This window comes from Lissotriton helveticus, chromosome 5_1 (genome assembly GCF_964261635.1).
Source record: "Lissotriton helveticus chromosome 5_1, aLisHel1.1, whole genome shotgun sequence".
Classification (NCBI taxonomy): Eukaryota; Metazoa; Chordata; class Amphibia; order Caudata; family Salamandridae; genus Lissotriton; species Lissotriton helveticus.
Genome location: NC_136065.1, coordinates 1,654,392,484 through 1,654,536,662, shown reverse-complemented (window position 1 = coordinate 1,654,536,662; position 144,179 = coordinate 1,654,392,484). Strand labels below are relative to the sequence as shown.

Below are 144,179 nucleotides of genomic sequence, written 5' to 3'. Positions count from 1 at the left end.
AAACATCAAAGAACCTTAGGGGTAAAGTAGTCCCTTGTGGGCGTTGGGCGTGTCAGGGGCAGGGTCGTGGGCATGTCAAACTACACACATTTTACTTTGTGGCCATAACCGTTGTCAGAGGGGCGTGGGCGTGTCAAACTACACACTCAGAGGGCCGTGGGCGGGTCGGGGGCGTGGTCGTAGCCATGTCAAAGTACACACATTATACTTTGTGGGCGTAAAAGTTATCAGAGGGGCGTGGGCGAGTCAAAGTACACACTCAGAGGGGCGTACCACAACAGCGTTCTCAGAGGGGCGTGCCACAAATATTATAACAAAAAATGGCCGCGTTATTCAGTAACGCGCCTTTCCATTCACAAGTTGTAATCACTTATCACACGTCCTTATAGAAACCACAAGGTGCGCCGCATTCACGCACATTGCCATTCAGGCAGCGTTAATAATATATGTTGCGAAGCAACCTTGGTGGGCATAAGCGTTACCGATCTCAACCGGGGATAAAACGCATTTACAATAAAAAGGAGCGCGGCTGACGCAAGCAATGTGCGCGCACATTCACGCTCCACCTTGCACTTCTCATGACAACACATTACTCATATATAGTGCGCCGATAACTTTGTGCGCTGATAACTTTGTGGGCGTCAGCTTACTCACAGGGGGATGCGCTACAACTACGATAAAAAAGGGCCGCGGATTTCGCCGAAGCGGTTCAGATCACTTCTCAAACGTACCTCTACAAAGAAGCTGCGCCGCATTGACTGATCCTTCACATACAAACGCCAATTCTTGAGTAAATAAATTCACATTCACTCATTTATTTACGTTACATTTGGGACAAGTGGCTGCATGAAGAAAAAGAATAAAGAGGCACAGAAGCGCAACATTCACTGACCGCGACATTCACGCTCCAACGGCTCCAGCGGGAAATAAAGTCAGCCTGACAAAAAGACGATCAAACACACTTCACTATTTAGTTTGACTCCGGGGCTCACATGGGGCCTCAAAACAGCCCTCGCAACCACGGGATCATGCTGTGCACTCTCAAACTACACACCTTAACAAAAAAGACAACGCGCGCGCTGGGACTCAAACCAACCCTCACAAGCACAGAATCACACCTGAGGACGCACACACAAACAAAGAGATGTAAATACGGCCCAGCTAACAAGCCACATATGTCAAACACAACGCGTGCGCTGGGAGTCAAAGCACCCCTCGCAAGCACACAATCACGCCGGGCAATAATTAAACCTGAGGACGCACACACAAAAAGCTGAAAATACGCCCCAGATACGGAGCCACATGTGAAAAACCATGATAACAACACTGCATGCAGAACATGGAAAAAATTAACGGTAAAAAAAAAAGACAAATTGAGGGGCACTGTCACATTAACGTCTAACTCAACGCACTTGCAAATTAGATAAGCAACACACTACACAACACAGAAAATAACACAATTTTAAAGCTGAGGACGCACACAGAACAAAGGACATGCAAATATGGGACAGCTAAACAGGCACATATAAAAAAACGGTTTCAAACAGTGCATGCACAAGCAGACAAAACCCTTAAAGAAACATTAGTACATCATCCTTAGCCTATAGGAAGATGTCAAACAGCACGTGCAACATAAAAATTTAAATACACACAGTACCCCAACAATAACAATTACAGAACACTTAACATCAGACGCAGTATCTTTCCAAATTTTTACTTAAAGTGTACTGCAAAGGAAAATTAAAAAATGGTGAAGAGGAAGACACAACTTTCAAGGACAACATATATAACACGGGCACAGAGGAATAAGCGCATATGCAAAACACAGGAAACACATGGACAAATGTTAACAAACATCTCTGGTCCCTCAACCTCGGCTGTTTTAAATCAATGAAATATGCGGCTTTCAGAACAGGTTGCTCACAGGAGTGCAGACGCCACAACATCCACTACTACAGACACTAACAACATTACAAACCACATACCTCATACTTTAAGTCATACTCACCAGCACAACAAACTCAACATACCTCAAACAAAAACTTTACAACACACAACACTGCAACCACAAACACAACTTACACAAGTACTTTTACTACAAAGACCGCAGACTGTACACACTCTCAGATCTGCATTCCACTACAACCCACTTACTGACTACATCAACACTCCACGTGTAAACATTGGGAATATGGACAATGTCTGTAACAAGCGCTACGCACTTAAATGGAAAGCTGAACCTTAAGGCCTTTGCTGTTCCTCAAGAAAGGTAGTTCTCAACAACATTAAAGATCCACCTATACTGATTAGACAACTACTTGATGGCACTCACTCACTTTCAATACATTTCTTCACAAACACACACCGTTACAATACTCTATTCCAAATTACATCCTTTGGGGCTAATGAAGTAAGTCATGCCTACTTTTAAAATACATGGCCAGTTATACCACTTAATTGTCAGTCTGCTTCCACAAGAAGGCAAGTCTCCACAGTTTCTACAAATATATTTCCTATCGCAACAGCAACAAATAGAGGCACGGTCACAGATGCTGCCAAATTTAAACAGACAGCTTATTCAACACTACAAGACACATTGCACAATAATAACACCTACATTCAGTCACTAAAATACAATTATGAGATGAATTTACATGAAGAAGACTTTAAAATTATTATACACGCAGATCAACGTCCTGCAAATACACATCCTGGAAGATATAATGCACCAACAACGGATGAGGTTGCAGTTCTTTTAGTCAACGAAAACAAAGGCACACAAGACAGAGGGGCACATGCATCATTGAGACATTTTGCACTTCTTAATTTGCGAAAAATAACGAATCGCAAATTAAGAATTGCAAAATGCTATGCATAATTTTTTTCGGTATTCATTTGTGATTCGGTAAAAATCGCAATTTTTACCGAATCCCAAATAAATACCGAATTCTTAAGTTGGGAAGGCATTAGCAAATTGCGAGTGGCACTTTGAAAATTTCATGGGTGCAGGGGTGGGTCCAAAGGACCCCCCCATGCACCCCTGAAATGTATTTTTCGCATCATGTTTCACACACACATGTCCTAAGGACATGTGTGTCCGTAACATGAATGTTGAAAAAAAAGCATTTTCAGCATTTTAAACACTTTTTCCAAATTTACCGAGTGGTTCAAATACTCGGTAAATTTGACACCCTAATTGCGATTTTGCACTTTTAAAAGTAATGATGCATTGCTTTAAAGAAATCGCACATTTGCGACTTCTTAAAAGCAATCGCTATTTTAGAACTCGCAAAAATGTTACGAATTCTAAAATTGCTTCATGCATCCCAAAAAGCACTTTTGGAATTGCAAACGGCCGATTTTAAGGAATCGCACCGTTTGCGACTCCAAAAATGCTTGTTGCATGTGGGCCAGAGTCTTAGATACCCGAGACGGACAATTACGTAATGTGTCTGAATTACATATATCATATGATCTTTTACAATACTCCATTCTATTCAGTAGAGGGGAAGATGGTTATTGTCTCAATATACCACAAGTGCACTCTCTTACTAACAAAACGGTAACATGCATGCAGTACTATGCCTATACCCTTATGGTTAGATCCACAAGTTTCAATACCTTGCATTGGTTCCGCAATCTCTTTAATCAATACATTGTTGATACGATGGCAAAGATGATCACGGAAAGACTCAACTTTATCCGGTGCAATCAAACCCACCTGCGCGCAGACAACTACATCAATTTAAAAGATGCCCTTAATCAAGATCAAAACGTTCATGCATTAGATATTGGACAACACGTTATTTTACCCGCTACCTTCACAGGATCACCAAGGTACATGCACGAAAAAACACAAGATACTATGACATACGTCAGGCAGTATGGAAGGACAGATTTGTTCATCACTTTCACATGCAATCCTGAATGGCCAGAAATTAAAGCGCAATTATTTCCAAAACAAAGATCATGCGATAGACATGACATTGTCGCACGTGTTTTCAATTTAAAGGTGAAAGCACTAATGAAAATTATAACTCAAAAAGCTATCTTTGGATCTGCTAAAGCTTACATATTTACTATAGAATGGCAAAAAGAGGACTGCCTCACGTACACATCTTATTGTCTCTTGAACCTAAAATACAGCCAGACGAGGTTGATCTCATTATATCCGCTGAGCTGCCCGATCCTATCAATGATCAACAACTACCTTTAAGTGTTTCACTTGAAAAGGATTCTACATGCTCTGTACGCAAAAACATCCCTTTAGGCATGCTGCTTCAAAGGGTGTCTCTTATCATGTGGGACGAATGTACTATGACACACCGCGCACATATGGACGCCGTGAACACAACTCTAAAAGATATTAGAAGTTCAACTCTAATAATGGATGGTGTTACTTTTGTGTTTGCTGGTGACTACAGACAAACTCTTCCTGTGGTTCCAAGAGGAACACGTGCTGATATACTAAAAGCATGTTTAAAGGTATCACACCTCTGGGACTCAGTACAAACTCTCACCATACGCACTAACATGAGGACACATTTGGGAGGTGGAGATACTCACTGCAGATCTTCTACTACAAGTTGGTAATGGAGAACTACCTAACAGTAATGGCAATATTAAGATTGAAAACGTAGGTACGCCTGTCTCGAACTTAGATAAACTCATACATCAAGTATACCCCGACATTGAACATATTCTTACTAAACACTACAAATGGATTTGCGAAAGAGCTATAGTTACACCCAGAAACACCACTGTAAACCATATTAATGAGCACATACTACTACAAATCCCAAGTGAGGCTAAAGTCTATAAATCCATTGATACAGTATTAGATACTCAAGGCGCTGTACATTATCCTCAAGAATTCCTGAACTCACTTAACCCTTCCGGACTTCCGCCTCATTTACTACAAATAAAAGTTGGCATTCCTATTATGTTATTACGGAACTTACATCCGCCCAATCTATGCAACGGGACATGCCTACAAGTTACAAATCTTTTGCAATATGTTATTAAAGCGGCTATTCTCTCTGGCCCTGCAGCAGGGCAGTTAGCTCACATTCCTCGCATCCCCATGATCCCTACTGATCTACCATTTCAATTTAAACGCTTGCAGTTCCCTATTAACATTGCTTTTGCTTCTACCATTAACAAATCTCAAGGTCAAACATACAAAGTCATAGGCGTAGACTTAAGAGAAGACTGCTTCACTCATGGAGAGTTATATGTAGCACTCTCTAGGTCCGGCAATGTGCAAAATCAATTTATTCTACGCCCACATTCAATTGAGACAAAAAATGTTGTAGACCATGTAATTTTACAATAATGTACAATTTACCATTACAAACATTACACACATAACATTTCATCCCAGGACAACGTCGGGACGGGCTGCTAGCTCCTTATATTACCATAAGACACTTGGGCCTCAAGGTTATAACTTCTGCGATGTCCAACACTGTGAACAAGCAGATTGAGCAAGCATCTGCCTGCCCTGAAGCCAATGCATCCAAGATCAATGAGTAAAAGCATATGCTCCATAATATGGCCAGTGCCATCTGTGAAAGGATTGCCTCTTCTGAATTTGCACTTGATGAAATTAGAAACTAATACAGATGCTAATCAATGTAAAATCAAGTAGTGCTTTGATACCAGGTGTGCATTTTTTACCATTTTAAGATTTGGAATACAGCTAGATAAATTGCAGGCTATGTTTGCTGTTTATCTTTATTTTTATCTTTCACATCTGCCTGCTGCAGACTGTTCCATTCCTTCCTTTCCTTCTATCGCTCCCTCAATTTGCATTACTGGGATTGGTTCTTAAACCCTAGCAACTTCACAGGCATCCCGGCTAAAGCCTTCCTTGTACATAACTCCTTCTTACTGAATGTCTTCCTGTAGCATTTTCCCTTTTTGTGTCTGTTATTGGCAACTATGGCTTAGGATCGCAAGCCATGCTGCTCAACCCAGAACTCACACAATCATACCATTGCTTCTCTACCCACCTTCAGTTATCCTTTGTCTAACCAAAACGTGGAGCGCATACCAGTAGCTGGATTCCACCATGAAATGAAGCAATTATCCTACCTTGGTATCAATGTGCTAGATGCACTTGGGCCTTCTACTGTTCTTGAGTGGACTTCATAAAGTGGTCTACAAGTGGTGTCAAAGCATTTTCATTGTTCAGGCATTTATAGTTCCTGAGTAGACTTGATAAAATGGGTAACTGGTGAAGTAACCCCTCTCCTACTGTTAGGCTGTGCCGCTCACCTGCAACCCACAGGTCTTATGAAGGAGCGAGGACAAGCCACCCTATCCCTACAAAAACAGGTCCTAACGTAACATGTGTTCATGGCAACAAGCATTGGCAGTTGCTCCCAAGGGGAAAGTGGAATGAAGAGATTACTGAATTCTTCTTTATTGTACTCCATCCTCAGGATCATTGGAGCGAGCACGGAATGAGCCTTAGCTTCGTGACTCTCGCTTTGACCTTCCTAGATTGAGGGTTCTTATACAAAGGTATTTCAAGACAATTAGCTTGGCACAATAACTGGGATTTTCACCCAATAATTGTAGCATTGATACCGCTTACCAATCCGAGCAGGTTACTCGCCTAGTCAGATGCTTCTACCAATTGTTTCACCATTCGACTATTCAGTCTCACTCTCGAGTTCAATTTGGTTCAAATAGGATTGTCGAGTCTCGCAACCTCAGCACTTGGAAGGTATCTCTCAGTTTCTTGATAATCGCGGTTTTCTGTACTCCTTTTGCTAGGATTAGCAGTCCCTTTCTCGTGACTCAACTTAAAGTCTTAATGCAGTTCAGGATTGTGTCTGGGAAAACATCTCTTTTTACACCAAAGGAAGGAAGATTAAAGTACTGGCCTGTTTTTGTACTTTATTTGTTTTAAGAGGTAGCGATCATAGGCATTGGATAGTGTCATATTATGTGTTGCTTTCTTTACAATTTACCCAGCAGAATGCATAGCTCTATTTACATTCCAAAATACAACCTTTAATGCAACATTTTGTTGTGTATATAGAGATAGGCACCAAAACAGAAAGTAACTTCCATTGGTTTGAGCAGCCTGGATGAATCATCTCATTTACAAATCGAGCATTAAAGGCTCAATTTACATTCAAGTCTTGCCATTAAGATGTCCACAGATATGCATGTCCGGTCAAAATAGCGCATTTTAATAAGTTAGCATTACAAGTGGCTGATGAGCATTGTATGGTTAACTACATCAAATAAAACGGGCAACACCCTAATGCTAGATGCGTGTTGTGCTCGTTATAAGCTGTCATGAATCTTCTATTGTGGTTTTTTGAGTCTCTGTTTCTATATTTTTTGGTGTCTCTGAGAGCCTGAAAGTGTCCAAAATGTGCTACATTGAGATACAAAATATCAAAATACATACATAACTATTCTGTTTCAATGACAGGTTGACATATTACTGCCCTGGAGCCAGAGTACACTTTTATAAACACTAACCTTGCATCCTCTTGCACACTCTCTCTTGGACGAATAATAAACCAGGGAGAGAGAGTTGGCTTTAAGAATAAGTTTGTTGGCTCAAGACCCTATAGAGCAATTAGCAACAGACAAGATTACGTTTCTCAATGAAAGCATAAATACAGCAGGACTACAGAAGGTAATAAGGGAGGGTAAGAAAGGTAAGGCTCCTGGACCTGATGGTCTTCCTCATCAAGTCTACAAGGCCCTGGCCGATACATTATCACCGATCCGGATACATATGTTTAATGAAATATTTCTGACCAGAGTTGGCTTTCCGGATTCATGGATAGAGGCCACCATCGCTCTAATTCTGAAACCCGGTAAATCCCCAAAGAACTGCGACTCATATAGGCCAATATCACTTTTAAACAGTGATTATAAGTTATTTGTGAAAATCATAGCAGAAATGCTTAATGGGGTTATTCCTTTGGTTGTGCACGAGGATCAAAAGGGTTTTATTTGCGGTAGAGCATTGAACGAACTGACATTCAATCTCATAGGAACAATAGACTTGGTCACCACCTATGAGCTCTCCTTAGCAGTTATGGCACTTGATGCCGCCAAAGCCTTTGATCGTGGCAACCGAGTCTTTTTCAAAAGCAGTAGTTAAATCTCTCAATCGTGGCCCTAATGTGTGTAGAATTTTGGAGGGTAGCTATGCTGCCCCAACAACTAGGGGTCTAATTATTGGAGCCCTGACAGAACTGGTTCAGATCACAAGGGGAAAGAGACAGGGCTGTCCACTGTCCCCTCTCTTGTTTGATCTATATATTGAGCCACTGGCTAGAAGACTTAGAGGCTCTGCAGAGATTCTACCATTTCAATATAATGGCTGGAGTAAAAAGATTGGACTGTATGCAGATGATATTTTGGTTTTTACCAGCGATATTCAGAGTGCATTCGAGTTGGATTTAACAATCACCACTGATTTTGGTAAATTCTCATGGTATAAGATCAATAAACAAAAAACTGTGGTTATGGACTGGAACTTAGAAGCGGACGGAATAAGATGCACTAAGGATATGAGGTGATTAGGGGTGAAGATCAAACAGGATATTACCAGCCTCACAAAAGAACATTTTGACGTGGTTAAGAAGGAAGTGGTTACCCTGTTGAAGAACTGGGGCATCTCCCCTTGGCTTTGTTTGGTGGGGTCAATCTTATAAAGATGGTAATCCTCCCGAAGTTTACTTTTCTATTCAAAGCTATTTCCCCTCCCCTTTTGTAAAGTTTGGTTTTTAAAACTTCAGAGTCAGATTAGCTCTTTTATCTGGTCCTCTAAGGGGCCAAGAATCTCTTGGAAGAAGTTGAGGAGGAGACTGGAAAAAGGAGGCTTAGCGCTACCTGATTTGCTCTTTTACTCCTGGTCTTTTTTATTAAAAAATGGAAGATTGCTCTTGGTTACACCCTCTAAATCAGAGATGGGCAGACTTTTTGAGGTGCAGTTGAGGAGCCAGAATTTGGCAGAAGGAGGTTTTATGTTTAAGTACGCAGACTCAAAATACTTTTAAAAAGTTAGATTGAAGATCTTAAGAGGCCTGCCTGAGACATGGTATAGAGTGAGAAAAGCTGTGAAGCTGCCATATTTCAGTCACTTTGCTCCCATCTGGGATTCTCTGGGCTCCCCCGAATGGACCAAGGACGCGCTGGCTGCACCTCTGAGGGAAGCGGGCATAGTAATGTTGTATAGCATTTTAGGACCCTAGTGTAATTTTACCGATTCATGCCCTTATATAGGTACAATTCACCTTGCCCTTATATAGGCATAGAAATCATACCCATATTTAGACATAATCCATCCAGTCCAAATACATGCATGGCTACTTCCACTAGTTCCAAAAAGCCACAACGATTTCTGGTGAAGAATTTGCTTGGTAGTTTGGTCTGCCCTGTTCCCATGATGCACTGGGCCAGGGACAGACTAATTTGCATATAGCCAGGTTCTGAGCTAGGATGGGGCAGTGAGCTAAATAACGGTGATGGATCAAGCCCTGATCTTTGGACTGGGTAAGAGTGGTCTGCTTAATTCAGACACTCTGTTCATTACCACCCCTTTTCTGAATCGTTTTTGGCCACTATAGGTGTGGCAGGGTATACTCAGACATGAGTCCCTTGCTCACTGCTCCATCAGGATTCAAGCAAGCCGGGCCGACGACACCTGAAATGGCAGAAACCGGTCCCCGGAAGCTTGTCTCCTTTCTGGTGAAGAATTGGCTTGGTAGTTTGGTCTGCCCTGTTCCCATGATGCACTGGGCCAGGAACAAACTAATTTGCATATAGCCAGGTTCTGAGTTGGGATGGGGCAGTGAGCTAAATAACGGTGATGGATCAAGCCCTGATCTTTGGACTGGGTAAGAGTGGTCTGCTTAATTCAGACACTCTGTTCATCACCACCCCTTTTCTGAATCGTTTTTGGCCACTATAGGTGTGGCAGGGTATACTCAGACATGAGTCCCTTGCTCACTGCTCCATCAGTATTCAAGCAAGCCGGGCCGACGACGCCTGAAATGGCAGAAACAGGTCCCCGGAAGCTTGTCTCCTTTCTGGTGAAGAATTGGCTTGGTAGTTTGGTCTGCCCTGTTCCCATGATGCACTGGGCCAGGGACAGACTAATTTGCATATAGCCAGGTTCTGAGCTGGGATGGGGCAGTGAGCTAAATAACGGTGATGGATCAAGCCCTGATCTTTGGACTGGGTAAGAGTGGTCTGCTTAATTCAGACACTCTGTTCATCACCACCCCTTTTCTGAATCGTTTTTGGCCACTATAGGTGTGGCAGGGTATACTCAGACATGAGTCCCTTGCTCACTGCTCCATCAGGATTCAAGCAAGCCGGGCCGACGACGCCTGAAATGGCAGAAACCGGTCCCCGGAAGCTTGTCTCCTTTCTGGTGAAGAATTGGCTTGGTAGTTTGGTCTGCCCTGTTCCCATGATGCACTGGGCCAGGTACAGACTAATTTGCATATAGCCAGGTTCTGAGCTGGGATGGGGCAGTGAGCTAAATAACGGTGATGGATCAAGCCCTGATCTTTGGACTGGGTAAGAGTGGTCTGCTTAATTCAGACACTCTGTTCATCACCACCCCTTTTCTGAATCGTTCTTGGAAAACTCGGCTTCAGCTGTTAAGGACCTCCCCTTTCTTGAATATTGATTTGTCCGAGAAATCATGGAGTTTTCGAAGAACTACCATTCCCTTGGGGTTCTTTGGTGACGTTATTATGTCCAACTTTATGTCAAACCAGGCCTCTTCAAGGTATAAATATGCCTACACTTGCCCTAGCAAACACACGGTGGTTCAGGAGCAGCTCGACTATCTACTTGCCCGACATCGCTCTGTACAGCAAGTGCCGAAGGAAGCCGACCCTCCAGCAGACGCACTGACAGAAAGGCTGCCTTTCTCTTGCTGAGAATCCAGCTCCAGTGTTTCCAAGCTCCCCTTGCGGGGTGTTGGGAAATTGAGTCTGTGAGAGACAGAGATACCAGACCTCCTTCATTCTAAAACCAATGTATGGAGCTGATTAGACCCTAAGAGAATTCTTGGATAGATTCTTGGCTTAAACAAACTAAACTTATGCTACACCATACTAACTTCTTCCCTCGTACTAGACCTAGGTTAGGTACACCGAGGTAGGCGTATTTCAGAAGCATTAGTTGAGTACTTGTAGCCATTGTTATTTATGTATATATTTATCTATGGTTTAGAAACCATACAATGCTTTTACAGTATTATTTTATAATACTCTTCTTGTTGTACGCATTATACTTTTCAACCTTCATACCGATTGTAGCAGTTCACTTTACTTGCAAGAGAAAGAAGACTGTTCAATAAATCCTTTTATTGAAAACGTCCGCATCTCTATTTCTTGACAGCTCTGTTGAAAGGAAGCATGCAGGATTGACTGAGTGAAATATCTATCTATTGTTTCCATGACTCTAGAGATACTTCTTATTCTTGGGAAATAAATTGGTAATGTTTATGCGGTTGTCAGAAACGAATCCCTTCTTGTTTATTCGAGAAAGTTTCTAGCGACCTCTGAGCTAGCTGGCACTCACAATAAAGTCTAGTATATTTGATAGAGACCTAGTAGACATAAGTCCTACGTCAAATCTATAGCATATATTATTCCAATGCACAGAGCCGATTGGGAATATAGGAACTACACTACATGGCGCCCAACATTTGTTAAGGCACGAATTTAACACTAGATACTAGAGTAACTCAGTCATGCTTTTCAGAGAGACCCCTTTTCCCAGTAAAATACTCCAATAGATGTCTGGAGTAAAAGGATTAAATATCCGCCATAACTGAGTAGGACGAAAATCCTATGTATTCGTTTTTGGTTTGTTCAACATTGAAGGATATAGTGTTCCAAAATATTGTGCACCTTATCTTTGTTTCTTTGAAACTTGCTCTGCAACCTTCATTAAGCAATGTTGGTTAACGGCAACAACAACGCAACCGGGGGAGCTGCAGCAGCTGCAGCCCAACCAGGCTTAGATGTTACAGGCTTGAATGAAGATGATCCAGATGCTATAATCATCCCGGAAAATATAAACAAAACCATCACTATAAAGATTATAACAAATGGCCTATCATCAAGAGGTGGTAGGGTAATTTTTGGCATCGAGGCACACGAATATCGGCAGACAGAGGTATTCTATTCATGGATTGTCTTCCCTGAAGCAAATCCAGTATCACATGTGTTTCACTTATACAAAGAAGAAGAAACTCCAGCGGAATACACTCCTTTTGAGGAAGTTGAAATTCCATTCACATACCAAGAGCACCAGCTCTGGTTTAAAGGCGCCCTACAACATCAAAGTCACATTACCGGGCTCGGTCCACTAGGTAGACCAGGAGCAACATGGCCGGTACTAGCCAGCTATACACCACATCCTGCCACTGAAGAAATGTCAGGTGCAGAACTATTAGTTCAACTAAAACAATTAATCAAAATCCATGGACAATTGGTTCAATATGTCATGCGGACTCTAACAGTCCAACCTCCTATAAGGATTCCACAACACATCCCTCACCAGGGCAACACAAATAAAATAACACCACAGACTATACAATCAGTCATTGGTAAATTGCCCGCAAAACGGGAACAAATTCCATTCTGGATAGCTCAAAAAATGTACTCAAATCGAGGCAGTATTTTCAGATAGTACACCTCATGAGAAACACAGGATTCTAACAATCTGTTTACCAATGTGGATCGCACCACACCTGGAGGACTGTGTCACTTGGAGAACAGTCTTTGCTGCAATCTGCACAAAAACACATGGTGTTCCATCCATTGCGGTAATACCAGATGTCCTGAAACAGATTCAAAATGAATATGGGGCAGAGTCTGCTTTTAATCTGGGTATGAAATTACTGAAAGATTTCAAACAGGTTTTAGCTATAATATTAGCTAATATTAAAGGTGAAGCTGCATCCGTGGCGATCCGCCAAAAACTAAGAGAAGTTGATGTAACTGAGCAACCATATGAACTAGCCCGAATAATCAAAAAATCCTATGAAGAACTAGGTAGAAATAGTTTAGGTGGGAAACCAGTTAAAACCCCAACTAACAGAGAGTACTGAAAAGGTCTTTATTAAAAACACTCTCACTACTCCTAAAAAGAAGTGGGAGAATACTAAAGAAACTTCTAAAGAGAAGTATTCTCAGTCCCGAGGTAGGTCTTCTCAAAAGGAGGCCTCTGAAAAGAGGTAGAATCTCAGGAACAGGGATAATTTGAGAAAACCTGATAGATATCAAAATACTGATACACGTTCCTCTCGTACATTTCAGACTTCCTCACAGAAATCGGAAAGAAGAGGACCATCACAACAGAAAGAAGAACGGGTGAAGTCCAAAGACGATCAGCACGTTCCAAAAAATAAGAAAACCCAATTCACCAAAAAGAAGGTAGCAGGTCTAAAAATCAGACATGCCAAGAATCTTGAAGACACAACTCAAGAACAGGGAGTGGGCTCAGACAATGCTGGACAGCGCAGCAGACGTCACCATAGCTCGCAAGATCCTAGGGATCATCTGGAGACAGTAGACTTCAATGAGTACATTCAAGTTGAAACTGCTGACACCAGGGTTAGCGTACCCCATAAGTTATATGAAATAACACTCCGGATTGAGGGGGACATAACTAGGAAAATAGGAGCACTCTTTTGGGAGAAGCTCTCAAAAGGTTATGACATTCTTCTACCTGAAAAAGACTGGCCACCAGAATTTGTCAGGGAATGCCCATATGGCGAAAACATCATTATGCCAGCCTTCTCCAATCATATTCCAATTCACTTAAAATACACCTATGCCAGAAATTGGGCTGTAGCCCAGGCTCCAACATTAAATAAAAATCATGTGGGATGGGATGAGGATTCTCCTCACCATAAAATCCAGTTAACAAATCAACCAAATGTTCAGGGGCAGTATCCAGTTAAGCAAGAAGCTAAAAAACAGGTCAGGGAGATCTTAGATCAACTTCAATACCAAGGGGTAATTGAAACATGCACCTCATCAATGAACAATCCTTTGTTTTCTGTCTCCAAACCAGACAATACATATCATCTAGTTTTGGACTACAGACATTTAAACTCTTGTTGCAAAACATTTGCACTACAAAATGTACACAGTGCAGCACTAATGAATAACATTGTGTGTAAAAAATATAAAACCACATTAGATATTTCTAATGGTTTCTTCTGTCAAACCATTGCACCTGAAAGCAGGTATTTGACCGCTTTCTCAATTATGGGGACACACCTTCACTTCTGTCGTCTCCCCCAGGGATTCAAGAATAGTCCAGGGTTATTTTCAGCCAGAGTAACAGAGTTACTACAAATGTATGATGATGAGGCATTATCTTATGTCGATGACATCTATCTAACAGACTATGACTTGGACAGGCACTTGAACAGAGTGAACACCATAATACTTGGCTTTGCATCTGAAGGGTACAAATTCAACTTTAAAAAATCAATAATTGCCCACCTCAATGTCCTGTTTCTAGGATATGAGTTATCAAGTGAAGGCAACAGCCTGGCAGCAAACTTTCTAGAGAAATGTGCGCTGCTCCAGACTCCAAAAACGCTGAAAAACTTACAGTCAATTCTAGGTTACCTGAATTACGGAAGAACTTACATTCTAAATTACGCAGAAAGGGTAAAACCTCTACGAATTAATCAAACCTGATTTTAAACAAACTAATTGGACTCAAAAACACACAGAAATTTTGCGTTCAGTGCAAATAGACATGTTAGCAACAAAACATTTACATACACGCGTAAACTTACGCAACCTTGTGATCCGAATCATCCCAGGAAGATGGGCATTCATGTACTTAACCTTTAATGAAGGAGAAAAAGTACCCATAGCTTACAAATCACACTTGTGCACACAAAATGAAATGAAATTCACTTCAACAGAAAAAATTCTGACAGCGGTTCTGACTGCAGTAGCAAAAGAGAGAGCCCTCGCACAGGGTAGACGCATAATGGTCATTACTCCTGTACCTGCCTTAGAGGCAGTGACAATGCGAGCATTCCAAATGCAAAGGCTTTACATCCGAGATAGATACAATGGGTTAATTCTCTTGCTGCAACAGACGTTGAATACGTTTTTGACCCCTGCTTGAAAACACAAGAATTTCTCCAATACGAACAAGAATGTCCTCTGCCCACTGAGATTCTGCCTCTAGAACAATACGAATATATAATCTATACAGACGGATTAGCACAGCCCGCAATTGGGGGTAAACAAGCTTATAGTGCTGTGTGCGCGATTGTTAAAGGTCGCTGGCGCGATGGTAAAGTCTGACCTATGGTCACTAAAACTCAATCTCTAGGAGATTGTACAGCTCAGTGAGCTGAACTTCAAGCTTTCAAGATGTCGCTTGAAAATACAGATAGCGAATTCCCCACACTCATTGTGTGTGAATTGTATTACTGCGTTCAATCTTACAAGGAATACTTGCAGAACTGGGTTCAAAACGGTTTCAAAGATGAAAAAGGTGGTACAATCAAGCATAAGTTGCTTTGGGAACAAGTAGTTCGATTACAGAAAGAACTACAAAAGACTCATGTGATCCATACAATGAGTCATTAACGTGATGGCGTTCCCGTTGCAGGGAACTCATTGGTTGATGAAGCCACGAAGGCAGCTGTGCAAACGTCTTCCGTGGCTGCAATCAATCGTTCAAAAACAAAAAAAGACAGGGAAATAATGCAGGCTGTCACCGCTTCCATCAAAGAAAGTGGTAAAACATTACCAAAAGGCTTTCCACTCAAATACTCATATATAACTGATGCAAATAATGTTCCTTTTGCTCAAATCCCTGGAGTGGGGGATAGGGTAATTCCAAACATGAAACATAGATTAGGACTAATCTTAGCAGCACATGAAGGGCTCGCCTCTGCACACGCAGGTGTTTCTGCCACAGTGTCTTTATTAAAACAGAGATACTGGTGGCCCCGCATGAGGAAACCGACCAGAAACTATGTTTTGGAATGTGAAATCTGCCAAAACATGAAAGTCTAAACAATGAAACGTCCTGCGCAGACGCCCCTGCTAATTTCAGATAAACCATTAGCTTGTGTTTACCTGGACCACTGTGGTCCCTTACAGAGGGATGGCAACTAAAAATATATTATGGTCGCAGTGGATTCCTGCTCAAGATTCATTTGGATGTGGCCTTAGCGCTCGGCTGACGCTCAAACTGTTATAAAACATTTGTGAGTCTTTATCGGCACAGACTTAATCGGCACGCTACATTCTGACCAGGGTCCTGCGTTTAGCTCTCGAGCTTACAAGGAGGCCATGGCGAATTTGGGCGTTGCATTGAGGTTTTCGAGTCCATTCCAACCTGTGGGAAATTCTGTTATGAAGAGAAAAAAACGGGACATAAAGCAAGCTATAACAGCTAGGGTATGAGGCTCGGGTGACGGGTGGGTCAAACATCTAATAAGTGTCCAACGTAGTTTAAACAATCTGCCAGGAAATTCTCCGGCTGGAATCACTCCATATGAAATCCTTTTTGGTACTAGAATACTTATCGAGGACCTCGATCGTCACACTTCAGTGGTAGAACAAAAACCCTTTGATATCAAAGGCCGTTTGGCTGTTTTGCAGGACTTAAATGAAACAAGAAGAAGTCTAAGCAACACATTACAGAAGCCAATGACCAATGAAGGAGAACCCGTCCCAGCAAGGATTCCAAAGATTGGGGATCTAGTCAGAGAAAAGATTACAGATAAGAAGAAATTTGGGCCTTCTTACAGAAAACCAGTACCTGTGCTAGCAATCCACGGATCAAGAACAGTGATACTGCTGCCCCTTTCTGGAAGAAAGGAGAACAGGTTTGTCTCCGTCGACCTGGTAAAACCACATCATGTGGCCGATAATAAGTAGTATGTCTAGTGGAGTCCAAAGATGTAGTAGAAGACCAAATCTTGCTACAATCCAAGAGGTTCAAACTGAGAGACTCATCACCTTTTAAGAATCTGCAGTAAGAAAAGAAGGACTATGCAACAAAGCCATGGAACTTGTGCCTCTTGTTACCCAAATAACAGTTCATCAAGAAACTCTTGTCTACAATGATATAGCCTCTGACTATACTAAAATGACATGGGATCCAGTTGCTCCAGCGATTTCAAGTAATCCGGATGCAATACCAACAATTGACAGAACTGCCTTTGGCTATTTCATCAACTTTGATACGTTTTCTGAGGATCCCAGTCAGCCCAAAACAACGCCAGTAAATAAATCTTTTAAGGAAAAAACAACAGAACTTTTCCATCAACTAGAAAAGACTTATATAGTTTCACCGTGGGTTGAACTTTGGATTGTGCTAGGTGTGTTTTTTCTCCTGCTTTGTCTAATCCTTGTATTAAGTTTGGGAATGCTGATAGATGGAAAATATAGTAAAATGGACACAGCAACTAAGAACATCAACTTACTCCTTAAGCCTCACAAATCATCTCATCGTGAACGAAGAGACTTAACATCAGTGAACATCACAGCCGTTCCTCTACCTGGTGGTACAGCATGGGACAGAACTGATTACGACATTTTTGGCCCTGCAGAGCTGTTGAAGATTCCACATCAATTCAAGGTTTCTTTGAGTAACTTTGTTTCACCCAGCACATTTTCTGATGATTGGGACTTTGAGACTGTCAATAATATGATGTCAGACTTAGAAATGTATGCAAAGTTTACAAACCATGAATACTTAGAAGGTTCATCGAATTATGAACAAATGTACTGTTATAATCATTATGGTCAGCATTATTTGCACAAATCTGCAAATCCTAGAAATGTTTATACATCTAATCAATGGGAACATTGCCCAATGCCACCAAAGTCTAGCTCAAAAACTTTTTTTTTTAATTTCCATACTTCTCAGGTTTCAATACAACAAATCTAGAAACATTTTTCTTTATGAATGTTAATAAGACAGGAATGAAAAGTATGTTGACCAATACAAAGCAAATTTATTCAGCAGCCTTTTATGCCTGGCTGTCCTCGTTAGGTTTCGACTTCTGGAGTGACAACATAGAAACAAAAACTGTCTGGGGCTCAAAAGACTGGCAAGTACAGGGAAGAGAAGCTTTATTTCGAGCCTGTGTCATTCCTAATAATGTTTTTTAATGACACTGTTCAACAGACATCCTGTCTTGGCCTAGTCAAGATAAAAGATCTGAACAAACTGTCCATACCCACACCTACACCTGATAATAGAAACATTTCTGAGTGAGGGGTCGACGTAAAATCAATTTTACTTGAAAACACAACTAATCCTGATTGGAAAAAATGGTTAATCTGGCCCACAGACACGTATAACTGTCAAGATAGATTCCTGAATAAGACACAAGGTTTTACATTCACTAGGCCAGATCCAAGATATATCCAGAGACAACATCCAGGGATAGTAAGAACATACAGTGTAGGAAAACTGTACCTTGAATGGCTGCAAAAATCTACACTTGCAGAAGTTAAACAACACTTATCTTTAATGAAGCATGGAAAATCACGCAAATGGAAACTGCAAAAAGAATACGAGAAATTGATAGTATTCATTTAGAGAAATCTCTCTCTGTAGTTGACAATGGGTTAACAACTCTGTCATCCACAATTTATTCTTTGGACAGCATAGTATCCTCTGCCATAGACATAATGGCACAGGACTTGCTCATGTTACAATATGGCCAGTCTTAATTGCGTGCTATAATGCTGCTAGGCTGGACGTTACAAAATCTTCGTTCCCGCTATGTGCCTTGGCGTCTAATCAACACCACGGCATTGTTTACTGGGTTTAACCTTACAGATAAACAAATCTGTTTGGCACAAAGGGGAGGAGACTATACAGTGCTGAGCTTTGAAAAACTGGAAAGATTACCATTAACCATTTCTGAGAAACTAGCAATAGAATGGATAACACATGGCACCATTACGTTCCCTGTGACGATTTTCCGGTTTCAATATTGCTTGAAACACATACCAGTAGGCCTGTATGAAAGGTTGGGTAAGGAATACATAAAGTCAACCTGGAATTTACCATACACACACAGATGTTGGAGTGGGGGAAAAGAAGTTTTTCTTAGTGATACACAATGTAACAGCGCACTAAGCGGTACACTTTTATGTCAGGGTATTAATTTACACAGAGCCTGTGATGGTTCTTCGACCAACTTATCCTGCCACCTGCAAGGTTCTCCGGCAGCAGTGATAGACCCAATTTTTAGGCAGCTTTCCAATGGGAGCTACATTGTGTTGAATGATCACAGCTGTTGTGGAATGGTGCCAGGTATAGCCTATCTCGTAACTGTGCCAGGCAGGGTCACTTGTTGTATGCAAGTATTGTTTCCAAAAGCTAAGACAGACGGGGAGTCGCCGTTATGGCCTTCACTGAACATCTATTCTATTCGAATTGATACTTTAAGCAGAATGAAAGTCATTCTTTTTCAAAAAAATGCGCCACTGACTTTGTACAAAGAGACGTATGAATTGCAAGTTGCAGGGTCCTCTGCGGAGATACATACCCTTTTATCCACAAACATTCTAATACATTTCGCAGAAATGTTAGGTCGTATCTTAAACATGTCTGATACCAGTGGAATTGTACATGTATTTAAGACGATTTTTTCGGGACTGTTAGCACCTTTTGAAGCGGTTGTAGGCATTTTTCCAAACTTTGTGCACTCTGTGTTCGGCAGCCTGCCTCTCATTTTGGGACTCGAAGCAGGAATACTATTCTTGTTTCTCCTGCTCCAATATGGCAAGTCAGGTCAACAGCATCGACACCCAGATTACAATAGAGAACATTCTCCTGGCAATGAAGTGTAGTGAGCGCATGATACAGATCTTGGGCTTGGCTGATTTGAGAGATCTGAATACCATGTTGTTCCTGTCATTCAGACCAATCTGGCAAGATTGCATCTTACCTGTTCTACGATGCCTGCTATGTGGAGACAAATGTGTGCTAGACGTCTGTCTAACACTTCCATCAGCACTGCAAATGGATGTTGATACTTTGCTTGGTTCGGTAACGGCTCATGCATTGTGTTGTCGCAGCAGCTACCAACAATCCTGATGACGGCATTCATTAAGGTCTCACGAACGCAATCTGCTGACGGTGAGATATGTGGATCAACAGGCACACAGGTACCATCACCATCTACTGCGAACATTGCTAACGCGGCTGACGGCGATGCTTCACATTTTTGTGTAAATGATTTACTTAATGAAGTAGTCCAACTTTCGCCTACTGTGGTAGACGATTTCTTTGCCAGCTTAGAAGATTTGATGTTTTCTCCTGACAACGAAAATTACTTTTGAAGTAATCACACAGCATTCTACGGGACTCTGTATTTGACCTTCATTTTTCAAAACAAAACTTCCAACTTCAGAACTCTATTTTTATGCAAGGATACTTTTTTTCCAAAGTTTAAATTTATTTTTGGGCACAAAGTAATCAGCTTAAAGTAGAACTATTGTTAGAGAACAATAATTCATTGACACACTTCCATAAGGACAATATTTGATCTTGTCCACAACCTAAACACTTTATATATTCTGTCATGGAATGGTCTCAACCTTTCTTCTGTATTTCAGAGCCATTTCATAAATGTTATTTCATGACTCATTCTGATAGCATTTCCGATGTCATACTATATGCTTTGAATGAAAAAATTGCTTTTAAAATGCGTGCAGCACAAATGCTGATTTTCGTGTACAACTATTTCAAATGCATGTTATGTATTTTGGGAGGGATTTTTACACATCATGCTTTAGATATGTTTACAAATGCTTAGAATTTAGTAATGTCGAACATAGTAAATTGAAGTGGGTGTTGTATAGAGTTTTAGGACCCTAGTGTAATTTTCCCAATTGATGCCCTTAAATAGGAACAATTCACCTTGCCCTTATATAGGCTTAGAAATAATACCCATATTTAGACATGATCCATCCAGTCCAAAAACAGGCATGGCTACTTCCACTAGTTTCAAAAAGCCACAATGATTTCTTGGAAAACTCGGCTTCAGCAGTTAGGGACTTCCCCTTTTTTGAATATTGATTTGTCATAAAAATCATGGAGTTTTCAAAGAACTACCATTCCCTTGGGGTTCTTTGGTGACGTTATTATGTCCAACTTTATGTCAAACCAGGCACCTTCAAGGTATAAATATGCCTACACTTGCCCTAGCAAACACACGGTGGTTCAGGAGCAGCTCGACTATCTACTTGCCCGACACAGCTCGCTACAGCAAGTGCCAAAGGAAGTCGACCCTCCAGCAGACACACTGACAGAGAGGCTGATTTTATCTCGCTAAGAATCCAGCTCCAGTGTTTCCAAGCTCCCCTTGCGTGGTGTTGGGAAATCGAGTCAGAGAGAGACAGAGTTACCAGGCCTTCTTCATTCTAAAACCAAGGTACGGAGCTGATTAGACCCTAAGAGAAATCTTGGATAGATTCTTGGCTTAAACAAACTAAACCTATGCTACACCATACTTACTTCTTCCATCGTACTAGACCTAGGTTAGGTACATTGGGGTAGGCATATTTTAGAAGCACCAGTTGAGTACTTTTAGCCATTGTTATTTATGTATGTAATTATCTATGGTTTAGAAACCATACAATGCTTTTACAGTATTATTTTATAATACTCTTCTTGTTGTACGCATTATACTTTGCAACCTGCATAACGATTGTGGCAGGTCACTTTACTTTCAAGAGAAAGAAAACTGTTCAATAAATCCTTTTATTGAAAACGCCCTTCTCTCTATTTCTCTGCAACTCTGTTGAAACGAAGCATGCACGATTGACTGAGTGATATATCTACCTATTGTTTCCACGACTCTAGAGATACTTCTTATTTTTGGGAAACAAAGTTGTCATGTTTATGCGGTTGTCAGAAACTATTCCCTTCTTGTTTATTCAAGAACTTTTCTAGTGACCTCTGAGCTAACTGGCACTCACTATTAAGTCTAGTATATTCGATAGAGACCGATAGAGACCTATTAGAAGTCATAAGTCAAATCTATAGGATATATTATTCCAATGTGCAGAGCCTATTGGGAATATAGAACTACACTACAGTAAGATGGGAACATCTCTTACTTGAAGATCAGTTGAGCTCCTGGGATTATTGTAAACAGAAGTCTGATCAAAGAATATGAAGATTTAAATATCTTCAGATTCAGAGTTGGTTTCAAGCTTCAAATATAAAAATTAGGGAGTATAATGAATTTGAGGAAAAATGTATTTCTGGAGGGGCTCTAAATAAGGAGATTGCACTATGGTACTGGTGGATGGTGGAAATGACAGATGGGAATTTCGTTCTCCCAATCGATCTCTGGGGAAGATGCTTGCCGACGCTTATGCTTGAAAATCAATAGCAAGTATCTATGCTTATTTTGTACAAAATAGTAATATCTGCATACCTGAGAAGGAACCATCTTTTCAACATCCACAGGGCCTATTGGTCGCACCAAAGGTTATCCAAGTTTGGGAGAGGAGGAGATGTTGCATGTCCAAAGTGTGGTAATATGAAGTAAGATGATCTTCACATGTTCTTACTCTGCCCAAAGATCCAGCCCTTTTGGGAAGCCCTGAGTAAAGCGCTATCTGATTCTTTGAAGATTCAAATTAAGGAAAGCGCTTCACTAGTTATTTTTGGGCTGTTGGATTCTCAAATTGTAGCTAATAGGAACAATGCAAACTTGTTTTTTTATGCGATTCTGATGGCCCGTAGAGAGATCTGTAAACTGTGGGTGTCTCAGATTCGACGAAGGTATGAGGACTGGATATTATCTGTTAGGAGAGTAGCTAATTTAGCTATGTCAGTCAAGGGATGTCGAAGGCATGAATTTTGGGCACCCCTTATGAGTTGGTGGGAGCATCCATTTAATCTATTAGATCAGGGGTCCTATGATTAAGCCCTTCTCCGCCTCGGCTGATAGCACCTTTTTTTCCGGGTGGTAGGTCTCCTCCACCTGGTGATAGTGTTTATTGTGTGTCGGTTGGTGTGAATCACGATCCCAGGGCATCTCTAAGTGAATCCACCTCTAGCAACTTATTCCAGCACATGAGGCTTTGGACATTTGGGCTGGTAAGAAAAGCAAAATGGTGTGACAGAGGCAAATGAGGACATTAAAAAAAAGGATAAATCAGTATCCTATTGGTCCAGTTTCGTAGTCTTTGGAATTTAATGTTGCTTAAATGAAGTATAATGCCAAAAATTACGCTCGTACGCCAGGTGGCATAAACAAAATTGCCATTCAGATAAAACTTTGTAGATGGCATAGAATTTATGCCAAAGTTAGGTTATTTTGGTATGCTCGTGCTTGGGGTGGCTAGGCTTGGGTTTGACTCGAGGAGCCCAGACTCATGTAGCCAGTCGTGTTGCATTTAGCCACCTTCTTTCACATTTGTTTTCCCACCATTTTATGATTGAAACATTTTTTGAGTTTATTTTCAATTGATATTTTTCCATCATTGTAACTGCTTTACTGATGGTGTGCAATAAAAGGCCGATCCATTTGCTCTCTCGCCTTTTGGGTGTATTTATTTGTTAAATCCTTTCCCAACAATACTGGACATTTTTGTTGACGCTGGAAGGGGATTCAGCCAGGCTACGGCAGACACAATCTATTTGACACCGGTAGGTGATAGCGAAATTCACATTATCTAATATATTGAAAACCTGCTAAATTTCAAGAAAATTATGAGAAATTGTAACTGGCCATAGCTCTGTGTTGTTAGTCCAAATGTGTCCTCATGTAACTTTTTGATACACGGATTCATTTTGCGGTAAAAAAGCACAAAAAATACAGTTGGTGTTGACAGCATCCAATTGTGTTCTGGTCATTCACATTGTTCACAGCTATAATTTTGCTGTGAAAGTTTGTGTATGTGTGCCATGTGGTGTAATTGCATAAATGGAATTTTGCATTACAAGCCATGAAAAATTCCCATACTTATGCTGGTGTAATATAACTTTTACCTGTATATAGTCACATGTGGCTATTTTATCATTATTCTCCAAGCCTCCTTTGCATGTCATGTGGGCAACCATCATTCTCTAGAGCTATTGTGTGTGTGTTTGTGTGTAGGAGGGGGACACAGGCACAATGTTTGTCTTAGCTTCCCATGCCTCAATCTGTACTTTCCAAGCGGCTGCCCCCCATTTTTAACACCAGAGTGTGTACCTTATTGCTGTAGGAGATTAGGTTACTACCTGAGGGGGGTGAAGCCCTATCCAAGTAGCAAGATCAATATCTGTCAGGGTGAGACACACACAAACCTCAAATTAAACTGTGCTTAACCCTCCTGTAGCTTGGAACAAAACAGTCAGACTTAACTTGTAGCAATGTGTAAAGTATTTAAGCAGCACTTCAAACAGTAATAAAGTGAAAACCCTAATCAAGAAAACTAGAGCAAAATGTAATACATTATTTGACATCAAAACAACAAACATTCAATCAGGAGAAAGGGAGATATGTAATTGAAAAGATTTAAGAGAAAATAGTGAGTAAAAGCATAAAGTCCCAACTGTGGTAATCGGATTGAACCAGTTCGAACAAAGTCACAAGTTCAGGCCACCAGCGATGTAGAGAGGGTCTATGTAAGGGTCAAGCTAGACATACTGAACAAAGTACTTTAAGTGCTGGTGGCAGCGTGATGCGAAATCCCATGTCGAGGATGAGTTGCGCAGCAGCAGTGATGTGAGGTCTTGGGTCAGAGATGCATCATGCAGTGGCGGTGCCGATGGGTTGTAGAAGACAATGCAAAGTCCAGCGAGGAGGTGCGTGGAGCAGCAGTGGTGATTAAATATCTGGTGTGGTGATGCAAAGCACAGCAGTGGTTTTGAGGGGTTGCGGGCTGCATTGCAAAGCGCTGCATCATGGAGCAGCGCTTCTAATGAGCTGCTGGATTGTGATGCAAAGTCCTGCATAAGGGATTAGTTGCACAGCAGTTGCAATGTAAAGTCTTGCGACGCGATGTGTTGCACTGTGTCAGCTCTGCCACAGCTGGCAGAGCCCCTTCAGGCCCTCTTCCTAGGGTCCAGGACTGGGTTGACACAACTTGGGGGGGTAGGACTCACCTCAGAGTCCAGGTGGTGGGTTGAAGGTGGTACACAAAATAATCCAGCACTCCAAAAAGTGGTAACAATTCTTATAACAAATAAATGTTGAAAAAGAAATCAGCAGGTGATGATGTAACTTCTTTATTCGGTATTCTTTTCTTTAAAATTTAAGACATGGAGTAGCCAACGCGTTTCGTCCTTACGGACTTCTTCGGGGCTACAAACAGATACATATAAACACAATCTTTTAGATAATATATACACAATATGCCCTATATACAATATATACAGAAGGGAACATTTACAATAAAAAAAAACAGATACATAATATATACAATAAGACATTTTTTTAAACAAAACATCTAAAAAAATTATTTGATATACAATATTCCATTGGTTAGACTCTATGTACAGGAGAATACTTTGTAACAAGAATCACAAAGAAAATGAACCACGGATCATAATATGTTAAATAAATATCTAAGAAAAACATGACCTGCTGATTTAAGACAAGAAGAATAGAAGAATATTTTTATATACCCAAATATGTAGAAAAAATGGGGGAGGGTCTACAAACCAAATTGAATTCATTCCGTACAAAAAAATATTCTAATAACAATGTATAGTGGAAAAATCTATATTTATTATATGTGGTTATGTTAAAAACCATTTAATAGAAACATTTTGAGAGATGACTTACAATTCGGCATTTCATTAGGAATCTGAGGAAGATTATTTATTCGCATATATACACAAGAATGTAAGCTTACCCAGATAATTCTTGTAATATCCTTTTTAGCAGTTCTACTTCTAATTTTCTTTTTAATATGTAGGAAAAGAACAAAATTCATAAGGGATTCCATATGTCACCTAAGTTAAAAAACAGTAAAGGACACCAATGTATTCATAACCCTTATAATCTTAAACCCCAGTGCAAAAATTAACCTTTTGTATAGATTGACATACCTTAGTATAAATAGTAAGGCAACTTTATTCCAATCTGCTCCTGTAAAGGCCTTCAAAATATAATGTTCATTTGTCTATACTTGTCCGAATCTAAAAGGGAAAATGTAACTCATCAGTCTACACTTTCTATGGTATCCCCTAAAAAGTGACAAATGCAAGGATACTTATACTCACGTCATCAGTAAGACTAGAACTAAACATAGAGCCAGCCACGAGATATTAAAGTTATCATTTGGGCATAGCAAGGCCACACTAAGTAAAAACAGCTCAACGTAAGTAATATTGCTTGTTGTCCCATTTAAAAAAATATTGAGTGCCATATTTAGAGAGGGTAATATAACCTAAATTTGGCATTGGCAAACGCTATCCTGCCACCTCTCTACTGGGTTCAAGGTGGTAGGAGCCTTTTCTGTCCCTCAGGCTCTGATCAGGAGGCCAGGCAACAAGCCCTTGCAGTCACTCTGGTGGACCTGGGTTTAAGATGCATGCCCAGTCCTTCACTCAGGTAGAAAAGTACTAGGCAGCAGGGAAACAGAGTTGCAGTTAGTCTTGCAAAGCAGCACAGCGGTCCTTCTGAGACTTCCACAGGTCTAGAAGGGGTCTGAAAAGCTGAGTCTGAGCGTCCAGTATTTATATCTGGTGCCCTCCTTGAAGTAGAAGTGTCTAGATAATTCACTTCGAAGTCCTTGAAGTTCCCTGCCTCCCCTGACCTGGCTCCAAGCTCGCTACATGAACAATGTATTGGTGACAAGCCCTTTGTGTGAAGGCTTGTCTCTCTCTGGCAGTTGAACGCTCAGCCAAGAACGTACTTCCAGTTCCAGCATAGCCAAGAGCAAGACCTCCTCCATGGCGAGGGCAGTGCTCGCCTGTCACCTTCAGCGTTGTCAAACACCACTGCTCCTAGATGATGCATGGCACTGCAGAGGGAGGCATATGAGGGTACAGATGTTGTTTCTCAGCATCGGAGACATGGGGGTACCTGTGAAGGAAAAGAGACTTTCTGCTGAGTGGGGCTGTTGGCACTGTTTGCTAACAGCCTTGACAATCGGGCCCACGCAGTCCGTTGGGACTGTTGCGATTTAGCTTCTTGTTGCCGGGGCTGGGCCATTGAGAGAGAATGAAGATTAAAGGAAGTGCCTTCCCCAGGACTGGTGGTGTTGGAGGGAGAGTGGGAGCCCCATAAGCAGCAAGGGCAGCCTGCTTGAGACTGTAATGTTGTTGCAGTGATGGACACACAGTCAGTGCGGGGGTCCCCTCCTTATGTACCAGTGGCAATGGTGTCCTATGAGGAACTCCAGCAGGATCATGGCGTGGTCACCCTGTACACTTTGTCACAGCAGCACACCAAGGTTAAAGGCGCGGCGCTTGACCCCAACATGGCAGACTAGCCAACTCATGAGGGGCCTACTCCATACGACAACATATCGAGTCCTAGGTCACGAGACACCGATCAGAGTGGAGCCTGCAGAGGACTTGAAGTGGAAGATGGAGGAGGGCAGCTCCGACTGGTGGAGGCTGCATCCTCCAGTGCAGTGCACATCGTCATTGGTAAGTGTTTTGTCGCAGCCGGAGCTTAGAAGAGTGACATGACATCCAGCTACACAGGGTGGAGGGGTTTATTATGTCTGCGACCTTACCCGGCCTACTCGCGGAACCCCACATAGCACAGAGCAGTGTTTTGGTAATTTCATGGCTCTTAGCAGAGCGTGGCTTTGCAAACTTCATCCAGCCCTAAGAAAAACTTGATCTCATGATCGGAAACTTAAATGAAACTTGAAAATACAGGAAAATACGAGAAACTACCGTAGTATGTGCTCCGACAATCCAGGTATCACATGAGGCAGAGGATCCGCTCAAGACATCAGTACCTAGTGTGAAGCAATAGAAGAAGGATTATTGTAGTATGCATAGCAAAATGGTGGGTTCCATGTTATATTGGGCCAGTCAACACAAATAACGTCCAAAACATTCCAAGACAAGTGATCTCATATAATGTAAGAGCGACGACAATTAAAAGCTTACATAATTATGATTACATCTCCGTGGGAAAACCTCAGATGCATGCGACTGTCAAGAATGCTGGGAAATAGTATCAGACAATATGTAGACTGCCAAGGGACTGAAAAGATGCTTAAATAAACAATCACCTTATCTCACATAAGTGTAAAGAAAACAAGTATTGTGTTCATTAAACAGAATATGCTATTAAAGTAACAATACCTAAACTTCCGAATAAATTAACCAGTCCATATCAGCATATCTATTGTATAGGGTTCAAAAATGAAAATGAATAGAAATAACAAGCATTGTAAATCATATCTTTTAGAATTGTGGCAACATGATAATAGAAATTCTGAGTGTGCAAACTTATGCATACATGTGGAAAACAAACATGAAAATGATAACATAATCCAGACAAAAACATGTCGAATGGGCAGTTAGACAACCCTTTAGATAGTTGGCTCCCATCCCCATGTGCGTTTAGACCAAGGTCCATGGATTTCAGATGTTTGATCCATTTACATTCATGGAGTAAAAGATTGGTTTTGTGAATGCCTGTTCTCGGGTCCTTTGTAAGTACTTCAATCACTTGCCATCTTATTTAATTAAATTAAATTTGGATTTGTATGTGCACTACTACCCAGGGGTGTCTAGGCTCTGTAGCTCAAAGGGAGGAAAAAAGCTGAGCTGAAGCAATGGAGAAAGAAAAGACTAAAACTAAACCTATTTGTTAAAAAGCCAGGTTTTGAGGGCCTTACAGAATGGGAGGAGATCAGATTTATTCTTAAGGTCTGGTGGCAAGGAGTTCCACAACCTGGTTGTACCGGCTACAAAGCTTCTACAACCCCAATTAGCTCTTCTGACTGTGGAGGACCACAATATTGAATGCAGATGAGGATCATAGTGATCTAGAAGGGACATACCGTTGAATGAGATGTTTCAGATACGCGGCTCCAAGCGGTGTAATGTCATACACTTCCCAGGAGTCCAGGCACATTCCTCTGACCCCTCAGCCCTTTCTTCAGGAGTCCTGGGCAGCAGGAAACCAAACTTTCCTGTGCGGTCTGCAACGGGTAGGCATTTCGTCTGCTTGCTGTTACACCAACTGACCGTCTATCTTCTCGCAGCTTCCTGGCACAAAGTGTTTGACATTCTCACATGTTGCTTGTTATGTGAGTTCTGGAAGGGCACCGCTGGTTGCCCACGACACAGTATACTCTAGAATGTTAAATATCTGCTGGTGCCTTGAGCATTCTTGACTCAGTCAAAGAGAAAAAGGATTAAACCTAGAGTATGAATGAATTAATTTTTTATTTATTTTGCACAGTTACTTAAAACCATTTGAAATACTACTTGTATGCCAGTTATAAAAGGTTTTAAAAAAACAGCGGTTTATAAAAGAAAACATTTATATACAACAGTCTCGAGGCAATTAAAATACGATAAATATGTGAATATTTATGTCTGTCCATTGATGACATCACAAGGGTCTGCCAATGCGTCCTTTTTACTAAGTTTCTTGTAGTATTTGGCAAAAGTGTAATACCTTCTCTATCTGATTTAGTGGGGGCACATATTACTTATTCGGTGGAGTTAACTTTGCATATTGCATGATCCGTCTTCTTCGGCAAGCCCTTTTCGCAGCTCTGCCGTATATTTCCCAAACCTAGCCAAATCTGCAGGACGAGAGCAAGAGAAAAGTGCCGCCACCGCTTCTTTTACTGTCCGAACCCCGAGCCGTAGCCAAATTTGTTTTAAATGCGTCTGATGGGGGAGAAGCATCACAGGGCAGCAACAAATCATGTGTAACAGAGATTCGTGTTTATAGTTGCAGAGTCTGCATCTTGTTTTGTGTTCAAGGGACTTCCATCCGGGGTTTAGTTCTTTAATTTGAAGGGGCACTAGTCTGGCCCATATAATGTTTTTAAGTGCTTTCCTTTCACAGCGCTTGGCTAAGGTAGGGCTGGATCTAATGTCCAATGTATGATGTTAAGGCTAAAAAAAGAAGTGGGCGGTGAACAACGAAATAGTTCAGAACTCGAGGTATGAATTTAAAGCGCGGATGGGTGCACTCCAGGGAGACGGTCCCGCTAGGCGTCTAGGAATATGCAACAGATGAGTGTATGCAAAAACTTGCAAATACATCCCCTGTATGAGGCACTCCTGAGATGTTCATCGAAATGATTGCAAAGGTAAATGTAGCAAAGTTGATTTATTCATCCATATTGTTTCACAGAGTACAGTGTTCCAATGATATTTAAATCATATCATTAATTGATTCACAATGCGGCCTGTTCACATACTCCAATGCATTTCGGGCTGCGTGCCCTTTATCAAGGAGAACTGGAATGGAAGAGATAAGCCCATGTTACAGAGCGGAATGGGAAAAAAAGAAACATAAGTAGATAAGTGCATGAAGGTTGAGGTGGTAACGGGTGGTGCCGGGGGTGTGTAGTACGTGGAGGGTGGATAGGTGGAGTGCTGTAATCTATACCCGGTGATAGATATGGTAGGGAGTGGTGGAAACGCTCATAATCGTGTGTAGGGAAGAGTGATATGACATGCGGAAAATGAGTGCTATCGGAATACTCATGCAGGATGAACATGGTGAGACAGTTTAATTAAAGCCGGGTGCCGGGAGGTTTAATGGAAGCTTTCATAAATGTGGTACATGCGCGGGGGTTGATATAAGTAAGCGGTACTTACTTCGTGACGGGAAGCCGTTTCATGATCTGGTACAATCGTGCCAAGAAAGTGAAGAGTTGTAATGAGCCCCGTGAGGGGATGTGAAGAACGCTGCCGTAAGGGTCAGGGAAATAGAAAGCGGACTGGGTACGAAGTGAATGCCGGGGCCATCTTGGAAAGGGTTAGAGTAATGGAAAGTGGCGGACATGATGGAGAGGGGTCATGATGTGGCGTAATAGAGAGTGGGTACAAGGAGTGGGTAAAAGGATGAGTAGATAAGAACAAACATAAAAGGTAAAACAGGAAAAAGGTAACACTGGTAGGAAATAAAAACGGGTGGAGAATAAAAGCTGGTGGGAAATATGAAAGTAAAAAATGGGTGAGCAGATGGAAGATAATAATGAGCAAGGCACTGTATAAAAACATATTAGAGATAACAACTATATTCAACGCGATCGTTCAAACCATGTGGTTTAAGTGTCTGTAAACGGTATATCCATTGTAGTTCTTTTTTGAGCAAGATTTTGCGGTTGTCTGTACCTTCGGTGCAGACAATGGTTTCGAGTACAATGAATTGCAGTTGGGCAATGGTGTGGCGGAATTCAAGAAAGTGCATTGCGACGTTAGATTTCTCTTATTTTGTGCGGATGTTCGATTTATGTTCGGTAATGCGAACTTTTATTTTTCTTTCCGTTATCCCCACATACATTTTCCCACATGGGCATTTCAAAGCATAGATGAGATTCATTGAATCGCATGTGGCGTTCACGTGTAGTTTGATAGTATGACCCTTCATAGGATGTTTGACCTGATTTCCTCTGATGTTACAATTACAGTTGTTGCAGTTGAGGCATGGTTGAGTTCCTTTGTAGTTCTGGGTAATGGCTGTGGGAGTAGAGAGAATTTCCTTGATATTCTTTCCTCTTGTGTGGGCAAACAGGGGTGGACTGTCAAAAATGCCCCGAAAGTCAGGTTCTAATTGTAGAATCGGCCAGTGGCGGAGAATGATTGTCTTAAATTTGTTGCTGGCTGTTGAAAATTTGGATACAAGAACGGTGCGTTCCTGTGGTGGTTTGTTGTACTTGGTGAGACTTTGTTGTCGAGTAATCTTGGCTACACGTGACTGAGCTTCATTCAGAATGTGTATAGGGTAGCCTCTGTCTGGGAACCGTGGATGCATTTCCTCAATGCGAACATGATAAGTTTGTTCATCAGATACTATTCTTTTCACGCGAAGCATTTTCGAATAGGGCAAGTGTTTTTTGAGAGATCCCTGGTGAAAGCTGTTGAAATGTAAGGTGTTGTTGCGGTCGGTGCTTTTGCGATATAAGTCTGTGGAGATGCCTTCTTGGGTGATTTTAATCAGGACGTCGAGGAAAGCAATTTCTTTATCGCTTATTAGCCATGTGAGACTAATACGTTCATCTTTAGAATTGAGTTCAACTAGGGCGTTGTTGAGTGATTCTTGTGAGTCGTTCCACATGATAAAAAGATCGTCTATGTATCTCACATACATTTTGGTTTTGTCCTGGAAGAGGTGATTGGAGTATATGTGAGTTTTTTCAAAATTCTCCATGTAGATGTTGGCGTAAGTTGGAGCCGCACAATTTCCCATCGCCATTCCGGATAGTTGTAGGTATCATTTGTCCTTTTCTTGGAAGTAACTGTGGTATAACGCATATACCATAAGTTCCATGATGAAGGTTTGCATCAGTGGGTCGATGTCGCTGTCGAGGAGGGCACGTTCGACAGCTTCAATGCCCCCCTGGTGAGGTATGGACGTGTATAGTGAGTTGACGTCAGCTGTGCAAAGTATCAATGGTTCATTGGGGTTAATTTGGATCTGAGCAAGTTTATTGAGAAAATCTGTAGTGTCTTTGATATAGCTCATGGATTGAGTTACAATGGGTTGAAGGTATTTGTCTACATATTTGCCAGTGGGTTCGTGTATTGATCCTTTGGTTGACACGATCGGACGGAAAGGTGGATCGAGAAGGTTTTTGTGCATCTTTGGGCTCATTTGGATTCTTGGACTCCTGGGGTTTTCTTTAAGTAGGTAATTTTTAGTGCGTTCCTCTATAATACCTGCTAGGTATGCCTTAGAAACTAAGGTTTGTAGAGTACTTTGAAACTCCCTCGTCGGATTATGATCAAGTTGCATATAGATGTTGGAATCTTGTATATGTTCATTAAGTCGTTGGGTGTACATGGTACTGTTGAGAATCACGAGGGCGCCGCCTTTGTCTGCTTTTACAACTTTGATGTTGGGATTATTAGCCAAGGTATTGAGCGTGTCTCGATCTTTTTGTGTCATGTTTCGGTGTTTGCTAGGATGTTGTATGTTGAGTTTCTGTAAATCGTTTCGTACAAGATTTTCAAAGAGATCGATACTTTTGTGGCTGGTGGGAGCCTGGTAGGTGCTGGATGGCCGTAGGCCTTTGAGTTGGTCACTTTTGATATTGGTGTTTGGAGGTAATACGTTATCGAAGAAGTGTCGAAGTCTCAGTTTTCGTGTGAGTTTAAAAGTGCTCACTTCAAGTTCCAGGAGGTTTCAAAGTACTCTACAAACCTTAGTTTCTAAGGCATACCTAGCAGGTATTATAGAGGAACGCACAAAAAATTACCTACTTAAAGAAAACCCCAGGAGTCCAAGAATCCAAATGAGCCCAAAGATACACAAAAACCTTCTCGATCCACCTTTCCGTCCGATCGTGTCAACGAAAGGATCAATACACGAACCCACTGGCAAATATGTAGACAAATACCTTCAACCCATTGTAACTCAATCCATGAGCTATATCAAAGACACTACAGATTTTCTCAATAAACTTGCTCAGATCCAAATTAACCCCAATGAACCATTGATACTTTGCACAGCTGACGTCATCTCACTATACACGTCCATACCTCACCAGGGGGGCATTGAAGCTGTCGAACGTGCCCTCCTCGACAGCGACATCGACCCACTGATGCAAACCTTCATCATGGAACTTATGGTATACACGTTATACCACAGTTACTTCCAAGAAAATGACAAATGGTACCTACAACTATCCGGAATGGCGATGGGAAATTGTGCGGCTCCAACTTACGCCAACATCTACATGGAGAATTTTGAAAAAACTCACATATACTCCAATCACCTCTTCCAGGACAAAACCAAAATGTATGTGAGATACATAGACGATCTTTTTATCATGTGGAACGACTCACAAGAATCACTCAACAACGCCCTAGTTGAACTCAATTCTAAAGATGAACGTATTAGTCTCACATGGCTAATAAGCGATAAAGAAATTGCTTTCCTCGACTTCCTGATTAAAATCACCCAAGAAGGCATCTCCACAGACTTATATCGCAAAAGCACCGACCGCAACAACACCTTACATTTCAACAGCTTTCACCAGGGATCTCTCAAAAAACACTTGCCCTATTCGCAAATGCTTCGCGTGAAAAGAATAGTATCTGATGAACAAACTTATCATGTTCGCATTGAGGAAATGCATCAACGGTTCCTAGACAGAGGCTACCCTATACACATTCTGAATGAAGCTCAGTCACGTGTAGCCAAGATTACTCGACAGCAAAGTCTCACCAAGTACAACAAACCACCACAGGAACGCACCGTTCTTGTATCCAAATTTTCAACAGCCAGCAACAAATTTAAGACAATCATTCTCCGCCACTGGCCGATTCTACAATTAGAACCTGACTTTCGGGGCATTTTTGACAGTCCACCCCTGTTTGCCCACACAAGAGGAAAGAATATCAAGGAAATTCTCTCTACTCCCACAGCCATTACCCAGAACTACAAAGGAACTCAACCATGCCTCAACTGCAACAACTGTAATTGTATCATCAGAGGAAATCAGGTCAAACATCCTATGAAGGGTCATACTATCAAACTACACGTGAACGCCACATGCGATTCAATGAATCTCATCCATGCTTTGAAATGCCCATGTGGGAAAATGTATGTGGGGATAACGGAAAGAAAAATAAAAGTTCGCATTAACGAACATAAATCGAACATCCGCACAAAACAAGAGAAATCTAACGTCGCAATGCACTTTCTTGAATTCCGCCACACCATTGCCCAACTGCAATTCATTGTACTCGAAACCATTGTCCGCACCGAAGGTACAGACAACCGCAAAATCTTGCTCAAAAAAGAACTACAATGGATATACCGTTTACAGACACTTAAACCACATGGTTTGAACGATCGCGTTGAATATAGTTGTTATCTCTAATATGTTTTTATACAGTGCCTTGCTCTTTATTATCTTCCATCTGCTCACCCATTTTTTACTTTCATATTTCCCACCAGCTTTTATTCTCCACTGTTTTTATTTCCTACCAGTGTTACCTTTTTCCTGTTTTACCTTTTATGTTTGTTCTAATCTACTCATCCTTTTACCCACTCCTTGTACCCACTCTCTATTACGCCACATCACGACCCCTCTCCATCATGTCCGCCACTTTCCACTAGTCTAACCCTTTCCAAGATGGCCCCGGCATTCACTTCGTACCCAGTCCGCTTTCTATTTCCCTGACCCTTACGGCAGCGTTCTTCACATCCCCTCACGGGGCTCATCACAACTCTTCACTTTCTTGGCACGATTGTACCAGATCATGAAACGGCTTCCCGTCACGAAGTAAGTACCGCTTACTTATATCAACCCCCGCGCATGTACCACATTTATGAAAGCTTCCATTAAACTTCCCGGCACCCGGCTTTAATTAAACTGTCTCACCATGTTCATCCTGCATGAGTATTCCGATAGCACTCATTTTCCGCATGTCATATCACTCTTCCCTACACACGATTATGAGCGTTTCCACCACTCCCTACCGTATCTATCACCGGGTATAGATTACAGCACTCCACCTATCCACCCTCCACGTACTACACACCCCCGGCACCACCCGTTACCACCTCAACCTTCATGCACTTATCTACTTATGTTTCTTTTTTTCCCATTCCGCTCTGTAACATGGGCTTATCACTTCCTTTCCAGTTCTCATTGATAAAGGGCACGCAGCCCGAAATGCATTGGAGTATGTGAACAAGCCGCATTGTGAATCAATTAATGATATGATTTAAATATCATTGGAACACTGTACTCTATGAAACAATATGGATGAATAAATCAACTTTGCTACATTTACCTTTGCAATCATTTTGATGAACATCTCAGGAGTGCCTCATACAGGGGATGTATTTGCAAGTTTTTGCATACAGTCATCTGTTGCAATGTATGATGTTGCCAACCTGGGTGGCCCTCTTCTTGACACATATTCTGCTAGAACATTTGTATGTGACAGGAAAAAGCATTGTTTGTTTATTGCATTTTTGATCGGCAGGTAATTTACTGATTCATCCTGACAATTTTTGAATGCTAACCCCAAGGTTTTCACTGCTGTTTCCTTGTAACCTTAACACGGGTTAGTGGTCTCTCTGTACATTGGATTGAGCATACTTTTTAAACTTCCAGCTGGAGCTGTTAACACCTGATAAAAGTATTTTATATGTGTTCCCAGGCATTCCTTACTCTGTTGCTTTAGGCCAAACTCCAATCGAATTAGACTGTTACGAGTGTGTTTCGGAAGTTTAAAAAAATACGTTTATAGGCCAGGCATTGCACTTTGTCCAACATTGCCTCCATTTCGCCTGGGAATGCTTGTTGTGCATAGCCTGCAGATGCCCTAATTTTTGCTTGTAATACTTTCCTAATGGGTGCTGATGTTGGACTCTGCATGAGCTCATTGAGTTTACAAATCGAAAATAATATTGCCTGTGCTCTAGCCTTCATTTTGTGCCTATGTACTGTTGCTTTGCCAGTTTCAGTTACCCAACATGCAAGATAATTATACAAACGCGTGGTATTGATGATCTCTGTACCCATGAGCCCTTTCAGTGAGACTTTTTTGGGAAAGTGACTGAAGACAACTACTTTAGTTTTTTGAGCATTGATTATAAGCTCATTGGTTTCATTGTACTTGTTTAGGGCGTCCAGACCTCTTTGCAGCCCGATTTTTGTGTGGTCCATTACCACTAAATCATCTGCATATTGTAGAATTTGCAATTTGTTTTTCCCGATTTTCGGTGTTACAAGGCTAGCATTCAGAAGCTTCTTCCCCAAGTCTGCAGTGTATAAATTAAACAGCGTTGGGGCAAGTACACATCCCTGTTTTAGTCCGCGATTTGTCTGGCACTTCTTTGATATAGTGTTGTCCGTTAATTTAACTTGGAGTGAAATAATGGAATTGAGGAGCCCTGCTGGAATATGCCAATTGCTCAATTTTTCCCGGAGCTTATGTTGGGGCACCCCGTCGAAGGCGGCTGAATAGTCAAAAAAGCAAGCAAAAAGTGGTTTGCTGTTTTTACAGTTTGCCTGGTGGATAAGATATGACATAGAGACGATGTTGTCAATTGTAGAGCCACCCTTACGGAAATCTGTTTGATAGTAGGAGAGGATTTCATTCTCTTTGATCCAGTCGTTTAATTCCTTCAGCAGGGTGCTGGCATAGGCTTTCCCTTCGATATCCAAAAGAGCGATGAGTCTATAATTTTTTGGGTCTGTGTTGTCCCCTTTCTTAAAGATTGGATGCAGGTAAGACCCTCGCCATTATTCCGGTACTTTTGCTTTTACCTAGAGTAAACCGGACTGGAAAGGGTATTTCGTTTTCCTTTCCAGGAAACTGAGTTCTTTCGATGAGGTGATTATCAGGATGCGGTCAGGGAGCAAGCTGCCATGCTCTGCCAGTGCTGTGGGGCTGAGAAAGTGCTGTGGTGCTGAAGCAGTGCTACGGGTCTGAGACGATACAGGCGACTGGATACTGAAATGGTATTGCATGCTTGCTATGTTGGTATGCTGTCACTGCATGTGTATAAACACGTACTTATCAAGAGACAATAGAATCTGAAAGTTCTGTCAGTCTGCAATGCCAGGAGGGCTGGGACGTGGTCAGTCCCATATCATGCAACACCCTACCGATGTATCAGAGACACAAACCAGGCTGTCTGTAATGTTTTTGGTTTACATATGAATCCAGCCGATGTGTGCCAGATTCTCTTAGGTAGGAGTCTCTCACACTCTTTCCCAGAATCAGAGGCTGCATTGGGCCTTTCCGAGGAGGTTAGGAAAGAGAAAACCTGGAAGGGTGACCTTGAATTTCCTGCCCTTGGGTACACACTTCAGCTAGATATGCACTCTTTATGAGGAGTGAGGACAGTAAGGCATTGGTGATGGAAGAAGGGGTGCGTTAGGGGGCAACAGCATCCCCAGATTAGCAGGAATGAGTTCATTTGTAGGATGCAAAATAGCGAGAGGTTTATGAGTGTTGACAGATACATCAATACAGCCCCATTAAACATACAGGAGAGAAGTAATGGTGCTTCTCGACACAAGGGTTGCAGAGAAGCACTAGTACAGCACAAGTGTTACAGTCATGGTGGGCGAGACAGAACTCTGTGGAATCACACAGAGTTTTTATGTGACCACGTAATTCTGTGAAGTACAAGTCTACAAGCTCTGCCCACCCCAACTATATATCTACAATTCTTTCACTATTGAATTACAATAACACAACAAAAAACTTTAATTTAAAGTACAGGAACACTTGAAAGTCTGAGTTTAATAAATTCAACTTTAATCTACATGTATTACTTTCCTTATACATTTATACCTTCCATGTACTTATGATATATCTTCCATTTACTTATATATCTTTATATTTAATGTTTTGCTTGTAATTCACCATATCCAATGCACTACCCTATATCTCACGCTATATCTCTCGCAATATATCCTCTACCTTCACTCTGACTCATCTCAAACCTCATTCCACTACTCTCTCCAATTCTCTACCCCAGTCCTTATTTCTTTACCGCTCTCAATATATCCTCTACCTCAAATCACTGACTCATCTCAAATCTCAATGTACTACTTTTTCCAATGCACTACCCTATTTTTTACCCTATACCTCTCTCAGTATATTCTCTACCTCCACTCTCCCATTCATCCCAAACCCCATACCATTTGTATGATCCCCAAAATAACCCTTTCTAGACTCTTCCCTCCTCTTCCCCTCTTTGCATCATCTCATGCCTCTTTTACTATATGAATGCAATTACAACACAATACAGTACATACCTCAAACCAGCTGGAATAGTGCGTTGGGGTGCACGTTGAAAATATGAAGAACGCTGCTGCCCTCTAAAGGACACTGCAGTTAAGTTTTGAAGTTTTAGCAGTTTCCCACTAGCGGTCTGTGTCAGAATAGAAAGGATGTTTTTGCATGGCCTCGGTGATAAAAGTTCTCACTGTGTCTCGAGCACAATAATAAACTGCAGTGTCCTCAGCTCTGAGGTTGTTGATTTGAAGATTCAGCATTTCATCTGCAAGATCTGCGGTTAAAGAGACTCTTCCTGTAAATGCTTGAGCGTATTTAGTTTCCCCATTCTCAGGATCAATTCGACCGATCCATTCCAGTCCTTTCCCTCGAGGTTGCCGGATCCACTGCATATAGTAGCTTTTAAGTTGAAAACCGGAGGTTTTACAGGACAGTGCGACAGACTCTCCAGGCTTCTTCAAGCCCCCTCCTGACTGGACCAGCTGTACATTTGCCAGGACACCTGGTTAATAAGGCAATATAAACAACTGTTCAAATGTATTGAAAAGAATTGCGAGTTACTAATTCAGTTGAATTAAAAAATGTGTAAAAGGAGGTGCTGCCTACCTGAGCAAAGAATGAGAACATACAATAAATGTACGAAACACTTCATTTTCACAGCAACGTGAGAGCTCTTTTCTTTAATGCAATAAGCGGTGTCATTCGCCGGGTCTGAGAGCTGTGTTCAACCGAGCAAACCTCAGACTTTTAAGGCAAGCACTATTTGCATATTGTTGGTCAGAGCTACACCTAGTGGGAAATGAGTCTATAAATAACTTGCAACCACTGCAGTACATTTATGAACTACTTACTCTCAGTGTTGGAGTACAGGCAAATCAACATAAATTGGACTTTATCTGAATTGAGTTTAAATAAATGCACGTTTACTAAATTATTGCTTTTCAATGCGTCAAACTTAAGAAAACATTGACAAAACTCTACTTCTCAGTCGCAAAATTACGCTTTCTAATTCTATCCAAGAATCCCATTAAAAAAGAAAAAAGTCCCCATTTCTCAAAATATGCATTGTTTAATTTGAGTCATGTTTGAAGGGGGAGGCGGGGGGGGTTCCCTACTCACTTTTGGAGAGCACCACTTATTTTTCCTCAACAGACTTTGATCCAGCACAACAGAAAGAAAAAGAAACAAGCACCGGCAAAGGCAATGCCGCTGTCACTTGCCATCAGCCTTTTGGCAATTCTTGTTTTGTCGTGGTTTTTGCAAAATTTTATTGCCCGGAAAGCTGTCAGGCCCTCACCAAATCATATTAAACAAGCATTGGCATAGCCAATAGGTCTCGCTTTTGGGACCTTATAAGTATTTAGTTATGCAGCATAATATCCTTGGTGCAACAACATCAACTGTTGCATGTCTAAACACTTATACAGTCCTAAAAGCGAGACCTTTTGGCTATGCCAATGCTTGCTGTTACCTTATATATAACCAAGAAGACATTATGTACAACTGAATAATCCTATTAAAAAAGTATTAACATAAAAAAGCTTTCTAGTTTTTTTGTCCTTGCAATGCTGGCTACTTTTTCCTGCCTGTACTAATGCTTGTTTGGTACAGATTTATTTTGTTAATTGTGGGAAATAAACAAGAGGAGGTTGGAAGTTGGGAAATAGTACCTGATTACAACATGAGCTGCGGACGGACACAAGGGGAGAATCAACAGTTTCAGAGGGCAGACTGAGTTGTTGCTGAGGTAGTATTGTGCGGTGCAGGGGTGATGCTCAGGAGATGCTGAGGTGGTGCTGAGACGGTGGTGTGCTGGTGCGGAGGTGATCATCTGGTGATGCTGAGGTGGTGCTGAGCGATGCTGAACTGGTGGTGCAAGCTGGTGCTCAAGTGATTCTGAGTTGGTGCTGTGTTGATGCTGTACAGGTACGGAAGTGGTGCTGTGCTGATGTTGAGGTGGAGCAGTGCTGATGTTGAGATGACACTGTGCTGATGTTTAGGAGGCGCTGTGCTGATGTTGAGGTGACACTGTGCTGATGTTGAGAAGGCGATGCCTTCAGGAAGTCACTGTCTCCCCCTGGGTACTGAGTGATTGACTGCGTGCTCACTGTCTGCTTCCTGTACAGTCGTGGAGGGTTCACTTGATTACTCGTGATCGGGCACTCGCTGGAGCGGCACTTCACTATCCTCAGGAAAAAATGAAGCGTTTGATGCACCATCCTGCCTTCAGGTCGCTATCTGAGGGAGGGACACTGAGCAGCACCGCGGCCTGCTGCGAGATGAGACCTTAAATATAAAACACCTTCAGTGCAGGAGCTATCAGAATGAGAAGAAGGTGGTAGCAAAGCTGTTTGACTTCAGTCTGGGTGCGAAATTTGAAAGGTTTGCAGCGCCTCTAATTCAGGGCCTGCCTGAGGATTGTCTGGCTATCAGTTACTGCTACTTTTTGCAAAGAAAAATAACAGTTATTTGAAACAGTATAAAGCCTCAATAATATACTGAGTCATTCTGTATTATTTGGGTTTTTTAAACGCAGTGCTTCTGTCAAGATGGTTTGCTTTAAAACTAATTTATGAACATTTTAGACAACTCAAAAACACTGTTGATCTATTTGGAGCTGAGGGTTTATATTACAAGGAAAAAATATGGGTTCAGAAGGGTTTTCCACATTTTGGTTTAAAAATACCTGGTGAAACACGGGTGAAATATTGGTCTCATCTTAACCCTAACGATGACTAAGGGATGTACATCTTTCTGAGTAACCACTGAGAGGTTTGTCTAGCATACCATACTCACTGCAGAATAAGGGTCTGATCGGTTCTACCAAAAAGTGATCCGGCAGCACTCAATGAAATCACTAGAGTAACATCACTTCAGAAAGGCAAAATCAGTTAGGGACCCTCCATTTCAGTGGTTTTCACAGCAGTTTCTAGGTCTTCTGTATGGTTTCCCACTGCTGAAAAAGCAGTAATGTCTGCTATTTATCTCTTTAAATGCACCTTTTTCTTTGGTCCATCAAAGTGTCACATGTGGCACTACAATGTCACTCATAAACGCACTAATTCTTGGAAATGTCACACATAAGTAATCTGGAAACTTAGCAACTATGCAAGAGGTCATTTAGTATGTTCTTGTTTTTGGAAGATGCATCTAGGTAGATAATAATGCATGGGCTAATACAGATGTTTCGAGTTGACTATAAGATCTCCTTGGTATGTAGATAAAACAGTGATCTAGAATGTGCAGTACTGCAAATGCTGAGTGTGCTTATTGCGTGTGATATTTTGGCTACTATTTCCCAAAGCCTCTGTATTTCCCAGACAGTTGCCCAAAATGTGAGTATGGGATAAGAGGGTCCTCAAATTTTGTATGGTATGTGCAATATTGTTACAGGTTTGAATTATTACAACTCGCAAGACAATTATTTTGCAATATCGGAGAGATGTTTAAAATGAAGAATAACAGAGCTTAACACCTTCATGAGCACGACTCATAGGACCACATAAAATATGAAAATGTCACACATATGCAAACACGAAGAATGGAAATGTCTCCTAAAAGCAAACTGAGAAGTTGGCAGCTAATAAAAGCCACTCACCATGAAGTCTTGTCAATAAGAGCCTCTTCTGCCTCTTTTTCGGCTTGGGCTTGGGCATCAACATCAACAAGGCAAAAGCAGCTTTCCCTGCTATGAGTCAATGCACTCCATTTAAACTGAAGCCAAGCCAGAATACAGTGGTACTCCAGGCAAAAATATGTTTCATTTGTGGGTGGAGTAAGTATACCCTGCAGTCCACACTTAACATTTACCTTGCATGCCACAGGTGCACCTCAGGTGGCATTTACAAAGAACGTATATGGAAGTTACAGCCATAAAGAGAGGTCCAATGTACAGGACATGTTTTAGAGGGGAAGCACAGGACCTTCACTACTATTTAACAGTGTTAAAGTGTATAGGGTGCCAAACCCGCAAAAACAGGGTCCAGAATAAGGTGAAAGATCAGGGGTCACTATGCAAAGAAGGTAGATTTAATACAGACATGATAGTGTCTGGGTTATTTCACAAAGTGTAAGAATAAATTTGCCGCAGAATCATATTTTCAGGAAAAATGACATTTTCCTCTTGTCACTTTTTATTATTGATTCTCTGTATTCTTATATGCTTGATCAGCAACAGAATGTGTGCATTTAAGCAGTGTGGCTGTGTACATTACTGCCATTCATAAACAATTTACAGGTACCTTACCATCCTAAACATGCACACAGAAATCATTTTGCGAACGGCAAAAAAAATGCATTTTCAGATTGGAAAAGGGCAGCAAACCATCCCAAATCTATTAGGAGTCCAGGGCAATGGGCTTCACCTCAGAGAAAATTAGTTTCTGTGTGTAGAGACAAAAAAGGCATGTAACGTTTCTGCATTATTTACACTTCTGGATATTCCACGCCTGTAAATATTGTGACTATCACAGTACTTCTGAACGTCTGTTCAGAATCCTATAAAAGTAAATCGATTCAGAGTGTGGAAGTCACAATGTGGAAGTACGTTTCAGACATTAACTTCTTGAGCTTAGGGAATCCTCTCGGTCCCGCATAGTATAACACCGATCAACAGACCTGTGGACCATGAGTCTTCTTCGCCAACACCAAAGGGGAGATCACGTCTAGCACCGCTTCTGATCTGCCAGGCACACACCAGGGACTATTGTGCAAAATATTGACTGATTTACTTTAAAGCAAAGGATAGGTAACCAATAGAGAAAAGCAATTTGAATAACGACCTGCACTGCCACTCCAGAACGAGAACAGCTCGGAGCTTTTCCGATACTCAGAAATGTTTGGAAAACTTAACAGTTCCCCTGTCTCGTTTCTGTGAGAACAGTACTTTAAACACAATTAACTGTTTCATGCAGTATTGGTCTACTTTACCACTAAATGGACCTTAGAATAATTTATTAGGGAAAAGGTAACGGTGTCACTTTACATTTCAAGCATCAAACGCTGTTACTGTTGAATATATTCTCGTTATTGGCTTGCACAAATAAATTCTAATTCGTCTGATAACACCACATCACCTGAATAATCATTCATAGAATACAGAATGCCTTAGAAGTAGAGTTTTTAAAAGAATGGCAATAGAGTTTGAGAATCGTAGAAGACAAAAAAGCAAAAGGCCTCTTGTAAAATGTCTGACGAGCAGAATCACGAAAAGACCGAAGGGCTGCTACAGAGCTCAATGGCAGATAAACCTGACTCGAGACATCCAGGCCGGCGTGCCCCCAGGGCGAGAGAGACTTTTGTCTACGGAGCTGTAGCGGCTTTTCAAGCAAAGTAAAATGCCATTTTTGTCGAACTATCCTGTCCTCTGCACGAGAACATAAATTAAATTATTCAACAGCACTTGCCGCCTTGATACCCTCTCGGGTGACGAGCGGCGCTCTACAACTCCACCTTACATCACATTACACACTCCTGGTGTTCAAATATTTACAATTTGAGGTACAGAGCTATAAAGTGATTTCCCTAGAACAATTTTCTGTTCAAGGGATGAAATCTGATTAAAGAGGCAGGGATTTGTGCCCTGTCACTTGAATGGACTTGCAGTTACAACAGTTAAACAAGAACTCGTGATGAGTGCCTTGCTCACCCTCAGCTAGCTGTATAGCACCGTGAAGTGGAAGGCACTCCTAAAGCGACGTGCGGAATTCACTTTTGAAATCGAACCTGCGACAATAAATGTGTTGTGATGCAAAGAGATGCCCGTGTAGTTAAGCTGTTGCCCTGGAGTCAGGAGTTCTGGGCTAGAAGCTCTTAAGTACCGCCTTCTGGTGTTGACCAGGCCGCGTTAGCCCATTTCAGTGCAGGGAAACCATCTGTAATGAGTTAAGGCTTGACTATCCCTGATCGAGTGATGCAACACGTAGATACCTCAGCAGATGACTTTTTTGCTGTGTGCTTTACCTGAGTCACCGCTACTCTCTTCCCTTCAGTTAAAAATCAATTGCAAAATGGTTAATGTTTAAACGCTGACTGTTTGCACACAAAGCATCACAAGAGGAGAAGGGTGGCTTAGGGCTTTGTAAGGAACTACTGTTTGCACACGAAGCGTCACAAGAGAAGAAGGGTGCCTTAGGGCTTTTTAAGTAACTACAAGGACAAGCATTGGCCGCGCGGCCGCCAAAGTGAAGGTGATCGCGATCTTGATCAAGCGCGGCGAGCGATGCGCTTAATGAGCATGACGAGGAAAGCCATGGCGCCTCTGCTCATAAGCGGGCGCCCGCGCACATGCATACAAGCTGAAGGCCGGCCATGGTAGCATTTTTTAAAGATCCTATTAAAAGTCTTGCCAGAACAGCGCATGCGCTGGGTCAGGCGAGACCTAAAAAATTGCCTAAAGGTAAAAGTGTTATTTTGTCTCCAAAATGTACACATTACAACGGTACTCCCTGGCACAGAAGGCAACTACTTTGTGTGTGGATGTGCTCCTTGTGAAAAGGAAGCATGCCATGGCATAACTCATAGAGAATGGCCGAAGTCAATGGCTGAAGTGGGCTGACACATTAGCCCTTTATGCATGCTAGAGTGAATGGAAGAAAAATGTGAAAGATACATTCACATCTAGTAGACAAAGTCTGTCTGAAAAACGCTATAAGTAACTATGCTATACTTACTTTTAGTAAAATCTAAAGGTCCAGGCTAACATAGACCTAAAATAGCCAATCGGCGTGGAATTGTCTGCCCGGCTCTTTCCTTCGAGAAAGAAGGTAAGAAAGAAAAAAGTAAGAAAGAAGGAAAGAAAAGAAGTAAGGTAAGAAGGCAAAAAGGAAGGAAGGTTTGAGCTTAGGGCTCCATAACATTTTTCCACATAAGGTATCAACACTACATTTTCGCCCCTTTTCCCAACATCCTAGGTATTCTAAAGGTACTCATGGTTTCTGGAGCCCATTAGAGGGGACTGAGAAAAATGGCATAATATAGCAAAGTTTTGACTTTTTTAGGAAATATAGGAAAAAGTGACTCGGATAAAAGTGTGTGTTTTTCTTTCCTAAAATTGGCATCAATAAAAGGTTTGTTGTGCTAAAGTTACTATCTTCCCAGCCTCCAGGAACAGGCAGAGCTGGAAAAAAACCTATTTTTTTTACTAAAGTTTTGGCATTTTCACACATATAGCCCATTTTTTTTTTTTGTACTCTCAACCTACTTTTAGTGTGTGGTAGAAACAAGTGTGAAACCCATGGTTGACCCTGCTATAGATTAGATATAGAGAAGATACACAATTCTGAATTCCCCAAGGGGTTATATAGGTAGAAAACTCAAGGTTTTTCCAAAGAAACGAATTGTTGAAATACCAAATATAGAAAATGAGTTGAAAAAAAGGCCTTCTGTGACAACGTATTCATCTGTAACTTTGTCATGATTGCTGATTTACAAAAGCAATATGCCTTTACATCTGCTAGACACTTCTGGTTGTGGAGATATATTAGGTTTGCAGTGCTCCAAGAATCCAAGGTACCTAGAGCCAATAATTGAACTGTACAATGTTTTTCATTGTGTACCAAGTATAAACCAAGTCATATGGTGAAATATGTAGAGTGAAAAATGTGTATCAAGAATAACGATCTATTTCTGAAATAGGTTCAGGAAATAAAGCTTAGGAGCAAAGGTTATTTTTACATCTGTGAATTTGTGGATACCCATACTAGCAAATGATTTGGAGGGTATTTTTCTAAATGTCCTCTATCTTACACTCTGGCTTACATGTGGAAGGTAAAAAATGAAACAAAGTCCATTTGCTGATAATAAATGTTCTACTATTCTATGCTCCTTCATGTCTTCTGATAAAAGGTTTTCCCCTTGTGATTGCAATAGGAAATGAGGCAAAACACAACATGAATGTATCACATTTTTCCACTGACAACGGACCCTGTGTTTGCAAAGTGCACAGCTATGTATATGTATATTGGGCCCTAGCTCATCCAGAACCTAGGAAAACATAACAAACACACATATTTTTAAAAACTAGACACCTGATGGAATTCAGTGGGGGATGACTTGCATGGCTCTCGTCATGCTTTTTTTTGCCTAGAATCCATTGCATACCTAAAACTTTGACAATAAAATGAATTTTCCTTACATTTCTGTGATGGAAAGTTATGGAATCTGTGTGGAGCCACAAACCTACTTCCACCCAGCATTCCTCCAAGTCCCCCTATAAAAATGATTCTTCACTTGTGTGGGTAGGCCTAGTGCCTGTGAAAGGAAATTTCCCAAAACGCAACATGGCTACATCACTTTTTTCCACTCAAACCTGATCCTTTTTTGCAAAGTGACTAGCTGTGGGATTTGGGCCTTAGCTCAGTCAGCAGCAAGGGAAACCTAGCAAAGCAGCACATTAAAAAAAAACTAGACAAGAAGGGAAGTACAGGGTTTCAGGACTTGCACGGCTCTCACTGGGTAATCTTACCCAGAAACACTTGCAAACTGTGCTAAAAAATGAAGTTTTCCTCATATTTCTGTGACAAATGTTCTGGAATCTGCAGGGAGTGACATTTTCCCTATGAAATTTCCATTTGTCCCCCAATAAGAACAGTACCTCACTTGTGTGGGTGGGCCATGAGACCACAACACAAAAAGCTCTAAAGCACTACACTGAGATACAAGCAATCGGGTAGCTGCAGTATTTAGACCATCCAAACCTACAAACCACAGACATTTTTAAAAACAAAAGAATAAAGGGGTGAAAAGAGGGTTGCACAGCGCTCACTTGAGAATTACCACAAAGTATGTTGACACCACCCAAGTAATACCAGTGCACAAGAGGGAAGAATGTTAACCCATCATTAACAAATTGAGCCCCACCTGAGGTTCAATGTAAATATATATGCAACACGCAAAATCTTATATGTAACAGTATTTAGTAATAATGTAGTTTACAACAGATGTTGTTCCTTCAATCTAACATGTGTTTTGTCATAATCACGACTTCATTAGGGCTACAGATACCAAAAATATAACATAAAAGTATTGTATAATCTCAAAAAAGGTTAATAAGCACTGATGAATAACCACCAGTGATTTCAAGATGCAACATATCTAGCAAGCGCACTCAGTGAGCAAAGTGTGGGCAAGTATGTCACCATATTATGTTCACATACATATAATGCATTAGATCTAATACTCCAGTGGGAGAGGCAGGTAAAGGGTAGTAATCACAAGACCATATTCCCCAAAAATATTAGTAAAATAAAACTAGTAAATAGTCATGTGAGTTATACAGAAAAAAGAATCTATATATAATTAAATATGCTCTTGTTCTTAATCTGTATTTTCTAAATATCACGAGGTCAGGGCAGTTGAAAGGCCATGAAGAACCCACATTCAGGTGAAAAGCAAGAAGGCCATATAGCTGTTCCCTCTGTATCACAATTCCCAATATAATATAAGCACAACATTGCTCTCAAATGGCATTAGCCACAACTCCACCTAAAGAAATAATACGTGACAATATAAAAATGTCCTGCGCCTATCAACGCTCAGATTGGGCCCACCTGTCAATGCCCCCAATTCCACATGCCATAAGGGCACAGAAGCTTGGAGGGATTGAGTGAGGGAAAGGGTAGTGGGGAAAGGGACTGCAAGGAAGGAGACCTGTAAAGAAAAGCTAAAGACAATTAAGGTCCCCGTTCTCACTGCTATTAGAAGATAAATTATACATATAGTTTTGCCATAAAAATACCTTCATATGAGGTGCTGCCTTACAAAATCAATGACTTTCCTTATGCACAACGTTTAGTCTCATATATCCTTCCTTGCTGGTATGCACAAAGGTGCTGTAATACAAACGAATCCCAAGTCAACTCAAAAATCCTCACTCAAACCTTTGTGGTACCAGTGTAAGGCAGGCCACGTGCTATATAGAAATTCATACATACCAAACTGTAAATCCCATGTATGTTTGTCAATGATTAATATTCTCATCAATGAACCAAATAATGCCACCAAACATAAGATTCAAAAAATACTTTCTTTTCTGGAATGGCAATATGCAGTCAATGAACCCAAATCAGCAAAAAGCTAAAATCCTTCAGGTAAAGGATAGTTACTCACAAAAGAAAAAAAGTGTTCATTTGTCTCCCAATGTTTAAATGTCACAAGGAAAAAACTCCCCTTACAAAAATAGTAGAACCAGTCTTGTATTTTAGGATTAAGGAAACACTGTGATTCAGAAGTGCAACATCCTTACAATAAAAAATCAAATTGTCACTTATATGTATAATGTCAGAAGTCCAGCACACTTTGCCAACAGGATAAGAATTACAGCTAAACAGCTGTTTCTAGCAGCAGGCTTGTGGAGTGCAAAAGGTCACGAGACTTCCAGAAAAAGAAATGAACTTAAATAAATCAAGTGCTCCTTGTGCTGCAGAAAATGAAAACCCACCAGCTGGTGTGTATGGAAGGTCAACCAGGGAAATCCTCCCCTGGTACTTTAACAGGAAACTTGAGAACGTCGGAAAAGGCAGACCTCCTTCCGCCACCAAAAACCACAGTTCCTTTTACTGGGGAACATCGAAGTGCTGCCAAAACCAGCAACCCATAATCCTCACTTCTTCAGCTCAACTGGAGAACATAACTTACTTCAGAGGTGAATGGAATTATGCACGCTAGACTAACTGCAAGTACTCTATTTACAGTCAACCCCCCTTCCTCATGACTGATTGAGCTGTTTGTAATGGACTATGGGAGTTGTTGTGATCTTTTTAGATGCCTATAGAGGAAATAACATTGTATTACTTTTATCTGCCATTGTGGATTTTTTGAGCCTGCATATGAAACTTGAAGGCACCTATGCCTTGCTTCGCCTGACAGTAGGCCCTCCTCCCAGGTGGCTCTTATACCCAGGCTTGGTTGGATTGGCCACATGAAACGCCTTTACCAATTGAGGAGAGTGGATGTTATTGTCAGGTTCCAAAGAATCATTCTCAGCTTTATATCATTTCCACAACACCAGGTACCACAATCAATCCCTTCTGAACTTTGAATATAAGTTACGGTATTCCTCATACTCGTTTTGACCATCGCATGTCACCAATGTCACTGTTTTCCTCTTTGCAGTCTTTGCTGGTTTAAGAATACTGCTTTGAAACACTGGATGTATTTGTAGGGTTTGTGGCAATTTGAGTTTGTACGCCGCAGGATTGACCAATCTAAGTTTTTCATACGGGCCTATGTATCTTGAATGGAATATACTCCTCAACTTAAAACATATATTTGTTGTGGACAACCATACCCTATCACCTAGCTGATATTGTGGCCCTGGACAATGATGACTATCTGTCTATCGCTTATATTGTTGTTCTGCTTGGTTGAGATGTCTTTGTATCTTCACTGTACCATGTTGTATTTCTTTTAGATGTGACTTGCGGCCACATGCATCAACGGTTCCGTTTGCGATTCCTAAATTGCGAAAATTAAGGAATCGCAATTTAGAAATCGCAAACGGCAATGCATGAAAAAATCGCAACATTTTTTGCGATTCGGTATTTTTCCTTAATTGCGATTCACAATTTGCGAATCGCAATTAAGGAAAACCCTTCCCATTGATTCCTATGGGCCAAGAGGCCCATAGGAATCAATGGGAAGGCATTTACAATGTGCAATTTTCAATTTGCGAATCGCAAATTGAAAATGCAATTTCAAGGGTGCAGGGGGGGGGTCCAAAGAACTCCTCCCTGCACCCCTGAAATTAAACTTAAGTGCAATTTACACACACACATGTCCTAAGGACATGTGTGTGTGTAAAATGCAACTTTCAAAAATGCATTTTTGTGCAGGTTTGAAGGTTTTTGGTAAATTAGCATGAGGTTCAACCTCATGCAAATTTACCCCTTCCAAATGGCTAATTCGTAATTTAAAAATGATCATGCATTGCATTTAAGAAATCTGAAATTGCGATTTCTTAAATGTAATCGCAATTTTAGAAAATCGCAACATGATTGCGATTCCTAAAATTGCGAAATACATGATGCATTTTAATTTTGATAATTGCATTCGCAAACGGCCGCAAATTGCGATTCGCACCGTTTGCAAATGCAATTATCGTTGATGCATGTGCCCGAGTATGTTGCGCTGATTTGAGGTCCCCGAGGGTATGGAGTCTGGCATAGTTTTTGGATGAAACTCATAATTGGTGTAAAGAGGTGAGATACCAAGGAAGCAGTGCCACGCATTGCTATATGAAAGTTCCGCTAACCACAACAAAGATTCCCAGGATTCAGTAACCTCTGTTGAATAAAGCCTTAATTATTTTTTCAATGTTTGATTTATTGATTCTGTCTGTCCATCTGCCTGTGGGTGAAAACTAGTGGAAACAGCTGCTGATATGATTAAAGCCTTATTCCACACCTGTCAGAAATGGGCAGAGAAATGAGGACCCCTATCCAAAACTATTATCTCTGTATTCCATGTAAAATTTCTATGTGCCCCATTTTCAACTGAGCTGTTTCCCCAGCTGTTGGTAATGTTTTACAGGGAATTAAATGAACCATTTTGGATAAACTGTCAATTATCACTAGTATGGCGGTATACCCATGATCTTCTGAAAGTCCTGTAACCAAATCCATACTAATGGTGTTCCATGGCTGATTAGGAGTGGACATAGATTGTAGTAACCCTCGATGTTTGGAAGGACCAGTCTTTGCCTGTGAACACACATCACCACATCGCATCTCGGTACCTAAAGCATAATGTCTGAGGCCATCTTTTCCCACAAAAGGTTTGTTGAAATAACTCCAGAGCCTGTACAACCACGGGGTGCCCGGCCAAAGGCAAAACATGACACCAGCCAAAGGCTGTCAACTGGACACTTTTCATGTATAGGAAGAGTTATTGTTATAAAACAGTAAATCTTGCTTGATGTTTCTCTGGGGATTCTGAGTTGCCCAATCCACCCAATAAGTGGAAGACCTGATCTTTCTAACAGAATTCACTAAATATTTCACCATTACCATACACAAAACATTTGATGGAGCCCCAATAGATTCACTGTGTCTCTCTTTTTCTGTACATTTTGAGTCCTGCCTTGACAAGGCATCTGTCTTATGATTATCATTCTGTTACAAAGTCATCCTGTGCCTGTGGCACCCCCCAACATTTGCTGACTAGTGCTGGTAGTAACTGACTCTGACTGACCCTGGGATCTGCCTACCAAGGCCCTGTTATGCTGAAAGAGACACTTAGAATACCGTGAAAACACGTACATACACTAGGGTACACTGTGGATTGTGGTACCCCTGTGATTGATATGACCTAACCCACAAGGCCCCAGCACAGAATAGGGAAGGGGGACTAAAGCTATTTCTCAGTCCCTAGTATGTAATAGGGTATGTCAGTTTAGAGGCCAGCAGCCCTTTCTGCATTTGCATGTGTACACTGCTGAGCCGGAGGTCAATTTAAAAGTAGCTCTGTGTTGCAGGACTGCTTTTAAGAAGTAGATTGTGCCATAACTCGACTTTAGTGTTTGGGGCACTTACAAATGATGGATAACCTACAATGTTTGGTTATATAGGTACCCCCATAGTCTTCCCTATGTGTCCCAGGGGTGAGGGGTTAGGTATTTATAAGGAGGCCCCTTATAAAACGAGTTTTTATGCCCTGGGGTAAGTGAAACTACACTTTTCACTCCTCACATTGTGATAAAGTACGGCACAAAATTGACTTTGGTCCTAGGAGCACTGTGGAGGGAGGATCTACAATATTTTTTACATATTCAGAACCCCTAAAGTCTCCCCTAGTTGTTCCAGGGGTGGGGGTCCTGAAGATATGGGCAGAGTACTAATAAAATGTGTTTTTATAGGCCCTGGTGCTGGCAAAAAGGCCCAAATAACTTTTCCGATTGCAAATCCCCTGCCACATAAGTTAACATGGCAAGACATTATTAACCTCTAACTCTTGTTAGGAGAAAGCTGAAAATGCCATTAAAAAACATCCGAGGATAGTAATAATAAACTTAACAATACGATATTGTGAATTTCTCCTAAAATGTACAGACAAGTAGTTATAAGACTTTCTTGTCTGTAACCCCAGATTCAGCCTTCTAGTAGTCTGCCCTGATTGGTCAGAGTTTAGTGGATCAGCCAGGCTTCTTTGAAGAGGTGAGCAAGAGACCCTGGGTTCACCAGCTCTGCTGGGAGGGCAGTGTTCTGTTACACAGGAATGCCAGGAAGAGGGAGGACAAATGCAAAAAGAACAATTGACGGACAGAATGCAGAACAATGTCATACATTCACCCCAGTACAGAGATCTGGGCCTAAATCCATCGTTCTTTTGCTCACCATGCCATTCCAGTTTGGACCCGGCCATATGCAAATCAGTCTTGACCCTGCACCCAATGGGAACAGTCTAGCCCAAACTGCCAAGCCAGGTCCTCCCTGGACTGGAAACAAACATCCTAGCACCGGTTTCGGGCTTTCAGCCCTCATCAGCCAGGATAGCTTGACTCCAGTGGCATAGAGAGCACTGGACCCAGAGGCATACCTGTCCCACTCAGGGTGACAAATGCAAAAAGAACAATTGAAGGGCAGAATGCAGAACAATGTCATGCATTCACCCCAGTACAGAGATCTGGGCCTAAATCCATCATTTTTTTGCTCACCATGCCATTCCAGTTTGGACCCAGCGATATGAAAATCAGTCTTGACCCTGCGTTCAATGGGGGAGGAGTCATAAACACTGGACTCCAGGGGAAGGGGACGACACCAGTGTCATTTACAACCCTACTCTTTTGAACCCAGTCAGATGCTAGGCATGAGGAAGGAATGAGCAGATACAAGAGGGAGAGACTATGGAGATTAGCCATCCTAGGGGTGTGTTTAGCCAGCTCTTCTCTCCTTGCTGGAAAATCAACCATTATGAATTTGGAAGAATTGGTGCACTCTGGCACAAAATAGTGCCACACTCTGCAGAAAGTGGTCATACCTTGTTGCGATACCCTACACACCAGTAGAAAGGAGTGACCTCTGGCTTGATCCAGAGAACTTGGAATACGTATCTGAGAGGTGCAGAGCCTCTCAGGTCTGTTGCTTGGAACCGGATAAAGCAAAAGGGCCATGCTGAATGGTTTCATGTGCATTTCCTAAGGCCTGCACTCTGAAGATTGCACCTTCTGCACTATCTGGAACTATAGCCCTGTGGACTACCTTGCTGTAAAAGGACTAAAGAGTTGCTACTGATCTAGCAATACTCCTGAGGCGGAAAGCCGGGAGCCGTGTCATTCTCTGCACTTTAAAAAAAATTATTCTCTTACGTTTTAAAACACTTTTTTTTAGCAACTCGCTACCTGCAGCCACAACCACTGTCTGCATTCAGCCGACTAGGCGCTGAGTGTTCCTTTCCCACCGAGGTTGCCGGTGAGAGCGAGCGGCCATCTTTGGGAGGCACACAGGGGGCGGACTAGTCTCTGGAAGGCGCTCGGAGGGCTATAAAATCAGACGGGCATGTCTCCGCGCAGCGGACGTGAGCAGCGGACGCGCACTCAACGTGCCGAAGGAGCGCCTAAGGAAAGCCCGTTCTGCGCCCGTCAGCGTCCCGGAGGCGTCGGGTGTCGGACGGGTGGGAGAATCCTCTAATTACTCCGCCGGTAAGGTACTTACATACTCGTCAGCTCATTTAACAGCATTAAGGGACAATATTAGCTGCTGCTGTCCAGTATTCCCCAATAGTTCCAAGGGTAATGTTTGCTGCCGCTGCTGCGGTTGGACACTGGTTAATGGTTCATCTAGTAATGCTTCTCCCGGCTCCGGTAACCCCTCTAACCCGGAACTGGATGGGGTAAATTTGCAAAAGACTTTTACTTGCATGCTTCTTAATACACGGTCTGTAGGTAAGCATGACTTTGACATTTTTAATTTACTATCTAAGTCTAACCCTGCGTGTCTTTTTCTGACCTAGAGTTGGCTCGGAGATTTCTCTAGTCCTGACTTAGCCAATGCCCTCCCCCAGAACTATTATATTTTAAGGAAGGATCGGGTGATGGGTAAGGGAGGAGGAGTTGCAATGGTGGTTGACAATCGTTACGCTTGTTCAATTGTTCCTACGGAAGACATTCATGGGGTGGAGTTCTTGGGCTTCTGCCTGTCGTTCTCGCCTCACCACTCCTGTGCCGGGTTGTTAGTGTATAGGCCACCTGGTCAGGCTGGATCCTTCCATGAGGCACTTCACATTGCTATCTCCCCACTAATTATGAAGTTTAAACATTGTTTGCTTCTGGGCAACTTCAACATCCATATGGATGTGGCAGAAGCAGTAGATACCATCAAGCTTCTGGATGTTACTAATCCATTGGGTTTGATTCCCTATCTCGCCACATCCACACACAACAAAGGCCACAGTTTGGACCAAATTTTTTCTACTATCCCCATTACTGTTGCACCGCCTTTACCTGTGCTGTGGTCAGATCCTTATTTAGTAAATTTCGATATCCTACGTGTGACTAAAATGATAAATAGTGGCTCCAGCCTGCAGTCCCCAGCTCCCCGCACTTTCTACCGTGTTTCGCCTGACATGCTAGCCCAGTCTCTGATCCTACATCCTTGCCAGCTCACAGGCGCTTTAGAGGCTGATATAGATCTTTTTCAGACCTGGCTTACGTAGCGCTATGACGAGCTGGCACCTCCTTCGTTTGGCCGCAAAAACAACTCGCGTGCCTCGGCTCCTTGGCTTACTCCAGCACTCCATGAAAGTAGAAGGCTTTGTAAGAAAGCTGAGAGAGCGCGGCGCAGAAATTATGATGTGTTACTAAAGGAGACTTATAAGGAGTGTATTAAAATCTACCATAAAAATATTATCCTTGAGAAAAAATCTGATTTTGCTAAGAGAATTAAAGCTGCGGCTAACACTAGTAAGGAAATCTTTACTATAGTCAAGGAATTTACTACCCCCTCAACCTCAATATCCAAATTCTCCCCTTCTGAACTCTGGATTAAACAAATGGCACATTTTTTTGCTAGTAAAATTAAAAACATCCAGGCTTTATTTATGCTGTCAGTTCCTGTTAGGGATCCTAATTTCATCCTCCATGTCCCCTCCTCTACTCCTGAGCGGTCTCTGCTCACGAATTTCCTTCCCCTCTCCCCGCAAAAATCACTGGAATTTTAATCCAAATTAAAATCTGGTTCACCGATGGATCCTTGTTTTGCAAGGTTCCTTGCCAAAATAGCTTATGTCATCAACCCTATAATTAATCCGGTTCTTAATCACTCCCTCAATACTGGTATTGTTCCTAGCACCTGGAAAAAGGCTCCAATCCTCCCGTTATTAAAAAAACCTAATCTGGACCCCCTCACCCATGCAAATTACAGACCAATTTCGCTACTCCCGGCCTTTGCCAAGGTGGTGGAAAAACATGTCCCTTCCTCCCTCTCTAATTTTCTGGAGACTCATGATATCCTCCATCATACTCAGTCGGGGTTCCGTTCCAATATGAGCACGGAAAGAGCGTTGTTGGAGGTTACGGAATCTATTAAGGAGGTCTTGGACATTGGAGGGAAGGCGATATTGGTTCTTCTGGATTTGTCGGCGGCTTTTGATACCGTCGCTCACAACCGTCTTCTCTCAAGACTCCAGGAGATCGGTTTGAGAGGAACGGCTTTTAGTTGGTTCGAGTCTTTTCTATCTGACTGCCAACAAACAAACTGGGCCCCTCCATTCTCAGCCTCAGTGCCTCCGTTGGAGGTGGGAGTTCCTCAGGGGTGAAGCCTGAGTCCCACTCTTTTTAATATATATATGTCCCCCATGGCAGCATTGGCTGAGTCTTACGGAGCCCAGATTGTATCCTATTCCGACGGCACGCAGCTTCTTTTTACTTGTAAAAAAAACACCGACTGTAATGGCGACAACATCAAGGTCTGCCTAGGGGCCGTCTCCTCTTGGTTCCAATTGAATCAATTAAAGTGTAACTCGGATAAATCTGAGGTTCTCTTTTTCGGCTGCCCCCCTGACCCCTATTGGAAATCATGGTGGCCGGCTGATATGTTCCCTCCTTCAGCTGCCACTTCCATGGCAAAAAAACCTGGGAGTGAAAGTGGACAATGGGCTGACTCTTAAACCTCAGATTCTGGGTCTAGTGGGGTAGTGTTTCGGCCTCTTAAAAATTCTGAGGAAATTTCTCCCCTTTTTATCTCCCTTCCACAGGAGGATCACGGTTCAGGCCTTGATTGGCTCACGGCTTGATTATGCCAATGTACTATACTTGGGCCTCCCCGAGTATCTCCTTACCCGCCTACAAACTGTGCAAAACTCAGCCGCAAGGGCAATCTTCGGCCTTAGTCGTAGGTCCAAGACTTCTGCTCTACTAAAATCACTTCACTGGCTGCCAGTGCGCAAACGCATTTTTTTCAAGACTCTCACTATGGCGTTTAAAGCCCTTCATGGCACTGGCGCGCTCTATCGAAGGAAAATAATATGTTTCTACTATCCTTCCAGATCCCTACGATCTGCCTCGCTAGCATTGGCTACTGTTCCGGCAATTAAACGAGCTCGCATTGGGGGACGCTCATATAAACTTCTGGCACCCCAATTATGGAACAAATTGCCTCTGTCCCTGCGGAAGCTAGACAACCTTCTCTCTTTCAGGAAGGAACTTAAAACATGGTTGTTTGGACAATAGCCTTGTGGTCTCTGCTTTCTAGGTCTGATAGCGCCGGGACACTCTGCCGGAGTAGCTGAGCGCTCTAGAAGACTCCGCCTGACATAACATAACATAACTCCTTGCAAGCCACAGGTAACAGAGCTCACCTGGAACATCTCCACCAAGAATCCTCAAACTAGAGCTCGACCACTGGATTTGAAGGGGTTTTGTCCAAGTGGATTGTGGGAAATAAGTCCTCAGATTTCAAGGACCATCTTGAAGCTTCCAGACCCCTGGAGTGGGTTTGAGAGACTTTGGGACCCTTTTCAGGAACTTCAAGAAGAAGTTTGGAGACCTTTAGAGCAACTTTGGAAAAAAACTCTAAAGGGGACCGACTAAACCTGGCCAGCCAAGACGCCTGCCTTCAACCATGAGCCGGCCTGTTGTACAAGTTTTTCCCGCTAAAATGCTCCATAGCTCCTACTCCCAGAGTTTGTCAGGAGTACTCAAAATCAGAGGCTGGTGAACCCTCACCGAGTCTAGCCTGATGAAGAGCATTGAGGTACCCCGTGAGAAAAAGCTCTGTAAAAGTTTCTAAGTCTGAACAAAGAAAAGGTGACCAGGAGCAATCGCAAAAAGCCAAGCTGCCTGCCTTCAATCGCGTGTCAGCCTGGATCCTTGACTCATCCCGCTGGAATGCTCCAGAGAACGGACTACTATGAGTTTGACCGGGAGCTCGTCGCAAGGCAGTCCGGCAAAACCTCATCGAATCCGGACTTGCAGAAAGCTTATAGAGACCCCGGGAAGAAAAGCTCCAGAAAAGTTTCTAAGTCAGAAGGTAAAAACTTTGACCGAGACCTACCGCGAGGGTTAGCCACGCAGGGCTCCACCGCGGTCCGCCTGAAATTTTGACTTTGACCCGGTCTATCTCGACCAGATGTCCCGATAAGGCACTTTAGGTCTCTATGTGCTAGATAATGCTAAATATTTGAAAATTCATCTCTCCGGTGCCTTACATTGGATTTTAGTTGCTTGGGTGTCATTTTAAGAATAAAAATATGTACTATTTTCATAAATTGGTATTGGATTTTTATTGTGCGTTGTGTTTTAATTATTTACTGAATTGGTGTTTTTAGATGCTTTACATACCTGTCTTTGAAGTAAAGCCTGCCTACTCGCAGCCAAGCTACCAAAGATTGAGCAGGGGAATAATTTTCTAAGACCTATTCTGAGCCCTATAGGGTGTCAGCGGCCTAATTGCCAGCAGCAGACATATATTTGCCACTACTAATGACTCACTTTCCAACACACTCACAGGATAAAAAGTGACCACCAAATCATACTCTACATAAAGAAATATCCAACGCATTTCACGTTGATATAGTTGTCTGGCATCTTTCATATATTGCAGATTTCATTGATCTGTATATAGAGTCACCGAATGACTAGCCCCCGAGAGGCACTGTGCCAATTCAAAAAAAGCTTGTTTGATAGTCAAAAGTTCTATTTCAGCCACCGTGCAATTCTGTTCTGCCTAATTTAGCTTTTTTGACATATATGTCACAGGATGCAGCTGTCCTATCTTTATGTTTCTTTGCGAAAAGACTACCTCAATTGCCACATCAGAGTCATCTACCTCCACAATGTATGGTTCGTCTGGATGAGGGTGAGACAAAATGGGTGCAGTGGTAAAGGCCTTCTTTAGATATTAAAATGATTTGCTAGCATCAGGGGTCCAAACAAAGGGGACTCTCTTTCTCAGCAGTCTTGTTATGGGGTTCACAACATGGGAGAAATGTTGTATAAATCTCCTATATTAGTAAGCAAACCACAAAAAACACTGCACATCTCTCACACACTGAGGTGTCTGCCATTCCTTGGACTGCTTTGATCTTTCTTTCAGCTATTAGTTACCCTGATGGACTCAGAATGACTCCCACAAATCCCACGTCTCTCCTGTGAAACTCACATTTACTTAGTTTGTAGTAGAAGCTATGGCATCTCAAACACTGCAAAACCTGTGGCACATGTTCTGTATATACATCGTCATCTGGTGAGTACACTAGAAAGTCATTGTTGTAAACGACTACAAACTGATCCAAAAACTCTTTCAAGGCAATATTTAGAAAATACTGAAATGTTGCCAGGCTTACAAAGCCCAAATGTGTGGAAAAAGAACATATAGGTAGGAGCTAAGCTCCAGATCTCTGTGTTTAGGTGTTTAAAAAAGGGAAAGAGTTATAGTTATTGTCATTGTAAATGTCTCTTACCTATGTCTTAAGGATAGGAGTGGATGTATGCGGTGTGTATTGGAATTATGTGGGTGTGATTGGAATTGTTAGTTGTGCTATTGTGTGAAACGGCTTTTTGTAGTGGAATTATGTGGTATGGTGTGCAGCTGCATTATGTGGATAGTTCATTATGTGTATTTGAGTTTAGTGTAATTATGTGGAGTGGGGCTGTGTGTAATGAGTGTGTGGGATTATGTGGAACTATATTTTGTGCTGTGGAATGTTAAGTAGTGGAGTTTAAAGAAAAAAATATGTACAACTGAACAACCCTATTTAAAAAAAGAACATAAACATTTCTTCTAGTTTTTTTGTCCTAGTAATGCTGTCAACTTCTTCATTCTGTTCAAATCTTGTTTGTTATATCTTTTTATTGTTATGAAGGGGGATATAAAGAACGGGAGAGTGGAGGTTATGGAATTGTACCTAAAATACAACACATACAGACACTATGGGAGAATTAACAGATGCCAGATTCTGAGGGCAGACTGGGATTGTGCTAAGTAATTCTGAAGTCGTTTTTTTCAAACCAAGCGCTAGGTGCACACGTTGTTGAATTGAATGAATTGATGATTTGTAAAGCGCGTTGGCTACCCAGGGGCGTCCCAGCGCTATAGAAAAGAGTGAGTTGGGCTGGAGAGGCTGGAGTAAGAGAAGCTGAGTGAAAAGTTAGATTGGAATTTTGCTGAAGAGCCAAGTTTTTAATAGTTTACGGAAGGTGAGAAGGTTAGGTTCTGATCTGATAGGGAGGGGAAGGGAGTTCCAGATCCTAGCCAGGTTGTAAGAAAGCGAGCGGCCTCCACATCTGGCCTTCCTAATGCGTGGTACTGAGGCGAGGTGGGAGGTTGTAGACCTGAGTGGGCGGGAGGGTAGATAGGCTTTCATCAGGGGGGAGTTAATAGAGGGGCCTGTACCCCAGTAGGATCGGTGTGCGATGCACATGCTCTTAAATTCAATTCTGGATCTCACCGGGAGCCAGTGAAGATCCTTCAGTCTGGCTCTGACTGAAGTTCGGCGGGGGATATCCAGGAGGATTCTTGCCGCACAGTTTTGAATGACCTGGAGTCTGTTAAGTGTAGATTGTGGGGCCCCCAGATATAGGGCGTTTCCACAATCGAGACGGGAGAGGATCAGGCCTTGAACCATAATCCGTCTTGAATGGAACGGAAGGAGGGGGAGGATTTTGCGGAGAAGTCTCATCAGCCCGAAGCAGGTGGCAGCAAGCTTGGTGGCTTGGTAGTTGAAGGTTAGAGTGTGGTCGAGCCAGATGCCTAAGCTCTTGATTTGCTCCTTGGGTTGCGGGGGGCTTCCTAAGCAGAGAGGCCAGATGGGATTGATGGATTTCGAGATGTTATTTCCAAGGAGCATTATCTCTGTTTTGTCCCCGTTAAGTTTGAGACAAGAGCTAGACATCCAAGCAGCGACGGCTTCAAGGCAGATATGTAATCTGTGATGAGAGTTCAGGGGGGGGTCCAGTGCTACCACTAGCTGCGTGTCGTCCGCGTAGGTGACAATTTTCACCCCGAATGGGCGGACGACATCAGCTAGGGGGCGTAGGTAGACATTAAAAAGGGTAGGGCTCAGGGAGGAGCCCTGAGGCACTCCACAAGTGAGGGGTTTACTGGCTGAGGTGAAGTCCCTTTCAAAGACCTGGAAGGATCTATCCGTAAGGAAAGACCTCAGCCAAATGAGTGCTGTGCCTGACACTCCTATTTTGTTAAGCTGGTGAAGTAGGATGTTATGATTGACAGTGTCGAAGGCGGCACTTAGGTCGAGTAGGACGATGGCTGTGGACCCGCCATCGTCCAAGATCCTCCGTGCCTCCTCCGTCACTGCAATAAGTGCAGTCTCCGTACCATGACGGGGCCTGAAGCCGGTCTGAGAGAGGTCTAGTATGTTGTTGGCTTCCAGGAAGTCAGTGAGAATGATGTTTACATGCTTCTCGAGAAGTTTGCTAAGCCATGGCAGAAGGGATATAGGTCTATAGTTAGCGGGGTTGGATTGATCCAGATTGGGCTTTTTTAATAGAGCTCTAACCATTGCCCTTTTCCATGGAGGTGGAACAGTACCAGTCTGGAGGGATGAGTTGAGCAGGTCTTGTATGGTGGGCGAGATGAGATGGGTTATCTGGGTGAGAGCGCTGGGAGGAGCTGGGTCGATGGGTGATCCAGATTTAATCTGGCTCATGAGTTTTTCCAGTTTGGTAAGTTCTAGTGGGGGAAAGCTATTGAGAACGCAGGAGGGAGCCGTCATGTGGTCTATGTTGACGGAGTCTGAGATCAGGGTAACGGTGGGGGGAAAAGAGGAGTTGATGGTTTCTATCTTTTGGTGGAAATACTCAGCTATTTCCTCGCAGTGGGTCTGAGTGTTATTGTGATGTTTTGGGGCCTCAGGAAGTTGCAAAAGGGATTTTGCTATCTGATAAATCTCCCTAGGTTTGGAGGCTGCCTTCTCGATCTTGAGTTCAAAGTATTTAGCCTGAGCTAGATGGATATTTGCTTTGTAGTTTTTGATTGCCGTTCGATAGCTTGCTTTGTCTGCTGGAAGGTAACTGAGGCGCCACTTCCTCTCGAGTCGTTTACAGACACGTTTGGCCTCACGTAGATCACTCGTATACCACGGGGCTGTAGGATTGCCCCTTTTAGGATGGGAGTTTTTTAGTGGTAGTACTGTGTCTAGGGCACTGCTGATCCAGTTGTTGTAGTTCTCATTGTCTAGAGTGGGAGCGGAGGTGTTAATGGGTTTAGTGCCTTGAAGGAGATCCTGCCACTCAGTTAAAGGGAGTTTGGACCAGTTGCGGGAGCGTTGAGTTGTCGGGGGTTTGGGGAGGAGGTGAAGGGGCAGGGTCCAGGTGAGTGGGATGAGGAAGTGGTCAGACCAAGGAAGGGGGGAGGGAATTCCAACATGGAGGTTTTTGCAGTTGCTAAAGACCGGGTCTAAAAGGTGTCCTTTTTGGTGGGTGGGCCCAGTAACGCGTTGGTGTAATTCGAGGGCGATTAGGCTAGAGGAAAGTTCTCTGGCTATAGAGTCATTTGGGTCGTCTAGGTGGATGTTGAGATCGCCTAAGATAGTAAAGTTGGCAGAGCTGACTGCAAGATTTGCCGCTATTGAGGCGAGATCCGAAAGAAACTGTCCTTGTGGTCCTGGCGGACGATATATAAGTATACCCGAGAAGGTATGTGTGGCGCTGAATTTTATAAAAAACGGAAGGCATTCACAGTCCGGAAAGTTTATAGGGGTGCTAGTAACAACGTAATCTGATTTATGGATTACTGCCAGGCCACCGCCAATACCCTTTTTACGGTCTAGGCGAAGTAGTTGATAACCGGGTGGGAGCGCTTGAACCAGATCAGGTTCAGAGTGTTCCTGAAGCCACGTTTCTGTGGCGAAAAGAACATCTGGGCTCTTCTCCTCCAACAATAAAGCGATTTCCGTGGAGTGTTTGGGGAGTGAGCGGCAGTTGAGCAGTAACATCAGAATTGATGTGGGTTTCTTTGTACTGTGGGTAAAATGAAATCCACACTGATTACGAGCGGGGTGCTGGATAGCCGGGTCCCACGTGTGTAGGCAGGGTGAACTAACTGTCTGGTTTAATTGGTGTAGGAGCTGTGGGTGGTAGGTGATGGGCTGGCATGTTGGATGAGCAGGGGGGGTGGCCCCTGGCCCCGGTCGGTCGCGGACGGGCGCAGACGGGCTTGCCTTAGGCGCGCCTTCGGCGCGCAAACGTCGCCCCCGCTGCGCTCGTCCGCTGCGCGATCGAAATATGCACATGATTTATACTGCTCCGGGGTTGTGGGTCGAAGGAGCGTGGCCTAGAAAGGGGCGTGGCCTAGAAAGGGGCGTGGCCTCTGCTCGTGGTGAGAGGGCGCGAAGGGGTATTGGCGACCAGCGTGCTGCGTCAACGCTGGCTCCGCTGCGTCTGACAACTAGTTTCCCCAAGTAAGTGAATTTAAAAACACAAGTATTCTGTGACAGTCAAATTCTTAAAAACACAAGAAATCTGTGATAACAATTTTAAAAAATAGTGCCTCGCTCCCGGCTTCCGCCTCAGGAGCACAACTCTCAGCTTTTGCCGGTAGGGCTGTAGTAGTTGTCAACAATAAGTGTTTCAGGATTTCGAGTGAGGAAGTTGTGTTTGAGGTTTTTTTCTAGCGTGTTTAGAAACACGTTGTTCCCTCTGCAAAAAAAAACCAGGAAGAAAACGCATTGGCTGTGTGCTAGTTTTTAAGGATTTATTGAAATAAAAAGAAGTACTTTTGGAATATACTTTGACAGCTGCCTCTTGACTCCGCAACGTGTGCACCTTTCGCTTTCTTTGAAAAAAACAACGGTTTCTGACACCTCCGGACTTTGCACCACCCTAAAAATATATTGTACATATGGACTGGATGTGCAGGGCCTTGGTCTGCCGCTCGCCCTTTTCTTTGTTAATGCTGAAGTAGTGCTGAGGTGTAGGTGTGCTGGTGCATAGGTGATGTTCAAGTCGTGCTGAATGATACTCAGGTGGTGCTGAGTAATGGTGAGGTGGTGGTGTGCTGGTGTAGAGGTGATACTGAGTGTTATTGAGGTGGTTCTACGTGATGCTGAGGTGGTGCTGAGTGATGCTGAAGTGATGCTGAGTTGGTGCTGTGGTGAGGTGATGCTTCACTGATGCTGAGGTGGGGCTGCGCTGCTGGTGGTGCACTGATACGTAGATGGTGCTGTGCCTATGCTGAGATGGTGCTGTGCTGATGTTTAGGTGGTTCTGCGCTAGTGCTGAAGTGATACTGTACTGATGCTGAGTTGGTGGTGAACTAATGAGCAGGTGGTGCTGTGATGATGCTGAGGTGGTGCTGAGGTGGTTCTTAGTGATGCTGTGGTGCTGAGTCATGCTAAGGTGGTGGTGCTGCAATGGTGCTCAGGTGGGTCTTTGCTAATGCTCAGATGGTGATGAGTGATGCTGAGTTGGTGCTCTGCTGAGGTGATGCTTCACTGATGCTGAGGTGTGCTGCGTTGATGTTGAAGTGGTGCTGCATTTTGATGCTGAGTTGCTGCTGAGGTGCAACTGCACTGGTGCTGAGGTGGAGGTACGTTGGTAGTGGTGCATTGATGCAAAGATGGTGCTGTGCTAATGCAGAGGTGGTGCTGAGCTGCAGCTGAGGTGGTGCTAGACTGATACTGAGCTGGTGGTCCGCTGATAAGGAGGTGGGACTGTGATGATGCTTAGGTGGTGCTGAGAATAAGCTGAGGTGGTACGGAGGCATACTGAGGTGTGGCTGAGTCATGCTGAGGTGGTGGTGCTGCACTTTTGCTCAGGTGCGCTGAACTGGTGCTCAGGTGGTGCTTAGTGATGCTAATTTGGTGCTGTGCCGAGGTGGTGGTGCACTGATGTGGGGATGGTGCTGTGCTAATGCAGAGGTGGTGCAGTGCTGGTACTGAGGTGGTGCTGCACTAATGCTGATTTGTTGAGCAAAAAATACAGTTTTTGCCCAAGTCCATTCAAACAAGGCATATGTTCTCTTAGCACACAAGGAAATGGTTGCCTGAGCAATTAATCAGGCAAATTGTTGAAAGTAATCACTTGGAATGTTTATGGGCTAAAAACTACACTACATAATAAGGAAGCATTTGCATTCTTCCAGTCTGGGGACCTGTTATGGCTTCAAGAAACTTGGTTGCTTGTTTCAACAGCAATACCAGGCTTCATGGAAATGCAACAGCCTACAAAATAGCGTAATATATTTGGAAGACCATCGGGAGGCTTATCAATATATACGTGAATTAGGAGTAACATAAAAGTAAAACCCCTATTAAACACGGACATGGTTCAGGCAGCCCTATTGCAAGGATTGAAATTAAACGGATGCCCAATAAAGATTGTTCTCCTGAATATTTACTTTAATAGTAATGAGGCTCCCAGACACAGTGACATGAGGGCATTAGTGGACACCCTTGAGGAAATACTGAGCAGTCAACCAAATCATGGGATTGTAATGGCTGGGGACTTCAAAACGCAAAATCTTGGGATGGAATCAGATGAAGTATTGCCTATGGATAAGGCTGGAATGTTGATGAATACATTTCTTAATACACACAGACTAAAATCAACACAAAAGCGCTACAGCCCTAAACCAATGTAACAAAGACACGCAGGGGTTAATTCCATCAATAATTGATTATATTTTCACGTGTAGTTGCCTCTGTGGGCAAGTGACAGAATTCCCAAAACTTTCCATCCCAACTAGTGACCATCTCCCACTGGCCCTAAATATCACCTTATACATGGCTTGTCTCCCGATTATCACCTCCGTGGGCTACACCAATGGGGAAATTATGATTTACAAGGAGACTAAAGTGGACCAAAATAGATACAGCAGCCCTAAGAAGGTGGAAAAGCAATTGGCCCGGAACTGCCAAAGAATTCATGGCATGTAATATTCAAGAGAATTAAATTAAATTGGCGACTGTGGTATACCAACTTCTAAAAGGCAAAGAACACTCTCCAGTGTCTGTAGAAAGGTCTTGTCGCCAATTTGAACCATGATGCAAAAAAGTGGAGCAAAGTAAGAGGTCACTCAGAATAGCCACACGTATCCATAAGCGAGACCGAAAATACAAAACATATCAAAACCAACTCCTAGCAAAATAAATTCATAGGAAGAGTGTATGGGACTGTCAAAGAAAACAACAAGAAACAGAGTGGCTGCATTCTTTTGCCCTGCAAAGCCCAAATAAACAGGCTGAATTCTGGTCATACATCAACAAGCTTTCTGGGCATGGCCAAGACAGGTGTAATGTGATGATTGCCAGTGATACATGGATAACCTATGTAACAACATTATATTGTCGCGCACAAAATCCGACATCAACACACAACCAAGGGCTCTTTACCACTACTGCTTTGCCGGAAACCTCACTAGTACCCATAGAAGACAAACCTGGACAGTTGGCGGAAGAGAACCCATTAAATATAGAGGCACCACCAGAAGCCTCGGTCATTGGGAATCGCGTGACAACAATCTTAAAAAATATTAGAAAGGATGGGGCACCAGGCTCTAACATATTACTAGGACAACTATTTAAAAAAGAGTGTGATTTATGGGGAACCATACTCACGCCGCTCTTCCGGTATTGTCTGGCAAATTCAATGATTCCAGAAACTTGGAAAGGATCTTTACTGCAACCTATCCATAAAAAGGGCAATACCGGGACCCCTCGAATTATAGGTTGATTACCCTTTTAGACATTGAGGCGAAAGGATATGCGAGTCTCCTCCTACAAGACCTGCAGATCTAGGCCAATGAAAAAGAAATTTTACCATGGTGCCAAAATGGCTTCAGGTCAGGAGCATCTACAACGGATAATATTTTACCCCTTGCTTATATGTTAGAACAGACCACGCAGAAAAAGTCGCCACCAAATTTTGCATGTTTCGTGGACTATTCCGCTGCCTTTGATGGAGTCTGTTGTGGCGGAAATTACAAGGTTGAGGGACACCATAGACTCTTTTGAAGGCAATAATCAGCCTTTACACTGGAACCTGGGTACGGGTGAAAACGTCCACAAATTTAGCTACCAAAAACATTCCATCAGACCGTGGTATAAAACAAGGTTGCGTATTGGCACCTTTGCTTTTCAATTTATGTACGGCAGACCTTGCTAAAAGCATTCTTAATGCAAATCTTTTACCCCCGAAAATTAGCTCAAATAGGCTATTTTTAATGGAGTATGCAGACGATATGGTGCTATTACATCATACAAAAGTAGGCATGCAAAGAGTATTGGCTGCACTAAACCTTTACAATAACGAGAACGACCTAAGAGCAAATGCAGGAAAAGCAAAGGTAGTCATATTCGGAAAGTATGTCACGGGTACCAATATCTGAAACGTAGTGTCTTTTGGGACTGAAAGTGTTAGAGTGGATATACGCAATCCATCAGTTCTCTTTATCTGATAGAGACTTCTAGCTGCAGATTCCTTACCGTAGAATTTCCCAGGTGCCAGACTTCTATCCGGAAACTTTTGCTGAGCAATACCCCTTGTACATGCAGTTGTGTGGCTTCATCTGCTCCAAGTGATGTCATCAGCGTCGCCCAGGCATGCGGACATCAGTTCTTTTCTTTCAGCACCAGTTAAGTGCCGATCCAGGAAGAGGGACCCCTTGCCGCTTTTGACAGACCTTTTCTCAACTCTTTGTCGATTTAAAATAAAATTGTGCTGGGATATCTTCGAGGAAGACAGGGTTCAAGCCGTGCGGGCCTGTCCCGGCACAATGTCTGTAATCGATCTCCATCTCATCTGCCTCTGGTATTTTGAGTGTACCCCATTATGGGTGCCTTTGGTGCCGCCGGTGCCCATCGGAGGTACCAGCCCCATCCTTACTTCTGACAACACAGAGTCAGAATGACATCGCTCTTTGCCGATTCCGGCTCCAATTGATCTTTGGGGGTCACCTGAACACCGTGAGCATTTGTTAGGCTCGGTAGAGTAATGGGAGGGGTCTATGGACCATTTGGAACAACAGGATGACTCTGCAAAGCAGTTGGACTGGTATGGGGAGCTTGGGGAAGCCAGTGTACTGGATACGTCTCCAGATACTGGCATGTTCTCTCCCCCAACTGTGGCTATGGAAGAGGGGGCATCTTATGCCATGGTGGCCAAGATGGCAGCTGAGGACCTTGGACTGGAATTGCCCTCTATGGAGGTCAGGACTGATATCTTGACTGAGTCTGGGGTTTCATCTCAGAACCCCTTTTGCCCTTTAATGAAGCACTATCTTACGTTCTTCTAGGCACATTGGTCCAAGCCTAGCACAGGGGCTCCCGTGAATGGAACAATTGCACGCTGCTATGGCCCAGCCCTGAGTGACCCAAAGTTCCTTAGCCAACACCACACCCCAAAAACTTTGGTGATGCGGGCCTCTACATCACAGGGCGCATTCACTTCTGCCCCTCCAGATAGGAAATCCAAGATGCTGGAATTATTTGCTAAAAAATGTTTTCTTCCTCCAGCCTGGCATTGCGGTTTGTTGCACAAGTGCTGCCACAAGTCCCAGAGGAGGCCCAGGCTGTGCTCTCTCAGGCAGTTAAGGATGGGAGTGATGCAGTAAAATTCACCATAAGGGGTGGCCTTGATGGATTCGCTGGGAATATCGATTTCCATGACAGTGGCCTTGAGGTACCATGTCTGGCTTAGGACAAATGGCTTCTCGGGTGATGTCCAGGCTAATTTGATGGACATGCCCTTTGATGGAACCCCTATTTTGGAGGAAAAGGCAGTTTCGGCCCTTGAGAGGTTCAAGGACTCTCAAGCTACAGCCTGATCCTTGGGCCTCTCTTCTACTCCTTGTGGCCAGTCTACCTTTTGCCCCTTTCATGGCAACAGAAAGGGTTTCCAGCCACATCAGCCCAAACCCAGCCACCGTCCTGCGCAGGCTTCCCAAGCGGTTCATTCCAGCCTAGGAATGAAAGCCAGAGGTTCTTCATCACCCTGCCTCTCAGCAGCTGCAGCCTCCAAGCACTCCTAGTCTGACTCTGCAAGACCACACTACTCCATTTGTTCGGAGAATCCATCGTCATCTTCCCCGCAGGAGATCCATAACATTGGACAAGTGGGTCTTGCAGATCATTCAGAAGGGCTATTCTCTGCCTTTCCTTTATTTTCCTCCTCCCAATCTGCCAAATCAGGAACGGCTGACAGAGGATCATTTAAAATTGCTCTAGGTGGAAGTTACAGCTCCTTGGCAAAGAGAGCTATAGAAAGGGTCCCAGTTTCAGAAGTAGACAGTGGCTGTTATTGTGGCTACTTTCTGATTACTTCCTCAAGGAACAAAAATTCAAGATCTTCACTCTAGATTATGTCTTGTCTGCCCTAGACCACGAAGACTTTATGGTAGCGTTGGACCTGCAGGATGCATATTCTGATATCCCCATCCTGCCGGGCCATGGGCATTACCTGTGGTTCAATTTAGGCCACAAGAACTTTCAGTTCACCATCCTCCCTTCCCCTTACCAGTGCCCTCGGGTGTTCACCAAGGTGATAGCGGTGGCCGCAGCTCATCTGTGCAGGTTAGGGGTGTCAGTCTTCCCCAACCTTGATTACTTGCTTTTGAAGGTGTCCTGATGCCAGGCTGTCTTCTCCCAACTTCAGACTAAGGCGGCACTCCTGTATTTGCTAAGGTTCTCTATAAATGTGTCAAAGTCACACCTGACTCCTTCTTGGACGCGCCCTTTAATCTGAGCTGTTCTGGACAGTGCAGTTTTGGGTCTATCCTATTGGGCATCATACTTGCCACTGCTCAACCACATGAACCCTGATGTAAACCTGATTAAAGTTTATACTGTAGGCACAGTGTTTATTTGTAGCAACTATGCAGGGGTTGCAGGGGTTAATATGAATGAAAATGCTTGGTTGCACTAGCCTGTGCTTATTGTGCATGATTATGCTATATAGTATTGCGTTGTGCGACAAATCCTGAAGCAGCCAAGACTTGTTTAAACATGCACTGGTTAAACAATATGTGAACCTCATGCCAACTGGCAATATGATAACGGGCAGCATCTCAACTGTCGCATTTCAACTGTCTCTGAGTAATGTGCTGCACCTCATTATCATAATTGCTTCAACGTGCCTCCACAGAAAGAACCTAAAAAAAACTTTGAACGCATGTACAACTTAATTTGTTTTGGTAATTGCTTATTGCTTATTTGGTAATTGCTTATGTTCTCAAAGCGTGGCTCAACTGCCAGTATGTTTTGCGCCTATATAAGACATATTGTACTTTCATTCACTGCATGGCTTTGTTTATTCCTACCAATCTGTTGCCTGGCTCCAGCTGATTTCAGAAGTGGCATTCTCCGTCAAGCATTGTGTTTCTCCTTTTCTTCTGGTGCTTCCCTTCCTGCTTCTGCAAGATGCTGTAGTTCCTGTAAGAGAGGCAGTTGTTCATGGTTTCCCACACTCTGTGCGCAGACTGCAGCCTCTTTTCCTCACATAATTAAGGTACTAGATGTAATCTTCAAGTACATTACAAGTATTCCGGATGTGTTTAGCCTTGCAAGGTTTTGGGCACAGAATTTGGTCAGTGCTTGAACTGAAAGACACTCCAGCAAGGATTAGCAATACAGAAAAGACATATGTTCTGTAGTGATTGTGTCTTCTAATTGAAGGACATTTAAAGAGTAATTTCAACCTTTGGACTTCAGAGGTGAACTGTAAAACCAAAGACTGAAAGACATTAATAATCCACCAACCTTAATCAAAATACAGGATTTATTGTGCATTCTTTGGCAATAAATCTAGAGTTAAGCTAAAGGAAAGGCAAAAACTGACTATGAGTAATACAGAATAAGTTAGTCTTCTAGGAAAGCTGTTATATGCACAAATCCTGATTTCTGTGTATTTATGTGAGAGTGTGCCTGTAATTTAATGCTGAGTACTGTTATGAATCCATCTAATTGGGTTTTCCATTACAGAACTAAAGCCTCCATCCCTATACCTGCCTCCACTCCTTTGCAATCCTGCATAAAGGTCTAGCTATTCTGAGCTCAGCAGTTCCCAGCCTAGAAAAACATCGCTACTAGCAGCACCAGTATTTCCCTTCTCTCTCTCATTCCAAACCCCGCTTGCCCATGGGAACTTATGTAGACATAGTCTGTTGGTTTGCTGCTACAGAATTAGGACCCACAGGCATTTTGGGACTAATGTTGCCCCATCAGCACCACCTGGAGTTCAGGTGAAGGGCCTGCAACACTTCCTGAGCAGCGAGTCCAGGGTACTCCTGTTATGTTTCCGATGTTTCATCCTGTATCCTGGATTTCGGTGAGATTGACCCTGAGGCTGTTGGGCCTCATGGCCTACTGCATGCCAGGTGGCATATGCAGGGTCTACAGTGGGACTTGAAGATCTGGTAGGCACAGCATTGGAAAAATCTCACTGAGGCGATTCAGATCTCGAAAGGAACTGCTGAAAATCTGCAGTTGTGGTTAACAAACTGCGATTGGGACAACAGCAGACCCCTGTGCCTTCCCCAACCAGATCCTACAGTAGTGACATATGCATCACTTCTAGGATGGGTTGGCCATCTGGGAGAGGTGGAGATAAGGGGTCACTGGTCTCCAGTGGAGTCAGGGCTCCACATCATTTTGTTGGTGCTCCGAGCGATTCGAATGGCATTGAAAGCTTTTCTTCCTGCTGTCAAGGGGCTGTTAGTGCAGGTGTTCATGGACAATGCCACCGCCATGTGGTACTGCAACAAGTAGGGCAGGGTGGGATCGTGTTTGTTGAGAGGCCCTGCATCTCTGGACATGGCTGGAAAAGCAGGGCATTACCCTGGTGGTTCAACACCTGGGAGGTTCTCTGAGCATGAACTCAGCCGTCAATGCCTAACAGACCATGAATGGTGTCTCCAGTTGGATGTGGCACAAAGCCTCTTTCAGCAGTGGGGAGAACTTGTTTTAGATGTATTCACCTCCGAAGAGAACATGCAGTGTCAGCAGTACTGCACGCTGGAGTTTCCAAGGCCGCTATTGCTCAGTGAAGCCTTTCGTCATGAGTGGGGCTCAGGCCTATTGAAAGCCTTTCCACCCGTACCAATCCTGTCCAGGACTCTGAAGGAGATCAGGAGCGACTGGGCCCAAGTTATCCTTGTGGCTCCTGACTGGGCGAGGAGAGTCTGGCATCCAGAGCTTCTGAATATGAGCATCGATTCTCCGATCAGGCTGTCCCTTTGAGAGGATCTTCTGTTGCTGAGGCAGGGGAGGGTCCTCCACCCAAATCTGTCAACTCTGTGCCTCCATGAGAGGAGATTGAGTGGCAGCAATTGATGGCTTTTGACCTTCCTCCCAAAGTGTATAATGTTATTTTGGCAGCCAGGCGGTCCTTCACTAACTTGGTATACGTCTGCTGTTGGCAGAAATGTATATTGTACTCTACAGAAAGGTCTATCGACTCTCTTTATGCTTCTCTTTCCATCCGTTCTTTTATTCATTCTAACCCTTGCCCAACAGGGCTCTGCTTTGGGAACTCTCAAGGGTTCTCATTCTGCTCTGACTGCTTGTTTGCAGCTCCCAGAGCAGCTCTCTCTTTAGGACTCCAATTATACATAGGTTTCTAAAAGGGCTTGGTCACTTGTTTCCACCCAGGCCCTTTGTTGTGCCGCAGTGGGACCATAATTTGGTGCACACCTATATTATTTGTGCTCCCTTCAAGCTGTTGCACAACTGTTCCCTCTGGCTGCTTATCATAAAGACAGCCTTTTTAGTGGTGATTACATCTGCCCAGAGTGTGAGTGAGTTACAGTCAGTATCTTACATGCCTCCCTACAAGAAGTATTTTCTGGACAAAGTTGTGCTTCGCGCCCGTACTTCATTCTTGTCAAAGGTTGTGACCCCATTCCATCTGGGTTAATCCATCACTCGGCCTTCCTTCTCTACTCCCCTGTATCCCACTAAGGAAGTGGAGTGTCTCCACAGTCTGGACCCAAAAAGAAAGTTGTGGTTCTACCTTAACCGCATAAAAGAGTTCCTGATGGACGCCCAACTCTTTGTGGGGTATGTGGGAGCTAAGAAGGGAAGTGCAGTGCATAAAAGGACCATTTCTTGCTGAGTCATTCTCTGCATTAATATCTGCTATGCCCTGGCTCAGAAGCAGACCTCTGAGGGATTAAAGGCCCATTCCACCAGGGGAAAGGCTGTGACTACGGCCTTGGTTCGGGGTGTCCCAGTATCGGATATCTGTCAGGCCGAAATGTTGGCATCTTTGCACACGTTTGGCAAGCACTACTGCCTGAGCAGTTGGTTCTGCAGGGACAGTCATTCTGCCAGTTCAGTCCTGCAGGAATTCATAGTTTGAGGTATTGGTCCGCATCCACCGCCAGTATGGTATGGCTTGGGTATCTAATTCAAAGGTAGGGAATCTGCAGCTAGAACTCTCTATCAGATAAACAAGTTACTTAGCTTTGGTAGTGCATTATCTGGTAGAGACACTATCTAGCTGCATATTCCTTACAGCCCCACCCATGCCTCGCCTCTTTGCGGACTAATGTTTTCAGGGGCCCTAGGTTTGCACACAACTACATCAGTTACATCATCACGAAATGGATCAACGACTGCGCGGACGAACTCGCCCCTCTGAGAACCCCACCCAGCAGATCCTGCAGCAGAAAAACACCATGGTTCACCGACGAACTCAAGAGCTCCAAGAAGAACTGTCGAGCCCTCGAGAAAGCCTGGAGAAGGGAGCCAACCACGGACAACATGACCACCCTCAAGCTCGCCACCCGGAAACACCACCAACTGATCCGCGCCACCAAGAAAAATGCATACAAGGACCGGCTGGACAACAACGCACACAACTGCAAGGAACTCTTCAACATCGTGAAAGAGCTCTCCAACCCCAGCGCCGGAAACAACGACATCACCCCATCGCAAGACCTCTGCAACTCCCTCGCGTCCTACTTCCACAACAAGATCACGGACATACACAACAGCTTCAACAACCAACCAACGCAAGCCACAACCGCAACGACGCCACCCACCGCCACCCTCCGCACCTGGACCCCGATCAGCACCGAAGACACCATCCGCACCATGAACTCCATCCATTCCGGATCTCCGACTGACCCCTGCCCTCACCACATCTTCAACAAGGCCGACGCTGTCCTCGCACCCCACCTGCGGGACATCATCAACACCTCCTTCGACTCCGCCACCTTCCCTGAGAGCTGGAAGCACGCCGAACTCAGCGCTCTTCTCAAGAAACCTACAGCAAACCCCACCGACCTCAAGAACTACCGTCCCATCTCGCTCCTCCCGTTCCCGGCCAAAGTCATCGAGAAGACCGTCAACAAACAGCTGGCCGCCTTCCTCGAGACGAATGGATCCCTCGACCCCTCACAGTCCGGCTTCCGAGCGAACCACAGCACCGAGACCGCCCTCATCGCCGCCACCGACGACCTTCGAACTCTGATGGACAACGGAGAAACAGCGGCCCTCATCCTCCTGGACCTCTCCGCGGCTTTCGACACGGTCTGCCACCGCACCCTAGTACAGCGCCTCAGCAACATCGGAATCCAGGAGAAGGCACTGGAATGGATCACCTCCTTCCTCGACGGAAGAACACAAAGAGTCCGCCTACCACCGTACAAGTCAGAGGCCACCAAAGTCATCTGCGGCGTCCCTCAAGGATCCTCACTGAGCCCCACCCTCTTCAACGTCTACATGAGCCCCCTCGCGGCCATCGTACGCAAACACAACCTGAACATCATCTCCTACGCCGACGACACCCAGCTGATCCTCTCCCTGACCAACGACCCCGACACCGCCAGAGCCAACCTGCACGAAGGGATGAGAGACGTAGCCGAATGGATGACGACCAGCCGCCTGAAACTGAACTCAGACAAGACGGAGGTCCTCATCCTGGGCTCCACGCCCTCCGCCTGGGACGACTCCTGGTGGCCCCCCGCCCTGGGCACCGCACCCAAACCGACGGACCACGCACGCAACCTGGGCTTCATACTGGACTCCTCCCTCTCCATGACCAGACAAGTCAACGCCGTCTCCTCGTCATGCTTCAACATCCTGCGCATGCTACGTAAGATCTTCCGGTGGATCCCCACCGAGACGAGGAAGACGGTCACCCAGGCCCTCGTCACCAGCCGACTGGACTACGGCAACGCCCTCTACGCCGGAACCACCGCCAAACTCCAGAAGAGACTCCAGCGGATCCAGAACGCCTCGGCGAGACTCATCCTCGACATCCCCCGTCGCAGCCACATCTCCGGACACCTGAGAGATCTGCACTGGCTCCCGGTCAACAAGAGAATCACCTTCCGGCTCCTCACCCACGCGCACAAAGCCCTACACGACCAAGGCCCAAGCTACCTCAACAACCGGATCAACTTCTACACTCCCAAGCGCCTCCTCAGATCAACCAACCACGCCCTCGCCGCCGTCCCCCGCATCCGAAGAGCGACAACAGGAGGAAGATCCTTCTCCTACCTGGCCGCCAAGACCTGGAACTCACTTCCGACCAATCTGCGCCTGACCCAAGACCACCTCTCCTTCAGGAAGAAGCTCAAGACCTGGCTGTTCGAGCAGTAGCGGCACCCCCCCCCCCCTCCCAGCGCCTTGAGACCCTACGGGTGAGTAGTGCGCTCTACAAATGACCTGATTGATTGATTGATTGATTGGCTCTGCACTTCTGGTATGAAAAAAATGAAAAGTACTGATGCCGGTGTGCCTGAGTGGCACCTATATAGGTACTGCAACATCATAACCATCGCTGCCGACATCACGCAGAGCTGAATGTAGCCACCCAATGGCGTACACTAGGGGTATTGCTCAGCAATATTTTCCCGATACAGCCTGACGCCTGGGAAAAGGTAAGGAATCTGCAGCTAGATAGAGTCTCTACCAGATAATGCATTACTGAAAGTAAGTAACTTGTTCTTCTCACCACAAGAATCCTTGCCTGTACTTTGTTCTCCTACAACAGGACTGTTACCTTTCCCCCCCCCCCCACCAGCCTGACAAAAGGTCTTTCGATTTAACAGGACATTGTCACACAAAATGTCCTTCTTTACCACAATACATGCACTGTCTATTTTGTCTACAACCTTCCATTTCTTCATGAGAAAGTGGAGACTGAACCACTCCTATTTCCATAGGTTCTCCACTTTGTTCTCCACTATGAAAAGGTCTTTGAATGTTTTTCTCAAATCTAGATACATTCCTTTCCCCCTTCCTCTTGTCTGACACTCTGTAATCTAATCTCAATGTCAAGTTGATTAGGTCTGTATAATTTGTTGACGGAGGTTCTATTTGGGCCAAGACATCTTTGAGCTCTTCCCTTAAGCCTTAATAATACAGAGAGATACGGTTTTCTTCCGATAATGCTGTTTCTGCAATCAAACAATTAAACATAGTCAAGTACGTTACTAGATCCTTTTCCCCCCAGCCGCAACTCCAAAAATTCTTTGTCTGCGCTTAACATAGTGGTGCATCCATCAAAGATTCTCTCAAATTATTTTCCAAATGTATTCCAATACGATAAAATAGAACAATTAGATCAAACAAATGTAACTGCCCAAGTCGCCGCATCTCCTATCAAGTACGAAATGGTGAAAGCCACCCAGGAATGATTGGTAGGAAAGAAAGAACGCTTGCAAGAGAAGTGCTACAAAATCTGAGTCAGAAACACTTGACCCCTATCAATATCCCCAGCATACCTTTCGGGAGTGGCCAACGGAATAGGAGGTGGTACTGACACTTGTATCTGAGTGGAACTCATTGCTGTATCAAAGGGATTTTTTTTATTCTTCTTTTCAATTTGGTCTCTCAAGACAGTGGTTTCTGCTCTTGAAAGCCACTAATGCCTGTTAAACAATAGCTAATGCCTGTAACACCTCATCCATGGATGCCATAGCTGAACATGCACTGACCAAGAGGAGTTATACTCCTGGGTGCATAATTCTGTCAAGTTCTGACTATGTATGCATAGGAACTCCTCTGGATCAGAACAATGCTCGGATTGGGTCCACCCCTCAATACCACCAAATCCACATACCATAAAGGCACAGAAGCTTGGAGTGATTGAGTGAGTGAAAGGGTAGAGGGGCAAGGAACCACAAGGAAGGAGACCTGTAAAAAAAAGAGAAAGATAATAAAGACCTGCACTCTCACTGCTATTAAAAGATAACTTATATATATGGTTTCACTATGTAAATACCAATCACATGGTGTGCTGCCTTGTGGAACAAATGACTTTCCTGACGCACCATGTTTTGTCTCACATAGCCTTCATTGCAGATATGCACCAACATGCAGTAATACAAACGAATAACAAGTACACCCAAAAATCCTTATTCAAACTTTTGTGGTACTAGTCTAAGGTAGGCCATGTACAATATAGCTATTCATACATACCATGCACAAACTGTAAATCCCATGTATGTTTGTCAATGATGAATATTCTCATAAATGAACCAAATAATGTCACCAAACATTAGATTCAGAAAATCCTTTTTTTTCTGTAAAGGGAATATGCAGCCATTGGACCCAAATCAGCAAAAAGAAAATATTATTCCCAAAGTGTTCATTTATCTTCCAAGTTTAAATGTCACAAGGAAAAAACTCTCCTTATGAAAATAGAAGAACCAATCTTGATTTTTTAAGAGTTAGGTGAACAGCAGGAAGTAAATAAAAATACTCTCCCTCCCGGCTCCCTTCTTATGACGCCCCCAGAGCGACCGCGCAGCGGACGCGCGCAGCGGGAGCACCGAATGAGCGCCGAAGGTGTGCCAAAGGTAAGCCCGTCTGCGCCCGTCCGCGCCTGGACCGCGCCCAGCACAAGACCCCCTGGTCCCCACCGCCGATGCAAGACTCCTCGACAGACCTACGACGCCACCACTCTCAACGCACTCAATACCGGCCGGAACCCTGCCTGCTACCGAGCCACCCCGAGACGCTCCAACGGACCCTTCGCCTGCAAAGCCTGCCGCTTCACCTGCCACCGGACCTGCACCACCCCCGCCGACTCCAACACTAACAGCAACCACTTGAAGTGCATCCTGCTGAACACCCGATCCGTCCACAGGCACGCCGTAGAACTCTGGGACCTGCTCGACGCAACTACACCAGACGTCGCCTTCCTCACCGAAACCTGGATGAATGCCTCCTCAGCGCCCGACATCGCCACAGCCCTCCCGGACGGCTACAAGATCACCCGGAAGGACCACGTCAACCAGACCGGAAGAGGCATCACCATCGTACACAAGAACACCATCCGCATCTCGACTAACTCCGACAAAAACTTCTCCGCCACCGAGCACCTGCACTTCCAGATACACACCGACCCCAAAACCACCCTCCGAGGCACCCTCATCTACAGACCACCGGGACCACGCACGCAGTTCAGCGAAGACATCGCAGACTTCATCAGCCCGCACGCCCTTCCCTCCGCCGACTACATCCTCCTAGGGGACCTCAACTTCCACATGGAGAACAACAAGGACCGCAACACCGTCACCCTGCTGGACAACCTCGCCAACCTCGGACTCAAGCAACTGGTGGACACCCCCACCCACTACGCCGGACACACGCTTGACCCTGTCTTCACATCCAGCAAGCACGTCTCCTTCAGCCACGCCACCGGACTCCACTGGACAGACCACAGCTGCGTCCACTTCAGCTTCAGTAGAACTACGACCCACCTCCATCCGCAACGGGTCTTCCGCCGCAGCTGGAACAAGATCACCGCCGAGCAACTCACCTCCTCCCTCAGCCAGAACACTCCCACCAGCACAACGACCCCAACGTAGCAGCCAGCAACCTCACCGAGTGGCTGACCGCCTGCGCGAATGACCTCGCACCACTCAAGAACCCTCCCAGCAACCCCAGAAGCAAGAAGGCCCCCTGGTTCACCGACGAACTCAAGGAATCCAAGAAGAACTGCCGCACCCTCGAGAAAGCCTGGCGGCTCAACCGCACCACAGACAACTGGACTACCCTCAAGCACGCCACCCGCAAACACCATCAACTGATCCGCGCCACCAAGAAGACGGCACTCAAAGAACGACTGGACAACAACGCCCACGACAGCAAAGAACTCTTCAGCATCGTCAAAGAGTTCTCCAACCCCAGCGCCGGAACCAGCGACATCACTCCCACGCAAGACCTCTGCGACTCCCTCGCCTCGTTCTTCCACCGCAAGATCGCTGACATACACAACAGCTTCGACTCACAGACCACGCACCCTACCACCGAACCAACGCCCGCCACCACCACCCTCTGCAACTGGACCCTGATCAGCACCGAAGACACCACCCGCACGATGGACTCAATCCACTCCGGATCACCAACCGACCCCTGCCCACACCACGTCTTCAACATAGCCGCCGCCACCATCGCACCCCATCTCCGAGACACTATCAACGCCTCCTTCCACACCGCCACCTTCCAGGAGAGCTGGAAGCACGCCGAGCTGACCGCCCTCCTGAAGAAACAAACAGCGGACCCCACCGACCTCAAGAACTACCGTCCCATCTCGCTCCTTCCTTTCCCGGCCAAAGTCATCGAGAAGACCGTCAACATACAGCTTGCCGCCTTCCTCGAGACGAACGGATCCCTCGACCACTCGCAGTCCGGATTTCGGGCCAACCACAGCACCGAGACCGCCCTGATCGCAGCCACTGACGGCATCAGAACCCTGATCGACAATGGGGAAACAGCGGCCATCATCTCCTACGCCGACGACACCCAGCTGATCCTCTCCCTCACCAACGATCCCAAGACCGCCAGAGCCAACCTCCACGAAGGGATGAAAGACGTCGCCGACTGGATGAGAAACAGCCGCCTTAAACTGAACTCAGACAAGACGGAAGTCCTCATCCTGGGATCATCACCCTCCGCCTGGGACGACTCCTGGTGGCCCCCGGCCCTGGGCACCGCCCCTAAACCTACAGACCACGCACGCAACCTGGGCTTCATCCTGGACTCCTCCCTGTCAATGACCAGACAAGTCAACGCCGTTTCTTCCTCGTGCTTCAACACCCTGCGCATGCTCCATAAGATCTTCAGATGGATCCCCACTGAAACCAGGAAGACCGTCACCCAGGCACTCGTCACCAGCCGACTGGACTACGGGAACGCCCTCTATGCCGGAATTACAGCCAAACTCCAGAGAAGACTCCAACGAATCCAGAACGCCTCCGCACGACTCATCCTGGACATCCCCCGACACAGCCACATCACCGGACACCTGAGAGAACTGCACTGGCTCCAGACTCCTCACCCACGCACACAAGGCCCTACACGATCTGGGACCCAAGTACCTCAACGACCGAATGACCTTCTACACGCCCACGCGCCAGCTACGATCTACCAGCCACGCACTCGCCACCGTACCTCGCATCCGCAGAACCACCGCCGGAGGAAGATCCTTCTCCTACCTGGCAGCCAAGACCTGGAACTCCCTCCCCACTCACCTTCGACGTACCCAAGACCATCTCTCCTTCAGGAAGCAACTCAAGACCTGGCTGTTCGAGCAAAGGTCATGAGACCTCCAAGAAAGGGAAATGAACTCAAATAAATCAAGCACTCTTGCAGAAAATGAAAAACATCAGCTAGTGTGTATCAAACAACAGCCAGAGAAATCTACCCCTGGTACATTACAGAAAACTTGAAAACTACAAGAAAGGCAGACCTTCTAAAGCTACCAAAATCCACAGTTCCTTTCACTGGAAAACATAGAAGTGGTACCAAAACCAGCAGCCCAAAATCTTTTCCTGACAACCTGACTATAGCATCCTTCCCTACATGAGTCAGACCATGATAATGCTTATCCGTCGGTAGTAAAAGACTGTTAGGTAACAAAGATCTTCCATCTACAAATCTCATCCTCATCCCTCTTGACACAACCTGTGCTAACCCAAATTTGCTGATCTGCCTCTGACACTTATTTTGTAAATCTCTTGGCTCCTTCCCACATAACAGCTATCATTAACAAAAGGTTGTAGTTGGTCACGTCTGTCCCTTCAATTATTTATTCATCATTAAAGGTGCAAGCATTATGAGCACAGAATGTTGGGACCTTGTCAACATGTCTGGTGCCATTGGTCACATAATCATCTCCTTTAAAACGATCACCACACTTAACCACCGCAACCTGAGCAGGTAGTGGCAAGGCTTCAAGATGTTTTCTTCCTTGTTCTCCGTTCCAGATGGAGGAACTTAAAGGGATCATAAACCCCCAATGGGACCATAATTGTCCTAAGTCATGAACGACGCCAAAGTTACACTGACTATCTGTTAAAATGGTCACTCTCTGCTGGTCAATTCAGCCAATTGTGCAGAAAATACTCCTTGAAGCCATGAAGCTTCAACTACTCCTGAAGCTGTAAACACTGCATAAGCAGCTCTAACCTTTCCTCCATGGTTTGCAAACACAAGCCATCCACAACAAAATACAAAATCAGATTTAGATAGTGGCTCATCTTGCATATCTGGTCTTGGTTTGGTGCACAGTTCAGTAACATCGAGACAGTCATGCTCTACTTCACGTCTCATGACAGTCACTCTCAAGTAGGGACAAAAAAGTAGCAGGGTTTAGGCTAACATGGCATTCAATGTGACATTTTTAGCCACATGTATTACTTACTCATACCGGGTCAGGCAGCTAAAATGATTTGTCCTAGTTCTGGTTAACAAAATATCAAAATATCAACAGAGTGGGGAACATGGACAGTCAGTGTTTTATATCCTCTATATTGCATTTACATGTAAACCAGCCCAAGTCCTCCTAGCTTTTCAGCCAGAGTGTGAGTTGATTAATGAATGTTGGTGTGACTGTGAGGTGTGGAATGCCTCGGTGCCTGAGTGGATGGGTGTTGGCAGGTAGAGATGGGCTGAGCAGCTTGGCAGGCTGCTCCTGGTGGGGCTGGTACTTGACCAGAGCTGGCTGGAGTTAAGGTTGTTGTTACTTGAACATGGAACTAATAAAGAGGACTTGGAAACTTAACATGGCTACCTGTGTCATCTGGTGCAGGATACAACACAGTGGATAACCCATAACAATGCCATCACATCTTTCAATGCTGACACTGACTGTGACCACAGGTCTGAGAAATCAGGGCAATGTTGCACCTACCGGATCAAGTGTAGCAGTGAAGTAAGCAACAGATCTACGGGCACCTCCATGAATCTGTGTGAGCCCTGAGAGAGGGCAGCTCTCCTTCTCACTGCAGAAAAGCACAAATGCTTTGTTGTATTCAGGCATTCTTAGTGCTGGTGTGTGGCTGAGGCTTTCTCTCAACTCTAGGAAGGCAACCAAACAATTGTTTTCCCAGGGTACCAGATCCAAAACACCCTTGTGTGCCAGCCTTTGTAAAGGCTTGGCCACTAGGGAACAGTTGGGTATCTGCTGTGGAAAGTAGCCCGCCATTCCCAGGAACATCTTGACTTCTTTCTGTGTTATTGTGAGCTGCATTTGCAGAATTGCCAAGATTTGATCTTGTGACACCTTCCTGACTCCTTTTTCATTGTGGTGTCCGAGATACAAGGCTTCTTTCAAACAGTATTATAACCTATTGGAGGACGCCTTATGTCCATCTTCAGCCAATTGGTTTGATAGGGCACTAGTATCCGTCTTGCAAGCCTCCTGTGTTTTTGGCGAACCAACAGGTCATCAATACACTGCACCAGGACAGAGTTACAGGGCATCACCAAGGACTCCAGGTTCATTTTAAGAATCTGATTTAAAATTAATGGGTTCTCTGTATACCCTTGTAGAACTCAGCACCATGTCAAGACATGACTGCCGACCTAAAACACAAATAGCAACTGACTGTCCTCATGCATGGGCATGGGGAAAAAGCCCTGGCAGATATACATGACAGTAAAACACTCAGACTCACATGGAATCTGAAACAATATCACAGCTTGATTCAGTACCAAGGGAAAACAAGAAATCAAAACATTGTTTCTCTTTCGAAAGTCCTGGACTAAGCAATACTTACTGCTTGGCTCTTGTAAGCCAATAATGGTTTAGTTACACAGACTTCCCAGAATCTCCTACAGAATACCCTTTTGGATTATTTTCTCAATTACCAGATTAATTCCATCAATCGTTTCAGGAGTCAAATTATATTGTGGGATTTTTAGGTACTCTACATTAGGCTTTATCTGTATACAGACAGGCTCAACTCCTTTGATGAGTCCAGTGTCCTTTCTTATAGAATCCCAAACTTCCGATCTCGCTGAGATTGTGGAGTAATTCTTTACTTGACATCATAGGAAAGAATTCAACTGCTGTTTTTTTTTTAGCCAATTTAAAAACCTCTTCATCATGAGTTAGGAATTCCACACCTCTTGGGGTGCAGTAAATAGTGCAATTTAACTTGCACAACAAATCACATCACAGCAAACTCACACGATTCAAATCTCATACCACAAATTGGTGATTCTCCTCAAACTTCCCTATTTTTACAGGAACATCCTCTGTTACCAGAATTGTCATTTGTTTATTTACTACCCTACAACTTGGATTCTCGTTCCAAAGAGGGATACGTTTGGAACTTCCACTGTTCTGATAGTAGTAAGGGTAGCACCAGTATCAACTAAAAAATGATACAGATTGGCTATCACAATCTATGAATGGACCACTCTTGTGTACCTAAACGACTATGCCAAGCACACAATCTTCCTCCTCTCTCAGGCACAGTCATTTAGAAGATTGTCACTAGAATCCCTGTTGTTATTCTCACGTTTCTCAACTTGTTCCTTTGTCTTATTTCCTCTTTCTCTCTTTCCTTTCTTTTTCAAATTCATCATTTGTTAATGTGGGATACAATTTAGCTCCTTCTACCATGTCAGTTCTCCACTTCTTCTGTTCTGCATGCCACTTTGCATCAGCGTAAGTACGCACTGCCTTTCTAGATCTTACCCAAATACTTTTCCTTCTCTCTGGTATGAACCACACAATCCCAAGCATTGAGTTCTTCAAACTACATAAGTCTAGGCTGTGTTTTCATCTCGTATAATACCCTCCTTAAATTTTCAATGATTCTCACATTAAATGTACCACATTAAATGAAACACCAGTGCACCTTATTTGTCTGTGATCTTTTCCTATTGTTTAAGCCAAATACAGGCATGGAGCCCTACATTTATCGCTAAATAATAACCAGCAGTGTCTTCAGGTGATGACTTTTCTCCTTCTCTGACAGGTATTGTCATATCTCCTCATGTCAACTCTTGTATAACCTTAAAGCATTTCATTTTCAGGTAACATGCCAATAATCACAATTAGAATTTCGTTTCAGGACAGGAAGTATTAGCTTGACCAAAATGCTCATTTAGGGTTAATACCGAATACCAGTTTGACACTCTATGACATAGACAACCAATAGCCTGCATCGCTTTCCACCAACAGACTAATACCCGTGTGGCACACTCTGAATTCATTTTCACTCCTTGCTGCAGTGCACCATGCTTTCCCCTTTTCACAAGCACACTCTCCTCAGCAATAAACATTCAAAACAAATACAAAGCAATTGCAACAAATAACTTTTGTCCGCTCTTCCAGAGAAATCAACAGCAATCAATCATACAAGAAATGACTCGAAATAACACTTTCCGACCTACACAGACATACCTCAAATGAAACCTTGACCTGCTTTACACTTTTCACAAACACACTCTCCTCAGCAATAAACACTCAAAGCAAATACAAAGCAATTGCAACAAATAACTTTTGTCCGCTCTTCCAAAGAAATCAACAGCATTCAATCATACAAGAAATGACTCGAAATAACACTTTCCGACCTACACAGACATACCTCAAATGAAACCTTGACCTGCAGAAAATCACTCCGATTCGATCAGCCTCCCCCATGTGCAAAAGGGGCAACCACACCAATCACATCTCACTTTCGCCCAAAAAGATAAATCTCCCTATCTTAATTGTGCTGTCCATGATGTCTGACGAGAGGCACTCAAAATCTTTAGCAGACAAATACAATATATTGTCTTCTACACTTTTAATATCATCCCAGGATTTTAGGCTAAATCTGACCAATAACAATTTCAACTTCTCAACGTTAAGCACCACATTCCAACATCTCCATAAAACATTACACAATCTTCATAAACATCTTCAGAAAATATGAGACCTGTCTCCTTGCTTCGTCTCTTTGCTAAGATGGCAGAGAAACTCCTTTACCTTCAGTTAATGAAGTATATTGAAGTATATTGAAGAAAATTATCTGCTACATGGAACTCAACCAGGATTTAGATCCATGTACAGTACCGAATCAGTTCTGCTTTTAGCACCCGAATCTCTGGTGAATGACTGCAAATGAGGGCAAGACAGCTGCCATGATCCTGTGGGATTTATGCGCCATGTTTGATACGGTCTCCCATGGCCTTCTTTTGGAACACATTTGGGATCTTGGAGTTAGGGGTGTCGCATTTGACTTGATTACAAATTACTTACGAAACCAGTCTTTCCCGGTCATCCAGCAGTCTTACAAGTCTGAGATTTGCTCCTTGCTGCAAGGGGTCCCTCTGGCTTGGAGTCCAAGCCTGTTTAATTTATTTTGAAGGTTTTATATAGCACTAGCTCCACCCGAGGGTATCAGAGCGCTTTACATCAGCAATGGCATTACACAATAACAAATAATGATAATAAATTGATCACATACGAGTTATACAGGTGTTAGAATCAATACAAAATACAGGTAATAATATAGGCAAAACAAAAATGATTAAAGGCACAAATAGGTAGGGAAAGTATAGCAGGTTGCAGGAACCTGAGTGTGGTTGTAGGTAGGAAAATGTATAGAATGTCAGGGAGGGTTCAAAGGACAATAGTAGGTAGTGGGAGGTAAAGGGAGGGGGAAGGGAGGTGAGAAAAAGGAAAATGGGAGGGGTGGAAAGAGGGAAAGGGGTGAAGTCTAAGGAGGGAGGAGGAGAGGTTGTCAGGAAGGAGATCAGGGACTTAGTTTCCCCAGAATGTGGCGAGTAGATGAATTTTCAGGTCTTTTTTGAAACTGGGGTAGGAGGGGTTGTTTCGAAGGTCTTTGGGTAGGGCATTCCAAATGGCTGGGGCCTTACCTGAGAAGGAGCGGGATTTGGAAGCAGCTTTTTTGAGTAGGGGGGAATGAGGAGAGTGTTGGAGCTTCTCAGTGTTCGGGCACAGCCAGGTTTTTAAAGTTTATTGGAGAGGTAGGATGGGGTCTTCTGGTAAAGGGCTTTGTGAGTGATGCAGAAAATTTTGTAGGAGGATCTGCCTCAATGGGGAGCCACTTTAGGGATTTGTGGGCAGGGGAGATGTGGTCCATGCGTTTACAGTTTGTTGTTAACCTGGCGGCTAGGTTGAGAACAGATTTGAAGGGGGCCAGGTGAATTTTGGGGGTGCCAGAGAGAAGGGCATTGGCATAGTCTATTTTGGACAGAACAAGAGACTGGATAATTAATTTGAAGTCTTCAGCTTGGATAAAGGGTTTGATTTTCTTGAGATGTTGGAGAGTGAAGAGAGCACGTTTTGCAGAGTTCTTGATGTGGGAATTAAGGGGCAGATTAGGAAACCGTTTTTTCCGTATCCTCCGGGCCGGCGGAAGTCTCCGCCGGCCCAGAGGATACGGAAAAACTGCAGCGGACTCACCAAAGACCCACCGCCACATTAGGAGGGCTGGTGGGTCCAGGTTTACGTCCGCAGCTTTTCCGCCGCAGTTGGCTTACAACCGCGGCGGAAAAGCCCTAATATGGTGGCGTGTCTCTCAGACACCGCCAGCCATATTAGGATGCCCAAAAAGAAATGCTTTTCCACGGCGGGCTTTCCGCCGTGGAAAAGCATACGGAGCTTCACTGTGGGGGCCCGTTGCGGCCCCCTGGGTGAAGTGGGGGGGGTGCACATGGGGGGTACCTATGGTACCCCCCTGCATTTGTATGCAGTAATCGGCAGGCACCGCGCGGTGCCTGCCGCTTTCTGCATACAAATGCAATGTATGCATTTTTAACATTGCGGCGGGTGCAGCTTGAAGCTGCACCCGCCACAATGTTAAAAATAGAGGATGTGACCGCCAGGGTGGCGGTCACATCCTAATTGGAGAGGAGGGAACTCCGCAGGCCATGCGGAGGTTCCCTCCTCCTCAATGGTCGCGGACGGACTCAAGTCCGTCCGCGATCATAATGAGCCCCATAGTGTGAGTTTATTGTTGACGGTGATGCCTAGTGATTTAACCGAGTCGGCGAGGGTGAGAGAGCAGTTCAGCACATTAAGGTCAGCGATCCATGTTTGGATGGGGAGTGGGTTGTTTTTGGGAGAGAAGAGGATGATCTCAGATTTATTAGGGTTGACTTTCAGATGATTGATGTGGAACCAGGATTGGATCTTGGCTAAGGCTGACTTAATGTGTAGGATATCCGCATGGGATATGATTTTATAGTGCAATTGGGTGTCATCAGCATATAGGTGGTAGTTGATTTTTTCTTGTTTGAGTATCCCGGTAAGGGGTTCCATAAAGAGGTTAAAGAGAGCGGGAGAGAGGATGGATCCTTGCGAGACGCCTAGGGAGACCGAGGTAGGGTTAGAGAGGCAGTTTTGAATTTTAATTTGTTGTGTTCTATGTTGAAAGTAGGAAGTGAACCAGTTAAGGACAGTGCCGCTGAGGCCGAAGCGGTTTTTGAGTGTGTTTAGTAGGGTTCAGTGGTAAACAGTGTCAAATGCAGCGGAAAGGTCAAGAAGGATGAGTAGGTAGGTTTCACCCTTATCCAAGGCTAGGTGAATATCATCGACTATGTTAAGAAGTGCGGGTTCCGTGCTGCACCCTTTGTGGAAGCCAGATTGGAGGGGGTCGAGCAGGTTAAACATATCAATGTGTTTGCCCAGTTGGAGGAGGGCACATTTTTCCAGGGCTTTGGAGAGGAGGGGAAGGTTGGAGATGGGGCGGAGATTATTAGGGTTGTTGGGGTCAGCTTTGGGATTTTTGGGGGCGGGAGTGATTTGTCCGAGTTGAAGGGAGATGGGTACATTCCCTGTTGAAAGGGAGGAGTTGATGATGTTGGTCCAGTAGGGGACGAAGACATGTTTGAGATCTTGTATGAGTACGGAAGGGAGAGGATCTTTTGTGTGGGAGGACGGTTTAATTCTGGCAAAAAATGTTGAAGACCTCCTGTTCTGATACAGGGTGGAAATTATGCCATGAGGTGTTATTTTTAAGCGGAAGGGAGATGAGTTCGGGCAGGGTGAGGGGAGGGAGGGGGGACAGGGGGTCAGGGAGGTGTTCAAAGGGGGAGATAAAAGAGGTGCGGAGATTAAGGGCAGTTGGGGTGGACGAGGGTAGAATATTGAGGAGTGAGCGGTCTATTTTGTCGATTTTTTCACAGAAAAAGTTGGAAATTTCCTCGCATTTGTTAGTGGAGGCCATCAGGTTAAGGGGTGCCGGGGTGGTTTGGTCTCTAATGATGTTGAACAGTTCTCTAGGTCTATTTTGGCACGTGAGAGTTGGAGACGAAAGAATGACACTTTCTCTGAGAAGATGTGTTTTTTGTAAGAAGCTCTCGCTGTTCTAAGGAGGGTGGGGTGGCATGGGGAGGGGTGTTGCCTCCATTTCTTTCCGCCAGTCTCAGCGAGCGTCTTTCTTTGTTAAGGTCTAGTGTGAACCAAGATTTAGAGGGGGCATTTTTTAAGGTTTTAGTTTTCAATGGGGCAAGTTGATCTAACACCTCTGTTACAGTTTTGTTGAAACGCACTGTTAGGTCATTAGCATTAGAGGTGGGGTGAGTGAGACTAAGTTGGATTGGAGTTGATGCTCCAGTGCGCCAGGAGGGATTTGTTTAAAGTTTCTGACTACGACTGTAGCGTTATCAGTGGCGTAGCTAGGGGAGGGCGTGGAGGGCAGTCCACCCCAGGCGGCGCAATTTTGGGGGCGGCCGCGCAGCACTCGACTGTTGGGCTCGCAGGTCCGTCCCAACCTCCATGGCCGTCAATCAATCTTGTAGCGCAAGCACTACCAATGACAGCCCTGGGGGTGACATTAAATAATTTATTATTTTGGCCAGCCCTGCCCTCGCGTCGCGATGAGAACGACGTAGCAGTGAGCGTCAAGCGCTTCACCGCTACGCGCTCTCGCGCTCAATTTTGACTGGGGTACTCGGTGCTGTGCTGCTCCCTGGGAATCAACTACCTGACCCCTGGCTGCCTGGTATAGAGACCCTGGAGCGGGTCACGAGTGAGGTAAGAGGAGAGCTTTCAGAGGGCATATTTAGTGAGCATTGCTACCAAGGTTTCAGATTGCAATGAGTGATATTTTAATAAGTTTAGTGTAATTATGAGTGACATTTATTTTCAATGACTATGAGTGAAAATTTCTTGTAAGCAAAATCAAGTAAGGTAGACTTGCCCACTGGACAAATGTGAGATTGTGAAAATAAATTAAATGTGATGGGTGAGTGACACTTACCCAATAATTCATAGTCGATGTCACAGCCCTTCTCGTCGCATGTGAGATTTGACTCATGGCTGGTGTCCGCACAAATTGCTGGCTCAGAGTCCCCTTCTTGTGGGTGCGATGACCCCCCCAGCTTTTCTCCTCAAATGCCAATCACGCTGGTACTTGGCAGGCTGTGTTGTGTCGGCGAGCACGGACTGATAATGGAACAAGGAACATAGAGGATGGGCATAGTCAGGACGTGCACCGAGTAGTGCAGTCCAGAACCGACACGGTCTTGCACCGGCTGCATGCACTCTGCTGCACTGGACTGCTGTGCAGGGTGGCCAGGATGCTGAAGCACCTGGCACCACTCGGCGGCCGCCACGGGCCCCAATCACTTCAGATAGTGCGCAACAGAGCACTGTTAGATAAATCTTCGAGTTATGATCTCAGTGAAAGCTTACAACCGAGTCACTGACTGGGAAAAAATACAGGCTGGCGAAAGCTTTCAGCTGACCCACTCAGGCCTTGCAACTATGCATAGCTAGCGCCACATCAGCCCTCTGTGGCAGGAGAGGAACGTCCTTGAGTGTGCGAGCATCATGTTCTTCCGTGCCTCCTTCAGAAATGGCAGCTATGCCGGACTTTCGACGCTGCAGCTGTGTCACAGAAAAGGAGATCTTCTTGGTGAAGTGACACAGCTGTGTAGGATCAGTGGCAGGTGAACGGGTCGGACCAGCTTGGAATAGTTACACAGCTAAGCCCACTAGTAAGCACATTGCGGTGCAAACTACAGACTGCCATGACACTTAAATGTGCACGCACGCCCGTTACACTGTCAGCTGTTGTGATTGGACAGCTCATTACAACCAACTCTCGTGACCAATGTTGGATGAAACACTAACCAACAGAGCCTAGAGCGAGGCCGAGCTGAGACAGTGTGGACGTGTGCTAAGAGATTTGTAATAATAGTGTATTGTTAACTAGCAGTGCTCCGAAGTTTGCTGACGAGGCGCTATAAATGCGTGACAGTGCATTTCAATGCGGTGATGAGGACCACCACTCTGAAAAGCGTTAGTCTAATGCCTGATGCGTGATACTTGGCATGGCTGAGTGAGTGGGAGCATAGCTGCCAACAGGGCTTTAAGCGGGATGAAAAAACTCGGGTGGTCTCTCAAAGGGGGGGGGGGTGCCTGATTTAATTAAGGGCATGGTTTTAAAACACTTACACTAAAAAGCTGTGTTTATCATAGTGTGCCAACTGACTTGTATTTTTCTGTTTCTGTCATTATATTCAGATATGTGATACAACCAGTATTATTTGGGGTCTGTAAAATATATTGGCAGCGGAAAAGGAAAGGGTGGGATGAAGAAGTGAATCATTGATTGTAGCTTTTTGATGTTTAAGTGGTTGATGTTTGAAATTGACTTTTTTATGGAAATAGCCTGAGCGGTTGTTCGTGGGAAATGAGAAGTGATTGTCTTTGAAGCATGGAATATATTTTCCTAATCCATGTGATATTTACCCTTATCCACTTAGGTTTGTAAATGGAGAGTCAAAAGTTATCTTGAGAGTTTAAGGATTTCCTTGTAGATCTTTGTTAGCCCATTGAGTGTTTGGTAGTCAAGCCTTTCTCCAACTCATTTTAAAGCAGTCCTCCAGTGTCTCCCGTTGAGTGATATGTTCAAATGTTCTTCAAAGTTTTCGTTATGATAAGCTTCACAAGGCCCTGTCATCTTGAAAGCATTAGTGATGGGATAATAAGTTGTCAGGCACTGGTGAAAACCTGAATCTCTCTCATCTTTGATCTTCACCATAGTCATGGTTCTAACTGCAGATTCTTCACCCTGTGACTACTCCCCAGCACCAGACTGGATCCAGAGATTTTTTCTCAGCTATTCCCTTTCACATTGATTGGTTCCATGGTGCGGCTCTGTATCCGTACCGTCCCATCCTGAAAGTGATGCCGGGACCCTAAATAGCCTCCACCTCCATGCACTGACATTAGTTCCTTTGTTTCCATGGCACGGATCCCGAGCTCGCTCCCTTGATTTCAGTGACAGACCGTCCAAGAGCCTTTCTTGCCCTTTAATAAAGCACTGATGGACACACTACTGGCACCTGGGCAATTCCAGGAACTTGCACCCAGTTAATAAACAAATAGCCAGAAAGCATAAGCTAGCCTCAGGGGGCCCCTTCTTTCTCCTGTAACACCCAACACTGGAAAGTTTAAATGTTCAGGCCTCCACCAGCAGGCTGAGCTATACAGCCCACAAGACACGGGGTTGTAACGCATTGAAGTGTTTGGCTGATGCATATTGGCAAATGGCCTAGGGGTTATTCCGATGCAGATAAAAAGTGTCTTAAGAGTGTGGTAGGTGATTATAAAAGAGAGGTTGGTAAAGCCATTTTATGCTAATAATATTCTTGGAGCCAACAATGGGGCAAAAAAGGTTTTTGAAATTCTTGGGGGACTAACAGACATGGATTGCTCAAAGCAAGAAGTTACATCTACCTAGGAACTCTGTGATGATCTGGCTGATTTCTTTGATAAAAATATCAGCAAGATTTTGGAGGACATAATTACGTCTGTTAAGACAGCACCCCTGATCTGAGACACTGTTCAGAGCTACTGGTGACCAGAGCTTTACCGAACTATCGGTGCTAAGTGAACCTATGACCCTAAAGTACTCTGCTGACAACCTTGATGGCAGGCTTAACCTGTGATGCTATCTCGGAGGAGACCTTCTTAGATATCACCTGGTCCACTACCTCGGGATCTCCCTTGGATCCCCTAACCTCTGAGGATATGGAAAGAGCTGGTCGATGATCTCACTCTTCCTACACTGCAGGTGTGCAATCAATCTTTGAAGAGGGGTGTGGAACTTCAAGTCTGGAAGAAAGCAATTGTTTGTGTGTTCTCTCGTGTACTGCAAGTCACCGGTGTATTCAATCAACTGTGTAGCCTTGGACCGCGTCATGTAGTATGTGCATGTAACTTGCATGATCAAGGTAACTATTAGCAGCAATACTATGTGTCTCCCGGACCTCCTTCAAGTGCTCGCTGTCCTTTTTCCCCAGCACCTCCCCCCCTCCAGGGGCGGCAATCCGAGGGATAGCCCCGGGCGCCACAAGCTCTAGCTACGCCTCTGAGCATTATTATTTTTTTTTTTAAGAGCAGGAGGGGCAGGGGGTGATATTGTGAACAGAATGAGATGATGGTCAGACCAGTCGATGGCGATGATGTTAGATAGGGATGTCAGATCTGGGTTGGAGATTACGTCTAGGATGGCTCCTTTAGCGTGGGTAGGGGTGTGGTAGAGTTGCTTGAGGTCGCTGATCTCGAGGAGATTATTTAGAAGGCTGATTGCCGGGTCTTTAGGTTCGTTCCAGTGGAGGTTGAGATCTCCTAGGAAAAGGTTTTTGGAGCTGGAGAGTAACGATGTAGTGAGGAAGTCGGATGATTCTTCAGCAAAGGGAAGGGGTTTACCCGGGGGGTGATAGATGGTATGCATTCATATAGGGGGGAGCATTTCATTTTGAGTTCGGCACCTAAGTATTCGAAGGTTGTGCAGTCAGTGTTATTAATAGGGGAGAGTTGCAATTCTTCTTTAAAAATGATCGCTAGGCCACCCCCAGTTTTTTTAGGTCTATCTCTTCTGAGAATAGAGTAGCCAGGGGGGGAAAGAAGGTCGATGATGGGTGTCGAATGGTCTTTGAGCCAGGTTTCAGTAAGGAAGGCGATATCGATATCTTCATTAAGGATGGTTTCTGAGATATCAGTCGCATGTCGGACAGCTACACGGCAGTTAACGAGCATGCAGGTCAGGGGTTTGGGTTTGACTGCAGGGGGGTGAGTAGATGAATACTAGTGAGTTGGGGGGTCTTGGGGAGCTAGGAGGCTCCGGGATTCTGCTGGTTCCCAAAATAATAGGGATACTGGAGTGGAAGGGGGAGATCCTTTAGGTGGGAGGTCGTTAAGGTAGGAGAGGCAGAGGGTAGAGAGGTCCATGGCAGAGTAGGTGTTAGAGGTTCGTATGGGTCTGTGAGAGCAGGAGAGGAGTGGCGTAGTTGACCCATGTTTGGGACCTAGGTGTTTTCGTGGGTTAGCATAAGGGGTGGGCAGGAGGGGCGGAAAGCAGGTTTGTAGGAGTTGAATTGATTGAAATCTTTCCTGAGTAGGGTAAGTTTGGTAGCTAGGGTAATGAGATTGTCATCCAAGTTACGCAGTGTCTGGCTGAGGTTAAGAAGGAAGGATGTGGAGGGGGTTGGAGTAGACCGGAGTGCAGCAGGGAAAGGTATGGGGAGGATGACATAGGAGTGTCAATAGAGGGGGTAGGGGGCAGGGCATGGGCGTGGGGGGTTTTAGTCATTGTGGGCATGATTGGAGGTGGGATGTACTGGGGAAGAAGTTTGGTGTGGGAGGTGGACAGTCGTTGTGGGCTGTGGGAATATGGACGAGTGTATTAGAGGAGTGGTGAGGTAATAATGTCGGAGTGGGGGGTGGGCTAGGAGTTAAAGTGGAGGGTGAGTCAAAGCTGGAAGGAGTGTCATAGTTTGGTAGGGTGATTATCTGGGAGGTGGGGGGGATTTGGTTGTGAATGGGTGATGGGTCTGGTCTCGGTAGAGGGGATAGTATTACGGCTGGAGAGTGTTCTAGTATGGGAGCCAGAGAGGTAGTAGCTGCAGGGGTGCTATTGTTAGGGAGGTTGTTAATAGTTGTGGCGTTAGAGGATTGAACTGAGGGGTTGGGGGATTGAGGGGGTGTTTGGGGGAGGTTAATGTAAGCTGGTAAGAAAGAGTGCTAAAGAGGAGTTCGAAAATTGAGAGGTGTTGTTCAGAGGCTTGGATTAAGATATTTCCAGTTTTGTAGATGGAGATGGTTATATAACCAGGGAAGAGTGAGGAGGGAGAAGTGGTAAGTTTAAAATCATGGGGGATTTTGATTGCGCCAAATACTGGGAGGTGGTGTAGGAAGGTGCTCTTCCATTTGGAGGGGCGTTTGGTGTAGAAAATGTAGTTCGTTTTAATGGGGGATGTGAGGCTGTGATAGTGGTCTTCGATAAGGGTTTCAGGGTGTTGTTTTAAATATGTATGTTTAAGATTCTTTTTGGCATTTTTCGAAAGTCTGGGAGGGTATGGGATGGTCCAGGAGTTTGGTCCGTGTTTGGTGAGGGCGGTCTGTGTATCAGTGGGGGTCCGAGGTGGGGGTGGTGTGTGTGTGATATTGGGGCGGGGCATGGTGGTGAGGTTAGGCTAGTAGAGAGAAGGGGCGTGAGTAAAGGGAGGGGGGAGAAATAAAAGATGAGAGGGCTAGGAATATAAGTGTGGCTGGAAAGGGGGGCTAAGGAAAGAGAGCAGAAGTGACATGAGCAAAGGGAGGGGGGAGAAATAATAGAGAAGGGGGCTAGGAATATAAGTGTAGCTGGAGAGGGGGGCTAAGGTAAGAGCGCAGAAGGAGGGGGGAGTGGTGGGGAGAGAGGGGTTGAATTTAGGGAGTTACGGCATTAGATCAGGGGGGTGGGAGGGAGAGAGGAGGATGGGAGTATATATATATAGTTTATATGTGTTCACTGGAAGATGTAGTGGAGCGTCATGGGGTAAAAATGATTAAGCATGAGCGGATTTTGCGTATTGGCAATCCGCGGATCTGCGGATTTGCGTATTTGCGGATTGCGACAATACGCAAAATCCGCGGATCCTAGCGTATTTTTTTTTTGCGTGTTCGCACGGGTTTCCGCAAGTTCGCGAGGGTTTTATTGTACAAAACGCTCGCGAACGTGCAGAAACCCGTGCGAACACAATGTGCCTACTCATGGCCAAACGGATGGGGCTTCCATGCGAGGGCACATGCCTCTTGTGTGTATAAAAGGTCAGAGGCCGATCAGAGCAGCAGATGAAGATAGAGAGACTCCTGGTCACAGGAACAGCACAGGGATTGTGCTGCACATGCCTCTTGTGTGTATAAAAGGTCAGAGGCCGATCAGAGCAGCAGATGAAGATACAGAGACTCCTGGTCACAGGAACAGCACAGGGATTGTGCTGCACATGCCTCTTGTGTGTATAAAAGGTCAGAGGCAGATCAGAGCAGCAGATGAAGATACAGAGACTCCAGGTCACAGGAACAGCACAGGGATTATGCTCGTGAAAGTCAAGGATGCAAAGGCCTCTATCCAGCATCACAGCTGACTTTCGATAAAGAAGGCACATTGCCCAGCCTCGACGACGCTCTCGATTGTTTCTGGGCTGATGAATGAGTCACTGCATTTGAGCTTCAACTAGCTCCAGCGACCATGTGTGTGTTTACAATGGCGCCAGCCAGCTGCCAGCGCCGTTGTAAAATAGTTTCAAAGTTAGCTTGCACAGGAAGCACTTAGATAAAATAAAGCAGCACCTGCTTCGTTTTATCTAGTGGTTCCTGTGCAAGCTAACTTTGTAACTATTTTACAACGGCGCTGGCAGCTTGCTGGCGCCATTACATGAGTGGGTGGGGGTTCAACTTTTGAACCCGTTACATCCGCGGATTTTTTCGGATTTTGTGGAAAATACGTAAAATACACGGATTGCGTATTCACCAAAAATCCGAAAAATCCGCGGACGTAACGGATTTGCCGCCCATGCTTAAAAATGATACCATATGTTGATGATATTCAGCTGATCGTCACTTTGGCACAGGATGAAGTTGATGCAGCCCCTAAGTTTAGAAGGTGTCTGGTGGACCTTTCAAAATGGATGACTTTCAGCTGTTTGCAATTAAATGCTGGAAAGACTGATATTCTTGTGGTAGGCAAGCAACCGTCCATTTGGTCCTTTGTGGGGTGGCCACCTGAAACAGGACAGGTCCCTTTCCCCAAACCTAAAATAAAAAATTTGGAGGTTTGGTTCGATACTACACTGTGACCACCATCAATCTTCTCTGGCTGGCACTTGCTTTTGTATCCTGAGGATGCTTTGCAAAATCTTAGAGTTGTGTAATAAATAAACCACTCTTGTGATTTTGGCACCCTATGATGACCCTTGCCACCAGCATTTTAATTGATTTTAGTGTTTTCCTTAATGTAGGATGGTCCTGCATTTGCCGGTTTCTCTTCTGTTCTGTAATCTTGCTGTCTTTCAGTGGGAGCTGTTACTTAGTGGAACAGTCTTGCCAAGAGTAGAGCGTGTGGGATGTGCATTTGAAGGTGTGCAGTTGTGAAGGAATGTGTCAGTGGTGAGAATTAGGAGTTCTTGCTATTGTCTTTGTCCATTCTGTTTTCTGACTTTACCTTGCTTAATGGCAGGGCTTGCCTATTGGCTTTGGCATAATCTTATACCATCTTGCATTAGTGGCCTATGCTTAAGCAACTCCATCTTCTGAGCCTTTCTAGGTGAGAAGTGATATTTTGCTTTCATTTGTTTTCTGCACTCTGTGTGCTAGTAGAAACCGGTTCTTGTCAGAGGAATGTGCTCACTCTATGCCGGAGTCATAACAAAGGCCTGATCAACCGGAGGTGTGACCTTGGTACGAATTGGTACAGGAATCTCATGAGAATGAGGGGGCGTGGCTTGCTAGAAGCTTCGTTATGTTAGGATTTGTATTAAAGAGGGGGAGCTTCCACTAGTCTGGTGGAAGTTGAAAGTGGAAGTTTTGGGAGTCTGGATTCCGAGCAAGGTCAGACATGTCTATCTCAGATTGAACCCTGATTGCTGAGCTCTGATCCCTGGCTGTGTGAAGACTCCCCCCGGCCAGAAGTGGGCAGTGCATGCATCAGGTGATGTATTGAGTTTTGTGGTTATTGCCATTGTGATATGAGCCAGTGGCTGTGCACCTCCCACACCACAAAGAATTGTGGTGTGGGAGGTGCACATCCAGAGTGATCCTCTACTCTGTGTATATCTTTCTGATCTTTTGCAGGACGTCCAGTGTATCTTATCTTATATCAGTTATTGCTCGTTTATTTATTAGTATTATAGTTGCTCAGTTATTAATTCATGCCTTTAGATTATAATTTTGCTACATATATTTGAATCTAATGCATTTGGTATCTGAGATAGTCTTTGTTTAGAGAGTATTATGTTATAAACCCCAAGCCTTATTCTAAAAGTGATAGAGTGTCTGCATTTTGTTAAATAAAACCCCATTTCAAAAGGTGCTGTCTGTTTTGTGTTGAAGTCTTGTTGTGCCAGGGGTGGTATGAAATGCTCAAACATGTGTATTATTCAAGGTGCAATAGTATATTTGCATCCCAGGTGGGAGTGCAGTGTTTGAGTGTGGCTTATGGGTGAGAAGCTACATTCAACTCATTTTGGCGTAGTCGGCAGGATATGAATATTGATTTAAAAGGGGAAGAAATATGTTTTCGAGAAATTAAAAGCAGACTCTCAGATACCAATTGATATATGCATATATTTGGATGGGAGGTAGCCCATATGGTGTGCTAGCCCATGAGTGAGCTAATTATGCTGGGCTGAGTGAGAATTGGAGTATGTGTTTAAGTGTATTTTGTAAAAAGTGCTTATAAATAATTTGCTAAGGTAGGCCGAAAGGGCTGGATCCCTTTCAAGTGTTTGAGAAATATATACAAAACATGTTCAGCTGCAGTGTGAATTCGAGGCATGAGAGACATGGTTTGTGGAGCCAAAAATACCTCTGCAATGTTAGCCTGTCAGAATAAATTGCAAAAAAAGTAAAGGTTGGACTTGACTGGAATCCTGAAATGTGGGATGTTCTTTGTTTGACATCTTTGGGAAAAGCGCTTGAAATTGTTTGGTTTATTTGAGAACATGATAAAATAAAAAGAGCATTTGAATTTGCTTTCACAGGCACATTAATGAACTAGGTTCTTTTCTAAAAATGCTTGGAAAGAGTTTCTTGTTGTCCTGGTTGTTCTCAATTTGTAAAGGATAACCAAGGTAAAAATATGGTCTGATTAGAAGTACTAGAATGTACATTATTTAAAAATAGGAAGTGATTCAACATGAGAGAGATGTTAGGAAAAAGAAATGTGCGTTTAAATCAAAGGCAGTTCTTTGAATATTCAAGCAGGTGTGAATTTGTGCTGCACAGACACGCATTTTAAATGTGCACTATGACAAGAAAAATACAGACAGACTCATGGTCTGACAGGAGGTAGTTTATAGCTTTGAGATAAGAATAGAAGAAAAGGAGACAGAGGTGTATTAGCGTTGAATAAAATGTTTAGCTTGTGAATTCTGTTTCACTCTGACAAAAGGTGAAAGGGTTAAGAAAAAAAATGTGAGGCTGTTTTCCATCTCAGACATGAAATGTGTCTTGGGAGTGGATGGCACATAAAAGGCTGGTGCAGGAGGAGAAATGAAATACACAGTCAGTGATGGCGCTGTGAAGACTGCGGATAAATTCCTACTGGAGATAGCAGACAGACAGCTTCTTCGACATAGATGTTTGGGAGGCTTGCAAATGCGCAGGTTTCCTCCCCCATCCCCCTGAGGAGGAGAGTCGCAGAGCAGACGAAAGTTGGCAGGCGTGCATGACGATTCGGCCTTGGAGGAGATAAGGCTCTGCTTGTTATCTTTGGCAATAGGCCCAGTTAGGGTCCGCGTAAGGAGGAGGTGCAGCGCTCGAGGGGGATTGAGAGACAGCACACAGAGAGCAGCTTCTGATAGTTTGAAGAAAAAAAGTAGGAAAAAAGGTACATACAGAGAATAGGAGTTAAAAGGTGTCCTTTTGCCATCCTTGAAACAGATTTGAACATTAGTTGAAAAGATGTGTTTTAAAGCAATTTGAAAATAAGTTCGTTTTTTTTTTGAAGAGAGAATTAAACATGTACTCAAGCCATTTGTTTTGACCGGCTAGGATGAGTCAGGTGTGAAAAAATGTGAGTTTAGAAAACGTGAGGAAAATGAACAGACCAGTTTTTTATTTTGAGTTAACGATCGCTGTTCGTAGGTATATATTAGACATGTTAGTGAATAATGAATTTTGTTTTACAGGGAGGAATGTTATCTTAGGAAATGAATGCAACAATGATTCTAACTCTGCACAAGCAGTTTGTGTAGAATGGTTTTAAAATGTCAATTCAGAAATGTGACACTGTATTTTGTGTACCATTTCAAGAGAAACGTGTTCTTTATAGTTTTTGTAATGAACATGGAAAGAAAAAATATGTTGTTTTTTTTAGTTACAGATACTTTTGTGTTATTGCGCATTGACAGATATTGGACAAGAAGTATTACAATGAGATACAATGTGATTTCTCAGGTCCTCATGAAAAGTCCAGGGGTAGAGATTGAGAATATAAGATTCCCTAGAATGTGCTGATGGAGCATGACTGAACCTTTGATTTCCTTACAGGTGACAAGGCTAAAGTGTAGGAGACATGATTCAGATTTGGTGTGCATACCTAAATACGAGCACCTAGGAGATAAAGATCATACACGCAGGTGGGCAGAAAATGAAGGGATTTCCCCTAGATTTAATCAGAATTGTGATTCTTATGTGCCAGAATGCACAAGCCAGACAAGTCCCATAGAAAGTGAGACGCTGGTAGAGGAAAGGAAAATTACCGGAGCTGATGAAGTGCCTTGGGTTACTGACAATAGATAAAGGGAGCATATATCCAGCAGTGAGTGGAAGAATACTGCCCCAGCCCTTTTTGCTGTGCAGAGAAAAAAAGAGAGTTTCATTCTCATACCAAGGATTCAGAGATTAAAGCGGGGGTAGAATTCTCAGACAATTCCCCAGAGCTAGAGGAGAGCTATGCAGACAGTGATGAAATATGTTTTTTGCAAGAAGAGTGATGCCTTTTTCTTTTTTCAGATCATCATATGCAGCGCAGCACCTTGGTGTGTATGTTGCCTTGGTCCCTGTTTGAGTGGGATCCCCCTCCCCTTCCCTTCCCCTTTCTCCCCCAAGCCTGGTGGAGCTACCAAGCCGGACGGTGGAAGGTGATGTCCTGTAGCTGAGGGAAGCTGAAGTCCTGTGGCTGACCGGACCGGATGGGGTCGGCCTTTGCTGAATGGACCGGATGGGGTCCTTCTTTGAGTTTGAGTTTGAGTTTAAAGTATTTATAAAGCGCACGTTCACCGGCGGTTTCATGGCACTATAGAGTACTGAGCCCAAAAGGACAGGAAAATCAAGAGGAAGCAAAGAAATTATGATAAGAAAGCTTGTGAGAAAAGAAACGTTTTTAGTGCCTTTCGGAAGTGTGAGTATTGGGTGGAAGATCTAAGGTGAACGGGGAGAGAGTTCCAAAAGGCAGGGGCAAGTGTGGAGAATTTCGTACCTCCCCACTTTTTGCGCTTGAAACGGGGAACTGTCAACAGTTGTTGGGAGGATGAACGCAGCTCCCTGGCAGGGGCATAGGCTTTAATTTCCGAAGAGATAAAAGCAGGAGCTGCGCCGACCCGGGACTGAAAAGTAATGCAGCCCATCTTGAACAGAGCTCGTTCTCGGATGGGGAGCCAGTGCAAGGACTTGAGGAGAGGAGTGACGTGATGGAATTTGGCCAACTTGTAAACCAGGCGGGCAGCCTGGTTTTGGACCAGCTGTAATCGTCGCAGACTGTAAGCAGGCAAGCCACAATATAGAGCATTGCCATAGTCTAGACGAGAGATTACCATTGCCAGGACTATGAGTTTGAGGGCAGAGAGAGAAAAAAAAACGAGAGACTTTACGGATGGTGCGGAGTGAGAGGAAAGAAGAGGACACCACTAGACTGACTTGGGAGTGCAGATTGAGTTGATCATTCAGCTTAATCCCAAGAGTTTTTACAGAGGAGGATGGAGAAGGGGGGGGGGACCTAGGGAGGGGGCCAAAAGAGAGAGGACCAGGGACTGGAGCAACCACCTGTTAAAACCAACTCCGTTTTGTCTGGGTTTAACTTCAGGTGGTTATAATTCATCCAGTCCCGGATGAAGGTCATAACAGACTGGAAGTTGATCATGGACTCAGGGGAAGGGGACAAAGTAAAAATAAGCTGAAGGTCATCCGCATAGTTGTAGACGGAGACCTCCATTTGTTGGAGGGGAAAAATGAGAGGGGCAATGTACAAGTTAAATAAAAGAGGGGAAAGGGAGGAGCCCTGGGGGACCCCGCATTGTACTCTGCGGAAGTCCGCAGAGAAGTCGCCCAGGCGCACTGCCTGGGTGCGGTCCCTCAAGAAGGAGGACAGCCAGACCAAGGCCGAGCCTCCAATCCCCGCCGCCCTGACATGGGAAAGTAAGATGGAATGGTCAACCGTGTCAAAGGCGGCGAAGAGGTCAAGGAGGATCAGGGCCTGGGGGTGGTTAGTGTCCATGCCCTCTCTGAGGTTGTCGAGGACCGATAGCACCACGGACTCCTTAGAGTGTGCGGGGCGGAAACCAGCCTGACGGGGGGCTAACACCCTGTTCTCCTCCACAAAGGTACTGAGTGCTCTGGTCACGTGGCGCTCCAGTACCTTCCCCAAAAAAGGCAATAAGGAGATGGGGCGGTAGTTGGCAGGAGCGGAAGGGTCAGCGCCAGGTTTTTTAAGGATAGGAACGAAGATGGCCGATTTGAGAGGTGGAATAACAATGCCCTGGGACAGTGAACTGTTGAGAAATTTGAGGGGAGGCTGCACACACACTGAATAGATGTGCTTAAGAATGTGAGCAGGACAGGGGTCCTAAGGGGAGCCTGATTTGACCATAGGCAGAAGAGAAAGAAAGGACTCTTCTGTCAGAAGGGGAAAGGAGTCAAGGCGTGCCCCGGCTGACGGACACAGGGGGTCGACAAAAGAAGGGGGGGTAGGAGGAATGTTTGCTTTGATGTTAAAGATTTTGTCCAGAAAGAAAGTGTTAAGGGAATCACACAAATCCTGGGAAGGGGAGGGTTTGTGGATAGCTCTGTCAGAGTAGGCGAGGTCATGCACGATAGAGAAGATTTCTCAAGGCTGACTTTCGGCGGCTAGGATTTCTGAAGAGAAGTAAGCATTCTGGGTCGCCAAAATTGCTTTTTTATACAGAGACAGGAGGGTGGTATACTGAGTTTTAAGATTGGGGCAATAGTCTCGCCTCCAGGTCCGCTCAGCACGGCACACAGTGAGTTTTAAGGCCTTCAGTTCCTCATTGAACCAACGGTTCGCGTCGTTCGCACGCCTGGAGGAAACCCGCCTGAGAGGGGCGACAGCGTCGCAGCCTGATCGGAGCCAGGAGTTAATGGAGTCGGCTTGTGCGAAGGACGACAAACCATGGAGATCCGGACTGGATGCGGAAAGTGTGGCGGTCAGAGAGGCCACATCCACCTGGTTCCAGGAGCGCGCCCAGGTTTTTTGGGAAGAGAGGACTTGGGGACTGGGTTAAGGTGTAGGGAAAAGGACATCAAAAAGTGATCGGACCAGGTACAGGGGGAGATGGACAGGGAGGCTACTGGACAATTGAGGGACCAAATCTGGTCAAGGTTGTGGCCCTCAATGTGGGTAGGGGAGTGAACGTGAGAGTCAAAGTTGAGGGAGCGAAGGGTATCTGAGAATTCTTTGGAGGTCGGGCATTCAGCGGGGTCTGAGGGCCAAAAGTTGAAGTCTCCTAAGACCAAGATGGAGAGATTGTTGACCGCTAACATGGCCACCCAAATCTTGGAAGCCAGATAGAAAAAGTTGAGATGGTTGGGGGGGGACGGTACACAAGTAGGCAGGTAAGCGGAATACTAAAAGAGGATGAGCGGACAACTAAGAAGTCTGATGAGCCAATAGGAGGGAAGGCTAAAGACTGAAAGGAGATTTCTCTACGGGCGATTAGAGCGACGCCACCGCCTGGTTTGCCAGGGGGTCGATCGGCGCGCAGGGCATAATATGAGGCAGGGAGTGCAGCTAACAGAGAGGGAAGGGAGTTGTCGCAGAACCAAGTCTCAGTAAGAAATAGGAGATCAGGTTTGTGCAAGTCCAATAAAATAAAGAGTTCGTGGCAGTGCTTGACTGCAGACCTGGTGTTAAGGTAGTAAACGGAGAGAATGGTGGGTGCAGGAGGGCCAGGGAGGTAAGAAGAATGACCAGGGAGGGGGGAGGGGGGTAAGGCGGGGGAAGGGGGAGGTTTGCGCAAGCAAACAGAACAGATATGTTGGAGATGGAGATGACACGACTAGCGAGAAGGCTGTGTGCCTTTCACATAGACAATTCAGAAAAGGGGGTGGTAATAGACAGACTGTTGGTTTTCAGGTGTATAGTGAGCAGCAGAATGTACTACAATTGGAGTTGTTTTAGTGACATGTGAGAACACAAAATGCAAGAGCTGTTTGTCTTTCACACAGAAGAACTGTTGATTTGAACATGGAAGATGGTGAAAAACTGAGATGTTGTGCTGCGAAATGAGCAGATATTTTCTGAGCTAGAGACTGAACAGAGAGAAACCTGTTGATAATACTTTTATTTTTCAGCGGGCAATTCATAATAGTTTGGCTGCCTTTGCAGTAGAAGTTAATTTATTTTGTGTATCCATTCAACAGGTATCCAGCTACGTAGGAGTTATTTTTGTGCTTTTCAGTTTAGCACCAGAGTTATTGCTGTCAGTCTTCTTTTAATTATGACATTTAGTTTTAGATGGTTTGCTCTCAAATGAGAAATAACAATTGTGTCTTTCAGTTGAAACTTGCTTTGACATATGCTTGTGTGGTTTTATTGAGTTTTTCAATCATAGTTGTGTTTTTTAGTTGAGAAGTGCAGTTTTTATGTCTTTAGTTATGTGATTCTGTTTTTGATATATGTGAATGGTAATGATCAAGGGTCATGGGGTGGAATATAATAAATGAGCCACTCTGGTGATTTTAAAAAAAACAACGATGGGCCTTGGCTCTCACTCAGCAAGGCTGGGCCAAATAACTATAGAACAAAACAAATGCCAATGCTGAGACTGACTCATAGAACTATTTTTGACCGACTTTATGAACAGAACATAATAGTCTGCTTATCAAATTGCAACAATCCAATTTTATTATGCTTTTTTACCTTCATTTATCTTTTGCAAACACGAAATTCCTTGTGCATGACAATACATGGAAAACATAGAGGAAAAATATACATGTATATACAATTTAATCGAAAAATTACAAACTGACACATTATCACTTTATCCACAGAATTGGTCAAAAAACATTGGTTCCACATTCAAACTTCCCACATACATCCTACATAAAAAGGTCCCAGTGTCAACAACACAAAAGAATAAAGCAAATATACATTCCAAAATGTTTTTTTTCAGATTTTTGTGTTTTCTTTCAACCAAATTTGAAAAATGTTTGCCTTCCTAGTTACAAAAATATATTCTATGTGACCCGGGACCGGGTCGGTCAGCGCGTTTCGAAACCAGGCAGTTAAAGGGTTCTCCTCAGGACCAACAAATTCTACAAAAAAACAAGATAAACAAACTTTATGCTTATTCTGATCTCATAAACTCTGGCCATCAAACTATTCGGCGCCCCTCTCGCTTCGCTATCCTACCTTTTATCTTCAGGATCCCTTATCCGCTTCTGTGTGTAACTGTGTCATTCCATGATGCATACAAAAAAGAAGAAGCTAGAAAGAAACATAAACCACAAATAAACATCACACAGACCTCCGTTGTTGCTGTCATTCTGTCCCAATAGTTGAAAACACTTACCCGCAATTATACGTGGGTCCTGTTTCAATGGGCAGCTGTATCTCCTAAAATAAAGAGCCACTTGTGAATAATTTGCTCAGCTGGCCATTTCATAAATCGGCTCTCTGAACAGAGGCTTACCGTTCATTGTACGGCTGCCCCCGCTGTCAGCAGCGTCTGCTGCGCGTTGCTTTATGTCCGCTCAGTGACTGTGGGGGAAACGAAGCAATGGCAGCTGTCATTGTGCATTTTAACGCGCTATCCTAAGCAATTGCTCACATGGCGTTTCAGCGTGCATCTAGAAGCTGACTTACCAAACAAACGGGCTATTCTCCTCCTCAATAGATGATTCAGTTGTTACATTCCCTGAGTACATTCAGGTTGTGAAGCTAATTGAGACGACTGTTCACCAATGCCTACTTCCTGTAAAGTCACCCGGTTAGCGCTTGGGTGCTTGGGAGTTGTAGTTGGAAAGGAACTTGGGTGCTTAGACACTTGGGACTTGTAGTTTGTTCAAAAAGCGATGGAACATGGTTTTTCATATATTCAATGCATAAATGACAGCGAGTGAGAAATTATATGTATTAGGAGTATCATGGTTGTAAAGGTCACTGCACATTCGGTCCATTGAAGTTATACGACTGGTAGTTATATCTGGAATAACTTGGATTCAAATGAATCATTTATCTTCATGCATTGAAATCTCTCAAGAAAGATAAGGCTCCGGGCCCGGATGGCTTTACAGTTGAATTTTTTCTTCATTTCTCAACATTACTTATCCCCAAATTACACGTTCTTCTTTCCACTTTCCTAGAATCCAGCTCTTCCTCTGGTTCCTCCTGCGATGCTCTCATTTGTATTCTTCCCAAACCTGGCAAAGACCGACAGTACTGTAAAAACTACAGATCCATCTCCTTGGTTAATATTGATTATACATTTTTTCTAAGGCTTTAGCTTTACGATTAGAATCCTTTTTGCCTTATCTACTGGGAAAGGAACAGTCTGGTTTCGTCAAAGGCAGATTGCTTTCAGATAACACTAGGCTATTTTTTGACATCCTATCTAAAACTTCACATTCTTCTCATTCTCTTGCTGCTATAGCTTTAGACGCCGAAAAAGCTTTCGATAGAGTCGAGTGGTCGTATCTTTTCCATACATTGAAGTGGTTCGGTTTTCGCCCAAAAATGTCTACCCTAATTTCTCTCTTGTATTCACATCCGAGAGCAGCTATTGCAGCAAATGGTGATATCTCCTCTTATTTTTCCCTCGGTAGAGGGGTTCGTCATGGCTGTCCTCTTTCCCCTGCTTCTTTACTGTGCTGGAAACTATTTTTGTCAGTGTCAAGTTGTAGGGGGGGTTTGTCCTATACTTCATTCCCTGTAACACCCATTATGATTCTTGTTCCAGCACAGGGTCAACGCGTTTCGAACGCTGAATTTGTTTAAGGGTTCTCCTCAGGACGTGGACTGGATATGGCCTTCACTGTAAAATGAAAAACAATACAATTTGGTGTAAGTAACTAACGACCTTCAAATTGTGATTATTTAAACTCAGACACCACCTTGGCCACCTAAATGTACCTGTATGTCTTTTGTTCCTCCCAAAACTGCTGTGTCTAATTCAGGGGGATGCGAGGAGACTCTGTAGATGGATAAGGAGATGGGGGACAATCAATGCATCTGATTTTAGCAAGTATATACTTTACGGATATTCTTTGGTGTAAACAGCTTCCTACCTCGGACCGTTCGCTGTTTTTGCGCTGTGCTGGAATAAATGATAGATTCTTGTAAGTTCAAATGAGCTCAATATTGGCTGTTTAATTGCTTATTTTGGACTTTCGTGGTACCTCTATACTGGTAACTGTGGCGAGTTCAGGTTTCTGTAGTTTTCGGCGTGGCTGCCTTTTTGCTGGCATGTTAATGCTTCCATCACATTCTCAATCTGTTCTACGAGAAACAGATGACTCAAGTTTAATGTTTACCATGGGTTTCTTCCCAAATTATCGGCTTAGTGAAGCACAGGCTTGCAGTTAGAACTTACTTGCACGAAGCAATCCCTTCTCCGACTTCCGAGTCTTCTACTCCTTGTTTCCCAAACCGGTGCGCGTCTTGCGTTTCTGACGTATGCGCTGTTGCGTATATTTAAAGGAACAGTTGTTTGTCAGACACCAATCGTGATCTCAAGGGATCATGGTACTTGAATGGTGTAAGTAGAGTGCAGCATAGATTTGTATGTAACAGAACGACGAACCGGCACCACAGTTGGTAGCCCACATTTCTTTGAATAATCGTACCGAGTTGAACAGAGACCGATCGTAAATTGCTCAGTTCTGAAAGTTCGTTCAATCCTGTCATAGCTGTGTCAAATTTCATGATCAGAAAGGCTTCTTTTAGGGCCAACTGCAAATCCGGATCCCCACCTCCTCCTGCAGACATTTTTACCACTGCCAAATTTGTCCACTTAAAATCGTTTGGGGTGTGATTCATTTGTAGGAAATGAGATACCAGCGGGGCCGTAAAGACTTTGTTCTTGATCTTTGAACGATGTTGGATAATTCGTTGACGCACTTCCTGTGTAGTTTTTCCAATAAGATTTTTTTACATGGACACAAGATCGCGTAAATTGCATACTTGGAATTGCAATTGGTAAATTGTTCATGTCGCCAGAATTTTTTACCATTGGTGAAGAGGGAACCTTCCATTGTGGCACTGCAGACTGAACAGGTTCCGCATTTGTGATGCCCTTTCACTGGGCCAAGGTCGAACAGTGTGCTTTGGGTGTCTTTTTACAGTGGAGGACGTGTGGAAGTAATCTGTTGTCCTATACTCCGTTTTTTTTTTAAGAGCGAATAATGGTGGTCCAATACTGCGAATTGCATCTTCTACTAGATGCCAATGATTGTGGTAGATTTTTTGGACTGGGTGTGTATGAGGTCCAAATGTGGAGACGCACACAATCCGTACTGTGGGCAATTTTTGATTCTTTTGGAGTAGATGTTCTCTTGCAGTCCATTGCAATCTTTTCATGGAATGCTTGAGAAGCTTACGAGGATATCCACTTTCTCATATTTTCTGACACAGAGATTCGCCATGTATCTCGAAATCTTCTAGCCTGGAGCAGTTATGTCTCACCCTAAGGAATTGTCCACAGGGGAGATTATTTTTGAGGTTTCTGGGATGATAGCTCCGGAAATGCAATGCATTATATTTGTCGGTCTTTTTAAGGTATAAAGAGGACATCAGTCCTTCGGGTGTATATTTCATTTCAACATCCAGGAATTATAAGGATTTGCAATCATACGTCAGACTGAACTTAATGTCGGGGCTGCGATTAAGCCAATCGTGGAATTCCTTCAAGGCCAAGGTAGATCCTTCCCAGATGCACCACATGTCATCAATGTACCTTAGCCATTATTTAATGTACACTGTATGGATTGTTATTGTATATGTATTTCTCCTCGTACTGGGCCATGTGCAGCACCACCATTTCCGGCGCGAAGGGACATCCCATTGCTGTACCCTTCACCTGGAGGACCAGCTCATCTTCGAACGTGAAGAAGTTTCTTTTTAATGCCAGGGATGCAACTCTGAGGATCAATTCTGTGGGTACTCTGTTAGGACGAGGTCTCTTTTCAAGATAAATTTCTATGGCATCTAATCCATCTTGTTGGGGAATTTGCATATATAATGACGCAACGTCCATTGTCACCAGGATTTGTGTTGTGGGATCGAATTGGAAGCCTTCCACCTTGTTGATAAACTCCATTGTATCACGTAAGTATGATGGTACTTCGGATAAAAATGGTTTGAGGAAAACATCCACAAATTTGGAAATCAGTTCCATGATTGAGTCGCATCCGGATGCGATAGGACGCCCTGACAGTGTAGATGCGTCCCTGTGTACCTTCGGTAGAAAGTACACGTGGGGTGTCCGAGGTTTTTTTTCACCAGGTACTCCGCTTCTTTAGGGCCAAGCACTCCACTTTCCTTATCTTCATTGACAAGGATGTTATCTCTTGTGATATTTGGATGGTAGTGTCTTGTGTGATCCGTCGATACTATTCTGGATTATACACATGGCTTCTGCCCTCTACTCTGTACAGTTCCTTAGACCATAGAACCACTGCTCCACCCTTATCTGCTGGTCTGATCACCGCATCCTGCTGGTTCTTTAGATCCCTGATTACTTCCTTATGAATTTTTGATATATTAGATGGAACGAATGACCGTTTTTTTTTTAGAGCATTTAATGATGACAATACTGTATGTTCAAAGGGGATAATGGGGCAGATTTATGATGCCCTTGCGCCTCCTTGCGCCGCAATTGCGTCACGTAATGTGACGCAACGGCGGCGCAAACAATGCGCCCTATTTACAACGTGACGCATCTAGGAGATGCGTCACGTTGGAAACCCCTGCACCATAAGGAGGCGTTCCTGCGCAGGGGGGGCGTTCCTGCGCAGGAACGCCTCCTAAAAGTGGCTGAGTGAAATCTATGAGATTTCACTCAGCCACTTTCTATGTCAATTCCTTACGCCTGCTTGAAGCAGGCGTAAGGGTGACGCACAATGCATTGAATAGGTGGCTCCTGTGCATTGCAGGAGTCATGTCGCACTTGCGACATGACTCCTGCAATGCGCCGCCCGTACGCTGAGAGATGCGTCACGCCTCCTCACTTCCTTGCACCATGGTGCGCCGCATCATAAATGCGGCGCACCATGGGTGGCGGAGCAGTGGCGCACTGTGGCGCATGTTAACTGGCGCATCCCTGGGGATGCGCCAGTTAACATAAATCTGCCCCAATGTCTTTAGAAATATTGTGATTTGAAGGGCAAAAAAATGCCTTTTTTCTAAACCCAGAGGCCCCAATCTGAATTTGGTTTGGTGAGTCCTTAAAGAACCACCTTAGTTGGATTTTTCTGATGAACTCCATGACTTCCATTTTGACTTTTGTGAAATCCATCGACGTTCCAGGGACAAAGGACAATTCCAGTTCCAACACCTCAACTTCTGCCTTAGAAAGGACTCGATTCGATAGATTGTTGATAGGAGATTTGTTTATGATTTGTAATGATGTTTGTGTGTTGTCATTTCCCATTGTGGTTTCCTAGGCATTACTCTCTGTGCTAGGTCCTTGTAACGCTTCATTGGCTCCCCATGCAGGATAGAGTGGCCTTTAAAGCCTTATATTTCTGTCACAGCATCATAAACGGCAAAGGTCCACGATTCCTGTTTCCCTTGATTAAACTTTCCGGGCCCAATAGTAATCTCAGACCAGCGGCAACAGCTAAAGTGACAATTCCCAAAGTCCCCATAGGTCGCTTAGGTGGCAGATCCTTTAGTGTGCTTGCGGCTAAAATTTGGAAGCTTCTCCTCCATGATCTCAGAATGCAGCCCCCTGATGTGCTGTTTTCTAGGAATCTGAAATCCTGGTTCTTTAGACAATCCACGGGCATTTAATGACTATGGTCGGCTTTTATGCTTCTGATGTATGGTAAGAAGATAATCTAGCCTGGGGACACTCCATCTGGAGTAACCAGGACCTTTACAAACTATAAAAAAAAGTTGCAAGCTAAGAATAATCCATTAAAACATCCAACTCTATTTATACTCATCCTCTGCTAGAACAAATCTGTCTCGAACCACTGAAACTCCACCAATCCTCCAAACTGAAACAAGGGCTCTAGGGGCGTCACTTGGATCTGAACTATTCTAATATAAGTATTCCAACTCCCCTATTCTCAGAACCTAACTGTTGTCTGCTACCATCTGCCATAGTTTGTGGGCCGGATATCCAAATTTCCCTGCAATTCTTCTTACTAGGTGCCTTAGGAATAAAGAGGAGTTAACATCATCCACAAGTACAATTTACGGTGTAACACATTGGCTACACAGTGAAAGTCCAAATCGAGCAATGAGATTAAATGTACATTTATTACAATTTCAAAGTCAGACAGATGTTTACTAGTCTCAAAAATATATATTAAAAGACAGAATCACTGTTAGCAAACCAAATCGTCTAACAAAGTTTAGTTTAGTATAAAGCATACAAGGAATTCCGTGATAGCAATGCACAAAATGAGAAAAAGAATCTGGTGGTCAGTATATCATTTGCAGTCCTTTTGCATGATATGCATGAAGAAAATCTAAATCTCCTAAATTTAGCCGACACTAAATAGCACTGATTGGGAAAACCAAATTAGATCCAAAGTTGAAGGAAGGTGACAGCATTGTAGAACTTCAGTAGAGGTTATCTTAAAAGAAGATTTTTTCATACCACAAAGCCTCACAACAAATATATTGCAAAGAGGAATTTAGTCTTTACCTCTCTAAGTCTAAAAGGAATCTGCCTAAACTAAAAATGTGAGCACCTATTAAACTCCACAGAACATTCAATAATCGTACATCATGTATTCCAGTACTTTTTCCCCTTCTCACAGTGACACTCGGCACCCTCCCATACTACTCCCATCTCCTAGTCCATATATCAGAACATCTTTGAATTTCTTTAGTCTCCAGTTTTCACCCAAATAGTGATACTCCCTTTGTTCGTTAGCACCTCTCGTCCTTGCCAATGTTTTGTTTTATTTATTTAATTTAGAAAGCAGCTGAATAACCCCAGAAGAGGTATCTCCATGCTGTAGGAAACATAGCAATTTGTACAGACCAGAGGGAGAAGAATGAGAAAATTAGTTATCTAAAAGGAAGATATTCTGAGCATTTTCTAAGGTGGATCGGGAGTTGATTCCAGTAATAGAGTGCTAAATAGAAGAAAGCTTTGCCACCCGTACAAGCTTTTCTAAAATGGGGAATCGCAAGCAATGCTTTCTCTCCTGATTGTAGGGATTTATTTGGCTGATAGGGGACAAGTGTTTCAGTTTAGTAACCGGGTCCTCTGCCATTCAAAACTTTATGTACAATGCAGCATATCTTTAACTTAACACTCTTGCGTATTGGTAGCCAGTGGAGTTGTCAGAACCAGAGATGGCCACCATCTGATCTTTCATAGTGAGTTTATGGTCCAAACAGACGCCCGAGTTCTTAACCACTATGTTGGGAGTGGGGGCGATAGCTAAATCAGGGGGCCACCAGTCTGGGGACAAGAGCGAATGGGCATCCCGAAGAGCATGATTTCTGTTTTTCCAGCATTCAGCTAGACAAAATTATCTGTCATCCAAGAGGCAATTACTGTCAGACCTTCAGAGAAATAAGACTGAGTGTTCATAGTATTCTTGTCAAATGATAGTAGGAGCTGAGTATCATCAGCATATGAAATCTGGGTGAAGCTGTATTCTTTGATTAATTTTGAAAGGGGTGGCGCATCAATGTTAAACAAAGTAGGACTGAGACAAGAACCCTGTGACACTCCCTTGGTAAGCTCTATAGTTTGGGAGCAAAAGGGACTAAGAATAATGGTCTGTGAGCGATGGGATAGGAAGCTTGAGAACCATAATAGGGCTTGTCCACAGATCCCAATCTCTTTAGGACTCTGGAGCAGAATACGGTGGGACACGGTGTCAAAGGCGGCTCACAAATCCAACAGCACCAACAAGACAGCCTGGTCTAAAGCCAGACAGTGAGGAGTTGAGGCATCCAATGGACTCTGTGTAATCTGGGAGTAGTTTATTGATGTGTTTTTCCATGGGTTTACTCAATAGAGGCAGGAGGGAGATAGGGAGGTAGTTGGATAGATCCGCTTATGGGACATTGGCCATTTTTTGAATGGGGATTATCTGTGCAGCTTTCCCCTCTGGTGGGAGTTTACCCTCCCTCATAGAAAGATTAAATAGTGTGCAGATATAGGGAGCCATTTGTTTATTTAACAAGGAAGAGATTCTAGCTGGAATTAAATCCATAGGTGATCCAGATTTGACTGCTTTCAACATTGCCACAACTGTGGCTACTGTGAGCAGGGTAAAACTATCCAAAAGATGGACATTGTCCAAGGTAAGTAGAGTGAAATGTATTGTTTTACTCAGAAATCCCCTAGGTTCAGTGAATTTATCAGAAATCAAATTGATATTGTTTTTAAAATGATTGGCGATCTCATCAGATGTGAATAATCCAAGGGCTTGCACCAACGAATGTTCTTCTCCAAGCCTCACTATCCTTCATACACAATGTGCATTTCACTAACTAATGAATGTCTTCGGACTGCACCTTCAGAAGAGAGAACATGCAAAGCAAGCAACTTTCACATTGAAGGTCAAACCTTGGGTCCCAACTCCTAAGGCCTTTGGTCCAGCTAACATAGCAAACTACTTTAATACACTTTTCAATGTATGGTTACAGATTAATATATGGTATAAAATTACTGCAGTATACTATTCAAATGAATATGTAAACATATAAGAGTTAACACAAATGCAGATATATACTAGAACTTCAAATTGGTGTCAATATAGGAAAACACTACTGTGCACACTCATTTAAATGTCAAATTTATCAGCAGGTGCACCTTCAGTACCACATTCAAGTGCACCACTTTGCATTAATGATATTAAAACATAAAAATATATAGGACAATATGTAAATATATATGACTTGGTCAGAACATTAAAGGGGGGAGCCAAAATTATGCAGCTCCACTGTGTTTCAAATGCCTCTGCATTCTTCTTTGGGACACTATGCATGCTTCTATCATGAAAATTATAGTATGTAGCACCCTTTAATATTGTTTAGAAAATGTATATATTATTTAAATAATATACTCTTGTCTTCCATTTGGTACCTCATTATCATCAGTATTTGCTGGTAGCTTACACACTTGATCTATCAATCTACACCTCCAGCCCAATGCGGATTATTCTAGCTAGAACAGCAAAGTAAATTATTGATTTCATGCAGGATTTGCAGGCAAATTGCATGTTAGTCTGGCTGCATTCACACCCATTCTTTCTTGATGCAGTGTAATTAAATTCCTTCAACGATACAGAAAAAAAATAATAACAGAAATACCCTGTTTCCTTATTAAAATCAGGTTATTTCCTTCACTATCATAGCTAGGAAAATGTGCATTTTCGGGCAAAAATGATGATCTGCTGTGGGCATATAATGCTGAGCTATAACTAATGAAAAGGTTTGAGCCACATTTTTGCAATAAGATATCCTGAAATTTGGATAGCTGGAACATGTAAGCCCTAAAAAACTATTTCAGTCTTGCACTAACCGAAAAGCTGTCAGATGTCATTGCTTCCCAAACTACTTGTTTTAATTTCAGCTAATGCAATTACCCACTTAAACCATCTAGCCAAAGAGGAAGATTTAACCAAAGCATACAGTGTCCAACATTATATCAAAGATGGGGAAAAACATTGTTAGATTTGACATTTTGATTTAATATTCTTCCTAACAATGTACAACACTTAAGTGTGGATGATGTATAGACGAGCATTTGAAATGCATTAGGTCTCGCATTCACACAAGTTTGAGCTATTGGCATTGTAAATGACATTGCCTTTTATTTGTGTTTTGGGTTTTAAAACATAAATAAAAGGCATTGGCATTTACAATACTTATAGCTTAAACTCTTACAAATGCGAGACTTATTGCATTGCCATAATTGGCCTTTTCGACTGCTTGCTAGATTGTAAATATCAGAGGAAGATACCGGCCTGCGACGTCTTGTAAGTGTTGTAAATTACACAGAAACAAAGTGTAAATTGAGAGTTACATATGGTCCCAGCTAGAAACACTAACAAAGCACTCCTACAACTTTCGCTCTGTGAGTATACTGTCACGGCTCAGGAGGAAGAGCGGGGACAGGCTGTTTCGTGCCCTCTCCTTGATTTGAGTGTGCAGTGTGGCATTGCATAACGTCATTGCTATTTTGGCCGAATAAAAAACACTACAGCTGTAGTAGGGCCCAGGCTTCACCTCCTGGTGTTTTTTTGGCAGGCATAAAGGGAGGGATGGTCTCAGCTGCAGTACCTCTGGCCTTGTGCAGTGCCCCTGCTAATACTAGTGAGCAAGAGGCCCTGAGCAACATGACAGATTTTAAGAAGCAGGATACTGCAAAAATCACATGCTCGTCTTCAAGTTTTAACAGTCTTAAAAAAGCAGACCTACAGTTTCTTACACCCCAACGATTTAACAAGGGTTTTAAATAAAGTTTTCTAGGGGTGGAATAGAAGGAGCAAAAGAACATTAAATGTAAATTGGATTGAAATGCGGTGTTGTCGCACAAACATGTCAGAGTCGGTGAGGACCAATTGTTCATCTCCGGTACAGAAATCATACGAAAGAAAATCCCTAGCCGGAGACGGGTCAAAAGCATTCTGTGATAAGGGCTGGGGTCTACTTTTAAGTACATTTGCATGCCTTCATTAGGGGTGATTTCTTGGAAGTTTAAGATGGTTTGTTTATTCTTTTCAGCGTTCCATCTCAAAGTTTCCAGATGAGAGGTCAGTGTTTTTTTGAGAACTGATCTAGATACGCCCTCCAGGGTCCTCGGATTTACATAATAATCTGGAAGGCCTATTTCGCTAAGAACAGATCTAACATACGACAGCCAACGGAAATTTGCAACCCCGTCTAGGGCCAAGCAATCCTCCAGGAGTTCCCTATTAAAACTGGCCTCCCTGGTTGTCCATACCTTGTGCCATAGGAGGATTGGGGCCATCTTAATTATATCACCCAAATGCTTAACTCCAACCTCTATGTGTCATAAATGAGGATGTAGTCTTTGGGACACCTAGAAGGTAGCTGATGAATTGGTTCTCACAGCTCTGCAAAGATCGGTCCTTCTCGATGCCCCAAAGTCCCGCCCCGTATGTGGCTGTGGACACGCATTTCGCATGATATATTTGTACCAGTTCTTTGGTTGGTTTACCACCCACTCTATTAGAAAAAGCGCGTAAGGCGCCTATGCTGTGGATAAAGGCCAACTTCCTTGCTTCAATCGCCTGTCTCCACCGACATTTCCTGTCAAACAGTATGCCAAGGTAGCAGAACTTGTCTACGATGGCTATATTCTGCTTGTTCAGGAACACATTACATGACATCTTACTGCGCTTATTAGTGCACGGCATGGTAAAAGTCTTCGAGAGGTTTACTTTCAGCCCTCTATCCTGCATAAAACCTGCAAATTTAGTCACTGCCCTCTGCAATCCCACCTGGGTCTGGGACATTATGGCCGCGTCATCGGCATACAGGAGGATTGGCGTCGGTACACCTTTCACAGTAGGGTAATTGTTTTGAAAAAGAGAGAGATATTGGCCCACTGAGTTTATGTAGTAAGTGAATAGCCTGGGGGCTAGGATGCACCCTTGCCTAACCCCTCTTGACAGGGCGAATTTATCAGTACATTCACCCTGCTTGCCAAATCTCACTCTGGCCCCACAATTGTGATACAGTTCTCTAATGAAAGTGATTAAGCGTGCGTCGATACCCATCTCGGCCAATATTGACCATAACAAAAAGTGGTCCACACAATCAAAAGCTGAACTTAAATCAACAAAAGTAATAAAAAGTGCACCACCTCTAGCCTGCGTGTATTTAGCACATAAAAGGGCCAAATTTAAACACTGCTCAGCAGTCCCTACGCCCATCCTAAATCCATATTGAAGGTGTGAGACTACATTATGTTCCTCCTCCCACTCCTGAAGTCTCTTTAAAATAATCCTCCCTGCTAATTTCATGAGGCCATCTAATAGGGATATTGGCCTGTAGCAGGTTGGATCATCACGCCTGCCCTTTTTAAAAATGGGGACCACTATTGCGTCCGACCAGCTTTCTATAAACCCCTTTTGGTTGCCTTTATTCAGTACATTTGTAAGCAAAGGGGCCCAAAAATCTGGTTCAGCTTTATACACGTCTACCGGGGTACAATCTGGCCCTGGTGCTTTACCTGATGCGCTGTCCCTAATTGCGTCCTGCATTTCCCCTACAGTAAATGTTATATCAATTGGGAATGGACAGGCACGAAGCTGGGTCCCTCTCCTGCTATCTATAGGTCGTGGAACAGTCGGGACCTGTCCTATCGAAATGATAGTGTCAGCTGGCTTTGTGTCCATATATAGCTGTGTAAAGTGTTTCAGCCATCTGTCACCAGTTATTGCCAGATCTATTTTATTCCCCCTGTTATTCGGTTGGTACAAAGACTTGACCAGTCTCCAGAACTTGATGGTATTTTTCTGGGCGGATGCTTCTCTTAGTGTAGCCCATGCTTGCTTTTGTAAGGCCTGGGTTCTATCTATTAATGCGCATTTATATACTCGCCTAGCCATACGAATTATGTCGGGATCCCTAGGTTTGAGGGCCAATACTTTTTTAAGGGCTTTTAACGCTTTTGTGCACTTCCCATCAAACCAACCTTCTCTAGGGGAGTGATTATTTTTCGCTGCCCGAGTCAACAAGTTTTTTATCCGCTGTTGGATGTTGGCAAAGGCAGTCATAACGGAAAAAGAGTCCGCCTGATCCTCTAGACAGAGGTTAACATCATTTGCGGAATCGGAGAGTAAATTTTTCAAAAACACACCGGGTACAATCCTCTCCCATTTCACAACATAGCCATTGGTTTTAGCTAAATCAATCCTATAGGGGTACGTGGAAAGGGTAGATTTTTTAGCATTACACTCCTTTATTTTTACGCTAATGGAAAGGGGATAATGATCACTAAATACATCCTTACCCACCACCCACGAGGTCAGTATTTCAGTATTGGCAGTAGATATCAAAATAAAATCGATTGTTGAATTACAATCTCTACCAAAAAAGGTTGGCTCAAACTGCACGGGTGCGGGACAAACCTGGTTGGCAAAGCAAAGATCAAATTTAAGGGCGAATGTATTTAACAGCATCCCCCTCTTTGTGTGCACAAAATGAGTAAGGTTTTCTTCGCCAAGATCCACAATACCACACAAAGGTGAATCGGAATGTGGGCAAATCGTGCAGTTAAAATCCCCTGCCCACATTATTATTGCCCCCTTAAGATGATCCACAGTATGTGACAACAAACGTGATATATCTAACATGGTGGACTCCAATTTATTATCAACCATATTATTATAAAAATTCAACAATACTATGTTCTCTAAAGAGCCCCACTTAAAAAATAAAATTTGGAAGTGGGTGTTAGAGAAAAATTTGTGGATCTTGACCTTTGCTGTTGTTGAGACGTAGACACAAAGCCCCCCCTTGTTGTGACCCTGAACTGATGGTATGGCAGGGGAATGAAAAGTTTGATACCCCAGAAGATGTACTTCTTCACAGCACCAAGTTTCTTGGAGACATAAGATGTCGTGCATGTGAATAACATTTAACCAAGCTTTGTTGGTGGCCTTGCTGGCTAGACCAGCCACATTCCATGAGAGGAGTGAATTAAAGACAGGAACATAGCTGGTTTCTACACAGGTGCGGCCTAGGTTCACACAAGATGGATCAATTTGTTGTGTTCTGGTGGTATGAATATAGGAAGGGCTCAAAGGTGTGGGAGTGGGATCGTTATGCAAGGACTGTTGGAACTGTGAATGATCAGGTAGCTGTGGTTCACTCAGAGAATCCATGCGCGCCACTGTGCTGCCACAGTTGCTCTTAGAATGGTTTTTAAACGGGCTGGATGGCAATAAGTGGGCAGAAGTGTGTTGACTAGTCCGCGGACCCACAAAAGATTTTTCTGTAATAATGGACTTGTGAAGTCATTCATTGTCATCTAAGCCTGAGAGCGGATGATAAAAATTGGACAGAGGTATGTTCCAGAAGTCGTTTGGATTGTGAAGACTTGGATCACCCCAGTGGACGTTGGAATTCTGATAATTTCTCGATGGTAATAATACCTGACTGGATTGCAACCGGGAATTGTTAGTGTATTCAAAGGGGTTCTGTACCCTTGGTGTCCTCACGTGGGCTAAACTATCTGAGGCGGGAGGTCTATACGGCAAAGGAGCAAAAGTATTCGGATGATGGGGAAAAGAAGTGTTATGGGCCACATGATGTTTATGGAATGTAAATGTATTAAAACCACCGGGGGTATGTGGGCAACCATAGCTCTCAGGATGGTAAAATCTGGGCTGGGCTGACGGCTTATTCAGCATAGCCTCAGGGTAGAAATAGCTAAGGTTATGAGTTGAAATTCCCCCCTCCCCCGTTCCAGGGTACCAGTCGCTAATATAGGTTACCAATCTGTGATCCTTGAAGTTAACTAGGATCACGTCGCCTTTGATATCCTTAGGTCTGGTACCTACCCAGTGGCATCGCCTGGCCAAGACGATATCACCGTTAAGGTGGGGCGGAAGTGGTCTGTTTCTCCTCAGCCAGTAAATAACCTTATTTTTTAAATTGGCCTGATGCTCACGTTTGCCTTCTGGCGGGGGTGGCACTCCTGTGAGGGCTATAACATAGTTTAAGCATTCAGGAGGCAGATCTGCGATGTTCTTTGTTGTTCTATTTGGTTGATATGGAACGGAAGGAGGGGGTTTTAAGTTAGTACTCTTATGGGGATGCGTACTTTGGGGATTTATAGGGGTATTGGGTTTTTCTATGGTCTTGGGTTTTTCCAATGCAGTAGTAATTTTATCGTTACCATTATTGCTAATTTTGGCATATGGTATAGGATTCCGGGATGGTTTTGGTGGCCCGGCTGGGGATGGTACGGTTACCTTAGGGGTACCAATCATAGTCTTAGATCTTTTGGGTTCTCTAATAGGCTGAGATAAAACTCTAGGGGCATTCGATTTCGGGCAAGGTGACCCCAGTTGTCCTTGCAGAATTTTTTCAACACTCTCCCCTAATCTTTTGATCCTTTCCGTAAGAGGGAGGATCAATGCCTTAATAAGACAATCAATGTCATCCAATAGTCCTGCATAACTAGGTACCAAGATGGAGCTGGAAGTCATCTCTTTCACGGGGCCTACAACCCCAACCTTATTTGGAATAGTAAATATAGTTTGTGGCGCTTGATTGGGAGGTATAGCACTCTTTTTAATTATCAGCTTCTTTCTTCGCTTCCTTGGTGGAGAGCCAGAAGAGATTTTACTGGCAGGAGGTTTAAAGCTTTTAGTAGTGTCCCTAAGCAGTGACGATATAGACTGCCCTCAGTAGTACACTTAGTATGGTGGTCAGGTATGCTCGGTGTGAACACGGGAGATGGAATACCTGGATCATAAAGAAGGGCTGTTTCTACAAAGGGGGTGCTTAGATCTATTGTCTGGGTATCAGGTACCTGAGAGTGAATGGAGTCCGAGATAATAATAATGTCATTCTGTGCAAAGGAATTAGTCTGAAAGATAAGGGGAATATCTTCTATGGGAGGTGAAGGATTGGCATGTTCTAGTGATGAGGTTAAATCCATTGAAGTAGAAAGGGATGTTGTTGTTGCGTCTAAAAGTTGAAAAGTTGTTCGTTTCAACTTGTCAATGGAAAGATGTCGACCCGCCCGTTTCTCGGCCAAAGAGAGCTCCCGGTCTACATCAGTCTTAATTTTGGCAAAAAATTTGTCCAAAGGACCTAGCAAAGAAGACCCTTGTATGGCCTGTGTCTGTGATGGCTCAGAGGTAGACATCGCTAAGGGTGGAAAAAGGGCGTATAAAGCAAGAATTATAAAAAGGAACACTTAATGACACAAGTAAGATGACTGCGAGGGCAAAGAGAGTGTGCCCGGCCCGGCCTCTATCGGCCCCGGACGGCCACAGACGGTCCCGCCCTTGTCCCGGGCTTCTCCCGCGCGCTCCCGCGCTGCGGGAGCTCTGATCTGTATTATCAGTATTGGTCGGTGGACAGGGGGGCGTGGCCAGTGGGGAGAGCAGCACAGGTGTGTGGAATGGGCGCGCAGGGGCTCCTGGAGACTGGAGTCCCTGCCTGTGCTCGCAGCCCCGCCGGCTCTTCTGCCTGCCCGCGCCTCCACTGATAGCTCCTCACAGAGACAGCAGCCTTAGATTTTAAGGCGCTGCGGGACCCGCGAAGCGGGTCCGGCGAGGTCGGGAAAGCCTTTTGGGAGTTGAGGACAGGAACAGGAACAAGATTCCCTCTGGGAGGTCGCTCACGTTCAGCCAGCGACTCTGCAACCAACAAGCAGTTCCAAGGTGATCCACAGGTCTGTGCGTGCAGCCCGGTTTTCAAACACAGAAGCGGGGGGCGTGGCCAGCGGGGAGAGCAGCCCAGGTGTGTGGAATTGGCGCGCAGGGGCTCCTGGAGACTGGAGTCCCTGCCTGTGCTCGCAGCCGCGCCGGCTCTTCTGCCTGCCCGCGCCTCCACTGATAGCTCCTCACAGAGACAGCAGCCTTAGATTTCAAGGCGCTGCGGGACCCGCGAAGCGGGTCTGGCGAGGTCGGGAAAGCCTTTTGATAAAGCCTTTTGGGAGTTGAGGACAGGAACAGGAACAAGATTCCCTCTGGGAGGTCGCTCACGTTCAGCCAGCGACTCTGCAACCAACAAGCAGTTCCAAGGTGATACCCTCTTAAAGAAGGACAGACAAAAGAACTGTCAATGTTGCTGATAAAATTTGTGCCATGGGGGGGGGGGGTCGAACAACTGGAGAACTAAACTGACATGCCACAAAGAGGAAAATCTTGGTTTGGGAGTTTTAGTGTAGCTGATACCCATTATCAATTTACAAGCCAAAGGTGCATGTTCTGTTGAGATCGCGACATGTTGTGATTAAGTCTTCTGCAGACACCAGGGAAACAAGGAAATCAAGAATTGCAGTGTCATGCACCAAAACAGGATCAATACTTCTCTCCATGCACCCATTCACCCAGCTATCCCAAATGTACCCATAAGCTTTGTAAGTTCCTTTTAGTCTATGATGATTAAATAAGCTTTGCAGTTTTTCAGACCATCTGGGCCATTACCTGGAGGTTGCCCAAAGGAATTAGTTTGTGGCAAGCTTCTCAAAGATTCATTAATAGTTGGTGATGAAAAAAAATTAGCTCCAGAACATCTACTGATAGTTCTAGGAGAGATGGGAACTGCGTTTGGGATCTATATAGGTGTGAATAATCTCAATCCATCCCTTCCTGTAAAATTACGCTACAAACCCGAATATGATAGTGAAAAGAGAAAAAGCATATCAATTACCTACAACCAATCCTAAAAAAGGCATACGATGTTAATACTGGGGTACTGGCCCCCAACTGTAGAGCTGACTTAACTGAGTATTAGAATGGGAAGGAACGAGAGCTATAGAAAATGGACTCCACTAACAGCTCAAGTTCAAAAAAGCCTGTCCATCAGATTCCTAAAAAAAAAAAATCTACTATTGAATTGTGCATACCTGTTAAGATATCCATTGGCATTGATATCCTGTGGTTCAGGCATAATTATGAAGACGGCTTTACCATCTGTCAAAGGGTTAGACTTGGTGCCAACTAAATATGTATTTACATCTGACTGCAGTAATATGTATATAGCTGACCGCAGTCCATCCAAGAGAATACCACACAACTTGCATTGTTCTTTGCAAAACTGTGGAGTTATATATCCTCATTTAACCATATTCTGTCAGTCAAAACCAAGTTCTGGAATATATAGGTCAACTGTTCTATGCTACTAGGTTATGTAGAAACAAAGAAATGTCTTCCTGTGTGTCTAACACTAAAGGAGTCAAGTCTGTGCAAGTAAAGACTCTGTTTGGTTGTTTCAATCCCTTCAATGTTTCAAAAATATAGCAGTCCTGGAAATATTGCTGAATGAATTTAGTCAGGAAGCCTACTAACCTGGTTAATTGGTATAGAGAGATTGTTAGAATGGGGAACTATAGTTGCAGACGTTTGCACCCTGTCCAAGTAGTGACCTTTACTTTTAGTCAGAGTAACACACCCAAGATAACCCCTGCTCGCCCCCTTGGTAGCTTGGCAGGAGCAGTCGTGATTAGCTCATAGGCAATGTGTAAAGCATTTGTATATAAAACACACAGTAACAAAGTAAAAATACTACAAATGAACACCACACCAGTTTAGAAAAGTAACAAATGTTTATCTAAAAAAAAACAAGACTAAAACCACATAAATCCAACATACTCAAGAAAAGTATAAGTCCCAGGGGAATGGATGTGCCAGTTCTGCTGCACACAGAAGTGTTGCGTTGATTCCTTACTGCATGGAGAAGCGGAGTGTCGATTTACAGAGGGGGCTCCGTACTGCGGGTGATGCATTGAAAACACAGACACGCTAGGTCAATGCAGCAGGGAAACAGGCGCTACATTGATTTCCACAGCCACAGATAGGTGGCGCACCAATTCCTTCAGCCACACAACAAGTGCCTGCATCTGAGTCAGAGCGGGGGTCTCTGATGTCGGAGACACGATGCTCTGGACTTGGGCTGCGGCTTTTCTTCGGATTTTTCGGCTGCACCACAGTGATGCATTGATTTTTTAACTGCACAGCAAGATTGCGTCAGGAAAACAAGGCCCTGAAGACCAATGCGTGGATTGTCAGCTCTTGAAGGAGCAAAACCACCTCCAAGGTCCCAGAAATGAAATTGGCACCTCTTAGCAGGTGATAACTTCCAGCAGAGGAGTTCAGGAGAGCTGCAGATGAAGTCTTCGATGGCCCTGAGATTTCCAGCAGGAGCAAAGCACACACAAGCCCTTGGAGAACTTGGAAAGCAGAATTCAAGAAAGAAAAGTCCAGTTATTTTACTGCTTACAGACAGAAGCAGCAGCTGCAGGCCAACACAGAAAAAGGGACAGTACTCCTGCTGACAGCTCCTATTCTTGGTAGAGTCCTCAGACTAAAAGTGTTCTAAAAGTGTGGGGTCATAGGTCCAATACTCATACCCCTTACTGCCTTTGAAGTAGGCACATTTCATAGAATAGTCTTTGTAGTTCACAGATTCTGCTTTGCCCTGACCTGGCTCCAGACCTACTACCGGGGGTGGAGACAGCATTGTGTGAGGACAGGCACAGCCCTATTCAGGTGTAACAACTCCTTCCACCACTCTAGCTCAGGAAGGCCCATCAGCCTGATGATGTGCAATCAGGATATGCAGAACACACCTCCGCTCCCTTTGTGTGAATGTGTAGAGTGAATGCACAAACAGCACAGTTGACTCTCTAAACCAGATGTGGATTCCACAGGCAGGCACAGGCAAAGGATGGTAAAGTAATAAAATGCCACTTTCTGAAAGTATACACAAAATGGGCAACCCAAATGACCCTCGGAGGCTTGGGTAATGTACAGGTTCAGGTAAAAATGCCCTCAAAGGATTCTTTTTGAAGATTTAAATTTTTTTATTATTTCAAAAAAGGAATTATTTAGAGCCCTGAATAGTGGTTTCTTAACATCAAATGTCAAAGTATATTGAAAATTATCCAGCGGAACAGAACACAAAAAAATTAACAAAATTCAACTGAAATATACAATTCACCACGGGCATATACTTAATCAGGTTCACATTTATAAAAGAGATTATATTCTAAAAAGGATACAAATTGTAAATCACATAAGAGTAAAAGTGATTGAAAAACACACTCTTTCATATAAATCTTTTAACATAACACACTAATGCGCTTGTCCATTTCACAAATTGTTTGACAGGTATGGCATCATTGACAATACAGTCAAACCTTCCTGACAGATTATTAAAGAAGAAGGATAATGGGTCAAAATATCAACGCTTTGGTCTTTGGTGTGAAAACATCTATAAGACTGTCATCAGGACGGAGATTCGTGAGTGTATTGATGACCCCTATGTGAATTAAACAGTTCCAACAATTGGAGATCTATAAAAGATATCATAAGATATAAAAGTAAAAATGTGGAACAGTGGAATAGAGAAACCTAAACCAAAGCAATGTTGGATTAGAGCGAAGGAAAACAGTATCACCTTCACCATCTATAGCTGAAAGAAACTAGTTGTGGACTTACTGAATTGTAAGAGACCTGACTGTGTGTTCCATAACAATGCAAAACAGGAACCAACATATAATTGTGCTCCAAAAGATCTAATTGAAAGTTCAACGTAATGACAGTGATCATACTGGCCCTGACTCTGCTAAGTTCTAAACAACATTGTCAAAATTTAAACAAGAGCTTTACTTTAACTGTCAAGCACTACTCTGAGCCCAGACTAAGTGCTGAATCATTAACCACAGAGAGGGAATCCTCCCAGAGTTTCGCTCTTGCGTTAACTCAGCATATCATATTGCAAGAAATAAAGCTGCATGTCCCACAGTTTCTGTAGGCATGTTAGTTTGATATCGAGTAAATACATAAGAGTCTATGTCATTGATTGCTGAAGGAAAATATCCTCATGTTAACGGAAAGAAAACCGTTATGTAATGTGTCATAACTGAGTAAAAATAACGTGACCTTGACACTCATGAAAAACAGTCAACAGGGGCTAGTTAGTTAACCACATCGCTGCGGCGGGTATTCCGCCCCAGCGCTAAGGGGGCGGGGCGACCTCGCGGCGGCCGCATGCTAGTGACGGAACCGCTCCGTCATCAGCCGCGGTTGGGCTGTGCTTATGACGGAGCAGTTCCGTCATGGCCCCGCCCACTCAATAGAACGCCCAGCGCAGCCGCGGAACCCGCGCCGCGCAGGCGTGGCGGCCTGGCCATGACGGAACCGCTCCGTCATCAGCACAGCGCCATCGCAGCTGATGACGGAGCGGTTCCGTCATCAGCATAGAAAGGGTTAAGTGTAGTGGACCTGATTCACAGAACTAACTTAAGACAAAATCCTAAACTTACTACCATGTTGGTATTCACAGAAGGCACTTACTCATTTTGCTATTCACAGAAGGCACTTACTCATTTTGGTATTCACAGAAGACACCTACTCATTGATGAGTAAGTGCCTTCTGTGAATACCAAAATGAATAAGTGCACTTACTTATTTTGGTATTCACAGAAGGCACTTACTCATCAATGGTTGTATGGCACTACAACGCGGGATTTTACCCCGCTTGCCATTACAACGCTGTTTTTACAACGCAAGTCGTTACAACGACTTGTGCTGTAAGCGCTGGATAGTGGAATAGATTAATTTTCTATTCCAATTCCAGCCCACGTTACCGATGGGAAGGTGTTGGACTAGAAAATTCAACTATTCCCTATCCAACAGCGCCCTCCAGCGCAAGTCGTTGTAACAACTTGCGTTGTAAAAGCAGCGTTATAATAGCAGCGCAGGGTAATGCCCGCGTTGTTATGGCTGTATACCCTCATCAATGAGTAAGTGCCTTCTGTGAATACCAAAATGAGTAAGTGCCTTCTGTGAATACCAAAATGATTAAAAAGTAGTAAGTTTAGGATTTTGTCTTAAGTTAGTTCTGTGAATTGGGCCCAGGATTCCCACAAGCTCATCCCACCCACGCCTTGTTCATATAGGGTTACTGTGTTAAAGCTGGTAGCAAACCGAATGGTAGTAAGCACTTGTCACGCAGTATCATTTGTCTTTAGTGTTGTGCCGGGTGAGATAGAGGGCAACTCTTGCACTGAAAAGTAAATATGAAGAAAAATAGAACAATAATGCAACCGTCCTTTCGGGTATTGTGTCAAATTGAACACCCTCATTAACACTAACTTAGCCGTAGGTTGCCGGCATGTTCATTGTCCACACTTTGTAGGATTGAGTTGAAGGGAAAGGTCACCCAACGGAAAAGTATAAATACTTCTGGGCTATTCCAAATTGGAAGTGGAAGAGCCCGAAATCTTTGTTAACCACAATCTGCCATATTGGTCTGGTAAAAACCATATATACGATACGGAAGGACTAGTGACAACGTTGAAAATGCATCTGGAAATAACACATGGGTGTTTTTAAAGTTAATGCAAATTAAATTTAAAAAGAGACTGCTGATCGTCAGTATATAAAAAGTTACGCGGTTATGTTGGACAATAGTGACGTTGGCGGCCATCTTAACTTAGTAAAAAAAAAAAAAGCCCACACCAATATATGAGGGATTAAAAATGCATGGGTTAACACATAAGGATAACAGCAGCCATCTCAACTTAGTTGAAAAGGAGAAAGTAAAATGGCTTCAGATTGTGAATCAATATAGATAAATCAAGCAAAACGTGATGGAAAGTCGAGTTAAGGCTGCCACAAAGATCCATTACATAACATTGTTACTCAAAAGTTGGAATAAAAAATTAATCACCATAGGTGATACTAGTGTTAGTAATGTCGGTAAGCCTGACAAAGTACATTTGTTTTCATAAGGTATATTTCAGAACCTTGTAGTTTTTGACAATATGGCTTGAATTAGATATTGCTAGAAAGGTGTACAATAATCATAACATTTCAAATGTTTTGTAGGATGGTCTGTTGTGTTTCTATCTAGGACCCTAATTCGATATTCCCGATGTATACCCTTATATGGTTATAATAAATAATATCCTTATAAAGGCATAAGAATCATATCCATATTTAGTGATAGCCCATGCAGTCCAAATACGGCAAGGCTACTACCCTAGACCCCTAGAAAGTACAACGCGTTCTTTAAACAAACCAAGCCTCCAGCAGCCCGGGAAATCCCCCTGCTCTTGTTTTGATTTGCACAAGAACTCCTAGAGTCCAGAAAGAACTGTTAGTTCTTAGTCACGTCTTATGTCCAACCTTACGTCAAACCCGGCACCTTTCAGGTATAAATATACCAACGTTGCCTTAATGAAACACACAGTGGTTTGGAGCAGAGCGGCTATCTACTTGCCCAGAAACCAGCTGATGCGAAGAGCCGAAGGAAGCCGCCCCTCCCTTTTGACGCACTGAGGAAGACGCTGTCTTTTTCTCCAGCCGAGAAAAATTCCAGCTCCGGTGTTTCCAGTAACCCTTGCGGGTTGCTGGGATATCGAGTCCTGAGAAAGAGATACAAGACCTCCTACATTTTATTACCAAGGTACGGAGCGGACTAAACCCTTAAGAGAATTCTTGATTCAGATTCCTTGGCAAAAACCAACTTAACTTAAACTGCTACTTACTTACTTCTTCCCACTTATTAGGCTTAGGTCAGGTACACCGGGGTAGGCGTATTTAGAAGCACCAGTTGAGTACGTTAGTCAATGTTTTTATGTATGTATATATTTTATCAATTTTAAAGTATCATATGGCTAAGAAACCATATCAATGCTTTTACAGTATTATTTCATAATACTACTTTTACTGTACGCACTTTACTTTATGATAAGTATTGCAATTGTGGCAATTCATTTCTCTTGCATGAGAAAGAAGACTGCTCAATAAATAACACCTTTTATTGAAAACGCCCGTCTCTCTATTTCTCTGCACTCTGGTGAAACTAAGTACGCACGATTGACTGAGTGAAATAAACGTCTATTGTTTTCACACGACTCTAGAGATACACTCTTTATTCTGAGGGAGCAAAGTTGTCATGTTTATGCGGTTGTCAGAAACTAATCCCTTCTTGTCTAAATCAGGAGAGTTAACTCTTTCCTGGACATTCAAGAAAGTTTCTAGTGACCTCTGAGCTAGCTGGCAAAACTAATTAAGTCTAATATAGTCAGTAGAGACCTAGTCGACCTCAGTCCTACGTCTACACTGCTGTTTATATTATTCCAATGCACAGAGCCTATTGGGAATATAGGAACTACACTACAGGTCTTACTAAACAGACAATTCCTGTCACTAGAAAAATATCAAACAACAGAAGTATATACATATTGACTCTTGCTCAAAGTTAATAGGATAGCAATACATCTTCTACTGTTTACATTGATAAGGGAGCATTGCTAGCCCTTTTGAATGAATCATCTAAAATGCTCAGTGGAGAGGCAAGATGGCGATCGGCTGACGGCGTTGCGAGGGAGCTCCGCTGAGCCCCCCCGGATTGAAGCACAACTGAGACTGGAGATATGATCATTAATCTCCAAAGCAATCGTGAAACTTCAGATTTATTTAAAGACGAAAAATTTATGAGAGAAATGCGCCAGAAAACTACAACCGGGAAAAACCCACCTTTGTTCATTATCGCCACAATCTATCCATGCCTCGAGGACGCACTGCATGCTCGGAACTCCTGGATGAGGGATGACCTACGTAGCTCCTTCCAAGCGCATCTTCACTTCACAAAGCTTCTGAATGAGCTGCTTGTTCTCCATGTTGAAGAGAGGAGGCGATTACGAAGCTTACAAGGGATCCGCTCCAGAAGCAGAGGAGGTAGCGGCGTGGAAAGCAGGATTTGGGCAGAGATACACGGCTGCAACCAGCACATTCTCCGGCAGGACACACCAGTGAGAATGAATGGCAAAGGGGCGAGAGGAGGCAAGGGTAAGATTACTCCAATACCCTCACAGCAAGGCGCAGCCCAGCCTAAAACCTCATTAGCACTCACACGCTTGGCTAAAAAACAGGACAGCACGAACATGAGTGCAAGAGGTAAAGGAGGGGGTGAGAAAGGGAAAAGTGGGAGCAAAGTCCTGCAAGAGAAAGACTTTACCACTAATGCTACGGGGGGGGAGAGAAAAGGAATAACACTTGTACACCTAAAACAACCGACAGCTCTCAACCTTTAATCTCCACTAGTTTTGCAGCTGTGGGACACCGGATTGCTAAACAGGCTGTCTGCAGCATACTAAAGGATGGCTCTGATAATTTCGCATTAGTTGGTCCAGTGGAAGTAACCATGGCAGCAATGGTAGAGGGAGCTGCTGGCTCCGCTGGTAATGTGGCAAGCATCTGTAGCCCATCTGTACAAACAAGTGTTACAACCCCGACTAAAAATACTACCGGGAATACCACTCTCCTCCCTCCAGCACCGGACGTGGCTCACTCTCTTCTAGACTCGAGTCAGATGACGCCAGATAATCAAGAAAAGTTTTTCTTGCTAACTGAAGAGTCTGAAGTAACAGACAGCAGTATCTCCCTATCGAGTGGGGAAGAAGGCAAGAATTGGTACAGTAGCCCTAATACCGGCACCCAGAGATCCAGAGCAGGCACCAAAAGGCTACATAAAAAATGAAATAGCGACAGGGTGCAAGAAGGGAAAGACCTATTGGGGAAGAGAGCCCCAGTGAGCTGAAGTAGGATTATAATAATACCCCTCTCATACTGGACTCAGGGGGTACCCCAATAAGTACTCCAAGTAGTTACAAGCCCGCGAATGACGGCAGTGGCATCAGTAGTGACAGCAGTAAGGTGGTGGAACAGGGTGAAGCCACCTTGTCAGTTGTTCTGAAGTCCATAAAAAGCTTTCAGGATGAAGTCAAGGCTGACAAGCGACAATTCCGCATGGCGGCTAAAAAACTGCAAGGGGCTGTCAGAAAAGTGGGAAAGACCTGTGCCGACATAGCTGATCGAATGACTACGGTGCAGGGGAGGACCGAGCAGTTGGAAAAGGAGGTATCTACACTCCAGACACAGCATGTTGAACATGTGGGATTGGTTAAAGATCTGATGTGGAAGATGGGGGAACAAGAAAACCGGCAGAGACGCAATACCCTCTGCTTCTTAGGGATCCCGGAAGGCATAGAGAAAGATGATCCTAGGAAATTTATGATCAACCTCCTAAAATGAGCATTCCCAGAGCTGCAATCATGGGACCTGGATAGGGAGGTTCAAAGAGTCCATAGATGTCCCCTAGTTCCTGGCAAGCATGCATCCGCATCACATCACCCGCGGGCAATGCTCTTATTTTTTGGGAACTTTATCCTCCGCCAAACCTTGTTTGACCTGGCTAGGCCAACAAAGGAACGATCATTCGAGGGAGTAAAGTTTTTTACAAGACCTGATTTCGCTCATGCCACAGTAGAGCGTATGTTGAGGCTCCGGCAGCTTTTCGATCCATTCCAGAAACTAGGGGCCGAAGTGTATCTGCAGAATCCAGCCAGACTGAAAATAGTATTTAAGGGGGCCATCCGCAGTTTTGTCTCTGAGATACAGGCACAAAAATAACTTGAGGAACTCTCATAAAAAAAAAAAGTAATATGTCTTTGCAACACAAGTATATTTCTAACCTAAGTAAACTGTCTTTAGCAAGATAGGTTCTGAGGCCGTGGACTGGAAGTATTGTTGTTGCTATTATACCAAAGACTTCTTGCATGGCTTTTTCTAAGGGTGGCGGAGGGCATGATTGATGTATTTTGTTTTGTGGGCTTTTTTTTGGTGCTTTTTTTTGTGGTGAGGTAGAGGGGGGTTTTTCTCTTCTCACTCCTCGGGGGAGTAATTGCGTTCTGAAGAAAATGTGCTTATCTTACAACTTAATGTCTCAGGAGTCTCTTGAAAAAGATAGATGTTGGGGGAGACCCAGCGGGCTTGCGGGACTCTGTATGTCAGAAGTCACACCCCTGGCGCGGCGAGGTAACCTCCAAAAGTGGTAGAGGGTGGGGGGGCTTAGGGGGACAGGGGGGAATTGGGCAGGCAGGAAGGGTGTAACTAAAAAAGGGAAGGGTAGGAGGAGGAGAATGAAAGAAGGGATGGTAGATAGTGTTCATGAGCACGGAATGCATTAATATAATAAGATGGGTCTTTTAAGAATATTATCCATGAATATCTGCGGACTAAATGATGTTAAGAAAAGACAAACGGTGACAGTAGCACTTCAAAGATGGGGAACAAATATTGTGTGTTTGCAAGAGACTCATATCGAAGGGCCAAAAACACATATCCTTAATTTGTTGGGATATCGGCTGATATGTGCCACATCACAAGGTGCTAGGGTAAGGGGGGTCGCAATTTTAGCTAGGGGTAAGGGGGTCACCTTTAATCATTCCAAAGTTGATAAATTTGGTCATTGGGCAATAACAGAATGTCAGTATGGGAGTGGGTAAAAGTGACCTTGCGTGCCATATATGGAAGCAACCATGATGATGCATCAGTTACTGAAGAGATCTCAAACGAACTAATGCACTGGCCCTTGCCTTTGATGGTCTGCGGGGATATTAATATTAATCTGCCCAGCAATTGGTCCTTAAATGAGGGGTGGCACTACATAGGGCGTAAACCCAAGGTTTTTAAGGCTCTGAAACAACTGTGCTTGTGCCATGGTCTAGTTGATGTATGGCAGATTTCAAACACTGATGAACCGGGGTTTACATACTTTTCCAACCCACACATCACCCATGTGAGACTCGATTACTTTTTTATCTCTAACTCAATTAAAACAAAATGCCAGGTAGCAAAATTACCCCGGATCCTTTCGGATCATAATCCTCTTATCTGCTCTCTTGAAGTAGACACTAGAAATTGTACACTTAACACATGGATCTTTGAGAAAGCTTTGCTCCTAGATGAGAATTATTGTAATTATATGAGGGAGTGGATCCCAAATTTCCTGTCTAATAATGAGGGAAGTGCCTCAATTGAAGTCATCTGGGACACTCTGAAAGCAGGGATATGGGGGAGACTCTGCAATACGCTCTTAAAATTAATAAACAAGCCAGGGCAGCTATGCAGGGGCTACAAGAAAATCATAGAAAATCTGACGAAGAACTTATAAGTGGTACAAGCGACAATAACCTAAATAGAAAGGAAGAAAACGCAAAACTGCAGAATCAAGATGCAATCGCGAAAGCTCAGATTTGTAATATTTTCACTGAAAAAGCAATAAAAAAAGCATAAGCCCAAAAAGAGAGGGTTTATGAAGTCATTGAACAAATAGGACATCAGATAGCCGTGCGCATGAGGCAACAGGCCACATCAAACTTAATTTGTGAAATTCAGGGATCTCAGGGGCCCCGAATCGAAGATCCCAAACTTATAAGAGATGCTTTTTGGCGGTTCTATCAAGAACTATATTCAGAAACTGGGGGGGACTGATCAAGCAAGAATTGAGGACTACCTGGATAACTCCAGGCTTGTTAAGTTCGATACAGAGGATGCAAATTGCTTAGAGGAATCACCCTCAGAGGAGGAAATATTAAGCGTAGTTAAAAATCTACCTGGAGGGAAAGCTACTGGGCTAGATTGCTTCCCATCAGAATTGTATGCTGTATTTTTGAGCCAGATCAAAAATGTCTTATCACGCATATTTTTAGGGGGGGGCGCCCGCCGAACTCTTGGTCCCGGGCCAAGATAATCATCTTTCCCAAAAAAAATACCCTGAACAGCTTGGATCATACCGCCCCATTACCCTTATCAATTCAGATTCTAAAATGTATGCGAAAGTCCTGACAAATCGTATTGCCCCATTAATTCATAAAGTAATCTCTCCAAGCCAGCACAGCATTTTTCCTGGTAGACACACCATCAATCATATTCACCGAGTAATTACTCTGTTTGATGGTAGGGAAGTGGCAGGGTGCTAGTTTTGCGGAAAAAGCGTTTGATAGGGTCTCCTGGCACTTCTTCTGGGCAGCAATGTCCAGGATTGGGATCAAAGGAGGCTATATTCAGGCTATTTTATGTAAGTCCTAAGGCCGTAGTAATGCTAAATGGCAGTCTAACAGAAGAAATAGTAATATCACAGGGGACACGACAAGGCTGCCCGTGCTCTCCATTGCTCTTTGCAATTTATATTGATTCTTTTTTAAGGCGATTGGAGGAGGATAGCGCAATTAAGCCGGTTATTTCTAATAGTTTCCCTACTAAAACATTAGCCTATGCGGACGACATCGCTATTGTGACAACTGATCCAAATTTGGCTATGTCCGCAATGGAGAATGAGGCAAAGCAATTTGGAGAAGTTTCTGCATACAAACTTTACCAGGGGAAAACTCAGATTGTTCTAAATAAAAAATGCGTGTTGAGCGATGTACGGGTGGTGGACCAAGCAAGCTATCTTGGGATCTGGATAACATCTGATCTTCATAATCTGGTTAATATCAAACTGAAACTGATGACTGCTGCAATCCAGAAAGACCTTAAACGTCTAGATAATTTACATATTTCTATTATAGGCAGAGTAAACGCGATTAAAATGGTTTTCTTCCCCAAAATTCCATATTTATTTAGAACAATCTGCTTAGAATTTTCGGCAACCTGGATTAAGTCAATTGATCGGCTATTCTCCAGCTTTATCTGGGCATATACACAACCACGGAGAGCCCAGAAGTTCCTTACTCTCCAAAAGGAACGTGGTGGGGTAGTTCTCCCGAATCTGCAGGCATACTATTGGGCAACTGTTCTTTTATACAGCAAAGAACTGTTGGAGAATAACTGGGCAGAGGGAGAAGGAGTAGCCCCTACGCCTTCCACCTTCCAATTGGTGCTAGGAAGGGAGAGTAGTGAATATTGGTGGAGACACTTACATGACAGCCACTTCAAAAAAGTTACATTTAAAACATTCCTCAATGGGCTTAAAGTATGGAAACATAAATCCAGGAAAATGCTTTGGATAGGAATATTCTCGTTTTACACTCCCTTAAAAAATAATCCTGATCTCCCAGCCATTTTCAATGATAACTATATGCTTAAATGGCACGAGGCAGGAATTACACAGGTAGGCTGTCTCTTCTCCTTCGTAGTGATCTATTCTTTCGAAGAACTGAAAAATAAATTTGGATTGGACTTGCGCGACTTTTTAAAATACCTCCAAATTAGAGATTTTTTGACACGTAAGACAGGTAGGAAAGGAGGGATTGGTAAAGTAAATTTAATAGACAAATTATTATCTGGCAAAAGGAATAGGATTGGGGGCATTTACTTAGCCATTAACGCTTTATTTCCTGAAGATATGGAAAAAATATCGCAGAAATAGTCAGAGAAAGCAGAAATTTCAAATAATGAGTTTAACTATGCTTATGAATTGTCACAAACAATTTTAATGTCGACCAAGCTCCAGGCACAATTTTTTAAACCATGCTCTTTTCTGTACTACACTCCTGATAGAATTGCAAAATGGGGGACCGGATTGAGTACATGCTGCCCCAGGTGCAAGCTATATCGTGCAGATTGTATACATATTTTTTCTACCTGCTAGGGACTAAAAGCTGTCAAATGAGAGATAGAGAAATTTCTATCCACAATTTTGAATACTACAATAGTATTATCTAATGGGTTTATTTTATTGGGGGCCGCAGACACTGGAGGCTCTAATATAGGCCATGAACTTACCTTTACTGCAATGGCAGTTTTCAGGCTCTGCATTGCCTCCACATGGCGTGATACTGATGCCCCCACGTTTCAACAATGGCTAGCCAGATTTCTTGCTTTGGCCCATGCGTTTATAAATATTATTTATAAACGCAAGGGCAGAAAACGACGGAAAAAGGGGTTAAATATCTTGTCCCCTCTTGGCGTCAATCTTTAGGTTGCTCGGAGTGAGGTCAACGATTGTAGTATTAGTATAAGCATATAGGGGCATTACTAGCTAGATTAGGGGGGCGTGGGTTAAAATACAGTTGTTGTAAAATCTTAATAAAGATATTTAAAAAAAAATGCTCAGTGGACTAAAAATAACTGTACATAGTATCGAGGAAATACATTTGTCCAAACAAAGTTTCCCATTAAGATCTTCACAAGAGTTGGCTCATATGGACAACATATAGCTTAGAGTGAGATACATCCAAACCTAAGATGTTACATTATAGATGTCAATGTATGCCACTCTTGGAATGGAATGGAAAATACATTTGTATAGCGCAGCTATCACTCCAAGGAGCATCTTGGCGCTTGGTGCCAACCTAGGTGGGACATGTTGGCTAACTGATGTCGTTCGGAGGGTCCTGTGCACTTTATACTAGGGCTTTACAGGTGGTGTCTGTAAGGGAGAAAACCCAGGTCTTCAGGGCTTTCCTGAAGGGCCTTTCTGTTGAAATTTGCCGAAGCTGTGGTGGCAGTTTGTTCCATGCCCTGGAACCAATGACATCCAGGGATTTCCCACCCTTATTGGTGAGCCTGAATTTAGGGGTACTGAGACCTTTGTTTACACTGTCTGTAAGGCAGATTCAGCGATTTTCCTTGATTGTCAATACACGTTCAACATTATGTTTTGTAATACATGGTTTGACTACTTCGATAACCCATTAATTAAATATCGAGAGGACAGCGAGTAAATAGGAGCAGCTCGTTCCTTTCCCCTGTGCTAAACTATATCAATCAAAAAGAACAGGCTCGTAACGAAATTTAAAACATTAAATTACTAGTTTGTGATCAAAAAACTGATTTTTTTTTTTTAAACCCTCACCCATCAACCTAGTTGGTGGCATGCTTCATCATCTGGTTCCCACCCAAAACACTGAGTGCACCCTGGTTGTGCTGCAACTCCTAAATTACAGTGGAGCTGCTGTTTTTTTTGTGTTACGTGGGGTGCAGTGAAATGTGAGTTTAAAACTGTCTATAGGGTTCCCCTCAGTAAAGAGACTTATTTTATGATAGGGGCCCTATGCAAGGTTAAAAAAGGAAAAGGCGAAAACGTCTATAGACTTAAATTTAGGTCATGTATCCTGCAAAAAGATCTATATGTTTCAGCCAGTCATTACCATATGCTGGCTTTCGGTAGGGCCAAAAATCTTGAAAACAGACTGAAGGAGTACCAACAGTCTGAAGTGAATTTAGTGCGCACACGCTAAGGTGCATATAGTGAGAGAAAAGCTATTTGTTTTCTCCTAGCTGGCAAGAGCAAACTTACAGTAGTTTTGTTAGGACTTGTCATCTGTAAAAGGAAAAACACAAAAGGTAATCAAAGACACACATGTAAACAATAACACATATACATGAGGAAAACATGCACTCGTGTCTGCATCACACAGTGTCCAGCTGGATCGAATTAGATCACTATGGTGAGCACAGTTTATACACTCATTCGAGCATCACACTTTTTATGATGGATAAACGTTTGGCCAAGCACTAGGCGCATTCAAATTGTCAAGGATTGATGGATTCTATTACTTCAACTCATCCCGTGCTGTATGCGGAGTGTTTTTGGTATGACTAATAACATTTTGATGAAAAAAGTAAATGGAAAGACAATTCAAAATTTGCAAACATTCGTGACAAGAATTTTCAATTCTATTAAGGACTAGGAGGCGAGGATTATGCTTAGTCTCATTTCTTTATTGAAATGCTCAGCAGCCAAGTAAAAAACCACATTACCCAGAAACACTTGGGTAATAACCATAGAGTCTCATTAGCATAAATAGGTGAACAGACAATCCCACTTCCTCTTTCTTTGGTGAGGAGAATCCAGGAAACAGTAAACAATCCAAAAGTCAATGCAACAGCCAATAGCAGTCCAATGAAGGCAACGAAGGGAGACATCCCAAACAGCTGAAGGCAGAAAAACAGGAGACTTCTTTAGAGAAGATAACAGGCGCTCCTACGAGGAACTGGAGGCGCATCACTTGGGATCAGAACCTGAAAAGAGACACAAAGCCGTAATAGCCATTCCAACAAAAACAGACATATTCCGAAGTAAGGGTGGGAAAAGAAGATGATGCAATATATACTGTTGTAACAGAGTAATGCAAAACAATTGTCAGTAACATAATGTACAATCTATGGGTGGGATAATCCTCGCCTCCTAGTCCTTAATAGAATTGAAAATTCTTGTCACGAATGTTTGCAAATTTTGAATTCTATTGCAGGACAGGAGGCTCTGATTATGCTTGTTCAAAGCTCATCCAACACCACAGACGCAACCGAAGGTACAGGTTTAAAGTAAAATGTCTTAAACACAGAATCTGTTGACCAATCAGCAGCTTTCATAAGGTCCCCCAAGGTGACCCCCAATGAAAAAGCCTTAGAGGCCATGGCTCCCCGAGCTGAATGAGCCCCAAAAACAGAAACATCGATCCCTGCCTCTCCCATAAGCCACCGTACCCAGCGAGCCAACGTAGCTGGAGTAACGGGGCGGAAAGGCTTCAGCAATGCAATTAACAGTTGACCATGCAAATCAGAACGAATAAGAGAAGTACTCACCTCATAAGCTTTCAGGCATTGGACCACACAAAGGTTGGGACGGGCCGGAAAAGAAGGGTAAGAGATAATGTCAGTATCAGTCTTGGTGCGCCGGGAAAGGCGAAATTCAACCCCTTCAGGAGTAAAACTCCGACCAGCAAGATCCAAAGCGTGAACGTCAGAAATCCGTTTGCAAGAAAGCAAACATAGCAACATGGTAAGCTTGGCCGAAAGTTGCTTGCGCGAAAGCAAGGAATTAACCGGCCAGGCTTCCAAAAATCGCAAAACAACCGAAACGTCCCATAAGGCCACATATTTGGGGCGTGGAGGGACAGCCATACGAACGCCCTTAAGGACCTTGGACACCAAAGGATGTTCCCCTACAGGTTTACCATCAATTGGGACATGACCTGCTGAAATAGCAGAGCGGAAATTATTGATAGTACGGTATGCCAGACCAGAAGCCGAATACAGGGAGGCTAGAAAATTGACAACTAGAGAAACATCCGCTGATGTTGGATCAGCTTGCCGTTGAGCACACCAGTCACTCCAACGTTTCCAGGAACCCCTGTAACGCTTGTGGGTATTTGGTGCCCAGGCGTTACCGAGGAGTCTGGTAGCGTCCGAAGAAAGGCCCGACACAGCCCATCGTTCCCCGAAATCCGCCACGCCAGGAGAAGGAGAGAGCCTGACTGAACTAGGGGATGCGGATTCTGAAGCGGATCTAACAGGAGATTCTGCTTCGGAGGCAGAAGAAATGGCAATGCGCAAGTCATTTCCAAGAGAACAGGGAACCAAGGTTGGGCCCGCCACAGAGGAGTGATCAGAATCAGCTCCGCCTGAAAACGTTTCACATATGCCAGAACCCTGGGGATCAACATAAACGGGGGAAACGCATAACACAGGGAGGTCGGCCACGGTTGAAGGAAGGCATCCGTTGCCAGAGCCTCCGGGTCCGGTCTCCAGCTGAAGAACCGGGGAAGCTGTGCATTGAGTCGGGACGCAAAGAGGTCGATCTGACAAGGGCCCCAGGTCCGTAGAAGTTGTCGAAAAACACGCGGATGGAGTCTCCAGTCGCTGAAATCCCTCAGGTACCTGGAATTCCAATCCGCCACCACATTGCGACAACCCGGAAGGTACTCCGCAATAACTGTGATCCCGTTGTGTAGACAATAATGCCAAAACTCTTTGGCGATCTCCGCCAACAACCTCGAACGAGTCCCTCCGAGCTTGTTGATATAACGGACTGCTGATACATTGTCCATTCGGAGAAGTATACAGCAGCGGGACTGAATTGGAGACAGACATTTGATCGCGAACGATCCCGCCAGTAACTCCAAACAATTGATGTGGAGACAGCGCTCCTGGGGGGACCATCTGCCCCCCGTCGTGACCGATCCGCAGCGGGCTCCCCAGCCCCATTGACTGGCATCCGACTCGATCACAATCTCCGGAGAAGATCCGAAGAGGGCCCTGCCGTTCCAGGCCTCCATGTGATTCAACCACCACGTCATTTCCGACTTCGCCTCCTCCGACAGAGGGATGTGATCGGAATAGCGTAGGCCCCTCTGAAGATGTTGAATCTTCAAACGCTGCAACGCACGGTAATGCAGTGGAGCCGGAAATATCGCCTGCAGAGAAGACGCTAAAAGCCCTACAACTCGAGCTAACGATCTCAACGACACCGTCGGACTCGAGACAACAGACTTCAATTCCCGTTTGATGTAACGAACTTTCTGACGAGGTAGCAGAAGTTGACAAGAAAGGGAATTGATTTGAAACCCCAAGAAATCTATCACCTGTGTAGGTTGAAGAACAGATTTGGGAACATTCACCAAAAATCCCAGAGACTGGAGCAGATCTACGGTCCACGTCAGGTGAGACATAAGCTTGACCGGACAATCCGCTAACAGGAGGATGTCGTCCAAATAGATGATCAAGCGAACTCCGCGACTGCGGAGATATTCCACGACCGGACGCAACAGTTTCGTGAAGCACCACGGTGCTGACGAAAGGCCGAATGGAAGAACCTGATATTGATACCATATCCCCAGCCATTGGAATTGAAGAAAGCGGCAATGGGGCGGAAAAATCGGAACCGAGAGGTATGCATCCTTGAGATCTAGACGGACCATCCAATCCCGTTCCCTCAGGAGATCCCTCAACAGATGGATTCCCTCCATCTTGAAGTGGCGGTAAACCACTCCCGCATTGAAGTCCTTCAGGTTCAGGACCAACCTCGATCCCCCTCCCTTCTTCTCCACAAGGAAGATTGAGCTGGCAAAGCCCTGAGGATGGCGCACCGTCGGCACAATCGCCCCCTTGGCCTCCAGAGACCTGAGTTCCTCTGTGATGAACTCTCGACTTTGGTTTGAGAAATGGAGAGGATAAGGAAGACGGGACTGACAAACAGGATGATAAAACTCTAGCTTGAAGCCCTGAACCGTCTCCAGCACCCATGCATCGCTGGAGATTGATCGCCAGTTCTCTAGGAAAAGGCGAATCCTGCCCCCCAGAACAACACTGCATGCAGGAAGAATGCTCACCTGAAGTGGCGGAATCGTGGTAGGCGCCGGCGGATCCACCAGCACGTCCTCTTTTGAACTGGCCACGGCCTTTTCTGGAGGGATAGAAGTTTGAACGAGGGGTATATCCCGAGTCCTGCTGACCTCCACGTTGGGACTGGTAGCCCTTCTGGGAGGGCTGCTGCTGACCACGGCCGGAGGAACGCCCCCTACTTCTTCCGGCCCTGTTGAAAACCGGACGAAGGGTCCGGCGAAGAGACGCCTGAGCTTTATCCAGGCCGGCGAATGTATTCACAAAGTTGGTCAGCTCCTTCAAAAATGGTTGCCCAAAAAGAAGACCCTGAGCCGCAGGACCCGACTCGGAAGTAGCCAACTCTTGTAGTTTAGGATCTAGTTTCAGCAGAATGGATCTGCGCCTCTCAGCAGAGAGTGCGCAGTTGGCATTACCCAACTGGCAAATGGCGCGCTGAGCCCAATTAATCAGCTCATCCGGATCCACCATCCGGTTAGTACTCTTAGCGAGGAAACCGAGGTCCAACATTTTGGTGAGAGGGCCTAGGAGGTCTAAAACCTTGTCCTGGCAAGCCCGCCAGGACCTATCCAGACCCTTCTTGGGATCTTTCGCAAATTTTCGGAGGTACGTCGTCATAGTGGGATCCACCTCAGGGGTCTCCGCCAGATGATCAGCCAAGTCTGGTCGTGGGCACTCAGACCGGAGACGGGCACGTACCTCCTTTTCAAAGGGTTGGCGTATGTGCTGCTGGACGTATTCTGTCACAGCCTGAGAAGGAAGCCAAGCCGTGGACTGGGGGTGGACAATGTCCGCCGGCTCAAAAGTCAGGACAGGTGGATGCGAAGACGCATCAACAAAATGCTCCTTGCATTTCTTTTTCTTGGGAGGAGGAGGAGCGGGATCCGAAGAAGAGGATGATTGCAGGTCATCGCTCTCATCTTCCTCAACAACAGCATCAGGTTTGGCAGAGGACAAGGACAGCGCCAATTTTTTGAAGACAGAAGAATGTGGAGCTGCAGGAGAAGATGACGACTTCTTAGCCGCAGGGACCCAACCCTGCTGCTCAGCATATTTAGTCAAGTGCCTTTTGAGAGGCGTAATAGCACGCACTAGTGCCTTATTCATTGAGTACTGGACTCCACGGTCCAAAGCCTCTACCAAATGGTGCTCCATGGTGTCTGGAGCCTCCTCGTCATACTCTTCTACATCCTCATACAAGTAATCACTCATGGTTCACCAGTAATGTGAAAATATATATGCCCACAAATGAGGAATGCAAGGTATAAACAAGCCAAAGGCTCAAATAAAGGGGGGTGAAAAAACCCTCACAGCAAGCCCAAAGCTGTAGAGACTACAGGCCAAAATATAGGTAGAGAGTGGAGGGAGGGCTCACTGTGACCAAAAACGTCACCCTAGGCAAAGCCTATGCCAAATTTTACAACCAGTATCTTAGTGCAGACACTGGCGTCGACAGGGTCAATCCTGGAGGCTTGTGGGCGGCAACACCGCAGGGGACGTCCTTCAGAAGAGCTCCGGTGAAGTAAACAACACGGAGCGCCGTAAACATCAAAACGCGCATGCGCGTTAATCCGGCCGCCTGAACAGGAAGGAGAGGAGCTCGCGCACACCGCGCGAGGCAGCCCCGACCCCAGAAAAACCACTCCACAAATAAACAGAACTCGGGCACAAAGCGCCCGACTTCAGGGCGGAGAAGCCTCGCACCCAGCCGCGCCGTCACCAGAACGCAACACGAACGGGACGGAAGGCAAACACAACCAGCGCGACACGCGCGGAAAAGGCAATACAATCAGCGCAACACACGCGGAAAACAAAGCGGCAAGAATGCAAATTAGAAGCCGCGCAATGAACACACAGTGCAAGGCAAATAACAACAATAAAGGTAAGAAGCACTTAACTGGCTGCGGAGCAGCAAAGAAAGAGGAAGTGGGATTGTCTGTTCACCTATTTATGCTAATGAGACTCTATGGTTATTACCCAAGTGTTTCTGGGTAATGTGGTTTTTTACTTGGCTGCTGAGCATTTCAATAAAGAAATGAGACTAAGCATAATCAGAGCCTCCTGTCCTGCAATAGAATTACTTAAGTCCCTTTTCATTAGAGAGACATGGATCCCAGAAGGGGGCAGTGCCCATAGTCACAAACCGGAAAGAAAAGAGGAAAAAATAAACAGGTTTGGGTCTTGCTAATAGAGACCATGGGGTGCAGCCTTCCGGTGTTTTGAGACCAGGTGCTCTACTCACCTCATCAAGGTCCACAGTCCGCCGTTAATACCTGCTGTGACCTTTCGGAGCATCCCGAAAATGTGTTGGTGTTTCACAGCTTTGCATTTGTGCTTTGTTTCCGGGAACGCCCTTGCGTGTCTTGCTGGCATGCTGCGGTGACCGCGGCAAACCTTGATTTTGTGTGAATAGCGTTTCTTTTCCTAGTATGGAAATAGAAAAGAACTAGTCAGTTCTTAGTCGCCGAAGCGGCGCTCCGGGATGCATATTATGTGGGGGGTTTTTTTAAACAGTTTTTTTTTTACATTTTAAATGTGTGCATCTTAAAACTTTTGGTATATTTAGTGTGAATTAACAAAATATTTTGGAAAAGGCAGAACAATAGGATTAGAAACAAGACTCACCTGTGGCTTTGCATTGGGTGCGGACACATAGGAGAGATATTTCGGGGGGTTGACTATGTGTTCATCTTAAATCTGTGCAAATCGGTGAACCTCACTTTTAACCAGCTGCACGATGGCGGAGGGCCCGCCACCGACAGCCTGTCGGTGGCAGGCCTTCATAATTCTATGTCAGGACGGAGGCTCCGATTATGCTTTCTCTATTTCTTTACTGAAAAAACACAGCAGGCAATCAGCACACAGTAAAGAAAAACGAAACTACAATACCCATGATACCTGGGTAACCATGGAGTACATAATAGTATATAAAGGAGCATAAAGGTCACAACTTCCTCTTTCTTTGCTGCTTCGCAGCCAGCCAGCCAAGTGCATGTTTTCATTCTTTCACATTAGTGTTTTGCGCTATCTGTATTGACTTTCCTGCCGCTTTGTGCGCTAATTGTATTGGTATTGCTGCCGCTTTATGCGCTAATTGCATTGCTATTTCTGCCGCTTTGTGCGCTTAGTGTAGTTGCCTTCTGCCGCTTTAGGCGTTCTGTTGCTATCGTTGCGCGCTTCGGTTTCTGCGCGTCTGAGCAGTGTTCCCGGCTCTTGCCGGTGTGGCTTTGGGAGCATGTGGCACCTCCCGGTGCAGACGCGCGTTGTCAGCATCTGTTTTCCTTAATCCAGTGGAGCGGGAGATAGGAGTACAGGAGACGCGCGCGTGTCTCACGCGTCTCCCATTTCGGCAGGCGGCTGTTCGCGCATGAGCATCAGCTTTGTCGACGCGAACTCTGTCAGGCTCGTATTCCTTTACTGGCGCTTGCCTCAGAAGGATAACTTTGATTGCTTTCAATAGAAGCCTGCCCTTTTGCCTGTCGATTGTCTCCTTTCACGCCCTTAATAATATAATTGGAGGGTTGTAAAATTTGCATAGGCTCTGCCTAGGGTGGAATATTGTGTTTTGTTGCTGTGCAAGCCCTCCCTCCATTACTTACTTACAATTTTGACAGGTTTTTTCCTGCATACTTGGCTTGCACTTGGAGTTCCACTCCCCCTGAATTGGCCTTGGCTGTATAAT

At 44.1% G+C, this 144,179-nt stretch overlaps 1 long non-coding RNA gene across 1 annotated transcript; it reads right to left on the bottom strand.

The window, feature by feature from the left end:
- Nucleotides 1-25,883: 25,883 nt before the first annotated feature.
- LOC144753758 (uncharacterized) lies at nt 25,884-142,846 on the bottom strand. Its single transcript, XR_013594512.1, has 4 exons — nt 142,740-142,846; nt 27,883-27,947; nt 26,080-26,169; nt 25,884-25,983 (listed from the first exon to the last, which is right to left on the bottom strand). It is a non-coding gene; the product is annotated as an uncharacterized LOC144753758 (long non-coding RNA).
- Nucleotides 142,847-144,179: the final 1,333 nt, after the last annotated feature.